This window comes from Molothrus aeneus, chromosome 31 (genome assembly GCF_037042795.1).
Source record: "Molothrus aeneus isolate 106 chromosome 31, BPBGC_Maene_1.0, whole genome shotgun sequence".
Taxonomy (NCBI): domain Eukaryota; kingdom Metazoa; phylum Chordata; class Aves; order Passeriformes; family Icteridae; genus Molothrus; species Molothrus aeneus.
In genome coordinates this window covers 1294754-1398444 of record NC_089676.1, presented here as the reverse complement: position 1 = coordinate 1398444, position 103691 = coordinate 1294754, and the positions used below count along the sequence as shown (strand labels likewise).

The 103691-nt window shown below is 55.8% G+C and overlaps 10 protein-coding genes across 26 annotated transcripts; 4 read left to right on the top strand and 6 right to left on the bottom strand.

Annotated features, from left to right (window-relative positions):
• Positions 1-612: 612 nt before the first annotated feature.
• CHRNB2 (cholinergic receptor nicotinic beta 2 subunit) lies at positions 613-4053 on the bottom strand. Its single transcript, XM_066568069.1, has 6 exons — positions 3907-4053; positions 3235-3380; positions 3089-3133; positions 2756-2865; positions 1660-2629; positions 613-867 (listed from the first exon to the last, which is right to left on the bottom strand). The coding sequence occupies exons 1-6, from the start codon at positions 3947-3949 to the stop codon at positions 697-699; spliced, it is 1485 nt and encodes a 494-aa protein (XP_066424166.1). The 5' UTR covers positions 3950-4053; the 3' UTR covers positions 613-696.
• Positions 4054-4635: 582 nt separating this feature from the next.
• Positions 4636-12999, top strand: UBE2Q1 (ubiquitin conjugating enzyme E2 Q1). The gene is made up of 13 exons (XM_066568211.1): positions 4636-4935; positions 5979-6083; positions 6358-6462; positions 6778-6828; positions 9505-9645; positions 10188-10272; positions 10712-10772; positions 11247-11337; positions 11422-11480; positions 11725-11773; positions 11932-12027; positions 12127-12193; positions 12574-12999. Exons 1-13 carry the CDS (start codon positions 4651-4653, stop codon positions 12603-12605), a joined length of 1227 nt encoding a protein of 408 aa, XP_066424308.1. The 5' UTR covers positions 4636-4650; the 3' UTR covers positions 12606-12999.
• Positions 13000-16212: 3213 nt separating this feature from the next.
• Positions 16213-20657, top strand: SHE (Src homology 2 domain containing E). Its single transcript, XM_066568206.1, has 6 exons — positions 16213-17155; positions 17758-17884; positions 18696-19004; positions 19442-19592; positions 19691-19810; positions 20210-20657. Exons 1-6 carry the CDS (start codon positions 16772-16774, stop codon positions 20394-20396), a joined length of 1278 nt encoding a protein of 425 aa, XP_066424303.1. The 5' UTR covers positions 16213-16771; the 3' UTR covers positions 20397-20657.
• Positions 20658-21420: 763 nt separating this feature from the next.
• On the bottom strand, positions 21421-25056 carry IL6R (interleukin 6 receptor). 2 transcript variants are annotated; one of them, XM_066568167.1, is made up of 10 exons: positions 24807-25055; positions 23811-24044; positions 23601-23724; positions 23086-23270; positions 22849-23009; positions 22632-22776; positions 22507-22550; positions 22310-22379; positions 22124-22232; positions 21421-22047 (listed from the first exon to the last, which is right to left on the bottom strand). In XM_066568167.1, exons 1-10 carry the CDS (start codon positions 24901-24903, stop codon positions 21858-21860), a joined length of 1359 nt encoding a protein of 452 aa, XP_066424264.1. In that variant the 5' UTR covers positions 24904-25055; the 3' UTR covers positions 21421-21857. The 2 variants fall into 2 exon arrangements, with proteins under 2 accessions (XP_066424264.1, XP_066424263.1); XM_066568166.1 differs by having other exon boundaries at positions 22632-23009; positions 24807-25056.
• A 73-nt stretch (positions 25057-25129) lies between these two features.
• Positions 25130-35129, bottom strand: ATP8B2 (ATPase phospholipid transporting 8B2). Of its 4 annotated transcripts, XM_066568102.1 has the most exons (28): positions 35009-35129; positions 34229-34287; positions 33457-33570; positions 33209-33307; positions 32990-33051; positions 32807-32879; positions 32370-32440; positions 32150-32229; positions 31782-31940; positions 31615-31703; positions 31345-31541; positions 30978-31005; positions 30427-30649; positions 30238-30281; positions 29998-30163; positions 29737-29925; positions 29417-29532; positions 29102-29266; positions 28913-29024; positions 28683-28788; positions 28423-28564; positions 28161-28344; positions 27747-27970; positions 27372-27455; positions 26960-27205; positions 26735-26873; positions 26523-26653; positions 25130-26431 (listed from the first exon to the last, which is right to left on the bottom strand). In XM_066568102.1, the coding sequence occupies exons 1-28, from the start codon at positions 35037-35039 to the stop codon at positions 26144-26146; spliced, it is 3621 nt and encodes a 1206-aa protein (XP_066424199.1). In that variant the 5' UTR covers positions 35040-35129; the 3' UTR covers positions 25130-26143. The 4 variants fall into 4 exon arrangements, with proteins under 4 accessions (XP_066424199.1, XP_066424197.1, XP_066424198.1 ...); XM_066568100.1 differs by lacking the exon at positions 30978-31005 and having other exon boundaries at positions 30427-30635; positions 32370-32443; XM_066568101.1 differs by lacking the exon at positions 30978-31005 and having other exon boundaries at positions 30427-30635.
• A 422-nt stretch (positions 35130-35551) lies between these two features.
• AQP10 (aquaporin 10) lies at positions 35552-37508 on the bottom strand. The gene is made up of 6 exons (XM_066568222.1): positions 37404-37508; positions 36647-36773; positions 36414-36551; positions 36209-36327; positions 35920-36137; positions 35552-35848 (listed from the first exon to the last, which is right to left on the bottom strand). Exons 1-6 carry the CDS (start codon positions 37506-37508, stop codon positions 35554-35556), a joined length of 1002 nt encoding a protein of 333 aa, XP_066424319.1. The 3' UTR covers positions 35552-35553.
• A 629-nt stretch (positions 37509-38137) lies between these two features.
• HAX1 (HCLS1 associated protein X-1) lies at positions 38138-39948 on the bottom strand. The gene is made up of 8 exons (XM_066568214.1): positions 39839-39948; positions 39485-39696; positions 39235-39404; positions 39063-39108; positions 38835-38950; positions 38590-38740; positions 38360-38515; positions 38138-38271 (listed from the first exon to the last, which is right to left on the bottom strand). Exons 1-7 carry the CDS (start codon positions 39889-39891, stop codon positions 38400-38402), a joined length of 864 nt encoding a protein of 287 aa, XP_066424311.1. The 5' UTR covers positions 39892-39948; the 3' UTR covers positions 38138-38271; positions 38360-38399.
• A 1128-nt stretch (positions 39949-41076) lies between these two features.
• UBAP2L (ubiquitin associated protein 2 like) lies at positions 41077-72033 on the bottom strand. Of its 4 annotated transcripts, none has more exons than XM_066568009.1 (28): positions 71971-72033; positions 68016-68146; positions 67425-67502; positions 66236-66346; positions 64075-64243; positions 63682-63777; positions 62923-62968; positions 61732-61841; positions 60290-60349; positions 57015-57067; positions 55497-55582; positions 54882-55053; positions 53802-54003; positions 52257-52534; positions 51614-51786; positions 50732-50921; positions 50133-50187; positions 49545-49719; positions 49284-49356; positions 48451-48646; positions 48264-48352; positions 47608-47661; positions 46935-47016; positions 45581-45798; positions 45385-45490; positions 43507-43574; positions 43015-43212; positions 41077-42053 (listed from the first exon to the last, which is right to left on the bottom strand). In XM_066568009.1, the coding sequence occupies exons 2-28, from the start codon at positions 68103-68105 to the stop codon at positions 41958-41960; spliced, it is 3324 nt and encodes a 1107-aa protein (XP_066424106.1). In that variant the 5' UTR covers positions 68106-68146; positions 71971-72033; the 3' UTR covers positions 41077-41957. The 4 variants fall into 4 exon arrangements, with proteins under 4 accessions (XP_066424106.1, XP_066424109.1, XP_066424110.1 ...); XM_066568012.1 differs by having other exon boundaries at positions 47608-47655; XM_066568013.1 differs by lacking the exon at positions 60290-60349.
• A 91-nt stretch (positions 72034-72124) lies between these two features.
• Positions 72125-75335, top strand: C31H1orf43 (chromosome 31 C1orf43 homolog). The gene is made up of 7 exons (XM_066568111.1): positions 72125-72249; positions 72705-72806; positions 72975-73083; positions 73252-73305; positions 73547-73713; positions 73835-73893; positions 74259-75335. Exons 1-7 carry the CDS (start codon positions 72181-72183, stop codon positions 74455-74457), a joined length of 759 nt encoding a protein of 252 aa, XP_066424208.1. The 5' UTR covers positions 72125-72180; the 3' UTR covers positions 74458-75335.
• A 4810-nt stretch (positions 75336-80145) lies between these two features.
• TPM3 (tropomyosin 3) lies at positions 80146-99066 on the top strand. Of its 10 annotated transcripts, XM_066568304.1 has the most exons (11): positions 80146-80274; positions 80642-80767; positions 86079-86212; positions 86998-87115; positions 87305-87375; positions 88717-88792; positions 89265-89327; positions 89458-89527; positions 91299-91377; positions 93169-93232; positions 97268-97906. In XM_066568304.1, the coding sequence occupies exons 1-11, from the start codon at positions 80161-80163 to the stop codon at positions 97343-97345; spliced, it is 993 nt and encodes a 330-aa protein (XP_066424401.1). In that variant the 5' UTR covers positions 80146-80160; the 3' UTR covers positions 97346-97906. The 10 variants fall into 10 exon arrangements, with proteins under 10 accessions (XP_066424401.1, XP_066424404.1, XP_066424403.1 ...); XM_066568307.1 differs by lacking the exons at positions 93169-93232; positions 97268-97906 and adding an exon at positions 96432-96965 and having other exon boundaries at positions 80161-80274; XM_066568306.1 differs by lacking the exons at positions 91299-91377; positions 93169-93232; positions 97268-97906 and adding an exon at positions 97913-99066 and having other exon boundaries at positions 80161-80274.
• Positions 99067-103691: the final 4625 nt, after the last annotated feature.

The following is a 103691-nucleotide window of genomic DNA, read 5'->3' as shown; positions in this document are numbered from 1 at the left end:
GGGCCCTGTTGCCAGCAGCTCCCAGCTTGGGTTGATTAATTGTGTTTTCCTTTTCCTTGTGCAACTCATCTCGTGCCTGCTCTTGGCTCCAGCACGCTGAGCCTGGAGTGGAACAGAAGAAGATGGAGCTGGAGCAGCCCCTGGCACTTGCTGCCCTTGCCCTGCCTGCAGGTAGGACCTAAAAATAGCATCTTCTGCTTGGTCCATGTGTTCACCTCAGAGCCAGAGCTGAGCAGCTCTGTCCTCTCCATGCCTCTGCTCCTGCTCTGTCATCTCCTGGGAGCCCCAGAGCTGGCACAGGGCTTGGCAGCACCAGGGGCTGCCCAATGAGGCTGGGGCTCTGGCCCCACATGGTCTGAGAGGAGATGCAGTGAGTGACGGGTGCTCCCAGGAGCAGAGCAGAGAGCTGAGCACGTCCCCGTGGATCAGGTTTCACGCTCCTATGCTCTCTGCCTCGGCAGCTGGGATTTTCCTCTCACAGAGATGATGCCTTCCTACCTTCTTACCTTGGTCACAGGCAGCCAGAGTCACCCCAGCCCTGGCTGCATCCTGCTCTCTCAGGCCTGCAGAGCACAGTGTAGGATGAAATGACACCAGATGGAACCAGCCCGGTCCTGTGGGAGTATTTATTGGTTTGCAGGGGCTGCCTGAGCCCAGTACCCATCTCTCTGGCCCTGGGACTGGCCATTCCCCATGCTATTTGGAGGTGGGGGTGCCCTGGCCGAGCTGCAGCAGGGAGTTGGTGGTGTAGTTCTGGAAGAGGGGCTGCAGGAACATGCCAATGGTGCCAAAGACACAGACGAAGACGAAGATCCATAGGAAGAGGCGGTCGATGACCATGGCCACGTACTTCCAGTCCTCGCTCACCTGCACGGGGCCAGGAAAAACGCTGGGTCAGGCTGGGGCCTTGGGTATTGCCTGACACTGCCCTGGCTGGGGATTTGCATATCTCAGAGCCTGGAATCTGCTCCCTCAGCACTGCAGCTCCTGGGGCTGCCTGCCAGCCTGCCGTGGGCCCCGTGGGGCTCACTCCCCCTGCTGTCACCCGCACCGCTGAGCCCAGGAAACATTTCCCCAGTGAGCAGAGCCGGGAGGGGGGAACTCTGCAGAATCTGCAGCCTGACTGCCGTGCAGGGCCGGGCCTGCTGGGAACCTCTGTGTTTCCAGAGCAGCTGCTTCAGCCTGGCACTGCAGTGGTAGGTCAGGGATCAGTGAGCACGGGGCTAGGCAGGGATCCCCTTGGTGCTTGTGCACATCACTCCCTGTGGCACAGCCACGAGCCAGAACACCCTCTGCACCCCCCCAGCTCTGCCCACTCCCAGATTCTCACAACTCACCTCGACTTAGGATCTGATGGGTCAGGGATCAGTGCTGGACCCCACTGAGCATGGGGCTAGGCAGGGACCCCCACTCTCTGTGGTGCAGCCATGAGCCAGAACACCCTCTACACCCCCACAGCTCTGCCCACTCCCAGATTCTCACAACTCACCTCGATTTATGCTCTGATGGGTCAGGGATCAGTGCTGGACCCCACTGAGCACGGGGCTGGGCAGGGACCCCCTTGGTGCTTGTGCAGTCACTCCCTGTGGCTCAGCCACGAGCCAGAACACCCTCTGCACCCCCAGCTCTGCCCACTCCCAGATTCCCACCTCCACTTACGCTCTGATCGTCGTCCTCGCTGCGCATGTGGTCGGCGATGAAGCGCACGCCGTCCACCGCCTCCTCCAGCCCGCAGCCGCAGCCCGCCCCGGGCCCCGCCGCCTGCCCCTGCCGCTCCCGGTAACCGTTGAGCCCCTCGGCGGCCTTGGCGGCGCCGGGGTTGGCGTAGCAGGTGCAGGTGTGAGCACCGGCCTGCACGAAGAGCGTGGCGGCGGCGGCGGCGGCGCGTTCCTGCGTGTGCCGGCGCTGGCGCAGGCGCTGGCGGGCGCAGCTCTGCCGCGGCTGCTTCATGAAGAGCAGCGCCGGGAGCTTGTGCAGGAAGAGGGTGCGGACCCAGGGCGGCATGGTGTGCGTGGTGGGCGAGCGGTGGTGCACGTTGAGGACGCAGACGCTGGTGACGATGGAGAAGGTCACCAGCACCATGGTGAACATGAGGTACTTGCCCACCAGTGGTACGTCCAGTGAGGTGGGTGGCACGATCTTGGAGATGAGCAGGAGGAAAACGGTGAGGGCGAGCAGGACAGAGATGCAGAGCGTCATCTTCTCGCCACAGTCGGACGGGAGGTAAAACACGAGGATGGCCAGGGAGGTGATGAGGATGCAGGGGATGATGAGGTTGATGGTGTAGAAGAGCGGCTTACGCCGGATGATGAAGTCGTACGTGATGTCCACGTAGGTGGAGTCGTCGGGGTTCTCATTGCGCCGCCCCGGCAGCGCCACGATGTCCCACTCGCCGCTGGGGGTGAAGTCATCCAGGCTGGCCACCTCACTCTTCAGCACCAGGTCGATCTCGGTGCGGTCGTAGGTCCAGGAACGGAACTTCATGGTGCAGTTCTGCTGGTCAAAGGGGAAGTGCTTCACCTCGATCTTGCAGGCGCTCTTGTAGATGGCGGGCGGCAGCCAGAAGATGCTGCCATCGTAGGAGATCACCGCGTTGGAGTAAAAGGAGACCTCGTACATCCCATCGGCGCTGGGGTGAAGAGAGCTGCTGTCAGTCCTGCTGTTGTCAGCCCCAGCAGTACAACGTGGCCCCCTGCCCTGGGTGGGGCTGGGGAACACATCGCCCCCCTCCCTGCCCACCCCAGAAATGACCTACTTGTTGTAGAGCACCACATCAGGCAGCCAGATGTGCTTGGAGGGCAAGCGGACCTTCTTCATGTTGTCAAAGTCCTCAGGTTTCCATGTGAGGCGATAGTCCTCCCACTCCTGAGGACAGGTGGGATCAGCCCAGCCCAGCCACAGGATGGGCAAGGGGCTGGTTCAGGACAGGGGGGACACAGGGGTCCCACACGGGCTTTATGGGGGGCTATAACAGGGCAGGGTAGACATTAGGGTCCCACAGAGGATGTATGGGATAGGGATGGGTCTCAAGGCAGAGGCAGGGTGGACATAGGGGTCTCAGGGCCACATCAGAGTCCAGGGTGCCCACCTGGGTCAGCCAGACATTCGTGGTCATGATCTGCTCCCGCTCGTGCTGCAGAGAGAGAGAAGGGCCAGTCACCCAGGGTGCTGGGAGGGTTTGGGGCCCCCCTCGCTTGCCCAGGAGGTTGGGGAGCAGAGTCCTGGCCAACTCACCACGCTGATGAGCTGCGCCAGTGACACCATCAGCTGCACGGTCACCAGCTCCGAGCCATTGGTCGCCGGCCGGATCAGCTTGTTATAGCGAGCAGGGTCCAGCAGGTACTCAACCAGCCGCTCCTCCGTGTCCGTGCCCAGGCTCCCTGGGGCATGGCCGAGCCTGAGCCCCGTGGTGCCGGGCAGGGCCCCCACGGGGACCCCCCTGGATAGAGCCTGGGGCTCTGAGCCTGGCAGCCCGAGAGCAGGGATGGTGGGGTGCACGGTGATGGGGTGCACGGTGATGGGGTGTGGGTGCCACAGCCGGGCACGGAGCAGGGAGGGCAGGGGTGGGCTGGGGGGCTCCGGGAGCTGCTCCGGCTGCACCGCGCGGGGGGTTCCTGTCCGCCCTCCCCTGCCTGTCCCCGCCATTCCGTGCCCGTTCGTGACACCCCATCCCCTGTTCAGGTCGGTCCCTGCCCGCCCCTGGCACCGCCTCGGGGAGCCGCAGCCCGCGGCGGCCGCACAGCCCCGGGGCGCTCGGGGAGCGGCACCGGCACCGCGGAACGGCCGGTACCGGCTCCACTCCGGACCTCTCCTGTGCAACAGGCGCAGCCCCCGGGCCCGGCCCGGTCCGCTCCGGTCCCCTCCCCGCCCGTGCCGGTGCCATCCCGCCCAGCCCCCGGCACTTACGTCTGAGGGCAGCGAGAAGGCAGAGGACGCGGAGCAGCGCCATGGGGGCGGCCCGGTGCCGCCACCGGCACCCGGCGCTGTCCGCGGTTCTGGCCGGGCGCTGTCCGAGGTGCTGGAGCCGGCGGCGGCGGCGGCCCGGGCGGGGCGGCCCCGGGCGGGAGGCGGTGCCGGGCGCTGTGCCGGGGCCGTCCCGTGCTCCGGCTCCGTCGCCGTCACCGCCGCCGTCAGCGGCCCCGGGGCCGCCCCCGCCTCCGCCCCGCCGCGGCCCGGGGACACGGCGGAGGGCTCTGAGCTCCCCCGGCCCGCCGCTGCACCGGGGTCCCTGCGCGGGGCCAGCGGGGCGGCGGAGCCCCGGGCTGGGATCTGAGCGGGACAATTGGAGGGTGGGGGCCGGGACCGGAGCGCCCGCGGCCCCGCCGTAGGCCCGTAGGGGGGTCTCAGAGCCGGCACTGCCGGGCCTCGGCGAGCGCCGTCCCCGCCGGGCTCCGGCCGTGCCCGGTGCCCCCCCCTCCCCGTGACCCCCGGTGACCCCTCCGGGCAGGGGCGGGGCTCCGCGCCGGCCCCGCCCCGCTTCCCCGGGGCTTAGTCGCCGTCACTTCCCGTATGTCGCGAGACGCTTCCGGCGGGGCCGCCCCGCCCGTTCCGGCGACGGCACTTCCGGGAGCGGGGCCGTCCCGCCGCCATCTTGGGCGGGCTCCGGGGCTGCGGCGGCGGCGGCGGCGGAGCGGGTCCCTCCATGGGAAGATGCAGCGGGCGGGGCCGGAGGAGGCGGCGAGGACGCAGGCGGCGGCGGGGGGACCCGGGCGGAGCGGGGCCGAGGTGGCGGCGGCCCCCGCCGGGCGGCTCCTGAGGCGGGAGCTGCGGCTGCTCGAGTCCATCTTCCACCGCGGCCACGAGCGGTTCCGCATTGGCAGCGCCTGCCCGGACGAGATCAGCTGCGAGTTCGTCCCGGGGGCCGGGGCCCGCGCCGGCGCCTCTGCCTCCCGGGGGCCGCCGCCGGGACCCGTCCGCATTCACTGCAACATCACGGTGAGGCCCGGGGGGCGGCGGGCCCGGGCTCTGCGGGGGCACCGCCAGGCGGCCCCGGCACCGAGGGCTGCTCCTTCGCGGGGACGGGGCTGTCGCCGTTGGGGCCCGGCGTGAACCGGGCCTGTGCCCCAACGTCCCTGGCGGTGGCTGCGGGGGGGCGGCTGCCCCCGTTCCCGTTCTCCGTGGGGCCTCCGGGAGCTCCTCGGGGCCGCGGCTCACGCAGAGAACAACCGGGGGGCAGTCCCGCCGTCCCGGTGTACGAGAGCTGGCGGTTCCCCGTGGTGTTTGGAACCCACAGTCCTATCCCGCTGCTCGTCGCCAGGCATGGAGCCCCGTTTTTCCCGTTTTCCCCCGTTTTGTTTTGGACGGTTTCCCGGGGGGAAGCTGATCTCCGTGGAGAAGCGGAACCTGGGGCAGCAGCGGCAGCTCCTCCTCCCTGCTCTGGTTCATCCGTGCCGGTGTTTTAGAGATCCAGGTGCTGGTGTGCCGATGCCCTCTTTGACCACAAGTTACAGCTGGTTTGTGTCTCCAGGCGAGGAGGGCTGGCAGAGCTTGGACAGCCCCTGGTGTAGAGTCTGAATGGGACTAACAACCAGAATTTTCTGGACGGGCATGTTGGGAGTATTGCCAGAGGCTTTGTCCTGGATTAAAGGTGCCTGCTCGGCCCCTGCTCTGCGTGGGTGCTGCCAGGTTCTTCTGTAACTGCTCGTGCAAAGCTGTGAGGGCAGTAACCCATGGGACACCCTCAGTGTCCTGCCTCTACTGCCTTCCACCCCGAGTAGCCCCACGGCCGGAGGGGTGGCCAAAATGCCACTGTCCTCCCTCCCTGTTCTACCCTGGGCCAGGGGACACAGCCCAGCATGGTCACAGTAGGGGTTTGTGCTGCCCTCAGCCCCAGGTTTATGCTGGAGGGGGTGGATCAGTCAGCTGTGGCCTGATCTATGTGGTACAGAGGGATCTTCAGCCCTCAGCCCATCTGGCTCACTGCCCTGTGCACCACAATGGTTTCCATCCCACCAACACCCCCTTCTCCCCCTGTCCAGGAGTCTTATCCAGCTGTTCCCCCCATATGGTCTGTGGAGTCAGATGATCCCAACCTGGCAGCTATCCTGGAGAGGCTGGTGGAAGTCAGGAAAGGAAACACCTTGGTGAGATGTGCTCTGCTGCCTGGGCAGGGGAGGGCTGGCACCTTTGGGGGGTGACTCCCTGCTTACATGTCCCCAGCTACCTCAAGTGGGGATTGCCTCTGGTCTCATAAAGGTTCCAGATATTTGGGGTGAACTTCTCTGACATCATTTGATGCCAGGGTGGGATTTTGCACCTGTGTCTGCTGCTGCTTGGAGCAGGAGGGAGCAGCCCTGGGGCCTTTGCTGCTGGGCACGGGGCTCCCCACACTTCACTGACCCTCTGTTCTCTGGACAGCTTTTGCAGCACCTGAAGCGAATAATCTCTGACCTGTGCAAACTCTACAACCTCCCCCAACATCCAGATGTTGAAATGCTGGACCAGCCTCTGCCAGCAGAACAGGTAAGTGGCTCAGGAAAAGGCTCCCAGAGCTCAGAAAACAAGTTTACACGTTCCCTGATGTTTGCTCTGGAGGCTTCTGGGCTTGCCAGAGGAGGAACACAGTGGGTGAGAGGTTGGATTCCTGTCCTGGGTGATGCCAGCCTGCTCTGCTGGCCCTTGGTGCTGTTTTCTGTAAAGGCCCTCAGCTGCTCTTTGCTTTTAATTCGGCTCTGCTTGTTCATCCCTGTTTGAGCTCGCTTTGGAAGCGTCTGGGAAAGCAGGAGAGCATTTTCCAGGATGCTGAGCACACAATCTCCATGCCTGTCCTCTCCACAGAGCACCCAGGAAGAGGTGTCCTCTGAAGAGGAAGATGAAGAAATGCCAGAGGTAAGTGCCACCTTAGGGTGTGAGGAGCTGAGCACAGGGAGAAAGGTGCTGAAAGGTGTGAGGGCACAGGGGTCTTGCTTGGGAGAAGCTTGTGGCCACCAGACAGGGAAGTTTGGACCAAAGGCTGGATAATTCTTGGCATTTTGATGCTGAGGATTCTGAGGCACAGCTGGGCTCCACATATTCACAAACCCCAGGAGAGCACCATAGCCACATTTCTCTTCACAGAGAAAAGCAAGGCACAATTCTTCCCAAGAATATTTCTGGGTTTCACATTCTCTGAACCTCAGAGAAAGAAAAAACAGTTCTTATCTTATTTAGTTCTCTGGTGTTGTTCACAAGTGGAATGCATGGTGGAAGATTGTTTACCTGAAGGGAATTGATAACTGGATTGTGGTGGGAGTGTTTTGATTCACTGACCAGTTGAATCCAGGTGTGTGTGTGTGGGGACTGTGGGCTGACAGCCACGAGATTCTGAGCAGTTGAGAGCTGGGCAGATTCAGTTTAGATGTAATGTAATATAGCATAGAATAATATAGCATAATAAAGTAATTAATTAGCTTTTTGATAAGATGGAGTCCTCCTCATCTTTCCTCTCCTTCATTGGGGACAAAGATATACTCTATAGAATAATATAGTATAGAATAATATAGAATAATATAGCATAATAAAGTAATTAATTAGCTTTTTGATAAGATGGAGTCCTCCTCATCTTTCCTCTCCTTCATTGGGGACAAAGATATCCACTATAGAGCACAGAGGCTCTATAGAATAATATAGTATAGAATAATATAGTATAGAATAATAGAGTATAATAAAGTAATTAATTAGCTTTTTGATAAGGTGGAGTCCTCCTCATCTTTCCTCACCTTCATTGGGGGCAAAGATATCCACTATAGAATAATATAGTATAGAATAATATAGCATAATAAAGTAATTAATTAGCTTCTTGATAAGATGGAGTCCTCCTCATCCTTCCTCTCCTTCACTGGGGGCAAAGACATCCACCCTAGAGCAGAGCATGGCCATGTAGCCATGGCCTCCAGAGGCACGTGGATGAGCTGTGAGCAGAGCTGCTTGGGCAGTACGTGCTGTTCTCTGAAGCCTGGAATTCCTGCAGGAGAGCTGCATTTCTGGGATGCTGTTGTTGGCAGGGAAATCTCTGTTGCACGGAGCTCCCACAGAGAGGATGAGGTCAGGTGGCTGAGTGTGCAAGTGAGCTAATTGCCAGCAGTGGTGGAGGCAGCCACACTTCACTGCAAGCTGAGGGCACCTTGCTGCACAACCCACAGGCTCTGCTTGTTTGGTTTGCAGTTTAGAGATCTGTGGAAGTGGGTGGAATAATCTTGGATCTCCATGGTGACGTTTAGCAATGCCTCAGACACGAGAACAGCACGGGCACTGAGTCAGCAGTGCTGTGGAGCCTGGGGGCAGGTCACTGAGCAGCAGCACCCCAGCACTTGGGGGGCTTTGGCAAAGTTAATTGCTTGCTAAATTAAGGCTGGGCTTTGCCACCGTCCGTGGGGAAAAGGGGGAGGGTTAAACGGGCACCAGCATAACCTTGTGAATCTGCAAATCTGCAGCTTTATGGCAAACCAGAGTCTGCAAGGCCTCCGCTCCTCTGGGCTGGAGAAATAAATCCTGAGGAGCTGAGCATTCCCTCTTGTGCTTTTTGCCAATGCCAGGCGTTGTGGAGGGAGAGTGCTCGTGTAGAGCAAAGGTTTTGTGCTGAGCACTGGGATTTGTTCAACTGTGTGGAGGAGTGAAGCAGCAGAACTGTGCCCTGGCACACAGATTTATTATGCAGGTTAATCTACTCGAGGGATTTTCTAGGAGGATCTATTTTCCTGTGCGAGTCTAAAAATGTCCCAGCCCTTCCGAAAAACACTGCTCGGTAGCCAAAACCAGCCCAGAGAGGCCAGAGGAAACACTTGTTCAGAGGATTTAGTGCCAGAGCTGGAGCTGTGCATGCCCACAGCCATTTCCAGGCAGCTGAACCCTGAGTGCACGGGGAGAGATTTCTGTAGTGGGTCCAGATGGCTACAACTGGTTTTTCCTGTCAGGGGCTTGCACTGCCACGTGTTATTTTGGGAAACAATGAGGGCCAAAGGCTCTTCTGAGGTCAGGTACTACACTTGGGGTGTGCTGAGCTGATCTACTGAGAGACCTGCTGTGAAAGCCCCACTCTTATTAAGGGAATAACATCCCATGCAGCTGGATCTGGGTGCAGGGCTCTTGTTTTGGGTGCAGGGCTCTGTTCTTCTCGTGGTGCAGGTGCCCTGTGTCCCTGTTGGGGTTTGGCTAGCCCAGGGGGTCTGGCAGCTCTGTGCCAGGGGGCTGTGCTTTGTTCCAGCCACCACCAGTGTGGCAAAAGCTGCTGAAGCCACAGGGGTGCCAAGATCCAGGGCCATGGTTACATGGGGCTTGCTGAGGACTCAAAGATTGTTATAAACAGGCATGAGACGTGGCAGGGGAGAATCCAGCAAAGATCTCACATGAGCCCAGTTGAGTGCCCAGACCTTGTGTCTTCCACTCTGTTTGTACCCCAGATGAGGAGCTGGGACTCCCTGAGGTGAAGGATTGCACTAGGGATCCTTCCTGGGTGAGGGCAGCCCAGCACTCAGAGCAGGGAGGAGCAGAGGCACATCTCTTTGAGCTTTCCTCTTCCCTTCCCAGGACACTGAGGACTTGGACCACTATGAGATGAAAGAGGAAGAGCCGGCAGATGGGAGAAAGACAGAGGATGAAGGCATTGGGAAAGAAAACCTGGCCATTTTAGAGAAAATAAAAAAGAACCAGAGGCAAGATTACTTAAATGTACGTGTCACCCAGTGGGCAGGTGGGCTGGGGAAGCAGAGGGACTCAAGGGCAAGAGTGATGGAGGCCCTTGCCAGCCCTCCAGCCCTGAATCAGAGGGTGCCCAGCCAAAGGTACAGCAGTACCAGTTCTCCAGGGCTGATGGGGCTGAAGCAGAGCAGTCTGTGAAGTGCCTCTGCAGCTCAGGGAGGGCACTGGGCTGACCCCAGGGGCATTGGTGCCTCATGGGGCACTCCTGCAGCAAGATCTGGGGCTGCCTTGTGCCCCATGAGCTGTGCCCCTATGATCACCTGAGGCTGTGGAGGTGGATTGTGCTTTTGTACCCCTGGGCTGAGTTTCTAAGACAGCAGAGGGGACACAGAGGTGTTTCTGCTGCAGCTGTGCTGCCTGAGGTGACACATTTGGGGCTGAGAGGTGCCAGGCAGGATAGAGTCTGGTCTAGAGGCTGGACTGAGTTGTAGCTCAGGTGTTGAGCTCATAGAGCAGCAGCCATGGTTGGGTGCAGCATAACAATCCAACTTTCCCCTCCCTGTTCCTTGCAGGGTGCAGTGTCTGGGTCTGTGCAGGCCACTGACCGGCTGATGAAGGAGCTCAGGGATATTTACCGATCACCAAGTTTCAAGGGCGGTGAGTGCTGCCAGGAGCTGGGGGCAGGAGGAGGATTCCCTCTCCTCCTCTGGGGTACCCAGTGGGCCTTGGGGCTGTGCTGCTCAGCTGAGGGGGAGGATCTCCAGCGTTGCATGGCTGGGGCTCTGTTCAGAGTGATCAAAACCACCTTATAGCCTCTCTCTTCCCTGCCACTGCTGGATGGAAGTGAGGAGCGTGCTGTGGGTCAGAGAATCATCTGACTTTGAGGGGGATGATGTTCCTGCTCCTTTCCTGAGCCCAGGGACTCAGAGAAAGAAACTGCTGCCCTCAGGACTGTCCTGGATAGGTGCTGCTTCTCATGGAGGGACAGTACCCAAGTGAAGTTGTGCTGCAGAGCCTGGGGAGTTTGAAATCTGGGTGATGGCTCAAGCCCCTCTCAGTGTCCCCCCAGAGTGACCCCCCTGTGTTCTCCCTGCAGGATACTATGCAGTTGAACTAGTGAATGACAGCCTGTACGATTGGAACGTCAAACTCCTGAAGTAGGTGGCCCAGCTTGGGATCATGCATTTTTTGGTGATGGGACCAGTGGGGGGGACATGAGCATGGCAGGGCAGCACCAAGCAGACCTTGAGTTAGCCTCTCTCAGGCAGCTGGCTTGCTGTCTCCACGGCAAAAAGGAGATGATATCTCCAGCCCAGGTGAGGTAATCAGAGGACTCTGCAAGTCTCTGCTGTTCCTAGAGCCCGCAAAGAGGCGCAGCAGGCAAACCCTGAGCTTTCACACCCTCCAGACACCAGTGCTGCCTTTTCCTTGGGCCAGGCAACCTTTATTTTTAAGCTGGCAGCATGGAAAAGGGGTGTGATGGTCTTCTCTGGAAACCAGAAGCAGAATGCTGGCAGTTTGTGCTGTCTGTGTGGCTGTGCAGGTACGGCAGCTCCGGTGTTGGTGGCAGTGAGCTGGGCTGGCCTGGGGTGCACGGCCCTGCCTGACCCTCTGGGCTTTTCCTCTCACAGGGTTGACGAGGACAGCGCTTTGCACAACGATCTTCAAATCCTCAAAGAGAAAGAAGGAACAGATTTCATCCTCCTCAACTTCTCTTTTAAAGTAAGGCTCCCCCTCCCCGAGAGACGCCTCGCCCAGCGAGGCATCAGAGAACTCAGTGGCTCTGCTTCCCTTCTCTCATTGCAGGATAACTTTCCTTTTGATCCACCATTTGTAAGGGTTGTATCCCCAGTGCTGTCAGGGGGGTGAGTAATTATCTGTCTCTCTCTGTGCTCTGCAGTGCTGCTTTCTGCAGCAGGTTTCACTGGGTTTACCCAGAGCTGTGACTTCCTTGACGTGGATTTGCCATTGGGAAGCAGACAGTGATGGTGTTTTTAGCATATTTTTTCCATCATAAATCCAATCAGAGAAGATGTTTCACCTCTGGAGCAGTGGGTGGGTATAATCACACATCTGTCTGTGTGGTAACTTTGTCTGATTCCTTCCCAGGTATGTTTTGGGTGGTGGTGCCATCTGCATGGAGCTGCTTACGAAACAGGTGGGTGCTGATCCCTGTGGGAGCTGTTCTGCCTACCACACTCCATATTCCTGACATCTCCTGCTCTGCCACTGCCTGCCAGAGCTGGGGAAGGCCCTTTGGTGGCACTGGGAGCACGGTTGGGTGGGTCTGGTCTCACTTTGTGTTTCATCCCCAAGGGCTGGAGTAGTGCCTACTCCATCGAGTCTGTGATCATGCAGATCAGTGCAACGCTGGTGAAAGGGAAGGCACGAGTACAATTTGGAGCCAACAAGGTAGGGCTTGGGCAGTGTTGGAGAATGGGGGCACAGCCAGGTCTGGCTGCACCTTGGTTTCTGCTGCACTAATGGTCTCCTTGCCTTCTTCCCCTGCAGAACCAGTACAGCCTGACAAGAGCACAGCAGTCCTACAAGTCCCTGGTTCAGATCCATGAGAAGAATGGTAAGGGCTGAGGGAGAGGGCCTGCATTTTCCCTTGCTTGTTTGGGCTCCCCAGACAAGCCACTCGAGTTTTGTCCTGCCTCAGGTGCAGAGGTGACAGCAGCAGTGGCAGCTGCTGTAACACAGTGTGGCTGCAGAGTGCTGCTGCCCTCTCTGGGCTCTGGAGGCTGTAACTAGAGGTAGCCCCTCACTGATTGCTTGGACTTGATGATCTGAGAGATCTTTTCCAACCTAAATGATTCTGTGTGGTGTTGGGAAGTCAGCCAGGGGGAAAGGCTCCCAATAATCAGGAATATGTGGCCCTTTAGAAGTGGGACTTGGCTGCTTTTGACAGCTTCTCCAGGTGCAGTTTCCTCCCTCACAGATCTCTCCTCATTCCAGGCTGGTATACACCACCCAAGGAGGATGGCTAGTGTGGATGCTGCAGGACCAATCTGAATATCTTCTGGATGCTCTACTTGGATCTTAGTGATGCCTCTTGGCTTTCTCCCAGGATGTAATAGCTCTGCCTGTTGCAGGACAATACTGGCTGTTCAAAACTCTAAATAACTGTTTAAGGAGTTGGACTGACCCAGAACACTTGCTGGGCCCATGCTAGCAGGCATTCTTGTTAAAACAAACTCTTGAGCCTCTTGTATTGCTGGAAACTTTTGACTCTACTCCAGTCTAGAGCATCCTCCTTACCTATGCTATGGATTTAATTTATTTTCTTATTTCATGTACACTGCTTTTTTTTGTTACGGTGTATGATGGATGTGTATGGAAAATGTATCTTTGGAGAAAAATTACAGTTTGTTAATTTGAGAATGCTGGTCTAACTAATTTTTTTTCCAAGCTCCTGCTGGGTGGGTTGTGCCCTGCAAACGCTGCTGCAGCCCTGGTCCCAGGGTGGGGCAGTCGGTGGAGCTGTGGTGGGCCCATACCCTGCAGGAAGACTTGGGAGAAGAAAAGCCCTTTTGTTTTTTGGCATGGAGGGAGCAGGGTTTCTGCCCCCTCTCCCCTGGGCAAACCCAGCTTTTCTCTATCAGCTGCAGACTCTCAGCTCAAAGCACAGAGGGGGAGAGAGGTGAGGCTGCCCACTCTGCTGCAGTGGAGGAAGGGTCTGTGGGTGTACCCAGGGCTGCCAGCTCCCACCCCACACTTCTCCCCGTCCTCCTGCTGAGCAGTGAGATGAGCTGAGGCCTGAGCTTTGCCCTCTTTCTCCCCACTAGCCACGCATGGAGGCTGGGCCCCTTGTCCCCATCCCTGCTGTGCTGTGGCTGCAAGCTTCTCTTCTGCAGGGAGTGGAGCACGGGCACTGCTCTGTCCTGCCACTGCCCCCAGCCCTGGCCAGGACCCGTTCCAGCAGTGAACACCCCGTTCTATGGGGTTTTCTTTTACTCTCCTTAAGCTACTGTTCCTGCTCGCCTTTTTGTGCTCCAGCCCTCCATGGATGGGGTTGCTGCAGTTGTGGCCTGTTTCCTTGAGCCCCCACAGCCCTGGTTTGAGGCAGCTGGAAGGAGATTTTGGCTGTTGGAGCTCCTCCACCTCGGGCCACGTCCTCGTCTGGAGGACAGAAGTGACGCGCCAGTGTCAAAGATGGAACCATGCATATTAACTCACTGTGTTTGAATAAAAGTCATTAGAAAATCAAAGAGCCTCAGAACTCCATTATCTACTCCAGCAGCTGCTTCCCTGTCCTGCTCTCAGAGCCTTGGAATAAAAAGATGCTGTTAGGAGAAGGATTACTCACAGCTGCAGGAGTGGCTCTGGCCTCAGCTTGAGGACTATTTTTAAGTACTTTGCTGAAGGACCAGAGGATTTGTGAAGCTGAGCAGCTCTGCCCTGTGTCCTCCAGCCCAAACCAGCACCTCTTGGGGTTCTGGCTCCTCTCCAACCCCGCTCCTGGTACCTGGGGCTGGGGGGGCAGAAGTAGCTGCACTCAGTTCCCACCTTTAGCTCAGGAACCTCCTAGGTCGCAGGATAACTCAGTTTAACGAAAGTTTAAAGCACTTGTGGGGCTGTCTCTTGGGTGAAGGAGGGGCTGCTCTGCTGAGCCCAGCAGTGGGGTTGGGTTGGGACTGGGTGTGCTGAGTTGGTCGGGAGAGCTCATGGTGTCTTTACAGGCTGGGATGAGCAGAGCTGAAAAGGGCCCTGCAGGACACTCTGTCCCTGGGATGCTGACCTGGCGAGCATCAAGGCTGACACTGAAGCAGGAGCAGGTGTCTTGCAGGCCCCCTGCCAGTCCTGTCTGTCCACACCTGCCCAGGGAGGAGCCATCCCCCTCTGAGCAGGGCTTGGCCTTCGTGGCCACCAGGCTGCTCAGGGAAGGAGCTGGGCAGAGCCACCGCTGCCAAAGGCACTCCCAAGGCCCTCCCCTGTGGGAGCTGGCAGAGAACAAGGACGAGGGAAGTCTTCCTGAAGGAGAAATGTGGCACATTGGGGCGAACACCACTGCAGCACAAAGCGACCAGGACAGTGCTTGCCTGCATGTCTGTCCAATTGAGGCCCCATAAAAACTGAGGGGGATTGAAATCTGCCTTATGAAGGAAAGAAAAGAAACCAGCACCCGAGTTTGCTGGTGGAGAAGCAGGATTTTCCTAGGCCTCAAGAAGGCAAAGCTGAAGGCAGGAAAGATCCCAGCGGCAGTTCGGGCACCAGCCTGCCAGGGGCATCGCACACTGCACTGCACATCCTGCCCCGCAGCGCCAGCGAGGAAATCGCCATCACTTCCTATGGCGCTGCCAGCGCCCAGCGCCTCCCCCTGTACAGAAGAGGAGCCTCTGTTCTGCCACAAACTCCCATCCTGGGGCTATGGGAGCGATTCTGCCACAAACCCCTCTTCTCCTCTTCCCGAGCAGTTGCAAAGGGGTTGCTTTGCTGTTGTAAGGCATTGCAGCCTGACAGAGGCCAAACCAGTGAGCTCTGCTGTGCTTTTCCAGCAAGGTGACAGCACGGTCACAACTTGGCTGGAGTGGTGTGAGCCACAGAGAGTGCCCTGACTGCACACAGCGCTTGTGCCCCATCGGGCTGTGCTCGGAGTCCCTGTAAAGGTGCTGTGCTCGGGGTCCCTGTAAAGGTGCTGTGCTCGGGATCTCTGTAAGGGTGCTGTGCTCGGGGTCCCTATAAGGATGCTGTACTCAGGGTCCCTGTAAAGGTGCTGTGCTCGGGGTCCCTATAAGGATGCTGTACTCAGGGTCCCTATAAAGGTGCTGTGCTCGGGGTCCTTGTAAGGGTGCTGTGCTCGGGGTCCCTGTAAGGATGCTGTGCTCGGGGTCCCTATAAAGGTGCTGTGCTCGGGGTCCCTATAAAGGTGCTGTGCACGGGATCCCTATAAAGGTGCTGTACTCGGGGTCCCTATAAGGATGCTGTACTCAGGGTCCCTATAAAGGTGCTGTGCTCAGGGTCTCTGTAAGGGTGCTGTGCTCGGGGTCCCTATAAAGGTGCTGTGCTCGGGGTCCCTATAAGGATGCTGTACTCAGGGTCCCTGTAAGGGTGCTGTGCTCGGGGTCCCTGTAAGGGTGCTGTACTCGGGGTCCCTATAAGGATGCTGTACTCAGGGTCCCTATAAAGGTGCTGTGCTCAGGGTCTCTGTAAGGGTGCTGTGCTCGGGATCCCTGTAAGGGTGCTGTGCTCGGGGTCTCTGTAAGGGTGCTGTACTCGGGGTCTCTGTAAGGGTGCTGTGCACAGGGGGCTGTGCAGAATCTCCATCCACAGCGAGCAGAGCCCATGCCCAGGTTCAATCCTCGGGGTGCGTGCCCAGGGTCTCTGCAGGGGTCGCTCTGTGCTGTCCTGGAGTCTCTGCGCGGGGTCCACTCGTTCGGTCCGTCGGGGGATCCCTGTCTAGGGTGGTGCCATCAGCCAGGCAGGGTCAGGGGATGTCTCAGCCCCACCGGGACCGGACCCCCACCGAAGCTTCCCACGGCTCCCCGGGCCCGCCGGGGCCGCGCCGTTCCCCGGGGCCGCCCCCTCCGGATCTGGGCGGGGAGCGCCGGCCCTGCCGCCCCCTCCGGCCCCTCCGGCCCGGCCCGGCCCCGGCCCATCCCGTCGCAGCCGCATGGGGCCCCCTGGGCCGGCCTGACCCCTCTCCGAAGCCCCTCTGCCCCCGGAGACCGGCCCTGCCGAGGAGCCGCGACGGGACCCCCCGGCTGCCCCTTCCCGGCCGGGCCCTCCCGAGCTCGGAGAGACCCCCACGAGCCCCGTCCCCAGGGGCAGCGGACCCCTGGAACCTCCCCGGGACTGCCCCGGCCGGACTCCTCCGACCCCCGGCGAGACCCCCCGACTCACCCCATTGCTGGAGCAGATACGCCGAACCCCTCCGAGACCCTTCCCCGGGGCCAGGGACCTCCCCGGGCCGCAGGAGCCGGCACCCCTGGGGACCCACCGGCCGTCCCCGCCGGGGCCGAGGACGCCTGGAGCCCCCCACGAAGGCCCCGGTCCCCCGGCCCGCGTCCCCGCTCCCGGGCTGGCCCCAGTGCGCAGAGGTTCCCGTTGCCGGGGCTGGGGGCAGCCGGGCTGAGCCCACTCCGAGCCGGCGGGGCAGCCGGGGGGTGTCGCGGAGCCCCGGGGGGGCTGCGGCACCCTCGGTCTCCCCAGCTCGATGGCGGCCAAGTGGTTCAAGGAGTTCCCATCCAACCTGAAGACGGTTTCAGAGAAGGCTCGGCCGGGAAGCGGGAGCCTCGGGAAGAGCCGCAAGAATTCAACGGCTGAGCTGGGGGGGTACCGGGCGGCCGGGGGTGGCAAGGAAGGGGGCAGCCGGCTGTCACGGGACAACCTGCAGGGTCTGCTCCAGGCCGCCACCGGGAAGATGAGGAAGAATTCCCGAGTGGAGGGAGGCACGCCGGAGGGACCCTCCAAAACCTACATCAACCGCCTGATCAAGGTGGAGGCTTCCGAGAAGAACGGGAAGGGGCACCCCGGAGCCCTGCCTGCCAGCCTGCCTGCCCCCGAGCAGGACAAGGGGAAGCCCCCCAAGACAGAGACGGTAAGGCAGGGACTGGGAGCCGGGGGCAGAGGGGGAGATGTGGGGAGCGGGAAGCGCTGGCAGCTTTAACTGCTTTGGTCTCCGACTCATTAGCCTGGCTGACTTCATCCTTTTATCCTGCCCGGCTCCACTGCCTTTTAATTCCTTCAAAGCTGCCTTCATCCCAGCTGCCCTTCATCACCCATTCGGGGGTGGGGGGGCACCCTCATCATAGCCAGCCTGACCCCAGAGCTCATCTGCTGGTTAAACAAAGGCTGATGCAAAGCTTTTCTGGAAGCTGGTCTTTCACCCCTGCACAGCCTTGGGAGCACTGGGTGCTCTGCAGGGTTGCTGTCACCCAGAAGGGTCCCAGAGCTCCACCCAGGCTCTTCACCATCATTGAGGGGCATAGGAATGGTCTGGACTGCCCCCACCCAAAGGTGTCACTGGGTGCATCCTCTGGGGTTGCGGCACGGCTCCATTTACCCCAGATAAGCCGCCATCCTTCCCTGGGGACCCCAGTGTGCCTGTTCCCTGCCTGGCTCTGTGCTGGTGACATCTCTGCCACCCCTGCTGGGACCCCCACGGCCCCCTGAAGCCAGACACGCCTGTTCTCTGCCCAGGTCATCATCCTGGAGGATTACGCAGACCCTTACGACGCCAAACGCACCAAGGGGCAGCGGGACGCTGAGCGCCTGGGGGAGAACGATGGGTACATGGAGCCCTACGATGCCCAGCAGATGATCACAGGTAAGTGCCACGTTGAGCTGTGCCACAGCAGCACAGCTGGCACCACTCCCCGGGCAGGAGCCTGTGGCTGCCCTCGGAGCCACCCGGCTCAGGAGGCTCCGGGAACAGGAAAGCTCTCTCCGCTTCCTGCGGCTGCGCGGGGCCAGATAAGGAGTGGGAGCAAGGCCGGACACTGACCTGTGCTGGCCGGCCCCTCAGCCGTGTCCGTGACCTGCTGCCATCACCCACGGGCACATGTGGCCACTGCAGAGCCCTCCATGCCCCCCAGCCATGCCAGGGTACCACCCCCCAAGAGCTCCCCATGGACGTGGCCCCCAGGCAGCGACACCCCGGCCGGCGTGGCCACCGTCCAGCTGGCCACAACAACAGGAACTGACTGGGCCGGAAGCTGGAAATAAAAGATTTGCTGCTGATTTTTTTTTTTTTTTTTTTTTCCGTGCGGGGCAGCCCAGGCTGTTAAGCAAGGACTGGCGCCGTGGGGAGAAGCAGGGGGCTGGGAGGGGCGAGCCCCTGGGGCGGCCTCCCGCTCATCTGAGCTCCAGTTTGGGGTGTAGCATCCTGCTGCCATGGAGCCCAGCTGGCCCCACTGGCGTGGGCCTGTGGCGCCAGCAACGCCAGGGCTGGACAGCAGAGCAGGCGCCATGAGGATGAGGATGAGGATGGGCCCCTTCCTGCTCCAGCTCCTCCCGAGCTGGCTCCCAATGGGGCGTTGCCGGCACATCCATCCCTCACTGAGGGCTGGTAGTGGGATTGGGGGGGTCTCAGGGGACACACAGACCCATCCCTGACCCACCATCCCTCTTCCCCACAGAAATCCGTCGTCGTGGCTCCAAGGATCCCCTGGTCAAAGCCATCCTGCTGCTGGATGGCCCCGGAGAGGCTGGGGAGGGGGGTGCCAAGCTGGATCTTGCCAAGAGGCTGGGGGGCAAGGAGGTGGCAGGGAAGGGGCCACAGCTCTATGACACCCCTTACGAGCCTGGGGAGGGGGTGGCTGGGGGGACCCCAGAGCGCAGGGTGAGGGCTGGGGATGGGCGCCTGCCCGAGAACGACGAGCGCCCGGCCGGGGAGTATGAGCAGCCCTGGGAGTGGAAGAAGGAGCAGATTGTCAAAGCACTGTCAGGTAGGGGACAGGGACAGGGTGGGAGTGAGCATGGGGGGAAGGGACAGGCGTGGGGGGGGAATGGGGGTGGCAACAGGGACAGGGATGGGGACAGACTTTCTAGCAGGGCTTGTGACAACAGGACAAGGGCAATGGTTTTTAACTATAAGGAGCACTTTAGATACAAGAATTTTCTTGGGCTGGGGGTGGTAAGGCACTGGCACAGGTTGCCCACAGAGGTGGTGCCTGCCAGGTCAGGTTGGATGGGGCTCTGATGTAACTGAAGGTGTCCCCTTTCATGGTGGGGTGTTGGACCAGATGGGGACAGGCACATGGTTGGAGAAGGGGTTAGGACTGGCAACGGGGGAGGTGCTGGGGCTGGGGACAGGCATGGAGCTAGGGATGGGGATCAAAAGTAGAGGTGGGGCTTTGGGGGGCTCACATCTTGTCCCTCCCAGTCCAGTTTGAGGGCTCGGAGCGTCCTAAGGAGGAGACTCCGCGGCAGCACCTGCGCCAGAAGAGCTGGACCCCCAAGATGCTGAAGCCGGCGGGCACCGAGCACAGCGAGGGGGAGCGGGTGGACCCCGCCCTGGCGCTGGAGAAGCAGCCGTGAGTGCGAGGCCGATCCAGGCGTGGGGAACGGGGCGAGCAGGGACGGAGTGGCCGCTGTTCTGCCACGGCTCAGCGTCGCTCCCCGTGTCCCGCAGCTGGTACCACGGGGCCATCACTCGGGCGGAGGCGGAGAGCCGGCTGCAGCCGTGCCGGGAGGCCGGGTACCTGGTGCGCACCAGCGAGAGCGGCAGCGGCAAGTACTCCATCGCGCTCAAGTGAGTGTCGGGGTGCCCACAGAGATTGGGGGTGTCCCACCCTCCTGGGGACGTGCGGGGAATCCTCACCCTGGGGCGCTGCTTCGGCGGGAGTTGCCCCTGGTTGTTCCCACCAAAAACCCTGATGGGGAGGGAGCACCCGCACCCCGAGGGATGGCACCCCCCGATCCGGGGGGGACCCAGGCATCCTGGTGTGAGGCCGGGGCGGAGGGGGGGTACGGCGTGTCCCCCTCCCCGGCGCATTGTCGGGAGCGCCAGCGGCGTTTCCTTCCTGAGGAAGTGCAGCCCCTGGAGCCGAAACAATCAGAGCGGGACGGGAACAAACAGGGGTGGATACGGCCGCGGGGCAGGCGGGCGCCGGGGGGCTGGCGGCAGCACTGATGCCTGCTGGCCGCCCAGGACCAGCCAGGGCTGCGTCCACATCATCGTGGCCCAGACCAAGGACAACAAGTACACGCTCAGCCAGGCCAGCGGCGTCTTCTCCAGCATCCCCGAAGTTGTGCACTACTACTCCACCGAGAAGCTGCCCTTCAAGGGGGCTGAGCACATGGCCCTGCTACACCCCGTCCACTGCAAGCTGCATTAGCGTCGCCTGATGCCGCCCCCGAGTGGCCTGCGAGCCTTCCCCACCCCGAGGCATGAGACAACGATGGGCATGAACCACGGGAAGGGTCCGGTGAGAGAAACCCTGTCACGTCTGCAGTCCTGAAGGGACCCCGCTCCTGGACTCCAGCAGGGCTGTGCCCCTTTCGCTGGGACAATCCTGACCAGAACCGTGCCCGAGCTGGGGGCATGCAGTGAGACTGGCATGTGTAATGATCTAGTAAAATAAACTTGTTGGCTGAGAGGGAGCAGTGGTCCTGGGGGCTTGGGCTGGGCCTTGTGCTGGCAGGAGTCACCACAGTTTTGGGGGCCAGTGGTACTGGGGCTCCCCCAAGAGCACATCTGCATCCTGCCAGGCTTTTTATAGCAGGGGGCCAGCAGAAGGGAAGAGGAACACGGTCCCCAGGGTGCCTGAGCACCCTCTTCCCTCGAGCTGTGGTTTCCTGCCCGGGTGCAGCTGCAGCTCCCTGGGCTGTTGCACAACCCAGCACAGGGTGGGCACTGCAGGGCAGAGGAGGCACGGCTGGGGTGCAGGGTTGGGGTGCAGGGTTGGGAGTGCAGGGTTGGGGTGCAGGGTTGGGAGTGCAGGGTTGGGAGTGCAGGGTTGGGGTGCAAGGTTGGGAGTGCAGGGTTGGGGTGCAGGGTTGGGGTGCAGGGTTGGGAGTGCAGGGTTGGGGTGCAGGGTTGGGGTGCAGGGTTGGGAGTGCAGGTTTGGGAGTGCAGGGTTGGGAGTGCAGGGTTGGGGTGCAGGGTTGGGGTGCAGAGCAGGGAGTGCAGAGCTGGGAGTGCAGGGCTGGGGATCTGTGGCAGGAAGACGTGCACAGCACAGAGGGTACAGCCTGGGAGGCACCACTGAACCACAGAGCACAGCCTGGGGTACATGGTGGGGCTGCATAGAGTACAGGAAGGTGAATGAAGTGGGGTACAACCCCACTGGAGCCACTCCCAGACAATGGGGGGACTGCAGCGACCCCTCTGCCACCCCACTCCCAGCAGCCACTCCAGTATAAATCCAAAGCATTTATTTGAGCCACATTGTCCTGTTTCCCCAACATGTGTTTTAAAAAGGAGCCCCAAGGGGGCTGCAGCAGAGGTATGGGGCTGATCCAGCCAGGCCCTCCCTCCCTGATCCCTGTGGCACTGTAGGGACCAGGCCCTTCCTTCCCTGTGGGACCCCCAGACTGGGTCCCAAGCCAGCTCCCAAGCTCTGGTTCCAGTGCTGTCACTCCTGGCCATCCCAGCTTGGTGCTGAAGGTGCCCCCAGGACCCAGTTTGAGTTTTTCCTAGCTGCTCCCCATGGGGGATGGCACTGATTCTCCTCCTCAGAGGCTTGTCCCAACCACAGAGCCACCAGATACTGGGGGGAACTGCTCCCAGAGCCATATCAAAGCCTTGGGACCCTCCATCCAACCCCCAAGCACCTACCAGCATGTTCAGCCCCTGGCTACTGCCCTGAGGAGGAATAATCTGCCTGAGCTGTGTGGAGCCCTCCAGGGGCTGAGGGGGCAGGGTGTGGGAGCAGAGGGGTATCACTGAGGGAGGGTGGGGGTAAGCTCAGAGGGACCAGCATGTGCTGCCCCTCGGCCTCTGGCTTGGTCGTCTCCTGGCCACTCGTCCACCACATCTGCCTGTACCTGCAGGGGAGAAGAGAGGCTCCAGGTGAGGGAGGGGGCAGACACAGCCCCCTGGGCCAGCCTCCCTGGCACTCACCTCACCACGATGCCAACAAAGAGGGCGATGCCAAGGAGCAGACTGCCCCCGGTGACCAGGAAGGCGTAGGGGGATGCCACAGGATGGGTGCTGGATTCCATGACAGACCCTGACACACAGAATGGGTGAGGATAAGGGACTGGGTGTCCCTGCCCCCCCATCCCCAGTCCAGGAATCCTTCCTCACCATTAGTATCATCCTCCTCAAAGAGCCTGGGGTGCAGTGTCACCCCATAGGTGCCATCTTCTGTGGGGACCTGCAAAGGGTAGGGGGGCACAATGGGACAGGTCAGCCCTCATGCCCTGGTGTCCCCGTGTCCCACATGGGGACAGGAGACCCCTTCAGGAGCGTGTGATGCTTCCCGAGGCCGAGACCATTGTTACCTGTGAGCTGTAAGGCTCCATTTCAGAGGTGAACTCCCAAGGGTCTGCACAGAGAGGGGGGGAGGATGAGACTGGGAGAGCCCATGCTGAGCCCCCAGTCCCAGGGCCCCCCAATCCCCTCCTACCTGTCCAGGGGGTGCCCACAGCCTCCTGGCTCCACTCGCTCCACGTGCCATGGCCAAACTCATCCTTGGCCCTCACCTGCACCACGTGCCTCGTTCCACGCCACGCATCACGGATGTCGAGCCAAGTTGTCATCACCTGATCGACCTGGAGGCGGGGACACGGGGCTGGGGACAGTCTGGCCAGGGACAAGGGGCGTGCGAGCGGGCGGGGTCTCACCTCCGTGAAGGTCTGGGCGGGCTCAGGGCGGTAGCGGACCTGGAAGCGGAGCCAGTAGAAGCGGGGGTCCCAGGAAGGGGGGTAGGACCAGTTCACCTGCAGCCGCTGTGGTGCCTTCTCCAGAGCCTGCACCGTCACATTCACCGGCGGGTCTGGCCTCACTGCGGGGGGAATGGGGGCTCAGGGCCTCGCACCGCACCCTCACCACCCCAGCTCCCAGCCACGGGCAGCACTCACGGACACTGCTGAGGGTGATGATCTTATCTTTGCCAGCCGAGCCACCGGCGCCGTTGCTGACACACGTGGACACCACGAGGCTTTTGGTATCGTCAGTGCCAGGTGGCACCTTCAGCCGGCAAACGAACTTCTGTGCCTTGGAGAAGTAGCGGCACCGCTGCTCTGTGGCATTCTCAGCCACAAACCTGCGAGGTCACAGCTCAGGGAGGGCTGCAGTGTGCTCCAGGCACAGGGCAGCTGTGGGGGACATGTCCTGCGCTGTGGGGTCCCCAGCAGTGTTAGAAAAAGGGTCTGTGGGGAGGGATACATTCTGTGCCATGGGCACATGGGGCCATGGGGAAGGAACACGTCCTGTGCTGTGAGCTCCCAGCTACCAGCAGCTGCTAGGGAAAGGGTCTGCAGGGAGGCAAGCAGCCTGAGCCATGGGGTCCCAGATGGCACCAGGTCCATGGAGAGGGACGTGTTCTGTCCTGTTGGGGTCCCAGCCCATGGTGGATGCAGTGGACAGCACTCACCTCCTCCTCACCCAGAGCATGGCCCGCGTCCCTAGGGACGGCTTCTTCTGCTGTGGCCACTCACACAGGACATCCTTGTCGTGGCTCCGCCGGTAGCAGGACACCTGGGGAGTTTCAGGGGGCTCTGCAGGCAAAGCAGGGAGCTGCTGGGGGACAGGGGCCATCACAGGCATTGCTGAGAGGGACATTCCCACCCCAGCGTGGACCCACCTGCCACCAGCAGCCGCAGGGAGCGCAGCAGGTGGCTCCCCACGGAGCAGCTGTAGTGCCCTGAGTCCTCGTAGCGCAGCTGCCTCAGGAGCAGCGTGTTCCCCTCTGCCAGCTGCCCTGCTGCTCCCTGCTTCTCCACCTGCCACAACACCGTGGTGTTTGCAGGCACCTCGTCCTGGCAGGTCAGAGTGATGTTGGCTCCCAGGCGGCCCAACACCGTGTCCCGTGGCAGTCCTGGAGGAACAAGAGGGGAGCAGGTGATGAAGGTGAGACCCCAGGGTGTCCCTGGAGATGGAAGGCACCCAATCATCCGCTCCCCATGTCTGGTGATTGCTGGGGGTCAGGGCACTGAGCTGCAGAGTGGCTCCTCGCATTGTGGGAGATGAGGGGTCTGGTGGTGGGGAGCACAGCTCGGGGAAGGTGGCACACAGGGACTGGTGGTCCCGGGAGTCCCTGGGTCCAGTGCCAGAGGGGTTAAGTGACTGTGCTGGCTGCCGGCCCTCGTCAGGCCTGGGCAGCGCTCCCGGCTCCTTCCAAAGGTCAGCGGCCAGCGTGAACCTGCTGTTCCCTTTGGCTCCTGCTGCTGGGAACGCACCCAGCACCCACGATATAGCACGGGGACACGGCACAGCACCGGGACACAGCACCGGGACACGACACAGCATCGGGGATAGCACCGGGACACAGCACCCGGGACACAGCACCGGGACACAGCACCGGGGACACGGCACAGCACCCGGGACACAGCACCCAGCACCCACCAGCACCCACCAGGACCCGGACACAGCACCGGGACACCGCACCCAGCCTGAGCCCCCACTGCCCAGGGGTCCCGTACCACCCCCCGCCCGCCTCCCCGGGCCCGGCTGAGCTCCTGTGGGGCCGGCGCGGATCCCCGTGTGTCCCCTCGCCGTGCCCGGACCCACGAGGCCCAGGTAGCGGCAGAGGCTCGGGGCCAGCCCCGCTCCCGCCCTGCCCGGTGCCGGTCGCACTCACCGGCGGGGCCGCAGGGCCGCCCGGCGGCCCCGGCGAGGTGCAGGAGGAAGCGGAGAGGAAGGAGAAGGAGGAGAAGCGGCCCCGGCGGCCGCGCCATGCGCCCAGTCCCGGGTAGGAAAACATCGGCGGCGGCGCCGGGGTTGTGAAAGCGGCGAGGGGCGGAGCGGCACGTGCGCCCGGGGCCGGGCGGGCCAACACCGCCCCGTCCCTGCCCCCGCTCCCCGGGACCTCCTCCTCCCCCGGATACAGGACACGGCACGATCGGCTCAGAACATTATTTTCTTTTTTGTAAATTAAAAAAAAAAAAAAAAAGAAAAGCTGTTTTGGGGTTGTTTTTTTGGTTTTCCCTTAAGAATTATAAAATGATACTATTCCGCCAGAAATTATCCAGCTCGATCCGCGGCCCCTGCACTGAAACAACCCCAAAACCTCCCTAAATCTCCTCCAGCCCTCATCAACACCCGTCTTAATAAGCTCCTCTTTGGTATCGCGTCCCTGGGAGCCCAACAGCTCCAGAGGCTCCCCAGGATCCCCGTTGCCCACCCACACTTCAGTCCCGCAGGAGCTGGAGAGGAGGAGGAGGAGGGAGGAAGCAGAGGCCGAGCGTTGCGCAAGACCACGCGTGGGAGTGAATCACGGCAGCCGCCAAATCCGAGCCTCCCTGTGGTACACAACACTTCCCCTTTCCGACCCAGCACCCACCGGCCTGGGGAACCCTGAGGAGGGTGAACTTCCTCCCCCCTTCTCCCTGTACCCAGCCAAGAAATGAGTCGCTCTGTAAACTCAGAGTATTTTTCCCTTACCTTTTTTTTTTTGTTTGTTTGTTTTGGTTGCTATTTTTTTTTTTTGGTGGGGGGGAGTCTTTTTTTTCCTTTTTTTTTTTTTTTGTTTATATTAAAAAAAAAGACACGTGGGTGAAGGCCAGGGAGAGGCCACACCGTCCTCCCACAGCCCTGCACCTCTGGTACATACATTCATGTGCGATGGGGCGTTTGCACTCAGTGGAATTGAATACTGATGGAGGAGTGAATGGGGGGTGGGGTGGGGCTGATGGTGATGACATCCATCCATCCATCCATCCATCCATCCATCCATCCATCCATCCATCCATCCATCCATCCATCCATCCATCCTTCCTTCCTTCCCAGGGAGGGACAGACTGTATTTTTTGGCTAGAAGGCGACAGTCCAGACTCCTCCAAACCTCAGCACTGGCCCCCACATCACCTCTGCTCCTACCATGAGACCCTGCTGACAAGGGGCTTTGCCCTCCTCAGGGCCAGGGGCAGAGGAGGGGAGCCCCCAGCTGCACAGGAGGGGATGTGACCCCCTCCAGCCTCACACCCTGAGAGTCTTGTCGGCCACGCCACTGGGGCTGCCAGCGCTGCTGCCCTCGCCGCCCTTCTTCTTCCGCAGGGTGTCAATCCAGCTGGTGCTGGGGCGGGGGGCAAAGCTGGACAGTGCCAAGGAGCTAAGCCTCATGTTCTTGCCAGACATGATGAGCTCCCCGAAGCCCTCCTGATGGGAGAAGGCGTAGCCAGAGCGGCGGGAGCCCGCACGCCCTGCGTGCTGCATGCACCGGTGCTGCGTCTTCTGCTTCTTCCGTACCAGCTGAGTGTAGCGCACCTGGGGACACAGGGCAGGCTCAGGGGCCTGAGGAACCCCCTCTCCTCAGGGCTGGGACCCTGTGAGTGCTCCTAGAGCCACGCACTCTCACCGTATCCGAGAGCTCTGGTTTCAGGTCCAGCTTAAGGAAGCGAAAGGCCACAACGGGCACGATACAGACTACGGCGGTGAGGGCGATGGTCAGCCAGACCGTGGGCTGGGCCAGCGTGTTCTGTGCATTACCTGGGGGAAGGAATGAACCCAGTGAGGGCAGGCCAAGGCAGCTCCTGCTGGGGTGGGAACATGGGGCGCACAGGGACTCACCCACAAAGCGGAACTGGTTGGGGAACATCCGGAAGAGGCCGTCGCTGTGCATGGTGAAGAGGATGGCGAAGTAGGCGGCCAGGCTGCCCCAGATGAAGAAGTGGTTGATGGCTGTCCAGAATCCTGTGTCTAAGCCGATCTGGTGGGGGGGATGCAGGAAGAATCAGGGCTCAGGGGATGCCTGAGGTGCCTCGAGGGTCTGGGGCCGAGTAGCCACGTCCCTACCTGCACACTGACGACAATCACGAGGGAGGTGGCGACAGTGACGGCGAAGGACTGGTAGTCGGCCAGCTGGGCACCATCATCACGGGTGGCATCAGCAAAGACGCCATAGGGGATGAAGAACATGAGGATGGAGGTGTAGATGCCCTGGGCAATGCAGATGAAGAACTCCCGCTTGTTGAAGAGCAGGTTCAGCTGCCCAGGCTCGTAGAGTTTGGGGTACTCCATGCTCCGCTGCTCTGGCACATCCTGGGGGCATGGGCACCTCCCCTTAGCCCTGGGTGGGAGCAGCCTCCACCACAGTCCATGGAATGACAAGGACAGCCTGACTCAGGCACCCAGGCAGCCCTTCTTCCCACAGGGTGGGTACAGACCCCTCACACACCCAGGGATCTCTCACTACCCCCTGCCATACCTGGTCAAAGACACCCATAGCGAGCACAGGCAGCGATGTGTAGACAATGTTGTACAGCGTGATGAAGTACTGGTCATACACTGTCTGCATGGAACAGAGCACTCAGCAGGGCACAAGACTTGCCCACCCTGTGCCTCAGCCAGCCCCCGAGTCCCTGTGCCCACAGCTGCAGGGACAGGAGAGCTGTCTCAGCCCCCCAGGACTGCCCACCCTGACCACAGGCTCCTCACACACTGCACGCTGGATGCCAGGCTCTGCCTCCTGGCTCAGGATGAGTCCCCACGGGGGAGTCCATGGACCTGAACACGCTTCAGAGCCGAGGAGCCCTGCAGGAAAACCCTCCCCAGCTCTCAGTGAGAAAGGCCACCAACCCACCTGTGCTGAGAAGCCGCAGAAGAAGCCAAACCAGAAGTGGACCATGGTGAAGGCAAAGTTCTTATAGAAGAAGTAGCAAAGAAACTTGCACATGCGCAGGTAGGACCAGCGCCCATGCACCAGGAGCAGGCGCTGCAGGAACTTGAACTGGGAGAAGGAGTAGTCGGAGGCCAGCACGGCCTGGATGCCTTCCTGCCCACTGATGCCCACCCCAATGTGGGCAGCTGTGGAGGGAAGGAGAGATAGGTAAAGAGAGGGCTGCCAGGAGCACAGGGGACGAGAGCAGCACCCCCAGCATAGGCACTTTGTTCCTGTGGGGCACAGAGGGGTGAGCACAGAAGCTCCCATGGGCCCCAGGACGGTGCAGGGGGGTGGCCTGTCTTCTCCTGTGGTCCCCCAGATCCCAGGCCTTACTCTTGATCATGCTGACATCGTTGGCCCCATCCCCAATGGCCAAAGTGACGGCTTTCTTGTACTTCTTGACCAGCTCCACCACCTGGGCTTTCTGCAGGGGTGTGACACGGCAGCAGATAACGGCCTTGCAGGCACACGCCGTCTCCAGGAATTCCACCTCCATGTCTGCCTCCAGTGCATGGGCCTGCAAGGAGAGCAAGGGACAGCTGGGATCATGGTGCACAGCCAGGCCTTGTCCTGCCTGGCACTCCCAGGGCCCTACCAGGCTGTGCCCGTTGATGACCAGGGCGTATTCGCCCGCAATGGCTTCCAGCACTGAGGTAAGCTTGGAGGAGAGTTTCTCCTGGTAGGAGAAGCCATTGCACACAGAACGTGATGCATCCATCATCTTCTCCCGGGCTTTCCTGAGGAGAGAGGGGCCACAGGGTTCCATCTCAAGGCCTTTCCATAGCTCCAGCTCCCCCAGCCACAGCTGTGCCCCACACTGGCACTGCTCTGTGTCCTTTGCCCCACAACCCTCACCTTAGCTCCTCTCGCACCTCCAGCACAGTGTGGCCTGTGACCACAAACACCTCTGTCATGTCATCTGTCAGCATCTTGCAGGAGTAGCCGATGTTCACAGCTGTTTCTGTGGACAGGAAACCAGGGGCTGAGCCAGAGTCCATTCCAGAGAGAGCACTAGGGATCCCAGGCAGGTGGAATCCAGCCCACAAACATCCTCATCTCCAGCCAGCACCTCAGCCACGCCTCACCCTGCTTGTCCCCTGTCAGCACCCAGATCTTGATGTTGGCCAGCGTCAGGATGGCAATGGTTTCGGGGACCCCCTGCTGCAGTTTGTCCTCGATGGCCGTGGCTCCAAGCAGCTTGGGGACCCAAATGGGTGGGAGGTCAGCAGGGGTTGCCTGCAGCCACCACCAGCCTCAGCCTCCAGCCCACCTACCATCATATCATGCTCCACCTCATCGTAGAGCCGAGCCAGGTGATCCTCACGGGCCTCAGGGGCACTGCCAGCTCGATGCAGCCGCTCAGACCAGTCCTTGTAGTAGCTCTCCTCCAGGTCTCTGTAAGCCAGCACCAGTGTCCGCAGCCCCTCGCCAGCGTACTCCTGCAAGAGGTCAGAGCTGGCTGTGCTGGAGACCCTCAGTGTGTCCCCAGACCTCAGCAGCATTGCTAGGGCAGGGCACAAGCCCAGCTCAGGCTCCTGGGCAGCCACTCTTTCCTCCCCACGCTGCCTGCAGGACCCTGTCCTACACACATTGAGGTGGTCGGTGGTGACGCTGGTCAGCTCCTGGTTGAGGGGGTGCAGCCTCTCCAGCAGGATGGTGTCAGCACCTTTGCAGTACAGCCGGATCTTGCCCTCAGGGCTGCGCACTGCAGGGAGGAGGGGAAGAGATGCCTGGCTCAGGGATGCAGGAGCAGATCCTGCTCCTGCTCTGACCCCCAGTCATCAACCTGCTGATGCCTCCACTGTCACATCCCCATCAGTGCTGGACTGGTCCCCCAGCACACCACAATGAGCCCCGTGCTGCAGCCCCACGTGCCCTCCCAGCCCCTGTGCTGCGCTCAGGACCTCACCGATGACAGACATGCGCTTGCGGATGTTGTTGAAGTCCAGGATGGCCAGCAGCTGGTAGGTGATGGCCTGACCCAGCTCCTGCACTGTGATGGTCTTGGGCGTGCGGGACCGGAACACAAAGCCAAAGTTTCTGGCAGCTGTGACCAGCGCTCCCTCATCTGGGGACTGTGCCTTGTACAACAGCTCCCCTGCAGACAGCACGGGGCTCAGTGACAGTGTCTTGTGACCCACAGGGACAGATCCTGCCCCACTCTGCCTACCTTCACTCTTCTCCTCGGACATGACCGTGTGACAGAGCGAGAGCAGGCGGAAGAACTCGTGCACGTGGAGGTCTCCCAGCTTGACGGCTTCCAGCAGGCTGGGGTCCCAGAACTGGAACCGTGGGTCTGCCAGTGGGTTGAAGGAGAAGTCTACAGGCTCTGGCCTCTGCAGGGGCAAAGTTAGGGTTACCTCCCCGTGGCACTTAGCGTGGGCAGGCACTGAACTGACAGCACCCTTACCTCTCCCAGCTCTGCCTTGTGGCCCAGCATGTCCTGCACATCACCTGCAAAACAGGGCATGGAGTTAACTATGACAGAGACCAACACCACAGCAGCTGTTGCTGCCCCACAACGCTCTTGCTAAGCCCCCTTGTCCCCTGACTGCCCCAAACAGAGGTGGGGAGCCCCAGCCTGGCATCTGGAGCTCACCATAGCTGTGCCCGTTCACAGAGCACTTGCTGAAGACCATGATATTCTGGGTGAGGGTGCCAGTCTTGTCAGAGAAGATGTACTCCACCTGCCCCAGCTCCTCGTTGAGGGTGGTGGTGCGGGCTTCAGCCGGCGTCCGGCGCTTGGCACAGTACATCTTCTTGTCCCAGTTGATGAAGTAGCTGTGCCCAAGCCGGATCACCTCGACGCTGCAGGAGGATGGCTGGGTGTCACTGGGGCAGGGCAGCACACTCTGCTGAGCCAGCGACAGGCACACACATGCCCACCCCAGACCCTCAGTGCCCTGGGCACTCCAGCACCCCGGGTGCCCCCCATGGCTTGCTAGCCCCCACACCCTTCCCAGGGGCTGGCTTGCAACCCATTCCTGCTGACAGCCACCGCTAAGCCAGGGCTGGGGACCAAGGCAAGGCACCCAGGGGGAAGCCCATGGGGCTCCCCAAGCATCTCACACACCTACAAACCCTGAACCCCTCCCAAGCCCACAGGGCAGACAGCAATGAGTGGGAGGGGTGGAGGTGACACATTCTTACCTCGGGGCTAAGGGTGACAGAACCCATGCTGGGGAACGAAAAGAGAGAGAAATTAAAAGAGAGAGAGAAGGGGACAGTGCAGGAGCCTGGGAACTGCAGGAGGGCAGAGCAAAATAGCCAGCGTGCAGCCAGGGCAGGGAGAGACAGGCAGCCAGACACAGCCAGGGGGGCCCTGAAGGACCTGTGTGGTCCTTAGGTCTTGGGGTGTCCCTGAAGGCAGACATGGCCTGTCACCAAGAGAGTAGCCCACACCCACCCACAGAACACACCGTTCTGCCTGTGGATCTCCATCCCTGTCTCCCCTCCCCAGAGGGCACCCCTAATTTCTCATACACCCCATGCCCAGCCCCTCTGCCCCCTGCCCTACCTCACATAGAGCGAGATGGGCACCACAGTGTTGAGGATGATGATGTAGGACCAGAAGGAGAGGAAGCCAGAGAAGAAGGCACTGTGCACCCCCTCGTCCCAGGGCAAGTAGATCTGGAAGCAGACGCCCACCTCGTGCTCCCAGATGGCGTTGCCAATGGCCAGGATCACTCCCATGCACACCAGGAACCCAAAGATCTGGGGAAGGAACATTACATAAGAGCCCTGACTGGGTCAGAGCCAGGGCTCCCAGGATCTCCCTTCTGCATACCCAGAGCACCAGCGTGTTCATCAGCCGGTCGATGCTCGTCCGCTTAAATTTGGTCCGGCCGCTGTTCTGCATCAGTTTTGTGTCAGGTCCTGGGGAGCAGGAAGGCTTAAGGGTTTGTCTTTCCCTCCCCTGTGTGCAGCACAGCAGCAGCTGCTGCCTCAGCCCACCTGCAAAGATGACGAGGCCAAAGCACCACTCAGTGTTGCGCAGGACGCAGCCCCGCAGCAGCATGTTCTGGTTGCTCAGGGGGTACTTGTTCTCCTTCCAGTACAGTGTCCCACCAAACTTGTCCAGCTTGTTATTGGGGGGTTCACAGATCACCTCACCTGGGTGCACAGTATGGCTCAGCTGGGACTTGCCTTCTCCACAGGGCCAGCTCCATCCCAGTGCTCCCAGCACCATCCCTGGCTCCCCAGAGATCCGCTTCGAGCCACAGAATGACAGTGCCACGTGGCTGGTCCTTGTCTACCAAGGGTGACAGAGGAGGGAAGGTGGGGGGCTGCCTCGTGGCAGAGGGCTGGGCACAGGCACTCACCATCAAAGAGAGCCAGCTGGCTGGTGTCCCCAAGCTCTGCGGTGACAGGGATGGCCTGACGCACCTTCATGTTGGTCTCTCTGCAGGCAGGATGGCACCATATGGGTTAGAGACAGCCTGGCAGGGACAGCCTTTGCAGGTGCTCCTGCCCTGCCTGCAGCCCAGCCTCACTCCCACCTCTTGCCTCCCCTGGCCCCTCAAGGTGAGCAGGGACACCTACCCATCCAGCTCTGCAGTCTCTATGTAGCATAACCCATGGGGTTCGCTGCTGGAGAGGAGGAGGAGGTCAGCCTGCTGGGAAAGACTTGTGAAGGGTTGTGCCAACACTGGGGCTCCCCCATGCCTTCCCCAGGGAAGCTCCTGGCCCTTGGATGTCCTTGGAACTCCCTGGAGCATCTGCAAAGGCCATCCCTAACCCCATGTGTCCTTTGCACCATTGCTCCAAGTGCCCAGATCCTCAGAGTTCAAAACATGGCACCACTATGGCCCCAACTCTCCAACCTAAATGCAACTTCCAGGTTGGAAGTCCCTAATGTCCCCACCCTGGGCAGAGACAGAGGAGCACAAAAGCAAAGTGGGAGTGGCATCACACCCTTCCATGGTCCCTGTGTGCCAACCACCCTGCTGGAACCATACTTGTCTCAGGGCTGCACTCACCGCCACAAACTGGTTGTTCTCCAGCTTGATGATGTCTCCAACACGGACGTTCATCCACTGCTCCTGCCGAAGGCTGAAGAGGAAACACCAAACTGTAGTCAGGCAGGAGCCCTGCCCTGCCCACTGCCACGTCCCACAGGGTCCCTGGCTCCCTCTGCACTGCTCTGTGCCCGTGACACTCACACTCCACCGATCAGGACCTGAGACTGCCGGTTGTTCACCTGGTTGTCGCTTTTATGGCGGAACTGGGAGCAGGGGGAAGAGACAGCAGTGTCAGCCTCTTGGGGATGGGGTGCTGCACTCCCCCAGCATCTCAAGTGCCATGGCCCCAGACACTGAACCCCTGCACAGCATCCCAACCCCCTGCCCAGTGGGCAGAGGGGCACAGGGGGAACCACTCACGTAGTCATCGGTGGCATCTTTGACAGCTGTGATGGTTAAGACAAGAACCAAAGGCACGATGGTGGTAAACCAGGAGAGCGAAGAAATCTGAGGAATCAGCTGGGGACAGGGAACAGGAAATTACACAGGAACCAGCCAGCCCCAGGTCCATACTGCCCCTGCTCAAGGGTGCCAAACCTCCCCACCTCCAAAGTATGGCACTACTTGGAGCCCTCCTGTATGTCCAGGCAGGGAAGGACTGCACTCACCTGCAGGATGAGGAGGAAGAGGAAATAGGTGTTGGCCACTTCTTGGAACTGCTCGAAGAGGTTGACAGGCAGGAAGGTGACAATGTTGTACTTGGAGGTCTTGATGCAGTTGCTCTAGGAACAGATGGGGCAAGAAGAGGGTTTACAGGCTGCCGAGGCCCCATAACCCCCCAGGATGAGATCGCTCTGGAGGGCAGGGGCTGTGGCTCACCATGCTCTTTGGGGGGGGGTCAGGCTCCTGCTCCTGTGCTACCTCTGGCAGCTTCCTTGGGAAGCCAGTTCCTCAGGCTCAGTCACCAGCTGGTACCCTGGGACCAGCCTCCTCCAGCAGCAGCACCTGGCCCCCACAAGGGTGACCCCAACCCAGACCCCCCTTCTCCCCTTCTGCAGTCAGCTCTGGGCTGCCAAGGATAACCTCCAGCGTGGGGGGAGGTCAATGTGAGCACTGCCCTCCCTTGGCACCTTCAGAAGCTACCCCATGATCCACACTGGGATGTGGGACCGGGCTGGGATCTGGGCAGAGCCAGAGGGTTCGGGGCCTTGGCCAAGGATGGGTGGGCTGAATCCTCCACATGGACAGCACTGTGCCCGGCCATCCCCACAGCTATATTGGCATTCATGTCATCAGCACCATTTTTTCAGGGACAAATATCTATTTTGTAGTCATAACACCTCCCCCTCCCACCGAAGTGTGGGTGATTCAGACCCCAGCCTCACAGACCTGCCCGAGGAGCCCCGGGAAGGGGTTCAGCCCCCCTCATCCCTCACTCACTGCGTACTGGAACTTCTCGTTGTACTCCCGCGCGTTGGCTCGCACTCGACGCTCTTCCTCTACAACACAGCACCCTGTCACCCCCAAGCACCCCAACACCCCCTGTAGCTGCAGCCAGACAGCCCCAAAACCCTGAACCCTGACACCCCAATCTCCTCTCCGTCCTGGGAGCCAAGCTAGTCCCAGAATCCCAGAAGGCAGGGAACAGGGAGTCTCCCCAGCTGTGTCATGTGGTCCTGTGCTCCCCCATGCAGGACCTGTATCCCTGCCCACCTTGAAACCCAACCTTGCTTAACTGCACCTCCACTCCCAAACTCTGCATCCCCAGATCCCCCCAAGCCTGTAGTGCGAGACCCCCAGCTCTACTTACCTGTACTTTCAGAGCCTCAGATTTTGCATCTCCCTGCTCCCCCAGCTCGGCATCCTGAGGTCACCGGGCCCTTCCAGCCCAGACACTGCACCCCCAGAGGACACCTCTGCTCCCTCAGCCCTGCATTCCTGGATCCCCAAAGTCCGCCCTCCCAGCCCCGCTTAGCTGCATCCCCATCTCTGCATCCCCGGCCCCATTGCGGCTCCCCCGCCGCACCCACCGCCCCGCCGGGGTCGCGGAGCCGCTGCCACCCCTGGGACATCCCCGGGGCACGGCCCCGGCCCGAGCTGCCGCTGCCGGCCCGGCCCGGCCCGGCCCCCCCTCCCCACCGCGTTACTGAGGCAACGCCGCACCGGGGCCCGCCCGGGACCCACCCGGGCTTCCCCCGGGCCCAGCGCGGCTCCGCTTACCCGGAGCTTGGCGGGCCGCGCACCGCTCCATGTCCCGCGGCCCCGCAGCCCATGGGGAGCGGGCGGGCGGCCGGGCCGGGCCGGGGCCGCTGCCTCTGCCGCCGCCTCAGCTCCCCATGGCCGCGGCGGCGCCGGTCGGCGGCGGAAGTGAGGTGGGGGGCGCGGGGAAGCGGCGGAGCGCGGCTGCGGGGCCGGCCGAGAGTGCGGCCCCGGCGGCGGCCTGGCCAGCGGGGCGGCTCCCGGGGAACCGTGTGAGTCCGCGAGGAGGGCAGAGACAGCCCCACGGGGTACCGGGGGCAGGGCCGGGGTCCCGGGACATCCCCGGATCCCATGGGGCAGCCCCACACTTGTGTCCCCCTGCAGCCAGGCCTGGCTGGCCTTCCACCCCATCCCTGCATCCCCATGTCCACAGACAAGGCACCCCGTGCTCTCCAACACCACACCAGCAGCTCATGTCCCCCAGGCTGGGGTCCCCCTGCAGGGCCTGGCTGGCCTTCCACCACATCCCTGCACCCCCGTGTCCATAGACAAGACACCCCGAGCTCTCAGGACTCTTTTAATGGTGTGATAGCGACTGTGGGGGAGACTGTGCTGCTGGGGCTCTGTGGTGAGGGATACTCGGCAGGCTCTGTCTCCCCAGAGTCCCTTTCCTTGGGCGACCTCCCAATGTCTGCGCTGCTGATGGCGGTGTTGACCAGAACGATGGAGCCCTGCTCTGCCAGGACTTCGCTCTTCTCCTCCGGGTAGTGGAAAGCCACAAAGAGCTGGTACAGGTACGTGCCCACGGCGGCCCCCAGCAGCGGTGCTACAAGTGGCACCCACCACCAACCATTGCCCCTGCTGAGGATGGGACAGGGTAGGCTCAGCATCATCCCTGCCATCCCCACCTTGCCCCCCTTCCCTCTACCCACCTGAAGACCTCTGGGCCCCAACCTGCCAGATAGGTGAAGAGCCGGGGCCCGATGTCCCGGGCAGGGTTCAGGGGGCAGCCACAGTTGGCCCCCATGGAGCACTCGATGGAGAGCACCAAGAGAGCCACAACCACTGGTTCCAGGCCCTTGGGGACAGGCTTGTTGCGAGGGTCCATGATGCCCATGACAACAATAATCAGGACCCCTGTGCCGATCACCTGCGAGGACAGCACAGCAGCTCAGCACCACGGGGACTGAGGGGGCTCGGGGAGCTGACAGTGGCACCCACCTGGTCCAAGAAGCCATTGCCAATAGACACAAAGTCAGCGGGGTAAGTGGCAAAGATGGAGGCAGTTTCTTGGGGGCCAGTGACAGTAAGGGTCCCATTGCTATGGTGCCAGATGGCATCTGGGGGCAGAAGCAGAGCATGTACAAAAGCCTGGCCACCCCAGCATCACTGTGGAGTTCCCCTGTCCGATGCTGCTCCCCCATACCATAGTAGAGGATGTAAACAGCTCCAGCAGATATGAAAGATCCCAAGATCTGCACAACCACAAAGATGGGAAACTTCCACCAGGGGAACTGCTCTATCAGGCACATGGCTAAGGAGAACGCCGGGTTCATGTGGGCCCCTGCAATGGAATAGGGAGAAGGGCTGGGAGTGGAGGGTCCTGGGGGACTCAGAGCCAGGGGATAGCAAGAGCTGGGACGCCTTCCTCGGTCTCACCAGAGATTCCCCCTGCTGTGTAGATGCCTGCCATGACACCCAGGGCACCTCCCAGGTAGCTGGTGATGAGGTTCCCCTTTGTCTCAAAGAAGGCAATCTTCTGTGCAGCGCTGGCCAGGGTAATTGTCTGGAGAAGAGGGAGCCCCATCTCAGCCCTGGTGGCCTTGTGCTGAGACCCTCCCAGCACTGATATTGCAGGGCAGCAAGGCGAGGGCTGTGCTGGTGCTGTCCCCCTGGTTTTGCTCCTCAATACTTGGACACCAGACAGGGACTGGCAGGGAGGTGGTTACTGCCCTCACTTGTGGTTTTGATGGCAAAATAACCAAATTATAAGCAATTAAATAAACTGCTTTCTGTGGGGAGGAGTTGGGAAAGAGGTGCCACAACATAGATCCAGGGACACCATTTGCCATCATGGGATGTAGCCCAAAGGCTAAGAACAGCACCAGAGCCCCAACCTTTGCCTGCTCTGAGACAGGAGGTATCAGGGCACACACTGCCCAGCACCACACCCTGATTGCACCGCAGCTGGTGGCACAGAGTTGGACCATGCTGTGGGAACAGGGTCCAAGGGGGAGGACAGGCAGTGCTGATTTACACATTTGAGTGTGTGTGGTGCAGCCCCAAAACCCTTCCAACCCCAAGGGGCGAGCAGCAGAGCCCCAGGGACCCCTGGCACCTGCCAGCACGACACCATCAGCCCTGTCACACACACATGACACCCCCCAGCCCCAAGCCACCTGCGTGCCCTGCTTACCATCATCACGAAGGTGGCCAACACCTCAGCCAGGCACTCCCTCACCAGCTGGTTCCGGATGCGGAGCAGCCTCTGGGCTCTTGTCAAGAAAGAAGTGGTGCCCATGGTGCCAGCTGGGCAGAGGCAGCAGTGGCAGCGCTGGCAGTGGTGAGAGTGGTGTAGATGTCTAATTCGCAGCAGGTTTTATGAGCCCCACAGCCAGGTGGGTGATTATGTGCAGACTTTAAACCAATCATGGCTGCAGCACGGGAGACGCCTGGCAGCGACCAGAGTCCTGTGTGTGGCCGGGGACACCGTGTGACAATGCTGCACCCCAGCAGGGCAAGGCCAGGTAGGAACACCCTGAGCCCCAAGTGGCCATGGGGAGCCAAGACCTCGCTCAGGTGAGCAGGCACAGGTATTGCCTGGCCAGGAACCTCCTTTATCCCTGCCCAAGCCACAGCTGCAGTCAACACTAATAAAGAGATCCTGGAAAGCTACAGTCAACACTAATAAAGAGATCCTAGAAAGGCTTCCAGGCTGGGCCAGGCCCTCAAGAGTGGCCCAGGGGAGGCATTAGCACAGCATGGGGCAGGGAAATGGCAGAGGGAGGTAAGAAAGGAGCAGTGCAGGCACAGGAGCCTGGCAATCACCTGCACCCCTGAGGCAGCCCCCCAGCGTCATCCTGGTGGACAGGGGGAATCTGCCTCAAAAACACATGAGATTCCAGTCTGAAGGAGCATGGAAGGTCACCATTTAGCATAAATAGACTTTATTGCTCTGTACACACATACACTTGACCCCCACAGGGCTCCCTGTGGCTCTGCAGCGCTGCAGAAGGTGGACAGCCTCCAGCCCAGGCACCACTTCCCAGCAAGATCTGACCCATCTACAACGAAAACAGGTGGTGAGAAGAGGCTGCTGCCCACTGCCTGCTCTGACAGGCCTGGCAAGCCCAGGGTCCCACCATCCTGCACCTGTCACACACGTGGGCTGCTCAGTCAGGACTGGACACAGCTACCAGCTCGAGAACCAGCGTCGGAGGAAGCTGCCCAGCGCAGATGAGGGGCCCAGGTTGGCAGCAGGAAGCTCTTCTTGCTGTGGCCACGTGCCAGCAAACTGTGCCAGCTCCCCTGGGAGGGCAGAGAGCACTCCCTCAGTGGGGGCCCCCATCCACTTTTTGCCCCCTCCCCAGAGCTCCACTCACGGTCATCCATGTTGAGCACCTCCTCGCGGTAGTCCTTGCTCTGCCCGTGCTCCCTGGTGGTGCTGATGAAGGCCTGGTCCCCTCTCCGCCGTGTCACCGTGGTCTCCCGGCGGCCCTGGCTGTCCTGCACGGTGCGGCGCTCCTCCACCCCCTGCGCACAGCACCGAGCCCTGAGAGACCCCCAAACCACGGGGACGGTGTCCCCAGGCCTCCCACAGCCCTGCTGCACCTGCAGGGACACTCACCCCGTCAGGGAGAGTCACTGTGGTGACAGAGACGCTCTGGAAGTAAGAGTGGGACCTGGGCTCGTTGGGTCTCAGGATGGTGCCCAGCCCAGCGGAGGAGACCTGGGAGTCCAGATCTGAAGGGAGAGGGAAGGTGGTGGCTGCAGTGCGGGGACTCGCCTCAGAGGCTGTGGCAGCACAGGCGGCTGGAGCAGGGAGGGCCCCTCAGCCCCTGCTCCCAGCACCCACCTTGGTCTTCCTTGAGGCCGGGAGGAGCCCGGGGAGCATCTTCCAGCTGCAAGACAAAGCCACGCACCACTGACGGCAGTGATGGGAAGCAAAGCACGACACTGGGGCAGCACCGCACCGGCAACAGAGCTGGCTGCCCCTGCGGGAGACAGAGCCCAGACCCCTTACCCACCCCTAAGAAGGGTCTCCATGGCCGGGCCAGATCGCCGGAGCTCCCCGGCCGGGCCAGATCGCCGGAGCTCCCTGGGGCCGCGCTGGCAGGGGGATTCTCCGGCTGCTTCAGCATCGAGTCCCGCAGCGGTCGCCTTGCGCTCCCTTCCCCGGGGCCAGGCAGGGCGGGCTCTGGGCAGCACAAGGGCGTCGGTGAGGCCGAGGGGCTCCGAGCGGCCCCCGGAGTCTCGCTCAGCCCTTCCCGTACCCACCGAAAGGCTGCTGGGGCTCGGCCCAGAACCCCCCCAGGACGCCAAGGAGCTCGCCCATGTCCCGGAATAGCTCCTCGAAGGCGCCGCGGGAGGAGCCAGGGCTGAACCCGAAACCGAAGTCCTGGGGGGGCTGCGACATGGACGGGCCGCCATCCTCCTCCTCATCCTCCTCCTCGTCCCACGCTGCGCCGCCGAACAGCGGGTCCCGGGGTCTGCGGGACGGCGGCAGTGAGAGACCGGACAGCCCGGAGCAAGCGGGGGAGGGCCGGGGCCGGTGGGGCAACGGGCGGTTGAGAGAGGGACAGGTGCGGGCGAGGCCGGGGGCACCCGGGGGACGGGCGGGGTCCCGGTCACCTGCACCGTCCCGGGAAGCCGAAGAAGCCGCGGAACACGTCGTAGAAGCTCATCCCGCTCCGGGTCCCTCCGGGTCCCGCTACCCCGTCCCGACCGGGTCGCGCTGCCGCCAAGCGCCGCGGCCGTAAAGCGCCGCCGGCTGTCGCGAGGCGCTGCGGCAGCGCGGCCGTCCCGTGTCCCACCCGGGCCCTCGAGAGCCGCACGGGCCGGAACCGCCCCGGTGTGACCGACCCGGGCCCCCGAGAGCCGGCCCGGTGTGACCGACCCGAGCCCCCGAGAGTCGCACGGGCCGGAGCCGCCCCGGTGTGACCGGCCCAGACCCCCGAGAGCTGCCCCGGTGTGACCGACCCGAGGCCCCGAGAGCCGCACGGGCCGGAGCCGCCCCGGTGTGACCGGCCCGGGCCCCCGAGAGCTGCCCCGGTGTGACCGGCCCGGGCCCCCGAGAGCTGCCCCGGTGTGACCGACCCGGGCCCCCGAGAGCCGCACGGGCCGGAGCCGGCCCGGTGTGACCGGCCCAGACCCCTGAGAGCCGGACGGGCCGGAACCGCCCTGGTGTGACCCCCCCCCCCGGGCCCCCGAGAGCCGCACGGGCCGGAGCCGCCCCGGTGGGACCGGCGCAGCCCCGCAGGCCCCGCTGTTCGCCCGAGCTACCCCGGGGAGTGCGCCGGGCCCCCGTGGGGGTGGTGGGGGCTGGCAGGGTCCCGGGCTTCGGTAGCGGCACCTGCGCTCCCCCAGCCGCGCTCCGGAGCCCAGGCCGGGCCCCGCCGCTCCCCCGCAGCCCAGGAGGGCTCCAGCTGAGCCCCGGCCCCTTACCGGCAGCGAGGGGAAGCTCAGCGGGCACTGCAGGACTGGGCACTGCTTTTCCAGTGTCTCACTGCCCTCCCCGGTGCCTGTGAGCATCCTCCCGGACTGCCCGGCGGGGACGAGGGGCTGGGGATAGCACGCCTGAACCCCCAAAAGGAGGAGCAGCAGCACCAGAGCAGTGGGGACACAAGGCAGAGCTCAGTAGGAAGAGGAAGCAGAAATGAAGGGTGAAGGTTGGGCATTATCCCTGTGCTGGCATCCTGGTGCCCAGCATTGCAGCTGGGAAAAGGAAAAATCCACAAAAGGAGGGGACAAAAACACCAGCAAGAAGCTGGGGAGGGGTGGGGGAAGTGTTGCCCCCACCGCCCAGGGCCACCCAACCCCCTGCACCAAAAATAGGGAACGAGGCTGAGAAGCTGGAAAAAATACACACATCACTTTGTGATCTTTATTCTCTTCAGTAAATCCCCGCTCGGGGCTGCAGCTGAAGGGATCAGGTGGAACTGAAAAATACAAGATCTGGACTGCATAGAAAAAACCAAAAATAATACCCCCAAAAAACCAAACCAAATCAATCAAAACCCCACAAAACAAAACAGGAAAAAAAAAGGAAAAAAAAAAAGAAAATAAAAAAATCCCCAACCCAAAAGCAGAAGATACTTACAGCGTGCAAGCAGGGCAGGACCTGCACTCTGGGCCCGTGAGGATGGAGGGACGCAGATGGAAAACATAAAATACCAGGGGGGACCCCTCGGCGGGGTGGGGGAGAAATGAGAGAACTAGAGGACAGCATGGGGTTTTTGTTTTTATATACAAGACACATTTATCCATTAAATTTAGAACACGGTACAAAAAAAACACTTCAACTAATTAATCTTACAATGCTGCTCATATCAATTACTGGTCTTAATCCTAATAATAAGGGGGTTTGCTGTAGGCGACTTGCAGCTTCCACTCCTTTGGATCTGAGAGATTCTGGGGCAGCTGGATGGGAGAGGGGATAGAAAGGAGTAAAAACCAAAAAAGGCCCCTACGGCAAACGGTTCAGATCTGAATGCGGAGAGAGAGAGAGAGAGAGAGAAAAAAAAAAAAAAAGGAAAAAAAAAAGAAAAAATACAAATTCTATATTACATACAACAGGAAAGTGGCTGAAGACAGACAACGCAGAGGTGCCTGCGGCCTGCCCTGCAGGGCCCTGCTGGGCTGGGGGCCCGGGCGCTCCCCGCCGCAGGGCTCTCTCCTCCCTGGGGTCCTTCCTCATCATCGGGGGCACTGGGATTCTCTTCTGGAAGCGAGTGGTGCCGAGGGCCCGGCCTCAGTTGGCGCCCCAGCTGTAGCTGTTGTAGGCAGACTTGTTGGCCTGGGATTTCTGAGGGATGGAGCTGCCTTGGCTGCGCTGCCCGGAGCCGCTCTGCAGGAAAGGGCAGAGGAGAGGGTGGTGAGCGCAGGGGAGGCACCCCCAGCCTGCCCCACAGGGTAACACCGGCATGCCTGGGCCCCTGGCCAGGTGCTCTGCGCAGCTGCTGATCCACCTGGGCCCAGCTCAGCTCCCTGGCACTGGGGCAGCCTCCAGCACCTCACAGCTGTGCCCCAGCACCCTCCCTCGGCTGCACACCTTGCTCCAGGCCAGCACACACAGGGCTGTGGGCAGCAGGGAGAAAGGAGACGGGGAAGGGTTGGTGTGGGTTGTGTCTGCTTGCAGCTCTGTGTGTGTGTGTGTGCACATACTGCCTGAGGGCCTCTCTCCTCGCCTCCTGGGGCCATGGGGGAGAAGGAAGGGGCTGTGTGATCCTGGGGAGCCTTAGGGGCAGGGGCAGAGCCCACGGCAAGTGCAATGCATTTTCAGAGAGTTCATTACCTGATCTTCCTGCTGGCGTTGGCAGCACAGTATCATCTGCAAATATGGAAGCTGTTGCAGTACCGGGATATGTAAAATAAAGGGACAAACTATGACAATAGAAATCCACGGTTAGACCTGAAAGCTCCTGCAGGGTGGTGGCTATGGCGAGGAACCCCTTTGGTGCTGGCCTGCAGAGCTGCCCCTCAGAGGATGGGAGAGGTCAGGGTGCCCCAGATGTGTCTGCATGAGGGGGCACTACCTGGCCATAGCTGGTGCAGCCCGGCAGCAGGGGGGTTGTGCTGAGTACCCACCCTGGCAGAGCACACCCCAGGCCTTCCTCCTCACCTCATCATCCTCCTACGGGCCCTGTGTGTATGTGCAGGTGTGAGCATGTGCCTGTCGCTGCATGTGTCTGCCGCAGAGCATGAGGGAGGGAGGGACAGAGGGACAGAAGGACCAGGGAAGTCAAGGGGGAGCACGAGCCCTAGGAGATAGCCCAGCAAGGGGCTGAGGTGCCAGGGGCACTGCTTACCTGCCCATCCTGCTGCAGGTGGTGGTGGAGGATCTGCGAGTGAGGCTGCTGATGCGGGGTCAGGATGTGCATGAAGGGGGTGGGGGGGTACGCCGCCGCCGTGGCGGGGTTGATGGGGCCACCACTGCCCAGAGCTGAAGGCAGGTTGAAGGAGGCTGCTGGGGTTCCAGTGTGAAATCCCTGCTTCTCGAAGGATTGCTGAGGAGGAAGGAGATGCCAAAGGCAGAATAAGGGCAGGGAGCCAAGCTGGCAGTGTGCCCCTCCCATCTCTACTCGTCACAGGCCCACAGTCAGCCTGTGGTACACAGAACAGCTAAGAGTCTCTTCCCATGGCTCTTTCTGGCCTTGGAATTGCTGTAAGCTGGGAAATGTCAAGCATTTCCCTTCTCCCTGGCTGTCTGATCCAAGGGGATGAGACCTCATTGCCCAGAGAGGCTGTCTCAGACCTTGGCTTCTCCTCCCCAGCAAGGCAGGAAGCACACAGACACTGACCTGAGTTTTGGAGTAGACAGAGCCCGAGATGTCTGGCACGCCTGTATTACTGGATGTCACGGATACACCTGGGGAGAAGGAAGGGAGAGGTGGGTGTTAGGCAGCAGCCAGTGGGTCAGCATGAGCCTCTTGCTGCTAACACCAGCAGCACCTGCTGGAGAGCTCCAGTGGTCAGAGATCTGCAGCCAGACTGGCCTGTGTCACAGACATCTTTTATGAAAAATCTTTTCTTTAGGATTTTTCCTCTTGAGAAGATGAGAGGCCTCAGGAACAAAATGTAAACAATGGTTATCTGCTGCTGTGGAATGCAACAAGTAGATCTGTGATTAGTCTCATGCAGTTGTTTCTAATTAATAACTAATCACAGTGAGCTGGCTTGGACAGAGTCCAAGCCACAAGCTTTTGTTATCATTCTTCTTTCTTCTTCTGTTCTTAGCCAGCCTTCTGATGAAATCCTCTCTTCTATTCTTTTAGTATAGTTTTAATATAATATATATCATAAAATAATAAATCAAGCCTTCTGAAACATGGAGTCAGATCCTCATCTCTTCCCTCATCCTAAGACCCCTGTGAACACCATCACAGGCCTGGGCATGACCACCTGCAAAGCACCCATATAAGTTATTTTGCTCTGGACACACTCTGTTTCAAAATGCCTCCAGAAACCAGCTGAAGGGCTGGCTGCCACCCAGAGAAACACATGGAAAACAGCAGGTCTGAGGAGAGCTGGAGAACACAATGGACAGACAGGAAAACAAACCCACAGCAGCAAAAAACAACCCAAAAGCTCCTCTGATGTAAAAGAGGCAATTGCATGTAAAGGCAACTCAGCTGTAGGCTGGGATGGCTGGTGCAGTGACTGACAACACAAGCCCTGTGGGGTGTTGGCTGTCCATAAAAGAGGGTGGCCATGAGGACACCTCAGCCATCATTTAATGCCTGCCTGGAAAAAGTGCTGAAATGAAAGCAGTTTGAAGGACTCAGCAACAGGTGACCCTGTACAAAGCTGAAATACCTTCTCAAAGAGAAAATACTATCTTGAAGGGCTCTAATGCAGTGAAAAAAGGGACAAAAGGAATTTAAAGACTGGCAGAGGGAGCCAAATGCAGCCCTGTGTAAGTCAGCCAGACACCAACCTAGTACCAAGACAGGCAGTGGGTTCATGACCTTCCTGCATCTTTGAATCAAGGACACTTCCTTAGAAAGTGTCTGCCAGACACTGGTGGGAAACAAGTTCAAATCCACAACAATTGCTGTTCTGTTAATCACATACAGGCAGATAAAAAAACAACAAACCAAACCATTGAGCAGCTTAAGCTTCTGATAGTAGTGCAAGGGCCCAGACAGCTGATTGTGGGGCACAGAGGAGGACATGTACTTATCTGTAATCCCCAAACCTGCCCCAGACCTGGATGCAGAACAATCCTTTCTAAGGATAATCAATCAATCTCCTTGGGAGCAGCACGCCTGGAATTTTTCTCTATTACTGCTGTAAGACAGCAGTCCCTACCACAGCCAGTAAGCAAGCATGAAGTGATCTGTAACCCCCAAGAGGATCTGTAACCCCACAGAGGAGGGCATGAAGTGATCTATAGCCCCACAGAGGAGGGCATGAAGTGATCTATAGCCCCACAGAGGAGGGCATGAAGTGATCTATAGCCCCACAGAGGAGGGCATGAAGTGATCTATAACCCCAAAACCTGCCCCAGACCTGGATGCAGAACAATCCTGGGCCTTTCTAAGGATAATCAATCTCCTTGGAAGCAGCATCCCTGGAATTTTTCTGTATTACTGCTATAAGACAGCAGTCCCTATCACAGCCAGTAAGACTGGGAGCAAGCCCTGCTGCTGTGAAAAGTGCTCTTGTGGGTCTCTTACCAGTGCTGTACCCATGAGAGCCATAGCCACTGGGCTGCTGGAAAGGGGTTGCTGATGCATTGACGCTGACATTCACACCATGCTGCTTGGAAGAGGTAGGAGCAACCTACAGAACAGAGAGGAACAGAGTGAGGAGAGGCTTTGCTGTGCCACCCCCTTCTGCCCAAATCCCACACCTTGCCTCTGGGGCACTCACAGGGAACACGGCGGGCCCGTACTGGAAGGTGCTGGGGAGCCCTGGTACCCCTGTGTAGTATGGCAGACTGGTGTAACTGTAGCCAGGAGGCAGCGCTGGGTTCAGGAACGTTTGCTGCGTGGTGTGGTGGGTCTGGGTCTGGCTCTGCTGAGGCTGAGCCAAAGTTGTTGCAGGAGCAGGGGAAGAGGCATCACCACGGCCAAATTTTGTTAAATCACCTGAAATAGAGGAGGTGAGAGTGAAGAATAATCTTAGATCCTGATCCATTTCAACTCAGCCCAAAGGTGAGCCAGCCTTTTGATAAACAGTGACTTCAGTCACACCGCCCTCCCCCCCACCTCCTGCCAGTGCCAAGGACTGTGGTCCTCAGACTTTTGCACACTGATAAGGTGAAGCTATTAATTGCCCCTTGGCCCTAACAGGACTACAGAGGCAAAGGGAAGACACAGTAGCAAAGCCCATAATCTGGCACTGGATAAACCTGCTAGCAGAGCCTGATTCCAGACCTGTCCCTCTCCATGCACCACCAGCAGGACTGAACACAACCCAGATCCTTGCCTGGCTGTGCAGGGCTTGGCTGCAGGGCTGGGGGAAGCTCCCTGTTCTGATCTTGATGAGCACTCGCCTGGCTCATCCATGCAAACACACTCTCCTATTCAAAGCTCACACAGTTCAAAGCTCATAGAGCTCTGAGCTTTCAGCCTCAGCTGGGCAAAAGCACTTCCACACAAACCAGCTCCTGCCAAAGCTGAGAAGTGGTGCTAGAAAAAGAGTGAACCTCCAAGTGCAACAATTCCTAAAGCATGTGAAAGCTCAGTCACCACTCACTGCAGACTGGCAGTGTGTTAACCAAGGTTACCAAAATCAGTGTGAGGTCATGCACCCACTGGGTGCTTGGCTTGAATTTGACAAGTCCCAAATTTCTCACCTGCTTTCTCCATGAAACTGTCCCATATAAAAAAAAAAATTATTTTCTCCATATTTTGTGTTTCTTTCTATTTTTACTCTTAGTGCTTGAGAAGCACTGCTTATCACCTGCTTCACAACCACCTGGAAAGCAGTCCCCCAGTTGTAGGCCTTGAAGAATTTTCCAGCCCTTCCTCAGTCCCTTTCCAACTGCCCCACATTAAGTCCTACTTTGCCCACCTCTTCCCAGTATTAGACTTTGACACAACCAGATGCTCAAAGGGAAAGCAAGAATTTAGCTGTGAGAAGCATGCTCCAAAGCAAAAGCACTGCAGGAGGCACAGTGCAGGTGCAGAGGTAGCTCCAGTGAACAAACAAAGACACGGGACCCTGGTAGAAGCAGCACAAACTCTGGTGGGATGGGAATCAGAGCAGTGTTTTTCCCTACCAGAGTATGGATTGCTGCTCAGGCTGCCATCTCTTCCAGTCAGTGGTGTGGTGGGTGTAGGGAATGGGATGCTGTAGTAATCCTGATGAATAAAAACAAAAGAAGGCGTTTATCAGCTCTGTCCAAAGTGCAAAGCAGTATATTTGGGAGAGAGGAATTTCTGTACTCTAGCTGCAAGATATGTCTGAGTATTGCAGTCCAACCAGCCACATCAGGCTGATCACAACCTACAGCAGCCCCAGGTTTTTGTAGCATGTACCATCCCCCTCATCTGGCTATTAGAAGAACCAGATAAGGTCTACTGGTATGCAGCTCTTTAACTGGCTGGACTTTCCCCCCCTCTTCACAATAAAATGGACATGTCCTGTTGCTAAATAAAGCCCATTCTCATCAGGTATTTAGTCACTGGCTCTGTCATGGATCAGAGGTGAATCTCTATAATAGCCCTGCTGTTGGAACTCGTGCTCCTTGGCTCCACAAGGAATATTGCTGCATGAGTAACTCGTGCAGGCAGCTCCCCACGTGCCAAGGAGCAACTGATTAACTCCTCACTGCCGTTACAGAGGTGCATCCAATCAGCAACTCCATTCTGCCAGCTCTTCAGCTGACTTTGTCTCTACCCAAAAGCAGCACCAGGGGAAGTGGCATGTCCTTGTCATTCTGCAGTACTCACCAATGGGAATCTCGTCTGGAGCATTTGCAAGTCATCATATCCATACACCTGTGGCTAGAAAAAGAGCCAGGGATGACATTGGGGACATGGACAACATAAGGATTTTAGATTAAACATTTAGATAAACACGAGAGAAAGCCAGAAGTAGGCAGTCAGCAGCCACCAGGAGCAGGCAGCCAGAGCCTTGACACAGGCTGATGCTGCCAGAAGTTCCTGTGAGTTGCTCAAAGTGCTCTAGACCATAAAAGCTACTTAACAGTTTTCCTCTGGAAATCATCCTAAAACTGAAGTCTGTCCTCACCTTTAGGAGAGGGTGTGACACATACCCCTAGACTTTGTGGCTGCTGCTACCCTTGCCCTGAGTGCCCTTTGTCACACCATATTTCTAACACAGCTCTGTGCTTCCACACACTGTGCTCTGCCCAAGGGCTCTTAAAAGGCTGGAGAGGCTTCAAAGAACAGACTCTGGGGTGATCACAACACACATTTACCCCCACGGGCACATGGAAATTATGGAAAAAACCAGCAGGTCCAAACTCTGCCTGTCCAAGGCAATCCTACTGGGCTATGTCACAGTTTTTAGTTTCCCCACTATGCTACATCCATCCCTCCCTGCTGCAGAGGGAGCTGGGACACCACTGCCAAGTTCCACTCACCGGGTAGGCATGTAGCAACCCTGGAGCCATGATGTATGGATTAGGCAACAACGGTGGGACTCCAGGAGGGAGATTGGGAGGGGCTTTTCCTGAAAAAGGAGGAGAAAGGAAAAGTTCCACAGTGAAGCAAACAGCAGAAGCTCACTCTCTTAGCCCTCACACTGTTCTCTGGTAGCCAGGACAGTACCTGATGTGGTTGCAACAGAGCTGCGAGTCGAGGCCGTCACTGTGGAGTTGCTGCTGAGGCTGAGGCCCAGGCTGCTGACATTGCTGAGGCTGGAGGAAACGCTGACAACTGGTGGGGCAGCTGACACCGTGCTGGAGGAGGTGGAGAAAGTACTAGCAGAAGAATGGAGGCTTGCTTCACTCTCCACACTCGTGTGCTAAGGAAGGAAGGGAGGAGAGTCAGGGGATCAGGAGGATGGAAACAAGTGCACAGGTAGCACAGGACATTCACTGTGCTGAATATCATGCACCTCTGTCTGCATCTGGATCTTTCTGCAGTGAGCCTGGCTTAAGTCCAAAGTCCTGACAGCAGCCATTCCCTAATGCTCACAAATCTCTCTCGTGGTTCCATCCCAACTCATCTGTCTGAGGAGCAGAGCAGGGCTTGACATCACATTTGCAGCAGGGTGATTTATTCTGCTGCAAAAGCCAATACCCAGGAACTGCACTGCAAGAGCTCCAGCAGTAGAGATATTTGGTTCCACTGCATCAGCTACCAGTTTGCTCTGACATGTGGCTGTGACTCTGCAGCACCTTCAAGGGCTACTACAGGCTCAAAAGAAGGCACTGCTCAGTCAGAAACAGGCAGGGTGTCAACAGCCTTGAGCCACAGGTGTACAGTGTTCTGACACAACCCTCTGTTGTCTCTCTCCACACAACATCCAGACTCCAGCAGGACAGCCAGCAGCCTGGCAGCTCCTGCCACAACCACAGCCCCAAGGTCAGGCACCCCAGCAGACCCTGCCAAGCTGAGCAGAAACGGGGCACACAGTGGGAGATCATACCCAGACTCACCAGAAGGGTTGAAGTTGATGTTCGCCCAGAGGATGTGGATGAGGACAGACTGTTCTGCTGGGTGGGTAATGCACTGACAGGAAGAGAAATAAAACATTGTCAGACCAAGGTGAGAGCCAACATCAGTAACACCATGCCATTTCCCATCTGCTTGAATGGGATGAGTCATCTTAGTCTTCCTCACTAGACAGACCCTGATGTCTGCTATAGATTCCTGCTTCTAGCTCTGCTTCTTCAGAAATCCACCCCTGACTCCCTCACCTGCTGAGCTGGGCAGTGCTTGTACTGGGGAGCTCCTCGCTGTGGCTCAGGCTGCTCAGAGCTGTTGAGTGTTGGCTGGCTGTTGTCAGCAGGGACGATGCAGACACCCCATCGTTGAGAGGGGCAATGCTGGGAGCAGAGGGGGAGTCGGATTTCACTGCAGGGCCCGTAGCACCTGAGAACAAAAGCTTTGGGTTAAGGGCAGCTACTGGCAGCTTCCAGAGGGTAACACAAGGGCAAGGATCAGCAAGTGCTCAGCTAGAGGAGCTGTGAGGTTGATTTGGAACAGTTATACACTTATGATTGTGTTCTATGTCTCACTTTACCCCAACACTACCACTGGCTCTGCAAAGAGCTTCAAGACCTACAAATGAAGTGCCTTTCACACACAAAGCAGAGTAAGTTATTGTCATAGGTGACCCTTCAAGGATCAGCACAAAGTTGAATGTTTTGAGGCAAACAATTAATCTGAATGGCAGCAATTAGTCCAGCAAGGAAAGGACTTGCTATTAGCACAGATAAAACTCCTCATTCAAAGCAGAGAACACAAGAGATACAGGACACCCACTGTACTGGCAAGACTCTTACCTTCAACAGCCTGTGTGGTTTGTAATGGCGTGGGTTGTACAGAACTGAAACCATTCTGAGGAAGAAGAGAAAAAAGGAGTATTGGGCATTATTACTACACATTTCCAGAGGCAGAGCTAGTGTCACCTCTCTCTCACACTCCCTTGCACAGTTATGAAAAGGTCCTGCTACCAGCACGTGTCAGCAGACTGTGTTTGGGTCAGTCCCAAGGTCCAGCCCCATGCCAGCATGGTCCCCAAGTGGATGTGAGAGAAATCAGTGCAAGAAGTTTCTCAACACTCTCAATCCAAGCTCATTAGCCAAACCTGACATTACTGAGCTGGTGTGCAGCCTACAAGAACGAAATCCATAACACAAAACAAAATTCTTTGTCTGCATGCCCCTCTAGCAGGGTACATGACACAACACATGCCCTGCAATCACCTTGACTGCTCAGGCACAAAACACAGCAGCCACAAGAGAGCTCTCATTAGAGCCCACAAGCCACACAATGAGGCTGAAAGGTGACAGAACCCTTTGATAAGCCATTCAGCTTTCCCCAAGACACTTCACAAGTGAGGCTCACTCAGCACAACAGGTGAGCAAAGCTGCTGTCTTACCTTAGCCTGGGTCAGATCTTTCTGGGGCGAAGAGGAGATAGAATTTGGGTATCGCCTCGTCTGGGTGGATCTCTGTTCATACAGTGGTCCCTGAGCACTGTTCTGGGAGGTAAATGTTGCTGTCTGTATTGTGCCACTCTGGTAACCAGACTCCTGGCTTTGATTGGACGAAATTGTGGATGAAGATTCACTACAAAAGGGAAAAAAAAAAAAAAAAAAGTGTTCCTCCATTTTGCTCTGAAACAGCCCTGCTGTAAGCTGCTGGCCCAGACTGAGCTCTTCACTTCAAATATTCAAGATAAAAAGCCCCAAGCATCAGTATAAAGGCACCAGATGAAGCAGCCAAGCCAAGAAACATGCCCAGAGAGCAGGGCTAGCCCAGCCATGGACATCCAACTGCAGCCTTGCCTCACACACTGCTGTGCCTTAGGCAACACTTCATGAGCTGCCACCACTCAGGTCCCAGTACTCAAGGGACTGGCCAGTTACTGAGGGTCAGCCCAACAGAAGACAAACACACCATCACTGAAGATACTCCTATCCCACTGTGTCCCAGTTTGCCAGGCAAAAAGAAGGACAAAGCACTCAGAATGTGTTCACTAGAGACGTGGAGCAGTTGTGCTGGGGATTCCCCATCTGTGTTTTCAACAACACAGTTTAAGGGAAGCAGAAAAACTATTTTCTGTGCAAGTGCCACAGGCCAAAGAGCCACAGAGCTGCCCGATGAGTCTGCTGGCAACTTGTGCTTTGCTGTTGCATACATTGTCCCCCCTTTATGACCAAAGCATAGTCAGAAAGGGTCTACTAGTATGCATGACAACTCAAGTGCACAGGACCAACTTCCAAAGTTTCCTGCTTGGATTAAAGGCTCCTGGTGCTCACCTGGCCGAGCTGGTGTAGAGGCTGCTCTGAGACTGGCTAACGGCGGCGCTGGTTGTGGGCGTCGATTCATACTCAGCAAGAACAGGCTCTGAACCAAACTGTAATGCCCCAAACTGCAGGTTTAGCCCTGAGATATCTGAGGAGCCAGGCATTTCCACAGCAAGTGCAGGAATCTGCAAGGGAGGAACAACAGAATGGGTCAATCATTCCCAGGGATTAGCCCAGAGAATGATTTTATTACCCTTGTTTCCCTGCACACAGTAGCAGTTATAGGCTTGCAGCCCCTGAATTACAGTGTTCAACCCAGGCAGGCACACAACTCCATCACCCCCACAAGCACTCACTGCTAACTAATAAAGTACTGGAATGAATAATAAAGTACTGGAATGCTCTTCCCAGGGAGGTGGTAGAATCACCATCTCTGGATGTGTTTATAAAAAGACTGGACATGGAACTTGGTGTTAGAGTCTAGTTGAGGTGTTAGGGCATAGGTTGAACTCAATGATCTTAGAGATCTCTTCCAACCTCATCATTCTGTGATTCTAACAAGAGGAAGGCCAAGCCCAGACCTTCCCTGAGCAGCCCAAATGGCTGTTTCTGCAGCTCTAACACAACTCAATTGTCTCCTTCCCCACCACTGCACCTTTGATGTTAACGATGCTTTTTTCTTTTGCTGCTTGAGCTTCTGCTGTGCTGGCTGGGGACTTGAGGACTGGTTGTCCGAGGAGCCTGGAGACATCTGGGGAACTGGATTGGTTTTGCTGGGCAGTGGTGAGGATGGAGGGGCCGGTGTGGTTGTGGAGGCAGTCACCACAGGCTGCTTCTCCTGCATGAACACTTCTATCATGGTTGAAGTTGATGTGAAGCCCTGACGCTTGGTGAAGGGACTATGCACGGAAGAGTCTGTTGGATTCTTGAGATCTATGGCACAAGACAGAGGTGAGTTAGCAGGGTTTGTTTCCTTAAAAATAAATCAAATTCTGACACTTAGCAAGAAAAAGAAATCCTTTTCCTCTGTTCCATCCTGAAGCTTGTTAGAGAGCAGAAAACTTAAGCATCTCTGCTCCCAGCCTCACACTCTCACTGCCATCAATGCCAAGCCTTTTTAAGCACTTTTTCCTTCAATTGCTTCCACCACCCCTACAGGACAAAGCCAACTTGCACGGCTAAAGTCCTCCATTCTCCAAGCAAAGCTGGGCTCCAGAGTCCCTCGTGTGGAGACACTGCATATCAGAGTCCTGCAGGCCACTTCCTTCCCATCTCTGTTAACAGTCCTGCATTCCACGGCCTCACCCTTCTCCTGCAGGGATGAGGTATCTCCAAGCAACATCACTGCTTGGGGCTGCCTACCCTCAGGTTTTTGCATCACCTTCCTCCTCTGACTAAGCCTTTCCACGGTTTATTCAAAATCAACTCCTATTCTCTGTGACTCTCCTCTGAGGCTTCTTGTCTGAGAAGATCAGAAGCTGCCAACACTGACTGTCACTAGGACAGGGCTCAATTTTTCTTCAGCTTAGATTTGAACCAGAGCCATTTCCCTATAAAAAGCACAAGCTGAAGGATATGAAACTAGCACTCAGCCACAGCAAAACTCAGCTTCTCATGTGAAAAGAGCCTCTCAATCCCTGATTATTCCCTCATGCCAGCCCAGCAAGAGAGTTACTTCTTGGCATTTAACAGCAAATCCCCTTAAAAGATAACAGGAATTCAGCAGGGAGAAGAGACTGACAAGTCTCATATTTGGGAGCTATTCCCCACAGGTGCTCTTCCAGAACTTTTTCTGGCACAGCTTTACACCAGAAAAAAATTCTGCACACTTGGAGAGGCTCAGGAACATCAGATCCCTGGCCCTGAACCTGTCTGGAACGACAAATTCAACTGTTCCAAGTATAAAAGGAACAGGGAGAGACTCACACACACACGATTACATTTCAGTCTCACCCACAGCTCTCTCTAATTTTCCCAGCTAAACTTCATGAGAGTTTACATTCAATGCAAAACCCATCTGCAGTTTAGAAACCTAAATTCCCACAGTCCTCAGATTTTTTTTTGGTGCCCTCATAGCAGTAGTGGGAAGGCTGCTTTCCAACTTGTGAGCAGATCCTCTGCTGAATCCCTCCCACTGCTGCTCCCTGCAGTTCTGGGGGAACACATTCCCTCCCCTCTGGGAGCTGCTGCTCCTCCTTACCGTACTGCACCAGAGACGAGGTCTGTGTGGTGGATGCCATGTCCCAGGAAGCAGCAGTGGTGCTCCCAGCAGGCTGGGTGTGCTGAGCTGCCAGCTGAGCCAGTGCCTGGGCTGTCTTGAACTGCTCCAGGAACTGGGACCCTGTGGTACTGCTGCCTTTGGCCTCCCCAACATCTCCAAAGCCTTTCCCCAACATGCTCACCTGCAATTTCAACAAGGAGAAAAAGTCAATGTCTGCCATGGCTTGGAACTTGGCTCAGAGGACAGACACAGCTCTGAATATCATCCCAAATGCTCTGTACCCTGCTGCTTCTCACTGGGTGCCTCACTCAACACTCTTGAGCTCCAAATGCACACACACTGCTGGCAGGAAGGTTCTTTCCCAGCCTCCACCATGTGTGAACACAGGTATGTTCATCCCTTGCCCAACTCATGCCATGGTATGGTGTCACAGAGGGTTACAAAGGAAGTTAATAGACAGGATCTTTAAAAAATATACTGAATTATTCTCATGCATTCAGTTGCACTAAAAGAAAAACATCAGGAGATCTTGGCTTTATAGTTAATTTATAATTTATAGTTAATGTGGTTTTGAAAATCTTTCCTCAACTATCTCACCATTAAGCAAACAATTTTTATTTCTTTTTGCTGAAGTTACACAAAGCAGCATCTGCCCAAGTCTCTGCAGATCCCTGACTCTGACTCAATGTCTCCTTCCTTCTCCTGTCAGTGGGTGCCAGCATTCCATCCCACACCAGTCCCCAACCAGTTCTGTTTCTCAAACTGTTGGAATTGCAAGCCCTGGACTAAAAGAGCTTTTCCTTTCCTTTAAGCAGGAATGAAGCATGTGTTGCAAATCTGACAAGGGCAGCAGGGGAGGAATTATCGCAATTATTTCAAATTGAGCAATGAACTTCAGGCCACTGCTTTTAAAGCAGACTAGCAAATTATTTCACTTTACCAGCCCCAAGCAGAGAGCATTAGGATTGTATTTCCTATATTACCCAAACAGACACAACAACAGGGGACAAAAACAACCTCAGGGAAACACCCACTGGGCAGAGACCAGCACTTCCTTACCATGCTGTGGTGAGAGAAGGAGTTTCCAGAGGCAGGCTGGGATAGAGCACTCTGTTTAGAATTGCTGAACACCAGTGGCTGTGCCAGGGAAGGAGTCTGGGATGACTCCAGGTTTGTTGACTCATTCTCCATAGAAGAGGGTGTCTTTCCTAGCAGGACTGCGAGATCAATTCTGGGTAGACAAAGACCCACTGAGGTTACCAAAGCTCCCACTTCCATGAGAACAAATTCCCCCTCGAGCCTCACAGCTTTTACTTTACAAATGGGAGGAATCTGAAGAACACCAACTCACAACTGCCAGTAGCAGCCTCAAAAAGACAGATTGACCAAGCAAGACCCTGCATGGCCTTTGATTTTAAATAATTTTAAATGTATAATAATTTAACACAGCAAAATTTCCCCAAACTTGAAGAATCAGCAATAGAGCCTAGGAAAATTCTAATCCAGGATTAGGACCCAATAACTCCAAAGTCAACTCTTCCATTGAAATCCACCCCACCTCATTCAGAGCTGCTGCATTTTAGCTAGCTAGGAAGGTTTAGCTGAATTTGGCAAATTGCTCTGGGACTCATGTGCCACTTTTCCCAGGTAAACAGCATCACCATGGGCTCTCACCTTTGTCCAGCTGTGATTGTCACATTCTCAGCAGGGAGAGGCACTGAAGACACATTGGAGGCTGTGAAGATCTTTGTCTCTGACAGCTGAAAGATAAAAAAGGAGAAAAGAATCCAAAAGTGAGAACAGCACCTCATAAAAGTCCCTATGACACAAAGCACATGAATGTTTGAGACAAACAGCCACAGAAAAACTCAAAATTCAAGTGCTTAGACTGAAACTTCTCTAGCATTTGGCTCCCATCAGAATCAGCTTCTATTTCATTTGTTTCTCTCAGGCAAGTGTACAAATCATCTGCCAGTGGAGGAAAAAAAACCTCTCAAATGCTTCTACAAATTTCCCATAGTCCATAAATCCCCTAGGGCTGCCCTAGGACTCTGGGCTGTTGCTCTGAGTCAATGGCATGCAGCACAGACCTGCAAGAGCCCCAGCACAGTAGGGGCAAGCACTGTAGCAAAGACAAAGAGAAACTTTGGATCCATAGCTAAGCTTTCAATAATCTGGGTTCACTTGGATGATCTGACCAACAGATCAGCTATGGAAGGGAAAATAACATTGCTCAAAATCTGCTGGAGGTTAGTGATGACCTGGCCTGAAACATGTCTGAACATGAACAGCTTCTATTCCGGACTGAGGAGCTGCTACAAACGTAACTGCAGAGTTTAAGAAATAAATCCAGAACTCCTGGGAGCATCTCAGACACACTGAGGGTAAGACAGGCTCTTAGAAGCTCCCTTCTAGCAGAGACCTGACTGAACAAAGAAAAGCTGCTCATATCTCCAAACACAGCAGCAGTGCTTCCCCAGGTGGTGCCTGGCAAATCAATGCCTGCCATGCTTGCCCATTCTGTCAGCAGAGCCAAAATGAGCACACAAAACAATCACATTAAAATGCCCAACCCTGCTCCATCTGCAAGAACAGAACACAGCACTGGTGTTCCTTGATTCAGAGAGGGACTGAAGCCCATTTCAGAAGAAATTTATAGACAGGCATTAAGAGAAGGTGCTAACAATGCCCACTCTCTCCTGCAGGAGATGAGGTAGAGAACACAAGGGGGTGGGACACACCAAAGATCATGTCAGAAGGTAAAGTCAAGAGCTTCTTTTCCATTCAAATCACAAGGACCAGCTGAGGCACATGATGTGCACGAAGCCATGAAACTGCTGCTGCTGTGATCAAAAGCAAAACTTCCCCAACTGCCACACACCACAGCAGTGGAGCAAGAGCCCTGTGTGGAGTCAGACCAGTTTTTGGAAGAATTCCATCTTGCAGTTACAGGAAAGGAGAGGACCAGCCTCAATGCCCCAGGAGATCTCCTCTGGCCATTATGACAAGCTCTAGAACACACATCCTGCAGAAGATCCAACAATCACTTATTGATCAGAGCTCCTGGGGCTGGGAGCCTGCCTGGGCTTCTGTCCAAAGTTTGGGGAGGATGGGCTGGCAGCTCTGTGTGTACAGACAAGACAGCAGCCTGCTGGCAGCTGCACAGAGGAGATGGCTTCAGGGAATACCTACATCTTCATTCCAGTCCTCCGTGCCCCATTCTTCTGTCGCTGCCCTCCATGCACCTATAAGGACAACAACAGGTACAGAAGTTATGCATGCATCAAAGCTCTGTGTCCAACAGCTGGGGGAGCACTGGGGAGCTTTGCAGGCAGCCAGGAGGATTTCTATTTGCCAATCAGACAAGTTAAAGCAGTCAACCTCAACCCCAGGCTTTATGCTCAAGATAGGATCCCCCTCTGCCTTGCTGCTGCAGGCTGGGATGGAAAAGAGACTGCCAGGCTGGCAGACAGGGCAACACACATCCTGCCAACACCCATTAGGGAAGCTGAGCTCTGCAAGGAAGGCCCAGCACTGTCCCCAGCCTCCTTGTGCCATTTTCCTGGCTCCCCCTTGTAGTGCAGTAGCTGCAGGTTTGTGCAAGCAGTGTTACCCCAGCAGCTCCTCCCTCGTGGCCTTCCAGCTCTGGCACAGGATTTCACCATCCAGGCAAACCTCAAGTTTCTATAAAACTTAAGGATAACTGAGCCATTCCCATAGTTCATCTTCCACCCCACAAAAAAGTTTTGAAACCTCAGTGCTCCAGAACCTCCTGTGCTCAGGCAAATGGGATTCAGAAAAGAGAATTTATGGGACTAAGCAATTCCTGCCTTTTCTGTGACCAGTTTCAGAGATATGCTCAAAGTTTGCAGCTTGAAGTACCAGGGAGAAAAGCAGGAAACCTCAGCTGCAATCCAGCACAGCAAAATTTAGGTGAGCAAAAATTTACCAGAAAAGAAAGAATTTTGCCTGGCTGCATTTTCAACTTGTTCCAATCCTTGCTTCCATCACAGTTCAATTGCTGTACTTTGAATATTATGTGTCAGTTTCAGATTCCATTTAACAACTAAAATTTGGTTTGGGAAGAGAACAGGAGCTTTCACATCCCCAAAAACCTCAGAGCATAAAGAGCATAAAGCCAGTCCCATTTTGTGCAGCTTGCTTTCAGTTCACACAAACCAGATCAAGAAAAACTGAGAGCACCAGCAGGGTTAATCCTCAAGACACTTAGTGGATGGAACAAGCTGGTATCAGCCCTTTTACAGCATAAAACAAAGCATGTGGGGAAGGAGAACATTCTGAGCTCTTCTGCAGGACACAGATCTCCCCTTACAGAACTTCACTTGTGGATTTAAACAAGCACTTGTCTAGACTTGGGGGATCTAATACATGAAATAAGTATCAGTGAATTATTCTTTTTTCATTGCTTTTTTGTCTTGCTTGATGGATTGAGCCAATTCAAGAAGTCTCCCAGGATTTACTGTTTTATATATTCAACTTTGAAATACAGATATTAATACAACAATACTTGCCAGAGTGCCAGAAGTTTTAAGGCACACTGCCCCTTCCTCCACAGCCAGAACTATCAAAACATTCAATGCAAAACCCATCTGCAGTTTAGAAACCCAAATTCCCACAATCCTTAGATTTTTTGGTGCCCTCACAGCAGTAGTGGGAAGGCTGCTTTCCAAATTTTCATGGATCAGGAAGGTCATTCTAGCCCAAGGCTGACCCAAGAGGTGAAGTGGGAGCTGGATGTACCTGCAGCTGGCCCAGAGAGCAGGAAGACAGGAGAGCTGCCCCAAGAGTTTGAGCATGCAGGAACATAGCATAGGGCTCTTAAGTCTTGTTTGTTTGGGGGAAATAAGAAGAAAAGCAGCACTAAAAGCAGAAGGAAACCCTGCAGATGAAGAACAGCCATTGACAGGGCTTTCCCAGCACATCAACTCCTCAAATACCAGACACTGACTCAGCATGGCTCGAGGGGCACGTGGAGAATCAAAGACCTGTGATGTATTCACCAGGAGCACCCCAGAAAGCTCCCAGCTGGCACAGCATGGGAGGCTTTTTTAAAGAAACCAACTGTATCACTCTCCATCAGGCTCTGCTGAAGGGGAGAGCTGCAACACAAGCAGTACCCTGAGCTTTCTAACACCATTTCAGAAGGGTGGTCAGAACAAGAAGCCTTCCTCTCTGCTTTCAGCCCTTCAAAAAGCTGCTGGTCTTGAAGCTCCTCAAACCACCAAAAAAAAAAAAAAAAGGAAAAAATAAAATTAAGCCAACAACATGTGCAAATATAAATGTGGTGAAGGAAAAAAAAATCCTATTGTGTCTCCAAGTTTTTCAAATCCACTCTCTCTCTTCATTTTAAACTGGGAGACAACCACCCAGCCTGCTCCTCCCACAGCCCAGCAGGCAGGAATGGATCCAGGCTTGTCACCCTGCACCAGCAAGGCAACACACCCAAAGGCCCCCACTCTGCACCTCGAAGGAATGCTAATCCAAACAAAGCCAAAGGGCAGCAAAACCACAATGGCAGTGCTGGAGCAGATGGCCTTGTGCTGCCTGGGGAAGTTAAAGATTAACCCAAAATGCTCCAACACAGCAGAAGCTCTCCATGTGTCTGCCTGATTTCAGGCCCTTGCATGAGAGACTCCTCAGCCTGAACACTTCTCCCTGACCTTCAAGAGGAAAATGGCAAATTCTTCTGGAAGGTCCCTTAGCCTCAACTTCAAAACCTCAGGTTAGATGGAGGAGACAAACAAGATGTTGGCCTGATTATGGACACAATGGACTTCTGTAGGTGTGAGCAAACTGCATCCCCTCATGGGTGTCTCTTGGCCTCCTAAGGATAAATATTTGAGCAGGAAATCAAGTGGCAGGCACAGAGCAGCTTTGCCACCAAGCACCCCTGTCATCCCCAAATCCACCATCATCTTCAACTGCAGGGAGGTGAAGAGGAGCAGCCAGGCAGGCTGAGCATGCCAGAGCAGCCTTTGGGCTCTGCTCACCCAGCAGCAGCCAAAAGCAGAGGCAAAGCACAGAGAGAGCTCAGCCAGAGCAGCTGCCCTGGCAGCAGGGCTGTGACCCTGAGCAGGAACAGCAGGGAGGACAAAAGAATGGCACAGGGACAACAGCAAGTCACAACTTTGGGCATGTGAGACACAGGGAGTATGACTGCCTCACACCTCCTGCCCTCTGTCACCAGAGCTGCTCTGGGCATCCAAAAGCAATGGCTGAAGTTCAAATTTGCATAATCCACAGGAATTGCTGTTAGCTTCTCCCAATTTACATTTCAAGGTGTCAACGTTAGTAAAAGCACAGTCAGAACAAAGTCAAATATTAATTAAAATGAACAAATTAAGAGAGAGAAGAATGACATATCCACAGATATTTCAGATTTTTTTTTAAAAATAGCTATAAAGTAAAGGTATCCGGGGCAGTTAGTGCACCTGGATGTATCGTACCAGGAGCAGTGTCAAATTTTCGGGGATAATTTGACCCCTCACCCCCAATGAAATCAAGTCCTGAAACAAAAAAAAAAGAAAAGAAAAACAACCAGTGAAATTTTGACTTAAAGTGTAGGTGAGTTTCATTGCCCCCATGTACACCAGTCACATTGTACCTGTGGATATTATTAATTTAAAGAGAATGCCTGTGGCTACTAAATTGCAAACAAAACAACCACACACAACACAGGTGACCAGTGGTGTTGCACAATAAACTTTACAGCTGTGTTGTAGTACTAGAGCAAATCTGAGTTGTTTGTCAGAAAAATCTTCAGTTCTCTCCCTAACCACACTCTAACCCACTTCATTCCACAAAACACCAACACAGGGAAATGGAAACCATTCAAATAGAAGCCTGTTCCCATTAGACAGTTAAACTTCCAGCACACAGAGCTGTGTCCACTCCCTCTGGTATTTAAAACCCCTCCTCAGCTGCCAAGATGATCATTCTGTCTGCTGGTGTTTCATAAAAACACCCTCCTGCCACAATAGCTGTTTTCTGAAGAAAAAAAAAAAAAACCTGAACAAAACCCAAACAAAACCCATGAAAACACAAAGAAACCACCCCCACCCCTCTCCCTGACACCAACAGTAAAAGGCATCCCCCAGATAATGGGACTTTAATTCTCTCTTTCCAAACCTATCACTTTTTCAGCAAAACCAAGAAGTATGGAAGGGGTCTAAAGCACCATTAACACAGGTGTGGATGCTTCTTATACCCAAGACATGATATTTACTTAAATACTCAATGATTGTGGAAAAATAGTTAGGCCTATTTACAGTCAAGGACTGTGACTGTCCCATTCTCACACTGCAAAATCTGAGCTCCTCAATATTGTGCATACATGAAGCAAAACCCAGAGCACCAATTTTCCAATGCAGGAGAATGTGCAGAGGGCAGCTGGGTGCTCATAATCACCCAGCAAACACGCTTGCTTCAAACAGGGAAGGAAGCAGAACTGCTTTCAGCTTGTTTCTGTGACAAAATCCTATCCCCACCATGGTTTGAGCAAGATGACCATGAAAGAAAGTTTGCTCTCAGTACCAAAATAAAGAGTAATTCTCTGGAGGATGCACCAAACACTTGGAGATCTTGGATCTGCCTATCACACTACAGTTTATAAAAAAACACCTTTCCAAGCAGTAGCATGGTTTCTACAGGAAAACAAATAGAGGTGAGTGTTCCTGTGCCTCTGTCAGGCAACAGCACCCACAAGCTCAGCCCAGAGCAATCACCCAGCTCCTGTTTCTAACATGCAAAGGGTGCAAAGTACCAGGGTCACCAAAATCCATCCCTGAGCCTAAACCTGCCTAGAATGTCCTCAGTGCAACTGGATGGATGCAAAACCCACTCAACACTGTCACCACGAGGCAGCACACACTCGTGGGGAGGCTCTTACTTGTGCCATCGTCCGGCTCAAAGCTCCCGGTGTTGTTCCACGTGTTGTTGCTGTTCCCGTAGTTCTCGTCCGTGCTGGCCGGCTCGGCGTAGTCAGCTGGGTTGAAAGTTCTGCAGGAAACAAAGAGGATGGAAATGGTCACTTGCTGTCCAAGTGTTTTGAAAGCAGTTGGTTTTATTCAGACTGTAATACAGATCACAAGGCAGCTCTCGTGGCAGAGAGAGGTTTCGGCTCCACACGACATCCTCAGTTTAAGTTATCGTGGTGCAGTTTGGGCCTTATTAACCAAAAAAAGCAATGCAAAACAAAAACACCTCAACAAACAAAACAGCAAAACAACAAACAAAAAAAAACAACCAAAAAAAACCCCAAAACAAACAAACAAAAAACAAAAAAATCAAAAAACCCCCAAAACAACAACAAAAAAAAACCCCCCAAAAACTAACAAAACAAACCCCCCAAAACAAAAAAACAACCCCCGAAAAACAAAACAAAAAACCACAAAAAACAAAAAAACCCCAAAAAATCCCACCAAAATCCCCAAAAACAAACAAAAAACCCCCCAGCAAAACACCAAAAAACAAAACACAAAAAAACAAAGCAACCCAAAAAACAAAAAAAACCACTGAAACCCCCCCAAAAAAAAAAAAACTAAAAAACCCCCAGCAAAACAAAAAAACAAAACACCAAAAAAACAAAACACCAAAAAAACAAAACACCAAAAAAACCAAAACACCAAAAAAACCAAAACACCAAAAAAAACAAAACACCAAAAAAAACAAAACACCAAAAAAAACAAAACACCAAAAAAAACAAAACACCAAAAAAAACAAAACACCAAAAAAAACAAAACACCAAAAAAAACAAAACACCAAAAAAAAACAAAACACCAAAAAAAACCAAAACACCAAAAAAAAAACACCAAAAAAAACCAAAACACCAAAAAAACCAAAACACCCAAAAAACAAAACACCCAAAAAAACAAAACACCAAAAAAACAAAACACCAAAAAAACAAAACACCAAAAAAACAAAACACCAAAAAAACAAAACACCAAAAAAACCCCCAAACTAAAAAAAAAAAAAAACCAAAACAAAAAATAAGAAAATGGGAACAGAAATGACTGACACAAACAGTACCATTCAAGCACAGACTTTTATTTTTGCTGTGGTTTATGTCAGTGAAACTCACCCCATGCCTTGGGCAGAAAATCTTCCCCCTCGCCGTCCAGAGCCACCTGTAAACACACACACACATGCACTGCTGTCCCTTGGCTCTACATCATTGGGCAAAGAAACACTTGACAACACACACAGGACCAGAATATGAAAGTGGAGAGGACTTTCCTGAGTTGATGGGATTGCCAGCAACATCTTTTGATGGATGGGAGTGACCTCAGCTGGCTGGCAGCATGATTAGCAATGCATCAATCCAGGTTAACATGAGGTTTCCAGCTGGCACAAATCAGAAGTATTGGACCCCAGATTCTGATTTCTGCAGTATGTGACCTCAGCAACAATTCCTAAGCAGCAGATTTTGGGGTAAAACTAATTTCTGCCCCAAGTATTTAAAGTCCAAGCCAGTGGTGGTGCTCAGATACATGTATAATAATGATGAGGTAGCAGGTTCTGTTGTTAACAAGCCATGGGCCACCCGCTAAAATAAGTTAACCTTGAGTTTTTTAACTTCCCACCTCTGCAATAAAGCACTTTTTTTTTTATTTCTAACTCCATGGATGTGATGCAAGAACTAGGTGCTGTTTGTAGCACATTTAAGAAGGAAAGCAACATGTAGGCACTAAAAGTAAGCACAAGAACAGAAAAATCAAATGCATATGCTCAGTTTGGCAATTCCTCCCATAAAAGAGGCTTTGGAACCCTCATGGGAGATAGATAAACTGACAAAATTCTCCTCCTCCCACCCCCTGAGGACCTCACATCCCGTGTGTACCTCGGCCTCGGCCACGTCCCCGCCTCCCTCTTTCCGTGCCTCTTCCAGACGATCCTCCGCTCTTACCACCATCCAATCCATTCTCCTGGCCCCGAACTGAAACACAGAACAAAGCAAAGACAATTTCAAGACTCATCCTGCTTTAAACCACATCTCAAACCCCAAAATGCAGTGGCTGTGTGTGTGGGGGGGGGAGCAGATCACCACTCCCTGAACTTCTGATTTAAGCTGACCGTAAGTGAGGCCATCATGCAAAGAATCATCTCTGACAGGGGAGCATTGAACAGATCCACACACACAGATGGGTCTGCCCAAAAAGCTCTGCTGACAGCTGTTACACAGCACAGTGCTTCAGTGGGAGGCTTTTGGGGTTATTCAAGGGAAGGTCCATACACTCTCTTCCACGGGTGGCACCTCGGCCTCGCCTCGGCAGCCCTCCACGTCGTCTGCTGAAATCCCGCTCCCGATCCCGGTTCTCTTTGCTTTCTTCACTGGGTTCTGTCTGTCCACTCTCCTTCTGTCCTGAGACACCTTTCTTCTTCCCAACCATTTCCCAGGAATGCTGAAAGGTTTGCAGAGGGGAAAGAAATGAATCCCAGTTAGATCAATGAAAGGTGCAAATCCATGAAGATTTAAACGTGCTACGGAGAATGTAACAGAGAAGGTCTCCTCAAAAACAGTTTCCAGAGCAATTTTTTAAAGAGTCTATCAGTCCACACACAGCACATCATCCTTCTTCAAGCCAAGCTTTCTTACAGTTGACTGGCACCCAATTTGAGGTAACAGGAGATGAGTTATTCTATTTCTGCAAAGATCTACTAAAATTCTTCAATAGAGATGGCACGATACTTCTAGAATTCAAAGCATGGATACATTTATACCTTGCTTAGGGGGAAGAAGAGCCTGCCATTTCACACAGACCACCAGGAGCTCTCATAGTAACCCAGGTAAATGTTTCATAGTGATCTGCAGTCAATGTTTGGGGTAAGTCCTTTCAGCAGATGCAAAGTTATTAAAAAACTTCTCCCTTAAATATCATTGTAGATGGAGAGAAGCATCACAGAATTTAACCAACAGGCAAGTTCAGCTGCAAAATATTAAGTCTGCCTCCAGTTTACTGCCATGGGCCTGCACCCATGTATCTTCTGACAGTTGCAGTGGTTTCATACTCTTAAACTGATGCTGCACACTGTTAGAACAATTAAAAATAGTCTTAAGTCATTTACAATCACCTGAAAACACAACTGGCAGACAGCTGGGTTTCAATGGCAGCATGCAGGGACAGTGACAAAAAAGCCAACAACACAGTGGCACAAACTGCCATCAAACCCAAGGCTTCCAAAGTCTTTCTCCATAGGTATCTGCCTTAGAAATAAACTTTAAAAAAAAACAAAACATTTACTGTAATTTTAATCAAATTTAATCTAATGCTAAGATCATAGCTGCAGTTAAACTGCTGTGATAGCAGGAGTTTGTTCTCTGACTAGAAGCCACTGGTTACAAAAGGTGTGGAGAACACAGCTGTGGCAGAGCTGTGCACATCCCTATCATTCCCTTTTCTAAAAGGATTTCCAAAAGCTGCTTTATTCAGTTGTCAATGGAAAGGGCTTTCTAAAGACAAGGAGGAATGTATCCATGTGTTGTACAGAACTTGTCTGAAGCCAAAGCAAGCAGAGAACCAGACGCTGGGGAGCAGCTGCAATACACAAAATATAATCTGAGGTGTCCAGCTCATCCACATACCCCCAGGTCTCATCACAGGCAGAAAAATGAGCTAAAGCATAATATTCTAAAATGATACTTAGACTCACAACTCAGAGCTGAGTTGGCTCCAACCAAACCAGGAGGATATGTGATATCAGCAGTGGTTTGGAAGGAGCTCACATTTCTAGGCTTTTTCTTGCTCTGTAACAGTACTTGCATCTCTGTTGTCTTTGTCACAAAAGGAATGACACCCTGCATGCTGGAAGGTTCCTCCTAAGCAAGTACTCTTGTTCTTGGGGCTGCTCAGGCTGTTCTCAGCTTGCCTGAGACAAGCACCTGCATGAGAAACAGCAGCCAAGCCCAATTCCACAAAAACAAACAGAAAAAAGGCCCTCAAAACCATGGCATAGGCAGCAGCACAGAAGCCAGTCAGCAAATCACTGAGAAATGAATCTTTAGGGCCAGAGACACAAAAACCACATTGCTCTGACAGAAAGGAACCCCAGCTGGCACACACCTGCCTTTCAATGCAGGTTACACAGCCCTGATGGGGAAAGGCAAGTTCCTTCATAGTCACTGGTGTGAAAGCACAGAGATGCCACTCTGCTACTGCTGAACTGCTTAGATTCAAAAGTAATGGGAAGGAAATTACTTCTGGCATTTTCTCCTCTATTCCTTCAAACCTAGGGCCATTCTCACAGCCCACAGAGAGCAGCATTCAGCAGCCAGGTCACAGCCACACTGTGGAACTACTCAGTCACAGTGGCTCTCCTTATCTTGACATTCCTGGATGCCTCACCTGCAGCTAGACTGAACTAGACCTCAGGAGATTTCCAGGAGCCAGCCCTACCGTGTCAGGATTGCCCTCCAGCAGCACGTTGATGGCTCTGTTGACATCCCCATTGCAGTCATGCAGAGCAATCACACACTCATCCTGGTTCTTGCCTGTGATGTCGATCAGCTGGAGAGAAAACAACACCATGGTCAGCATGTTCCAAACCAAGATGGCACCAAAATCCCTATGGGTCTCTCTCAGGAGGAAAGCGACTTGAATCCCAAACCAAAAACCTTTCAACAAAAAATTGAAGGGCTAGGGAATCTGCCCAGCCTTCCCAGCTTAACTGTGTTCCTCAACAAGAAGTGTGAATTTTTGAGTTACCATTGTTTTTTACCATACACCTCCTTTCACTACCACCTCCTTTTGCTCAGGATAACACAGTTACCTGCAGAAACAAACTAAAAGTTCATCTCCACAGAAGTTGCTGCACCCACATCAAGGCAATGCCAAACACAAACACAGGCTGGGGGACAATGGATGCAGAGCAGCCCTGAGGAGAAGGACTTGGGGGCTTGAGTTAACATCACCTGGCCACGTGCACTGGGAGCCCAGTATCTGCCAATACTGCCCTAGGCTCACCCACAGCAGGGGATTCTGCCCCTCTGCTCTGCTCTGCTCAGACCCTGCCCTGCAGAGCTGGCCCAGCTCTGGGCTCCCCAGCGCAGGGAGGACAAGGAGCTGCTGCAGTGAGTCCAGGGGAGGCCACAGAGATGATCTGAGGGCTCTGGAGCTCCTCTGCTCTGGACACAGGCTGGGAGAGCTGGGGGTGTTGGGCCTGCAGAAGTAAAAGCTCCATGGAGACCTCAGAGCCCCTTCCAGGGCCTAAAGAGGCTCCAAGAGAGCCAGAGAGGGACTTTGGACAAGGGCCTGGAGTGACAGGACAGGGGAATGGCTTTCCATTGCCAGAGGGCAGGGTTATACAGGCTATTGAGAAGAAATTCTTCCCTGTGAGGGTGGGGAGGCTCTGGCACTGCTGGAACAATTTGGGATAGTGGAAGACATCACCATAGCACAGGGGTGGAACTGGATACCCTTTAACGCCCCTACTGACCCAAGCCATGCTATGATACAACTTTATCAAGGCAGTCCAAGGAAATCCAGGCAGCAGCCAGGTGTGTCCCTCCCATCCCCTCAGCATTTACACTACTCCCAGTGCTGATCTCAGCTTCCTGTCAGAGTTCACCTTCGTTTTCACACTCACTTGTTTCACCTTCTCCTCAAAGTCAGCATCGTTGTGGTCCGAAATCATCTGTGCAAGTCGAATCTGTTCTGCAGTAGCCTAAAGAAACCAGGGAGAGACAGAGCACATTGTCAGAGTGGTGCATTTCAAATCATCCTCAAAAAGCCATTCTGCTACCCCAGGTTCTCTGGAAACCCTGGAAAGGAATCAATATGGCAAAGACAAGGGTCAGAGAAGGAGAACTCCAGGGAGAAAGTGAGATGAAAAAGGAGCAAGAAGAGGAACCTGGAAGAAAGGGATATATTGTTGAAGGGATGTATCTGTTGGCCTCATGGCACCAGATGAGCAGCAGCCACCCAAACCACATCTGTTTTGGGGCAGACCTTACCAGCACCACACCACCAAGACCCACTGCAGGTGGCTTCTCAGCCACTTACATTCATTAAAGCGTGCGAGGAACAGACGAATGGAAATCAACCCAAATTTTAGCAGCAGCTCCCACTTGGAGAGAGAAATGAAAACCCCAGACACATGGGGAGCTGATTTAGGCCAGGCCAGCTGTTAGCACTCAGCAGCCAGGTCTCCCCTGAGCTCTCTGGACACTGCTCTTACCTGTGGCCGCTGCTTGTGCTGCGTCTGGCTCTGTGTCTGTGTCTGCTCCCAGCTGCCCCGGGCTCGGGTAGTGCCCACCGATGTCATCATTTACAGTATATACAAATAACAGTATTTACAAGGTTTCAACTCTGTGGTGGGGCAGGGGAGAAGAGAGAAGGGACTGTTAGATACCAAAAGCAAAAGGCAGCACCAAGAGTGAACAGTCACAAAGGTAACAGGGCCAGAATGGCTGCTGTAGGTCCCCACCCTCCCCACCACTTCCCCAAAATCACAGTGGGCCAAGGCTGCCATCACCACGTGCTCCCAACACAAAATGGCCACTTGCACTTCTGGAGGTTTCTCCCTGGACAGCATGGCAGAGTGCTCCAGATGGAATATCACCTGCATCCAGGTGACAGCAATCAGGCACCAGGAGCCAGAGGAAAATCCCAGACTCACAAACTGCTTTGGGTTGGAAGGGACCTTGAAGCTCATCCAGTTCCACCCCCCTGCCATGGGCAGGGACTTCTTCCAACAGCCCAGGTTGCTCCAAGCCCTGTCCAATCTGGCATTAAATATTTCCAGAGGTGGGGCAGCCACAACTTCTCTGGGCCTCACCACCCTCATGGTAAAAAACCTCTTTTTCAGGTAATCTAGATTGACCTTCCTTCAGTTTGAAGCCATTTCCTGGACTTGAGGCAAAGAGTTTAACAACTTCTTGTTGGAACATGTGTGAGTGGGCACAGATCTGCCATGCACCCAAGCTGAGGCTGTGGCCATCAAATGGAGCAGGAAGGCTTGAAAAAAGCTTCAAAAAAACATCACTTGAAGGACAGAGCATCTCAGAGCCTCAGACACATCAGCTACTTCCCCTTCTCCTTTCTTGCCTTTAAAGCAGGGCAGGGGAAGCAAAAATGCTCCAGCAATAAGTGGTGCTACAGGTCTGTGGAATTTTTGTTTTAAGGAAAACCTGCCCTTGCAGAAGTGCCTATTTTTGCTTTTTAAAATTATTCCCTTGAACTAGAAAACCAAAATTTTTCCTAGTATTTTTGATCACAAACATACCAAAAAAGTGAATAATATGTCTGCAAGGGATAACAGCCAGTAACACTGTTGGATAACACTGCTTGAGGCAAAAAATCCCAAGAAAAGTTTGAGTGTCCAAAGGAAGCAGAGTTTTCTAAACTCACACTGAGCCTCAGGGCAGGGGTGTTGGAAAGGGATCAGCACTGAGGTTTTACCCTCTACAGTGCCTTTCAGGCAAAAAGGATGTGAGAGACATCCCACAGCACTTGTCAGGACTCACAGCTTCTGAGCCCCTGAAAACTCAATAAGCACAGAATTCACATTTTTGTATTTCATTCCTAAGACTGCAAAGCCTTCCCCTAAAGCAGCAGGACCTGCTGCTGTGCCCCAGGCAGACACAAAGGACATGGGAAGGAGCCACAGAGTGCAGAAACAGGGAGCTCAGCAAGACAATCAGTGCAGGATCTGATCTGAAACACTTCTGTCCATGAGCAGGGCAGCACAGGGAAAACACAGGGTGCCAAGGAGGGAGCTCAGAAGCAGCATTAGCAAACAGTGCAGGAAAAGCTGGGGAATCTCCTGTTGAAGTCTGACTGGGTGAGAAATCCCTCCTGAGAGCAGGGAGGCTCTAACATTGCCCCTACATCCCCCACAGCTGCTCCCACCAGTGCCTGGCCTTGCTCTGTAGGCAAGTTTCTGTGCAAGTGCTCCTGCAGCTCCCCACAAAAGCTTCAAATTTCCCCCCTCACAACCACCCATGCCTCATGGCAACTTAACACCACACTTTTACAGCTATACAGAGCCAAGGTCCCTTATGAGGAAACAATCCAAGCCACCAGGAGCCCCAGAGGTACAGGGGAAGAGCACCAAGCCTGCACTTCTGCCAAGGCAGAGCAGAAAAAGCCTTCTATCCCCAGCCATCCCCTCTGGGCAGGCTCCATTCCCATGGTATAGATTTATTTTTGCTTTCTTCCAGTTGTGAAGTTTCACACACAATTTGTTGTATTAAACCAACCCAACAGCAGAACCACGGGCCCAGAGGGAAGTGATTTCACACACCCACAGAAACCCTGGGCTGCAGGTCCAGCAGCCTGAGCCCAAACCTTGTGCAGCCCAGGCATTGCTCAGCAGCTGCTGCACTCCACCCTGCCACCAGGAACACGAGCATTTCTCCTTTCACGTGCTGAAAACTCATAAAAAAACCATCTATGGTAAAAACTTCAGCCAGAGCCTGACTCTGGTGAGGCTGTCAGGTGAGGTGTCCCCATGCAGACCCCCACAGCAGCCTTGGGGAAAGAGGATTTGGCTACTGGGAACTCATTCCTCACTGGGGGAACTGGGGATCAGCTCAGTGGCAGCAGTAACCCACAGAACCCCAATGCCTGCACTGCCCCACAGCTGCAAGAAAGCTTCCCAGACCAAAGCTGCTCTCATCAAAAGCATTCCACCTTGTCTTGAAAGAGCAAACCTGCACCCATGCATCAAGAGCTGAAAGAGCAGTTCCAGGCCAAGGGAGTGGTGGCCAGTCCACACAGGAGCAGAGCTCACACCTCAGAGCAACGGCTCTGCACTCCAGGGCTCAAGGAAAACAAAGGAATTTCACAGTTACAGGTTACAACACCCTCTGCTCAAAGCCACTGCATCAGATGAGACATTTGCTGTTACCCCCTTTCCTTCTCAGAGCTGCCTTCCCAGCAGGCCTAAAGAGGAGAGTCTCAACTACACAAGGAAAGTGCAGAGTCTCCAGAAAATGAGGGGATACAAAAATGTAACAAACTGTTCATTTTATTAGAAACGTCAGATAAGTTACAGTTTCAGAACCAGGATCTGTAGGTCCCAAGGCGGTGCCAGACCTGCTGGCTGCTGCTCGCCCTGGCACATCCCAGTTTCAGTTTCCTGATGCGTTAATACAGAAAAATGGTATTTTCATCCCATTCTGACAAACCTTAATAACATGTGCAAAAAAGCTCCAAAGCCCGAAAGGAAAGGGCCAGAGAAGGCAAACCTTTTCTTGCAACACGGGGCAGAATGAGGACCCAAAAAAAGGTTATCAATACGAGAAGTTTTCCCCAGAGCAAAGACACGGTGGCCGCAAACCGAATCATTCCATGTATGCAAACCATGAGCTTTTTTAGGGAGATACTCCCGGATATTCCATCAGAGACCCCGACTCGGTATCGACAGGCAGCGCTTTGCTCGGGAGACTTCCGGGCCGGAGGGCGCAGGGAGAGCCCCCCGGCCGGGATGGAGGGACGTGGAGCAGGGCGGCACTCGCAGCCCGGGGCTCCTGCAGGACCCCCGAACCGCTGCTGCCCGGGAATTTCACGTGGGCAGCGGAAGCAGCCGTACCACGGCCCACGGGGCGCCACCGAGGAGCGGTGGCAGGAGCGGGCCTGGCGGCCCGCAAGGAGCCCGGCAGGGCGGGAGCACGGCTCCCATTGTTACCGCCGGCAGCGGCGGGGACGGGCGGGCCCCGAGAGCGCGGCAAGGTCGGAGCCGCCCGACCCCGCGGCCCAACCCGCGGCTCACAACAAGGCAACGAACCGGACCGAAGCGGAGGGCGCCGGCGGGGCCGGGCGGGAGCCCCCACGGCGGCGCCAGGCCGGGCCCGCAACGGAGAGGCGGGCGAGTTCGGGCCGCTTCCGCCCTCATGGCCGCGGCCGCCATTTCACCCCCCCCACCCGCACCCGGCCCGCCCGCCTGCCTCACCTGCGGCGGCCGCGCGCTACGCCAGCCCCCGGCTACGGCCCGGCCCACTAGGCCGCGCGGGGCCCAGCGGCGCCGGCGGCGGGGCTCAGAGCCGCCCCCAGGGCACCGGACGCAGCTGGGCCGGGCGGGCGGGAGGCGGCGAGGCCGGGCAGGCAGGGGGCGGCGGCGGGAGCCGGTGGGGGATGGGTTCGGGGGCCGCGCGGTACCGGAGCCGCCGCCGCCGCCGCCGCAACTTTACCTGGGTCCGCCCGCACTGACAACTCCCCCGACCCCGCCCCCGGCACGTGACCGCGCGGGGCGGGGCCGCCCGCGCCGAACACGTGACGGACGCGGGGCCGCTGCGGAGGCCCCGTACTGGTCACGTGATCGGGGGCTCCTCCGGTCACGTGGTGGGCGCGCAGGGCGGCTTTGTGGCCGCCATGTTGTGCGGCCCCGGGCCGGGCCGGGCATGGCGGGGGCCGGCAGCAATTGGCTCTCGGGGGTCAACGTGGTGCTGGTCATGGCTTACGGCAGCCTGGTGAGCGCCGGCGGGACGGGGCGGGACGGGCTGGCAGCCTGGAGTGTCCGTGGGGCCGCAGCACGCGTGTCCGTGGAGCCCCCGCGAGGCTGATCCTGGCGCGTCCGTGGAGCTGCCGTGGGCCCGGGCCTGAGGGAGCGAAACGGCTCCCGTGAGACACGGCCCGGACTGTCTGTGGGGAGCCCCTCGGTGTCGGGCTCCGGGCCCTCAGGGGGCTGGAGCGCCCTTGGGGTCGGTGGGGCGGGTAGGGGACGTGAGGGGCAGGCTCTGTGGAGATGGGGAGGGCGTGGGGCTGACCTGAGCGTCCCTGGGGCTCCCAGAGGGCTAAACGGGGAGCTCTGTGCTCGCTGGGGGCGGAGGGGCTGCCAAGCGGGAGCCAGAGGGGTGGGCACGGGCTGGCTGTGAGACCTCCCCCCCGGCGCACGCCTGACCCCCGCCCCGTTGCGGCTCCGCAGGTCTTTGTGCTGCTCTTCATCTTCGTGAAACGCCAGATCATGCGCTTCGCCATGAAGTCCCGCCGTGGCCCCCACGTGCCTGTGGGGCAGCATGCACCCAAGGTGGGTATTCTGCATTCCTTGCACCCATCCATGCCTGAAGGGACGTGCAGGAGCTGCTGCCTCAGAGTGGTGAAAGGCAGTGGGGAGGGTTTATCTAGGGCTGTTCTTATCCCTTTGATCCCACAAACAAAGGGAGTGGTCTGTAAATGTTGTTTTGCTGCTGTACAGGATTTAAAGGAAGAGATTGACATTCGACTGTCCAGGGTGCAGGACATCAAGTACGAGCCACGGCTGCTGGCTGAGGATGATGGTCGGCTCCTGCAGCTGGAGACACCAGGTACTGTGCCAGAGCTCTGTCCTGCACTGTTCCCTGGGGCCAAGCCACACCTCTGACTGCTCCTTTTGGTGTCGTGCCACATGAGATGCTGTCTCTTCTCCTGTTTTCCCTTTCCTCACTTCCCTCCAAGGTTTGCAGAGATCTCAGTTTGTGCTTTCCCTTTTCCAGGCTGCTATAACTACCTGTACAGGATGAAGGCACTGGATGCAATCAGGACATCAGGTGAGGGAGCCCAGGGCAAGAGTGGGAGCAGAGGGGTGCAGAGGGACCCTGAATGAGGGTGCCAGCAGCCCCCTCCAGGTGCTCACTGGGGAGTAGCAGTCACTTCTCCCACTGGTGGCCTCAGGGTTGGATGTGCTGGGGCAGTGAGCATGGATGGAGATTTATCCAGGCAGTGCTTCCTGACCAGAGGGATGAGCACAGGTATTTTCACCTGTGCTTCAGCTGTTGTGCCTTTTTCCAGAAATCCCATTCCAAGCAGAGGCTCGGTACCCAAAGTCTTTAATAGGGAAGAACTTCTGTGCCTACCTGCTGGAGCTGAGGAATTCCAGCACCTCCTTCAAGGGCATCCGCAAAGCCTTGATCGACACGCTCCTGGATGGCTACGAGAGCGCCCGCTATGGCACTGGGGTGAGTGCTGGGGGGCCCTGCTGTGCCCACAGGGCATTCCTGTGCCCTGCCCTGCTGCTGGGACTGAGCTCACACCCCAACTGCAGCTGCATGTTCCGTGGTATTTTCTGTTTGTATCCAGGTCTTTGGGAAAACGGAATATCTGAAGTATGAGGAAGCTCTGAATGAACTGGCAAACATGTAAGTGCTGCTGGCCAGATGCAGTGCTGGGTTCCTGGGCCCCAGCAGCCCGTGAGAAGGTGTGAATAGAGATGGGTTTAGGGCACAGGTATCTGAGACAGGAGCTGTCTGTGCCCATCTGTCCCTCTGGGTTCACTCCTTCCTTGCAGCCCATCCATTACTGCAGTTTTGGGTTTGTTCCATGCTCACAGTCACTATTCCTGCTTGTCCCTGACCACCTTGAGTCAGGGACTTGCACAGAACCAGTAGCTTTAGATGCCAAGACCTCAGTGAGTGCTGTCATCAGGAAAGCAGATTTGCTTCATGTTGGACAGACAGACAGACACACAGGCTGAGCAGTGATGGTGCCTCTTCTCTGCCCACAGCACCAAGGCCCGGGGTGGCAGCAGCCAGCGGCAGCACCAGTCAGCAGTGAAAGACCTCACGCTGTCCCCTGAAGCCTCCAGCCCCACCACCATCCAGGTCACCTACCTTCCTTCCAGCCAGAAGAGCAAACGTGCCAAACACTTCCTGGAGCTGAAGAGTTTCAAGGACAACTACAACACACTGGAGAGCACCCTGTGAGCGCGCGGGGGCCTGGTGCAGTGGGTGTGCTGGGTGGGTCTGGGCTGCAGTGCAGGCAGCACTGAGAGGAACCAGCTGCACTCTCAGATCTCCCCCTCAGCCCACTTTGGAGGTCATCACTCGGCGGGGGCTCCGTTCCAGCTGCTGGAGTTTGGCCCTCACCAGGAGCCCGTTCTGGAGCTGCTGAGCCCATGGGGGTCAGCCCCACGGCCTTCTCTGCCACAGGCTTGTGACTCTCCAGCCTTTGAGTCCTGCATTGTCTTGGACCCTGTGAATAAACTCATGAGCTTGAGCTTATTTATAAAGACATGGATCCCAGCCAGCGCTCCCCTCCGCCCGTCCTTCCCTGCGGCAGCTGGCGGGAGCTGATGTTTGTCCGTCCTGTCCGTGAGGGTCTTGGGCACTGGAGCCACTTGTCTGTTTTTTCTGAAGGGTGAACACTTTTCCCCATGACGTCATTGTTCCTGCTGTCAGCCCTTTGTGCCCAGCCTGCCTGTGCTCCTGGATGGGGTAGAAATAGTTTGGTGCCTGTTCTTAGCACCATGGCTAAGCCACCGCTTTGGGCTGAGGTTTCTACTCGTTCTCCTGCACCCAGAGGGCATTTGGGGACATCTCGAGGGGACAGAGTGGTGTTAAATGTCCCATCTGTTCTGCCAAGGGGGTGTTTGCTCCCGGTCTCACCAGCGCCTCGCATGCCAGCGTCTGCCGAGCTCCTGGGGCTGACAGCTCATGGCCCCCACCTCGAGTCTGCGTCCTGCCAGGCTGAGGACAGCGCTGGCAGCAGCTCACCCGACACTGTGGTGTGGGCAGCACAGAGTGGAGGGTACAGACCTCGGCACTTTTTAATTACTGTTTAATAAAATGACAGTTTAGCTCAAGTAGGATGTGTGCCACTGGCCTCTGACTGCAGAGCCCCGTCCCTCCCCTCCTGAATCCTGGCATCCTGGCCTGCGTTAGGAATTGTGTGGCCAGCAGGAGCAGGGAGGTCATTCTTCCCCTGACTCAGTGCTGGTGAGGGCACATCTTGAGTGCTGTGTCCAGTTCTGAGCCCCTCAGTTTGGGGGAAGACATTGAGATGCTTGAGGAGGGCAACAAGGCTGGTGAGGGGCTTGGAACACAAGCCCTGTGAGGAACGTTTGAAGGAACTGGGGTTGTTTAGCCTGGAGAAGAGGAGGCTTAGAGGTGACCTTATTGCTCTCTGCAACTTCCTGAAGGGAGGTTGTAGACAGGTGGGGGTTGGTCTCTGACAGAACCAGAGGACACAGTCTCAAGCTACATCAGGGAAGCTATAGGTTGGATATCAGGAAGAAATTTTTCACGGGAAGAATAATAAAGTACTGGAATGCTCTTCCCAGGGAGGTGGTAGAATCACCATCTCTGGATGTGTTTAAAAAAGACTGGACATGGCACCTGGTGCTATAGTTGAGGTGTTAGGGCATAGGTTGGACTCAGTGATCTTAGAGGTCTCTTCCAACCTCATTATTCTGTGATTCTGTGAAGCTGCTACGAAGTAGCCAGGACACCATTAATGGTAGCCAGGATGCTGCCATTCCTGCTGTGGAGACTGAGATGCGGTGGCAGTAACTGGCATGCAGTGATGGCAGCCAGGATGGCACCATTACAGTAACTGGGAGGCTGTTACTGTAACCAGGACGCCGTTACTGCCCCGGTGTTCCATTAACTCCCCGCCATTACGGGGGCCCTGTGGCACTGGCCATGGCAGCACCCAGCAGCCAGAGCTCCTCACTGCAGCAGGAGGAGGTCAGACAGGGCAGGGGCTGGGAAGATGGAAGCTGTCCTGGGAGATAGTGGGCTGCAGTGTGCCCTGGTGCAGGTTAAACCCCGGGCCACACAAGTGTTGCTCTTTGTTTGCAGGTCCAGGTGAATGGGAATGCTGGAGCAGGGTTCCTGAGGAGGTAGAACTGGCAGAGCTCCCTGGGGGCTGAATCCCCTGTACTGCTGGGGATCTGTGGGCAATGAGGAGCCCTAGCACAGGGCAGGCTGGGGGGGACATCTCTGCATCCCTGACCTGCCCACCCTGTGTCTCAATAGAGGGCAGGGGGCCAGGGAGAACCCACAGTGCTGGGCATCATCCCTTGGGGTGCTGCAGTGGATCGTGGAGTCACGGCTGAAGAAGTGCGTGGAGTTGGAGCTGCACCTTGCAGGCAGGGAGCAGGCAGTGGTGAGGCTGGGCACTGGGTGGGTACAGCTGGGGTCCCCCAGCCCTCTGCTGCCAGGGGTGGGTGCCCCCTTTGTCCTGGGGAACAATGTCTCCCAGCACTGATGAGCCAGGGGGACTTGGGGGTTCAGCACTGCCCCTGTACCTGGCAGATCCGCCGAGATGCCCTGTGCCAGCTTGTCCTGGATGAGCACCTACAGCACCAGCAGGAGCTGTGCCAGCAGGGAAAAGCCTTCTATGTGGAGCGGCTCTGAGTGCTCAGCCCAGTGTGTGGCACTGGCCTGGCATCTCCCAGCTCCTGACTGAGAATAAAACATGTTGAGCAAGACAGGCTGTGTCTGCTGCATGTGAGGCATGGGACAGCCCAGGGCAGCAGTGGGGGGAAGACACAGCCCAGCACAATTCCTGTGGCTGGGATCCAGCCATGTCGCCTGCAACCCTGGCTGCCCTGGATCCTACACACTTCATCTTGCCCATGGCTGTGCCAGGAGATGGCAGCACGGCCAGCATGCCTCACCAGGCTGGGTGCTCCACACAGATCCCTGTCCCAGCACAGCTCCTGCTGCACCATGCCGTGTGCCACGATGCTCCTGGCCGTGTGGCACAGCCCTGCAGCAGCAGGGAGAGGAACCTGCCTGGGCTGGGTGCAATGCTCCCTGTCCCATCCAGGCACCCCAGGATCCCCGTGTGCTCCCCAGCTGGGAGGGCCCTGTCCCCCACCTCCCATCCCTTCTGTGCCTGACCTTGGTGTCTCCCAGCCCCAGGGCCCATCAGTGCCTGCTCTGGCTCTGCTTATTGACAGGGCTGGCGGCTGCTGGGCCAGCACCCCTCCCCACAGCCCTTCATTAGCTCGGCTGTCAGGCTGCATCACATCACCCAGCGCCACACACGCCCCCGGCTCTGGCACTGCTGCTGCCACGTGTGTCCCTGCTGTCCCCACTGCCACCTCATCGTGGCTGAAGCCCCTGACCCCCAAGGCTGGGCTGTGTCCCTGTCTTTCCCATGGCACTCAGGATTCTGGCTGCCCCATGTCCTGTCCCATTGGTCCCTCAAAGCCTGAGCCCCCGCAAAGCCCCTGGTGCGATTCCCAAGGCTGATGTGTCCCACTGCAGCAAAGCACTGCTGTGGTGTGGGAAGGCTGTGCTTGCAGCACTCCATGGTATCCCATGTGCCCTTGTCACTGGGCACCACCACCCTGGTCCCAGCAGCTGCCTCAGTGTGGATTGGGGTCCTGCCTCAGTCACCCAGCATGGATGGGGCCACATCCTCCACATGGATGCAGCAGGGTGACAGGCAGCCCTACCAGCTGCTCCTTGGAAGAGACACCCCTGTGACTTCCAGCAGCTCCCCAAAGCAAGGGGATGTGAGGCACAACTCCCCCGTGTCAATGGGGCTCGTCCTTGGGCAGGGTCATGTGCAGCAGCCCCTTGGTGGCACAGGGCCCACAGGCCAGGGCTGGCCCCCGGTATTGACAGCCCCGCTAATGACAGGGAGTGTCACCAGGGGCAGGAGCAGGCGGCGCGGGGTCATCGACCGCATCGACCGGCAGCAAGGGCGCGGGGGTCCGTGGAGGGGGCAGGGGGACGTCAATGGGTGGTAATTAATGGGAACGAGGCCACGTGTGTGGGGCCAGGGCTGTCGCTGGCCACGTCCCTCTGCTCGGTGCAGCCGAGCGCGGTTATAAACGGCGGCCAGGCGACCCCCAAGCCAGAGCGCAGCAGAGTCCCCCAAGCTGGCCCAGGTAAGATGGTGATGGATGTGGGGTCCCTTTGGCCCCATGGCATGCTGCTCCGTGCCAGTGCATGTCATGGTTTGCCCTGACATGCCATGCCATGCCATGCCACGAGACCAAGCCTGCACTGCCCTGCTCCTGCTTCATCCCGGCCACAGGACGCCTCCTGCTCCAGCACTGCATCCCGAGCAGCCCAGTACCAGCACAGCTGCCCAGCAGGCTCCAGGCACTGAGGTGAGGTTGGGTGCTGCCTCTGCAGTGCCTCAGGGATTATACCTGGGGCCCAGTACCAGCACAGCTGCTCAGCAGATTCCAGGCACTGAGGTGAGGTTGGGTGCTGCCTCTGCAGTGCCTTGGGGATTATACCTGGGTACCCTTCCCACCCCAGCTCTCAGCATATTCTTCTTTTTCTCTTACAGGCAGCTGAGCTCCGGGTCCTCCCACCTCTGTCTGCCCCTGTCTCTGTCTGATATGTTTGATATTAGGTTGTTTTATTGGAAAACCAACTAAATATCAAACATATTCTTACAGCGCCAGGGATGCCCAACACCGACTTGGCCAGATGCTGCCTGTGCCGTATCTCAGGCAGGGGGACCCTCTGCACCCTGTGCTGCACCCTCTGCTAGTCCTCACTGCCACAATAAAACCTGTCTGCCCATCTCCATGGGATTGAGAGGGGGAGCCCAGAGCCGTCCTGGGGGTTGGCGGAGGTTTGGGATGGCAGCGGGGTCAGCGCTTGCCACCTGTCCCCCCGCTCACGCCAGGGATGATGACAATACAAAGGCCCGTGGCCCTGTGCCCAGCACTGCCTCCACTGCCCTGGCATGGGGGTGTTATTTACGGAGGTGCAGCCACTGCTCAGGGCCCTTGGTAGGCACTGTCCCCCCTCCAGTGCCCTGCCCAGGGTACCTAGAGCTGCCACCAGCTCTCTGTTCTCCGGGTCCCTGGGTGCTGACCCCTTTAGCCCTCAACATCTGTCCCTGGGTGGGAGCAGTGGATCTTCTGTGGGAGATCCTAACCTGATTTGTGGGGCCAGTGGGACCTGTGGGCCAGCACGAGGAGGCTGCAAATCCTTCAGCTGCGGACGAAGTGTCACCACTTGCCCTGAGAATTCCTCCCTGCGCCTGGGGAATCTGCTCCTCCAGCTGCCAACAGCATCCTCCCCCTCAGCACCAAGCACCACCACAGCTGGAGCTGGGCTTGGGGCTCAGCAGACTCCTGGGGGACTCTGCCCCTGGCTCTGGGGGCAGTTTCCCCTGCTGCTCCCTGCAGAGCCAAACACTCTCGGCCAAGCCCCCGCTCCCAAAATAGTGCCAGAATGATCTTGCCCTTTTCTATGCCGCCCCCAGGCAGGGGTAAATGTCAGCCCAGGGCCACCAAAACATCCTAAGGAGGAGGCAAATGGGGGGCGAGGACTTCATGCCAGTTCTGCACGGACCCAGTTCAACATCCTGAGGAAGCACTTGGGGCACCAGCCAGGGTGTCCTGTTGCACAAGGGGAGGGGGCACCTGGAACAATGCAGGACCCCCTGTCACAGACCTGCTGCTGCTTTTTATAACGCCCCAGCTGTCCTCGGGAGCCCAAATAAGGCTGTGACCACCCGGAGCCCCCAGGACACACAATGGGTGCCGAGCACAGACTTTTTGGGAAGGTGGGGAGGCGGGTCAGCCCAAGAAAGGCAAAGGCACTGTGCTGGGCAGAGCTGATAAACAGTCAGTGGGGCACAGGCACCACAGCTGCCCTAGCCACCCCATTGTCTGTGTGCATCCCGCTGCCCACGGCCCACCGAGGATGGAGGCCATCAAGAAGAAGATGCAGATGCTGAAGCTGGACAAGGAGAACGCCCTGGACCGGGCAGAGCAGGCAGAGGCTGAGCAGAAGCAGGCGGAGGAGAGGAGCAAGCAGGTAGGGCAGAGAGCCACAGCCCCCAGCCCAGGGGTGGTGGGGGGTGCCTGTGCTGGGTTATGCTGAGCCCAGACCCAGCAGAGACTCTGCCTGGGGTATGAGAGTGTGTTGTATTGCACTAAATAGTTTATTTAGTTGTAAGTGTGTGACAGCTGCCACTATCCCCCAGCTCAAGGGCATGGGACAGCCCTGGACAGCCCTGGGGTGTGGGAATGGGGCGGACACTGTGGGGCAGAGCTGGCCCCAAGGAAGGGGCAGGAGGGATGCCATGGGGCAGAGCTGAGCCTGGGATGGGGCAGGCAGGGTTCTCTCGGGGTGCAGGGGTTCAGAGTGGTGCCCACCTGTGGTGACACCACTGTCCTTCCAGCTGGAGGATGAGCTGGCTGCCATGCAGAAGAAGCTAAAGGGGACAGAGGATGAACTGGACAAATACTCTGAGGCCCTGAAGGACGCCCAGGAGAAGCTGGAGCTGGCAGAGAAGAAGGCGGCGGACGTATGTATGGGGTGCAGGGTGGAAGCTGAGTGCTGCCTTGCCCCCCTTCCTGGTGGGACCGCAGCCCTCCCCTATGCCCTGGGGACACAGGAAGGTCCCTGTCCAGCTTGGTGTGCTCCCGGAAAAAATCTGTAGGTGCCTTTGAGCAGAGAATGGCCCTGTGAAGGACAAATCCGGAGGGCAGAGCTGGGCAGTGAGTGTGGGATACGGGGTCCACGTGTCCCCGGGAAACTCTGAGTCACGGCTGGGGGTGGTGGAGCCGAGCTCCGGGAAGGAGAAGGAGGAGGGGAGAGCCCTCATGCCCCTGCAGGCGGGGGCTCATGGGCAGCGTGAGCATTGCACAGCCCGGCTATTGTTGTCCGCTGTTTCCAGGAAAACAATGGTGCGAGCGGTGCAGGGTTTCAGCCGGCGGCGGCATCGAGAGGCATGAGGCCCCGCTCGTCACCTGTCAGGACCTGGCTGTCCTTGAGAGGCCGGGATGCCTCAGGGTCCGGTGTCAGAGCCACGCAGCCCAGCTCTGATGCAGAGAAGGCAGGAGCCGCCCTCTCCCACCGTGCTCGTGGGGAAGTGCCTGAGCCCCAGCGCAGCGCCTGGGCTGCTCTCGCTGGGAGCTCCAGAGCCCTGGAGCTTTGCTGCAGGTCCCTGTGGCCAGCCCTGCACTGGAACTGGCTTGTGTCGAGTGGAGCATTGCAGAGCTCTTCCCGCCCTCACACCCTCCTTGCCCCACCTTTGCTCCTTGTTGGCATTTTCCCTGCTGTCACCACATCCCCGCTTGGATCCCTCTCTGTGCACCTGCAGCCCCTTTTTCCTGGCTGCTGCCGCCAGGGTGGCCCATGGGGGTCCCCCAGTTTCCCCTTGGCTCTGGGAAGCGGAGAGATTTTGCACCCTGGAGCATCGAAAGGGCAGAGCTGCCTCCCGGGTGCTTCCAGCCCGACAGAGCCCTTTGGATTCCCACCTGACCCCTGGAAACATGCCGTGCCATACTGTGCCATGCCAGGCAAATGCTCCTGCAGCAAGTACCTGCCTGGCTGCCGAGGGTTTCAGGCAGGCAGCTCGGAGCCCTTCCCTTCTATCCACACACTTGAAGCATTGACAAATAAGGGAATGAGAGCAGTAACAGGGTTCGGTGATGCGTTTACCGAGCTCTTGGGGGGCTCTATGACCCTCATGCCACGGAGGAACACAGCTCCCAGCTCTGATCTTCGCAGCGTTATCCTCCTGACACGGGAGGGTTCTCACCGCGGGATTTCACACATGGAAGTGGAGCGGGAGCCTGGCGGCCACAGCCCTGCCCTGGGTGGGAGGAAGGAGCGGGATGTGCTGCAGGGCTGTGGGCTCCGAGCCCCGCAGACTCCGGAGGCTCCCGGAGCCCGTGGCGGGGCCGTGCCCGAACCAGCCCCGGGGCCCGGGGCAGGTGTGAGGGGGGTTCCGTGGGGCAGGGCCCGTGTGGATCCTCCGGGCCCGGTGAGGCCGTGCCTGCTCCCCGTGACACACGAGGCCACTCCCGGTGCCCCCACGCCCATATCGGGCGGGTCCCGCTGGACCCAGGTGCCCGTGGGGCACACCCCGGTGTTCTCCCTCGGCCCGGTGCCGGTGCCCCCATTCCCGCCGGTGCCGATGTGCGTCCCGCACCCGGTGATGGTGCCCTATTCCCTCCCGGTGCCAATGAGTATCCCGCCGCCCGGTGCCGGTGCTCCATTCCCGCCGGTGCTGATGTGTGTCCCCCGCCCGCTGATGGTGCCCCCGTTCCCGCCGGGTGCCGATGTGTGTCCCCCGCCCGGTGATGGTGTCCCATTCCTGCCCGCTGCCCCCATTCCCGCCGGTGCCGGTACCCCCGCCACGCCCCGGGCGCGGCGGCCGCTCCTCATCTCCCCGGTAACGCGCCCGCGGGGCGGGTCGGAAGTGACGTCACTTCCGTCCGGCCGTTCCGGGCGCGGTCCCGGTGTCTGGGGGTGGCGGGGCTGGAGCGGAGGCACCGAGCATGGCCGGGGCCACCACTATCGAGGCGGTGAAGCGCAAGATCCAGGTGCTGCAGCAGCAGGCGGACGATGCGGAGGAGCGGGCGGAGCGGCTGCAGCGGGAGGTGGAAGCCGAGCGCCGCAACCGCGAGCAGGTACCGCCGGTGCCGCCGCCGCCGCGCGGGGGCAGAGCCGGGCGGGCGGCGCGCCCGGGCCCGGGGGTCGCTCCGAGCCGCGGGGATGCCGGCCCGGGCCGAAGGGTCCGCCGGGAGCGGCGCTCTCGCTCTGTGTCCGTGGCTCCCCCTGGGACCCGCCCGTGGTGCTGAGCAGACACCGGGGCCGGGGGGGCGGCCTGGCGTTGTTTCGCTGTTCCCGGTGTCCCGGGACGGACAGCAGCGGCGGAGGAGCCGGCCGGGGGGAGGAGGGGGAGGCCCCGGCCATCTTGTGCGGCCCCGAGCCCGGAGCTGCGCGGGTAAGATGGAAGGAAGGAGCGGGTTCCCTCGGGATGCGGCCGGCGCAGGAGCCCTCCCGAGCCCCGCATCCCGCCCGGCCCGGCGAGCGGGGCTCTGCGCTACCGGTACCGGCAGGGGAGAGCAGGGTGGGAGCGCCTGAAAGGGAGGAAGGAGCGGCGACAGCAGGATCTGAGCTGGCAGCGCTGTGCTCACCGCCGGAAAGGCCGGGGACAGGGGCGAGGTGACCACGGGCAGGACCTCGAGGTGGCACGGGCAGGACCTCGAGGTGACATGGGCAGGACCTCGAGGTGACCACGGGCAGGACCTCGAGGTGACCACGGGCAGGACCTCGAGGTGACATGGGCAGGACCTCGAGGTGGCCGCCTCACTTGGGTCTGGGACACAGGCAAAGCTGGCAGCGTTTTGGGGACAGGGATGAGGTGACACAGATGAGGTCCTTGCTCGAATCTAAGCGTGACTCTCATTGGATTTGCAGTGATTTTGCTGCATTTGATGTGAAACTGAGTGCCCCCCCGAGTGCCCGAGCCTGTGTCTGTGACAGAACTGTGGCACTGCCAGGGATGGATCAGGCTCTGCTGCCCAGATCCATGGCAGAAGCTCCTGCCACTCCCAGGCCTCAGCTGGCTCTTTCTTTGCAGCCACATAAGGAATTCTCCTTGCAATAGCAGCATTGTCACGGGTACAGGCGTATTTTTCCCAGCTCCCTGAATCTCCTTCAGGGGAGAGAACCAGTGCTCCCAGTATGGTGCCCAGGACTTGCCTGGGTCCTGGGGAGTCCTCTTGACTCTCTTGGGACAGCACTCGTGAGTTCTGAAGGCCTGGATGAGCTTTTCCTTTGTTTTGCTGGGCTCCAGGTGCTCCCTGGTTCAGGGCTGCCTTTGTGAAGGAAGCATGGAATAACAGAAATGTGCCCCTTGTACCAGGGGGGTCTGAAAGAGTCACCTGCAAGTGTCACCCCATGCTCTGGGGAAGCCTGACAGTTTCATCTGTATCTAGAGAGAAGCAGCAGAAAAGGAGGTATAAGGACCCTGCTGCAGCAGGGGAGAGGCACTTCCTCAAAATGCAGGGTGGTTTTTGGTTGGTTTTTGGGTTGAACGCTGCTTGCAGGAAGTCAGGGCTGAGTGATGCAGTTCAAAGGGTCAAGAAGTGGAGGCCCACTGCACTGGGAGAAGGAAGGAAGGAGCTCCTCAGCAGCTGGTAGCCCCTTTAATAGGGCAAAGATGCAGTCAGGCATCAAGTCCCCTTCTGGTTCTGTTTAAGGTATTGCTGTGCTCCTCTCCAAGCACATCACTTCCCCTTTCAGCAGGGTGGGTGTTGGCTCTGGGCACCAAAGGGGTGTGGGTTTCTCCAGAGCTGGGTGTACCTGCACGGGAGCTCCTCTGTGCCCTCCCAGCCTGGCCTTGGAACCTGCCAGGGGAGCCTCGGTGGGGGGAAGAGCTCAGACAGCCCCTCTGGGAGCTGGATGCAGCCAGTGTGGGACCCCACTGTAACACTGCTGCCTTTCATCACTCTGCTCCTCCCTGCTCGGCGTGGTGTGGCTGGGAGGGTGCTTTGTTATGTGCAGCTGGGGTATTTTGTGCCTGTGCCTGGGTTTCTGCAAATCACAGTGCTGGCCTGGAATGGCTGCACTCCTGCCTGCTTGCCTGCCTTTGTAATCCTGTTGGGGAGCAGGATCCTGGACTCCCCAGGGGGCTCCAGTGGGATGTCAGAGTTCCTAAAGCATCTGGGCTCCCCTGGGCTTTGGCTGGAGTGGATGTGGCTGTAAGCAGGGGCCTCACGGCCAATCAGGTCATGCCCCCAGGGTCCCAAAAAAGATTGCAGCGAGTCTGTAGTTGACTGTTTAGTCTGGGTCTGATCCAGAAGAGGAGTGCCGCTGAAGGGATTTTCATCCTTGGCCTTGAGGTGCTTTGTTTTCAGCAGCACTGAAGGGCAGTTCCTGTCCTCTGTATCTGCCCTGGCTGTGTTCTGACTCGAGGCTGGAGCAAGCCACAGGGTGATGGCAGTGCTGTATTACCAGTGGCTCTGCCACAGGAGTGATGAACTCTGAGCATGGTCTGTGCTCCCCACCATAGCCCAGCACTTTGGGGGCTGGCTTGTACCTTGTGGCCTCTTTGGAGGCTGACTAGGACATGGATTGCAGTGCTTGGGGTGGGGGGTGGGATGGCCTCTGATCTGTGCCAGTTCCTTAAAGCCCCAGTCACATTTCTGGCAAATGTCTGCAGGCTGTCAGCAGTTTCACCAGCTCCCAGTGTGTATGACTGAACCAAGGCAGCTATTGCTGGGGAGCAGCCTCCTTCACCTGTCTCAAGACTGGAGAAGGCTTTTGCTCCTTCTCTGGATTTGCTGGGAGGAAGGAAGCCTCAAGCACTTCAGGCTCTCTGTGGGGCTGTGGGCTCTGCAGCAACAAGCCCTGGGGCTGGGCAGCACCTTGTGAGCAGCCCAGCTTGCCAGCAGCACCCAGCACAGCCTGGCACATCGCTGGACATGTTAATCCTTCTCACCTTGCTGGTGAGAGGGTTTGCCTCAAGCAATGCTCATGTCCAGATCACAGCAGTAAACTGACTCTCTGCTAAGTGGCAGCTGTCAGCACGCTCTGGTGTGGTGGATAAACAGGACTGTGATGAATGGCCTGGCAGGATCCTGGCAGCTGCAGAGGCAGCCCTGGGTGTGTAAATCATCTCCTTCGTGTTTATGGCCTAAACTCAGAGCAGTGCAGGCTGGCAGTGAGAAGCCTGCAGAGCTAAGTGTGCTGCTTGCCTCTGGGAGAGTGGCTGAAGCATCCTGGGTTTGCTTTGTGTTCCTGTGTGCTGCTGCTGACCCCGTGGCAGATCTCAGCTGCCAAGCCTGCCCAGGCTGAGTGCCCTCCTCTGCTCCCTGCAGGCTGAGGCAGAGGTGGCATCTTTGAATCGCCGGATCCAGCTGGTAGAGGAGGAGTTGGACCGAGCTCAGGAGCGCCTTGCCACAGCTCTGCAGAAGCTGGAAGAGGCAGAGAAGGCAGCAGATGAGAGTGAAAGGTGAGCAAGGACTCCTGCTTGCACTCTGTCAGACACTGAGGGTCTGGTGCCATCAACTTTTTGGGGGAAGAGATCCAACACCAAGGCTTGAGGGAGTCAGTGCCTGCTTAGAGCAGCTAAACCAATGCTGATGAACCTGAGGCTGCTGATGGCCTTGATTGTCCTGGAACCTGAGGCAAGGGAGTGAGGAAGTGCCATGTGCCACCATGCATCCCCTCCTGCAAAGGAGGAGAAATACATGGGTTCAGGGACACCACTGCCTTGCAAAGGTGGCTGTGGGTGGGGCAGCCTCTCTGCCAGCATGCTCCCTAACTGGCAGATGTCCCCTGACCTGGCCTGTGATTCAGAGGGGAGTGGTCCACTTCCAGCTGTCTGATGTGCTTCCTCCTGCACACACCGTGAGCAGCCTGACCCAGCTGCTGGCCTGCCATAGAGAGACTTGGCTCTTCCTTCATTCCAGATGGGGAAGTGCTTGACTTGGCTGTGAGTCCCTAAGAAAGCTGGGCTTGTTCTCAGCAGCACTGCACTGCCCTTGGCCTGGGAACCCAGTGATCTGCTGGGGGAATGTTCCACAGAACAGTTAATTCCAATTCCAATACAGCAATTGAGGTTGCTGTATTCACATCAGCCCAGAGGCCTCTGCCTTCTGCATTCAGAGGAATCATGGTTTATTGAGAAGCACTGTGCTTCCTGGGACTGCTGCTAATGCTCTGCAACTCATTGCACTGCTGGCTTGTCCAAGATTGTTTCCCACATCTCCCCTCCTTGTGCTTGCTTTTGGGCAGAGGCATGAAAGTCATTGAAAACAGAGCTCTGAAGGATGAGGAGAAGATGGAACTGCAGGAGATCCAGCTCAAGGAAGCCAAGCACATTGCAGAGGAGGCAGACAGGAAGTATGAGGAGGTGAGACCTTGAATCCTCTTCCTGCTGACAGCAAGTCTGGCTCTCAGCAGAGCCACATCAGTGCTCTGCCTGGCCAAAAGCTTCCCACAGCTCCAGTGGCTCCTGCAGGCATTCCTCCCTTCAATGCTCTGCAGAGCCTACAAGCTCAAAACTCTCCTCCTTCCTCTTGACTCTGCTTGTCCTTTCCAGGTTGCTCGGAAACTGGTGATCATTGAAGGGGATCTGGAGCGCACTGAGGAGAGAGCTGAGCTCGCAGAGTCGTGAGTAGTTCTGCTTGCATGCACCTGCCAGGTCTGCCTCTGCATGGGCACTAACACTGCATTGCCAACCTTGTTACACAAGGCCTGAAGCACAGGGTGGGTTTGGATCTGCAAAGAAAAGCAGTGAAAGCACTTCCCTCCTTGAAACAGGATTAGTTCCACCTAGGACATGGAGTTGGTGATGTGATTTGCCTTGGGTGGAGACACTCTGGCCCTTTGCATGGACTCACTCCCTAGTCATGGAGGCTGCAGAGCCTTCCTCAGCTCAGCATTCACAGCACTGCTTTGTGTGTGCAGTCACAAGATGGTTCACAGTGCTTGTACTGAAGTGGCAGAGGCCTCCTGGGCCAGGGACTGAGGCGCCCTACGGGGTGGCCGAGGCTGCTCTCTGGGCCTCTCCAAGTATTTGCAGTAACCACTACAGGCTTCTGCACTGCTGAGCAGAAATCTGGGCTTCCTCTGCTCAGAGCAGAGACACAAATCCTGGTGTTTGGGCTCCTTTCATGTGTCCAGGTGCTTTAGCTGATCCTTGAGGAGCTGGTCAGGGCCTTTCTGTGCTCTGGGCCTTGTCTAACACAGTTGGTGTGTATGCAGCAGCAGCAGCAGCACTGTGCTTCCCGCCCAGATGTGCATGTTGTGACCATGACTTTTTTGTGTTTCCCTTCCCCACCCTTTTTTGCTCTGTGGTGGTGTGGTTCTGGTGCTCCTTTTGACCTTGCCCCCACCTGGCTTGTGCCCCTGTGTGACCGTCACTAACAGTCATTGCCGGGAGCTGCAGGAGCAGATCAGAGTGATGGACCAGAACTTGAAGTGTCTGTCTGTTGCCGAAGAAAAGGTACTAACCTTTCCCTTCTTGAACCATTAAACCAAAACTCATGTGGTCTCCTCACTATGCTCCTCCCCTCAGCTTAACTGCGTCTCTCTCTTGCTCTCTCCTGGAACATTCTGTCTTCTCTGCCCATAAATGTCCCTTTTTGAGTGGTGGTGGTGGTGGCTGTCCTTCTGTCCATCAGAACAGCTTCCCTCCATACAGCACACTAAAAGTGAAGCTTCTCCTTGGAGACTGCAAGTCTGGCAGAAACCTGTGTCCACATCTCGCTGCTCAGCCCTGTGCCCCGTGCATGTGCTGGCAGAACATCTCAAACATGAGCTCAGAGGCCAAAAGGGAACTTGCTTTCTGCACAGGTGCCTCAAAGCAGGGTCCTATCTAGTCTGATCTCAGACAGTCTCCTAAAGAACTTCCTGATCTTCCCTGCACGTGGATTCACTTCTTGTCTCCTGTCTTTCCCTCCCACTTCTTCTTTTCCTTTTTTTTTCCCCTTTCCTTACAAAACCCCACAGTAAATGTTCCGAGCTGGAGGAGGAGCTGAAGAATGTCACCAACAATCTCAAGTCTCTTGAGGCTCAGGCTGAGAAGGTAGGGCTGCCTGTCCCAGGGCCAGAAACATTGCTGTTGTGCTAGGAGGGTAAACAGCAGAGCACCCACTGAGGTGGAAATGATTCAACTGCAGTCTTAAGCAAGCCAGGAGCACTGTGCTTGCTCTGCTGGGAGGGCTGAGGTATTTCATTGGAGGGTTTGGAAGCTGGGGTGGGGGAAGCCTGGCTGCCCTTCCCTGCCTTGGGGCAGACTCAATCAGCCAGGATGTTTAAGCTGCTAAAATGTTAAGATGAGAATTTTTCTGCATCCAAGTTTGTGTTCCATGCGTGATGTGAGACTTGCCACCTGCCCCAGTCCTGTTGGATTTGGGTGAGGATGTGAACCGCTCCCAGGTGGAAAGTTTCTGCTGTCATGTGTGCTGCAGTGAGGAGTTTATGCTGCCCTCTGTAGTTGTGGGCTCTCTGGAGAGGGAGGTATCTGGGGCTGCTGACTGCTGACTCCTTTTCCACAGTACTCCCAAAAAGAGGATAAATATGAAGAAGAGATCAAGATTCTGACTGATAAACTCAAAGAGGTGAGTGACCATGTCAGGATGGCCCAGCTGGGTGAGCTGGCCTCAGCTTGACTGGGAAGAGGTGTGAAGTCCCTGTCCTTGGACTGGTGCCCTTTCCTGTTGCCCTCACTGGTTTATTTCTGTCTGGCAGGCAGAGACCCGCGCTGAGTTTGCTGAACGCTCTGTAGCCAAGCTGGAGAAGACCATTGATGATCTGGAAGGTACATTCTGGGGATAGGAAACCAAGCAATGGGTGTTGAGTGAGAAGCTGAGCAGGGCTGTGTCTCAGGTAGCTGGAGAGCAGACAGGCTGCTGTGCTCCTCATTGCTTGGAGCATTGTCCCACTTGGCCTCCATGGTGAGGCTTGGCAAGAGTCCTGCCCTGTGCCTCTGCTCTGAAAACAGTTCCCCTGTGCTGCAGCAGGTCTCAAGCTCTTGATCCAAACACCTGGCCTTATCTAGATAGCTTCTGTATTTTGGTAGTGATGTCCTAAGGAATGTAACTAGATCCCTGTGGCCCCAGCTTAATCCATTTCTTTTAAGGAGTGGCATAGGAAAGAAACACCTGCACTTGTAAGAATTGGTCACAATAACATACTTGTGTTATGCACAGAACATCATGCACGTGCTGGCTGCTGCAAATGGGGTCTTGCAGGTCAACCCCAGGAGTCAGTGAGTCTGAAACAGCCCCCATGAAGACTCAGACTGCCCAGTGTGAGTCCTGAACCAAGGTTAAATCCCCAGCAGTTCAGCCCACAGGGTAATCAGCCTGTGCCAATGGGGGGGTTCCTTTCCTCCTCCCATTCCTTCACACAGTCCTCCAGGAGGACTCCTGAGGCCAGCCATTGCAGAACCTTGCCCCAAGCCACAGAAGGAGAAGGGTTCAGCTGCCTCCCTTAAATCTGGGACCGTGGCCAGATTCTTTTGTGGATTGCTGTGGCTGGAGTGGTGGTGCTGGGAAACCAAAACCCTTACAGGTCTCCTACCTTGACCACAGGTGTGCCTTTGTGGTCTTCCAGTGCCAGCTCTTGGAGATACAAAGCATTATCCTACTGTCTGGAGTCACTCTGGAGGTTTATTATCTAGAAATAGCAATGGTGTCAGCTGAGCTGTTCCAGAACTGCAGCCAAGCAGCAATCTGAGCCACCTCATGGTCCAGGACAAGCTTTTATTTGGAACTGCAAAAAGTCCTCCAAATCCCTGCATGCTCCCCTTGAAACCTGTTGATTGAGAGTTGGCTCTGGTCTACAGCCTTGCTGCTGAGGTGACCTAGTTCATGACAAATGACAAAGTTCCCCAGGCTCTGTGAGGCTGTTAACAGCATGCCCAGCTGTACTACAGCCCAGCTGCCAGAGCTGGAGCTGTCTGTGCCAGCTCTGCAGGGCTCAGGGATGTGTCAGCACAGTTCCAGGCCCACCCCTCCCTGGAGGCAGAGAGCTGCCTGTCTACTCCATTATCTGATGGAGAACACTGGTGTGGCCAGTCTGCTCCCCCACCTCACTGCATCCTGCAGGATTGGAATTTCCTCTGATGCCCAGCTCTATTGCATGACTGACTTCTCCCAAGCCAGTCTTTGCATTGAGACACAGGTGAGAACAAAGCACCTCAATTATCAGTGCTCTCCTTAGGTGTAACAAGCTTCTCCCTAAGTGGATGGAGTTGCCTTTCCCTGCTGCTCCTCCTGACACTGGTTCCTGCTGACCTAGCTGGACAGCTTGTTTTTACAAGGTGATGTGGTTTGAGTGCTTGGCTCTGCTGCCCTCGGAGCTGGATTGTAATCCTGGAAGGCACTTGTGGGTCACTTGGGTCCTCAGGCTGCTGGAACCCTCCTGTTCATTGTTGGGGATGAGCACAGAGTCGTGATGGCTCCACATCTAACTTCATTTGCTTCTGTTCGTGTACGCCATCGTACTTTTCCCGACCCGGAGTGTTGGAAGAACTCTTTGCCTTCCCTCATTGTTTTCCTTTTGTTCTCCTCCTAAACCTCTTCTAGATGAGCTCTATGCCCAGAAACTGAAGTACAAAGCAATTAGTGAGGAGCTGGACCACGCCCTGAATGACATGACTTCCATGTAAATATGAGCTGGCTGGCGTTCGCCTCTCGCTTCAGCAGCCTGGACCGCCAGTGCTTGCTTGGTTTGCTGTGGTTTCTGTAGTTGGAGAATTGTCCAGGTTACTTCTACAGATCTGCCCAAGGAGCCCCAGCATGCCATCCTCTAACTCTAGGTCCTGGTGGTCTGCATGTGTAACCAAGTGCTGTGCTGGCCTGAAAGGGTTCTGACTTAAATTTGAGTGCAATTCCCATTCCCACTGGGAAAGGCTTTCTCAGGAAATGTGGCTTTGTCATCTGCTGGAGCCACTGGGCCATGGTCTCAGGATTCCTTCTGGAAGAGGCTGTGGATAGTGCTCAGGTGGATTCCTTAGGAATTGCCACAATAGGCTTGAGATGGGCCAGATCATGAACTGATCTGTGGAAGTAGCTGAACTTGTGTGTTTCTGCAACTTTGCTCCTTAGCTTTGTTCAGATCTGCAGTGGGTGCTGCTAACAACTGCTCCTTTTGGTCCTTGCACTAACCTAGGAAAGGCCAGGTCCTCACCCCACAGAGAAGAGCCTTAACACGAGTGTCCCAACGTTCCCCAAGCAGAGTTTGCTGTGCACAAACACTGAGGCTTTTCTTAAAATTAGTGTCTCCTTCTGTCTCACACAGATAAGTCTTGTGGTTCCAAACTCCACTTTGGATTTGTCTCTCTGCTTGGTGGCTTGTTCTGCATCTGCACCCGGCATTCACGCTCTCTTCATCTCACTCTGAATTCCAGTACCTCTTTCCAGTTACTGTGCACAGGGCATCCCTGGGAATGGGTGCTGTAAAGACACAGAAGCAGCAGCCCCCCAGTTCTGCTGCACTTGCTCCCAAACAAAGCTTCCTCTGTGTGACCTGATGTGCCAGACACAGCCTGCTCTGAGGGGCTGCCCTTTCTGTGTTGGGGGAGCGGGGAGGATGTTGTTCTCATCTGCATATCTTGTGTGGAGCCATAAAGCTCTTTTTGTATTTCTCTTGCCTCTTGCTCGAGCATGATGTCACCTTTTTTTAAGGAAAACAGTTCCTGTATAAATGGCTGTTGCTTTGGAGAAATGGGTTTCTAGTGACCACTTGCTGCTTTAGAGTAACTGTCTCAGCATTGCCTTCCAACTGGAGTCACTCTCAGTGGAGCACAGACCTCACTTGCACGCTGGATTTTTCTTTGAGGTGTGTCACTGGCTCCCAGATGTGATGGCAGCTTTGCAGGCAGGGCCTGTGGGGTCAAACTGGAGGCTGGGGGTTGCAGCAGGAGGCCCTGGAGCTGTGCCTGACTGAAGACACTCCTCATTCCTGCCTGCTTTGGAGTGCTCACCAGCACTGGTTGCCAAGCACTGGCTTGCAGTGGGAGGTCACACACCTGATAGCTGTTAGCCAGGGTATGGAAGCCAATAAATCCTGTGTGAGCTCTGGCTGGTTTCCACTGGGGAAGAACTGGTTGGGCGTGAGGTGCTGCCTGTGCCAAGGGGAAGGATGTGTGGCCTCTTGCTTCAGGAATGAGAAGGCACTGCAGCAGGGCTGTGAGCATCTGAGCCAGGGAATCTTTTGCAGAGCCCTTCCCTCCCCATGCAGGGGCTGGGGGCTGCAGGATCCTTCTAGAAATGTGGCATGGAGCTTCCCACTGAGCACTGGCACTGGGCTGTGAGTGCCTGGCATGTGTCACTGCTGGAGCTGTTGCTGGTTGATGTGGTATGATAAACACTGGTCACCCTCAGCACAGTATGTGCTGCCTCATGGTGGTTGGTCAAATTCTTTTTCCTTTCTGGATCTGTTCATCTGCCCCAGTGCCCGAAGAGCCCTCCGTGAGCAGAGTTCTGATGCCATGGCACACTTCCCGTGGCTGTCTCAGGTTTGTGCCCTTCTGCTCTCCACGTGACAGCACTGGCAGTCAGGATACTCTAGGCACACTCATCTGCCCCAGCCTGTCCCACTCTGCCTTTGGTGGCAGGTGGGGAAGGGAGGGAGCATTCAAGGGATCTCAAAGTGTGGGCTGACTCTCCTGGGATGTAGGGCTGTGCCCCATAAGCACAAAGCAGTGTCCTAGTTTGAAAAGTGAGTGAGTTTTTTGGGATGCTGTGGTCAAGCAGGAACACAGAACTCTTCAGTAACCCCACTGCAGCTGAGTTGAGGATCTGGATCCTGTGGGAGGGCAGGGCTTCTGTAAATGTGAAGGTTTCCAGTCCAGTGTTCCACTGTCAGCTCTCAAGACAATAGGGACACCATCATTTTCTGCCAGTATTTCAAGGGAGGGTGTCAGAGGAGGGACCAGGTTCTGCTCAGTGGTGCCCAGCAGTAGGACAGGCAAACATGGAAATTGATGCCCAGGAAGTCCCACCTGAACACAAGGAAGGATTTCTTTCCTGTGTTGGTAACTGAGCACTGAGCAGATTGCCCAGATACCATGTGAAGTCTCCCTCACTCGAGATATTCCAGAATGATCTGGACACCATCCTGTGCCAGGTGCTCTGGGCTGACCCTGCTTGAGCAGGGAGGTTGGACCTGAACCACAGTGGTCCCTTTGAACCTCACCCCTTCTGTGATTGTCAGTGGTGGGAGGTGGCAGCCTCACACCTCACACAAGGAGGTCTGGTTGCACCCTGCCTCTTGCTGTGGGGAGCTGGTGGCTCTGCCCTGCTCAGTGGTGTTCCCAGGAATGTTATCTAAGGCTGGGCTGTGGCAGGCCCTTTCCCCACTCATCCAGAAGGAATCCACTCTGGGTGGTGGATGGGGATGTGGGTGGGTGATGCAATGGTTACCCTGGGAGGTTTTGGAGGCATCTGGTCTGACTGGATTGCTGGGCCTGTGCAGGCTGGTTCCAGGGAGCTGTGCTGTGCTGTGGGAGTGCTGCAAACTCAGGTGAACTGACCAGGAGGGCCAGCTCCTGGGGCTCCCCACGTCCTGGGGCTCCCTGAGTGCCAGGGATAGCTGGTGAGGCTGCCCTGGGGGTGGGCAGAGAAAGGAGCAGGCCAAACATGGCGTGGCTGCTGCAGACCTGGACAGGTGTTCCATGTGGAGAAGCTGTTCCTGAAGTGTGGGAAGTTCAGTCATGCTGAACCCTCCAGTCTGCTGCCTTGTGTGGGTGAATCATCAGCTCCCTGTGCACAAGCAGGAATGTTTGCTTGGGAGCTGCAGCTGTTGCACCAAGTTCTGCTGAGCACAGTTCACTCTCATCCTCTGCCACTGGGGAGGCCCAGGACCAGCCTGGATCTCTCAGGTCTGGGGACAGACATTGGGGCTGCTCAGAGCACCGTGGAGCCAGAGTTCCTTACAACAGCAATAGCAGCTGTTGTGCAAGGCATGGGCCAGGATGCCACGCACCCACAACTTCCCTCAACTTCCCCATTGTGGTAGGTCAAAAATCAAGTTCTCTGCCTGTGCCTTGGTCCCTTGGTAGCTTTAAAGAAGGGCCAATCAATCAGCATTACTGCCCTCTCCTGCAGAGTGAGGTGCAGTTAGAGGGTCCTGAGGGCTGAGAGAAGCTGAGAGTGAAGCTGAAGTTGAGCTTTCCCCTCTGTGTGCTGGTGTTACACTGGAGGGACTGAGCTGAGACTCTGGGGAGGGTGATGTGCTTTGACTCCTCCATGTAAACCACTCCACTTTCTGGAATTTTACCCAGCTAGGTCTTGTTCAATTGCAAAATATTCTGAGATTGAAAGCAATGAGGACAGGTCCCCTTCAGGGGGTGCCTGTCACTCTTGCAGTGAGAATGACACAGGAACAGGCAGGAGGCAGGATTGTAGAAAGAGCAAAGAAGGTTTTATTCAAGAGAACCACGTGATTTAAATAGAGTGATATGATAGATTCTATTTGATTGGCTAACTAACAAAAACATCTTCCTCACACACTGTCTTTGAGAAGAACAGAAAGACGAAAAAACACCACCTGCAGATTGTTTATACTTTAAAAGTTATCACATCCTTATAACTCCCTAAAAATTCTCACAAGCCACTGTGAGAAACAGTGTTTGTTTCTCTCTGTCTGTCCCATGGCATCCACAGGTGCCTGAGAGTCTTAGGGGCCTCATGGCACAAAGATTAGAGGGGAAGCCAAGGCCAAGGCTGTGCTCTGGGCTCACTCCTCCAGCAGAGGCATCACACTGTGTGTCACTGCAGGTGGTGCTGGTCACTTCTGCCAGGCTGGAAGATGATGTGTAAGGGGTTTTTTTTCCTGCCTGGAATTCCCCAAAGTGCAGGAATTGGAGCTGTCAGGCTGGGAGGACTCTGCCCATGCAAATGAGCAGGAGAGATGCTGAATGTGTTCTCTGTAGTGGCTGGACATTGCCACCCAGCCCTGAGAAGTGACAGATCTGGAAAGGGACCAAGCTTGCTCGATGAGCATGAGTGTGGCTGCTGGACCTCTGTGGGGCTCTAAGGACAGGGACTGCAGAGGCCACAGCTGCAAAGGCAGTGGCAGCTTGTGCCCTGCTCATGGAGCTGTTCTGGGGCAGATGTAAAAGAGGACCCTGTGCTCCAGAAGTCCCTCTGTCCTGTACCTGAAGCAGCTGCTGCCTCCAGTCCTAACTGGGCTGTTAGTGTGGCACCAGGCATGTTCTCAGAGGAGGGTTCTCCAGGCCAGGGATGAGATGTTTCCATTCTCAGTTCTTCTGGTGTGCCTGTCCTGCTGTTCAAACCCTGTCATTCCCGCTGCAGTGTGGTGTGGCTCCCTCTGGAAGCTGTTTCTGGTACAGCTGTGGCAGGACTCGTTTCTGCAGCGTGCTCCACAGGCTTAAAGCACATCCCAGATCTCTGTCCTTGCTGGGGTCCAGCCCAGCCCTGCCTGCAGGCTCCTCTTCTGGGTGTCTCTTCTTCCTTTCTTTGCCTTTGCACATCTTGGGCAGCACTTTCACTTCTGCCCACACTTGGCTTCCTCTGTCATCTTCCTGGGCTGAAGCACAAGTTAGACAAACTTTTGGGAATAGCTGTCTGTCCTCAGAAGCACACACTGTGGAGACAGCTTGTTTGATGTGCTCATCTTGGTGCTCTACTAACCTTTCCCTTTCTCTCTTTTTCTCTTTCCCTCTTGTTTCCCTTATCCTGTCGCTGCTGCAGAGCGCCTGTACAGCCAGCTTGAGAAAAACCGCCTGCTCTCTAACGAGCTGAAGTTAATGCTGCATGATCTGTGTGACTGAGAAGGGGCCCACTAATCCCATTAACAGCTTATTGCCACCACCACTGCTGTGGACCACACTGAAATCTGATCATTAACACTGGCAGACTTGCCAATTTTGTGCAATTGCTGCTTTTTAATGAGGCACTTGGATTTATCCTGTCATTTATTTAAGCTTTTTTTTTAATATATAAAGGTAACTTCTATTCTTGGTGAAGTCACCCCCAGACTTGGCTGGGTTTTGACCAGTCTTGTTGGCTTGTCCAGGGGGTCCTGCCTGGCTCCTCCATGGAACCAGAATTGCTGCACCTCCCAAATGAGGGGTGGGCTGAAGTTAGACTTATGTCTGCTTGAAGCTGCCTGTCAAGTGCTACAACTTAATTTACTATTAGCTGAATGACTGTAGGATTTCCTGGTGCATGGAATGATGGCTTCTACCAATAAAGGACTGACCCTGTGGTCTGTGAGACACTGCACACCTGTAGTACGTTCCTATTTAGGGGAGCCCTAACTGAGAAGGTTTGGGGGCAGCAGTAATTTCCCAGGCCTGACCCCAGTGCAGCTGGAATGGGTTGGGAAAGCTCACAGACATCTTGACAGCAAGTGCCAAAATGCACAGCCTGGAGCTGTGTCCTGGGTGCCTGCAGGGAGTATTGAAATGCTGCTGCTGTTGCTCATGCTCGAGGAAGGCTGTTCTCTCTCTGTGCAGTTTCTGGCCCTGGGGAGGTTGGGAGTGGCTTTGGCAATCTGCCTGTACCTAAAGGACATTTTTCCACAGCCTGTCTGTCCCGTGTCCCAGCGTGTGGATGTCTCCAGTGATATGGGTGGGCTCACCTTTGGAGTGAAGCCTACTTAGAGCACTAGCTGCTGATCTGCTCTCCTCCTGGCTTAAGGAACATGTGAGAATCGACTGCACAGCTGCCTGCAGTGTTGGGCAGGCTGCAGCTCCCTCACTCCTCACTCTGCCTGTCACTGCCCCAGCTCCTGCTGCCCTTGGGGCTGGTGGTCTGCTCCCTGCTGCTGCCCTGTACTGAGGGGAAGGGGGGCACAACCAGCTGGAGTTCCAGGGGTGTTTTGCTCTTGGGTGCCTTGCTGGGCCACTGTGTGTGTCAGCTGTGGAGGTGTGGAAGCCCTGGGAAGAGCTGGCTGCACTCAGAGACGCCTGCATGTGAAACACTGACCAGAACTCTGGCTAAAGGTGCACCGTGGCCATTCTGGGAGCACCAGCAGTGTGAGAGGCGAGGGCTACACATGAGCCAGGTAACCTCAAAGCTTCCAGCTGCACCCAGCCAGGCTTCCAGCTGCACTCCAGCCCCAGGATCGCTGCAGCTGCGTGGGGAAGGGGCTGGCACAAGCTTTCTTTGGCAAAGGACTCTCCCTTGTCTGATGCTGATTTGTAACTCTGGACTCTTGTTCTTGGCAGATAAACTGAAATCCACCAAAGAGGAGCATCTCTGCACGCAAAGAATGCTGGACCAGACCCTGCTAGACCTGAATGAGATGTAAAGGATCCCTGCCACTGCCTCTGCCATGCGATGCCAGCCCAGCTGCTGCTGCCCTCTAACCCTGGGACCAGAGTTTACTTTCTGTTGCCAACTTGACCAAACACAAATCTCCTTAGTTCCAGGGTTAAAGGCCACCAGGTTGGGCAGAGCTTCAAACAGCATCATTAAGGGAAGTAAACAATGCAATAATGTTTGGAGAGCATGTTTGAGATGTACACATTTTGTAACTACCTTTTTTTGTAGCGACCATTATAAACATTCCAAATAACGTGTGAGGCTGGTGAGCTACACTTCAGAGCTCTTGGCTTTAGAATTTGGTATTAACCTTCTGTTAATTGGCTCTGGGCCACCCTGCTTTGGCAGGGCAGGAAACAGATATGATGGTTCTGGCTGTGAGTCAGAGTAGCCAGGCTAGGGTGACAGCCTGTTGAGAGAACTTCCTTTTCCAGGAGCTGTTTGCCAAAAGCACAGTTCAGTTTTTCAGCTTTAAGGTAGCTCTGTGTTGGGAAGGAACAACTTGGGTGAAAGGTGTCCTTTTTTGGGGGTTGTTGTTTTTTTCTTAAGCCAAGCCAGTCATCTGAACAATTGAACCAATTGAACTTCACAGGGATCGTGTCCCTTTCCCTCCACACCTGAAGGGCTTAGAGAAGCCACTGTCCCTGTAACCCATTGCTACCCTGGAGCTGACTTTGCCTTCACTAAGTGCTGATGCACCAAGCTTCACTGCTCATCACTGGGTTACACTTAACAACTTAAGAAAAACAGCCTTGTGTCCTTGGAGAAGTGTTTTTGCCTACCTGGAGGGAGGGAGCCAAGCCTTCCCTCCTGCCCAGGACTGCTCTTAATTGTCTTAATTGATTCCAAGCCATCTCTCTGTGCATTGCTGATGTGTTGTGTTGTGAGGTGTGAGTGTGGCACTGCCACACTCGCAGTAACTTGTGGTTGGAGCATGCTGCCTGGTTGTAGCAGTTTTTGGGGCCAATCTGGAGACAAAAAACATATCCAGTGTTTTGATACTAAATTGAAAAATTGTGTTACTGTCTTTTGAAATAAAAACTGATCCCTCCACATGGCTGCTGGCTGCAGAGCTTTACTGTGTGGGCTTGTGGGGGATGAGGGTGGGGATGAAGACTGATGTAGGTGCCCATCCCTGTGACCGTGTTCACAGGGGTCTGAGGATGAGGTAAGAGAGGAGGAGGATCTGACTCCATGTTTCAGAAGGCTTGATTTATTATTTTATGATATATATATTATATTTAAACTATACTAAAATAATAGAAGAAAGGATTTCATCAGAAGGCTGGCTAAGAATAGAAAAAGAAAGAATGATAACAAAAGTTTGTGTGTCGGACAGAGAGTCCGAGCCAGCTGGGCTGTGATTGGCCATTAATTAAAAACAACCACATGAGCCCAATCCCAGATGCACCTGTTGCATTCCACAGCAGCAGATAACCATTGTTTGCATTTTGTTCCTGAGGCCTCTCAGCTTCTCAGGAGGAACAATCCTAAGGAAAGGCTTTTCCATAAAATATGTTTGCGACACATCCCTTGGGGCTGGGAGCAGGCACAGGGTAAGGAGCACTTCCCATGGCAGGGGTGCAAAAGCAGGACTGTGCTGATGAGTTCCTCAGCCAGTTTGGAGCCCACTGAGTTGGGTGGAAGTGTTAATCTGCAAAGCCTGGCTCCAGTAGTGTGACAGTCAACAAAGCCAAGTGCCAGGGACTGTCTTTGGGTCACCACAACCTGCTGCAGTGCTCCAGGCTTAGGCAAAAGTGGCTGCAGAGCTGGAAAATAACCTGGGAGTGCTGGTTGGCAGCAGCTGCACACAAACTGGTGTGTGCCCAGCTGGGCAGGAGGCCAAGGGCACCTGGCTGGTACCAGCCATGGTGTGGCACTGGGAGCAGGCAGTGCCCGTCCCCTGTGCTGGGCACTGCTCAGGAACCACAAACCCTGGGGTCACAGGGGAAGGGTTCCTCTCCCTGAGCAGCAGCAGCAGAAGAACTTGGATGATGAACTGACCCAAAACCCACCATGCCCTGTTTCCCTGCACTGCCAATGGGAAGGAGGGAGGGGCTGGGGGAGGAAGGTGTTTTAAGGGCTTGTTTTACCTCTCATTATCCTCCTCTAATTCTGTCAGTAATAAATTCACTTTGCAACCCTAAGCTGAGCCTGTTTTGCCCTTGAAGTGTTTTCTCCCAGTCCTTATCTCAATTCATTAAACCCTATATTATTTTTTTTTCTCTCCTCTACCCAGCTGTGCCAGGGGAGGGTGAACCAGTGGCTCTCCTGGGTGCCTGGTGTTGGGCCAGTGCCAAACCATGGCAATCCAATCTAATCCCTGCCCTCTGGCAGTGGGAAGCCATCCCCCCTCATCCTGGCACTCCAGGCCCTTGTCCCAAGCTCCTCTCCAGCTTTGTAGGAGCCCCTTTAGGCACTGGAAAGCTGCATTTTCCTGAGCTGGGGAAGGTTCCGAGAGTAGAAGGAACCATCTTGAAAAAAAACCCCAAATTTTGAGCTCAGGGTCTTGCCATGGGGAAATGGGCATGGCTGTGAGGCAGGAAGCTCTCACCTGGTTTAGTGGCCTGGAGGTGCAAGAGGCTGCTGCAAATCTAACAGGAGTGGGGCTGAGGGGATGCTGTCCTGCCTGGTGTCAACACCAAAACCTGGAGCTGAGGGACAGTCGGAATGAAACAAAAGTTCTTGGCACACAACTAGAACTTGCCCTTAAACACGATGAATTTGAATATTGCTGTCCTCTATCATGGCACCTTGAGGGTCCTGTGCTCCTCCAGAGGTTGGGCAGTGCTGTGCAAAGTGTGGGCCTGGCACAGCATCCTCCTCTCTTTGCTCACCAGAGTCCCCCTGACACAGAGCTCCAGCTGGATCCGATCTCCCAGTGTGCCCCCATCCTCTTTCCTAGCTATGACCAATCTGATTGGTGATAAAAAGAGGCTGTAAAGGCAAACAGGATATTTTGGAGCCTGATTCCAAGTTTCTCCGATTTTCTTCAATTGGATTCCAAGTTTCTCCAAGTTTTTTCAACTTCCCTGAGTAGTTAGTTGGGTGCTCTGAGGGCATGCCTATTCTCTTTTGATAAAATAAAAATAAAGAAAGAATTCTTGCACCACAACAAGGATGTTCACATGTTAGCCCATTTGCTCTTCCTGATTGCACTGTGTTGTAGAAGCTGATTTTTTAGGCAAAGTAAGCAAATTATAAACTCAATTATAAATCCCTTATGTTTCTTTCTTCTCCAGGAATATATTCTTTCTTTGTAACAGCTTCCATCCCATTGGCAGTGGACAGCTCAGTCTTCAGGCAGAGGCAGCTTGAAAATGCAGTGATTCGAAAACTGAAGCTGGCATCTCTCCACCTGATGGGCTTCTCTCTAAATCCCACCAGTTAACTCAGCTGCAGACTGGCAGCAGTGGGCCCCAGAGCTGGGAAAGCCTCTGTCAGGGTTGCCTTTGTGAGACTTCTCTGCTGCTTGCTGGGTTTTTTCTTTTTTCACTGTGGAGTGTTTGGATTCAGGAATTAGTTGTCAAATGATTTGGATACTTAGAGGATGAAGAATGAGAATGCTTCTGCTTCAGTCCCTGCTTCCAGAAAAGTTTCACAGTGACCATTGTGCCTGTTCCTCGCTGAAATCTGGGCTCTGGCAACGGGAACATGTGTCTGGTACAGAAATCAGCATTGCTGCCACTCTCATTGCTCTGGGACAAAGCCTAATGCAACTTTCAGCTTTCCAAACCAATTTTGGAGTGCTTCCACTATTAATCCTAGGATTAATAATTTTTTAAAAATAGACTTGCATTTCTTAATGGAAACCACGTTACCAAGTTGTTGCTGATGGCTCTTGGGAGCAAACCTCGTGTTTTATTTCAGGTTTCACCATCTGCACAGGAGACAGGAGGACGCTGCAAGTGAAGCTGTATCTGGTGGCTGTGTGAGTTTATGACACCAAAGTGTATTTATCTGATGGGAATATGTGTTTACTTAACAACGAGCAGCTGCCAAATGGAGTGCTGTGGGTAATTGGGCTACAGATTTTAGCACTAATAAGGAAAGAAGAGAGTAAGAAGGAACTTAACCCTCGCTGTGATGTTATCTCAGTCTCTCCCTCACACACAATTCTATTCCCATATATTCACCAAAAATCCTCTGTGTGACAAACCACTACAGAAATGCAAATTTCTGGGAGTATTTTTGGAAAGTGCACTGGGTTTTCCTTGGAAGGGAACACACTGTCCACTGGCTCTGACAATTCACAGAACCTGACAATAACTCACCACTGTAAAGCAGAATTGTTTTCTGTTCTGCAGGTAAGAGGCAAAGGTGGTAGTAATTTTCCTCAGGTTTTTTCTCTCTAGTCCCTCAGGCCATATAGAAACACTCTTGTTCACATCTGTGTGAAAGAAACTGCTCCCTGCTTCAGGTTATGCCATATTCCATAGAGTTCAAACACTCACAGACTGCTTTGGGCTGGCAGGCACCAACCCATTCCCCCCCTGTGCCACGGGCAGGGACATTTCCAATGAACCAGGCAGTTTCAAATCCCTGAACGCTTCCAAGGATGGGGCAGTCACAGCTTCTCTGAGCAAACCCAGGGCCTCACCAGCCTCACAGGGAAAAATCCCCAATATCCCAGCTAACCCTGCCCTTTGGCATTGGGAAGCCAATGAGTGCCTTGTTCTGACATTCCAGGCGCTTCTCCAAAGTCTCCCTACCTTCATCTCTTCCCTGCTCCTCACCCAGACAAAGCTTCTCCATGATGCTGACTATTGTTAGGAAAATAAATCCACAAACACCAGAGGTTTCTGTCCAAAAAGGAGACAGAGGAATCCTTTCTGGCTTTATCAGAATAAAGGGAGAGGCCATGGGGCATTCCCCTGGGATCTCTCAAATTTTTGGAGGATGCAGCCTCCTTTTTATCCTAATTTGCTGCATTTCCCTTCTCTCTTTCCCCATTGGCTGAGGTACTTGAGAGGTTCAGACTTCCCAGAACACCTGATACCAGAGACTTCCCTCTAATATATAACCCACCCTTTTAATTTTTAATTCTTATGGAATTTAGGGGGTTTTTCTTCCCCATTGTTTCTTTCATCTCTCAATGTCTAATTTCATTTATCAGCAAACCTAAAGTTTATTTGCAAAAGCAAATATCTTTTTCCACTCATCAATCAGTGGAATCCTTCCCATTGTTTCTTTTATCTTCCAGAGCTAGTTTTATCCACCAGCAGACCCACAGCTTGTTTGTAAAGACAAATCTGCTATTCCTCTCACTATTGTGAAAAATGCATGTATTTTATGATGGCTTTTAGCAAATACTAAAATGGGTATTATATGTGGTGTGTTAGAAAGTAATGCTGCATTAATTCTCTTAAGTACTATGTTAAATATAGTTTTAGGTTATAACAAAATGGTAAAATAGAAACTATGCTATGTGGGATACTTTTTTTTTTGGTAAAGAAAGGACTTGCAGCGAGATAGCAGCCACAGGACACCTCAGTCTTTTGGAGAAAGAGAATTTATTGCTCATTATCAGGAGAAATGAACTTCCCTCCTCAAAGGCACTGTCAGGATTCAGAGGAAGAAGCTGACGATGACCAGACAGAATCCTGTGTTTGAATGGAATTTATGCATCATGTATGAAGTGTATGAATATGCAACAGGCTGCTGTTTTTAAGGGTTAATCCT

Bases quoted from the DNA above. Each gene is read 5' to 3' on its own strand.
- CHRNB2 (XM_066568069.1), bottom strand. From the start codon at position 3,949: ATGGCGCTGCTCCGCGTCCTCTGCCTTCTCGCTGCCCTCAGAC. The intron at 2,866-3,088 runs GTGGGCACCCTG...ACCTGTCCTCAG, and splicing joins CGAATGTCTGGCTGACCCAG to GAGTGGGAGGACTATCGCCT. The intron at 2,630-2,755 runs GTAGGTCATTTC...TCTTCACCCCAG, and splicing joins GATGTGGTGCTCTACAACAA to CGCCGATGGGATGTACGAGG.
- UBE2Q1 (XM_066568211.1), top strand. From the start codon at position 4,651: ATGCAGCGGGCGGGGCCGGAGGAGGCGGCGAGGACGCAGGCGGCGGCG. The intron at 6,463-6,777 runs GTAAGTGGCTCA...TCCTCTCCACAG, and splicing joins AGCCTCTGCCAGCAGAACAG to AGCACCCAGGAAGAGGTGTC. The intron at 11,774-11,931 runs GTGGGTGCTGAT...TTCATCCCCAAG, and splicing joins TGGAGCTGCTTACGAAACAG to GGCTGGAGTAGTGCCTACTC.
- SHE (XM_066568206.1), top strand. From the start codon at position 16,772: ATGGCGGCCAAGTGGTTCAAGGAGTTCCCATCCAACCTGAAGACGGTT. The intron at 19,005-19,441 runs GTAGGGGACAGG...TGTCCCTCCCAG, and splicing joins GATTGTCAAAGCACTGTCAG to TCCAGTTTGAGGGCTCGGAG. The intron at 19,811-20,209 runs GTGAGTGTCGGG...CTGGCCGCCCAG, and splicing joins AAGTACTCCATCGCGCTCAA to GACCAGCCAGGGCTGCGTCC.
- IL6R (XM_066568166.1), bottom strand. From the start codon at position 24,903: ATGGCGCGGCCGCCGGGGCCGCTTCTCCTCCTTCTCCTTCCTCTCCGC. The intron at 22,551-22,631 runs GTAGGAGGGGAT...CTCTCTGTGCAG, and splicing joins TGTGGGCACCCCCTGGACAG to ACCCTTGGGAGTTCACCTCT. The intron at 22,380-22,506 runs GTAACAATGGTC...TACCCTTTGCAG, and splicing joins TGGAGCCTTACAGCTCACAG to GTCCCCACAGAAGATGGCAC.
- ATP8B2 (XM_066568099.1), bottom strand. From the start codon at position 35,039: ATGGAGCGGTGCGCGGCCCGCCAAGCTCCGG. The intron at 31,941-32,149 runs GTGAGTGCCTGT...CTGTGCACCCAG, and splicing joins CCAGCTGGCTCTCTTTGATG to GTGAGGTGATCTGTGAACCC. The intron at 29,267-29,416 runs GTGTGTAGGACA...GACCTCTTGCAG, and splicing joins TCACCACCGACCACCTCAAT to GAGTACGCTGGCGAGGGGCT.
- AQP10 (XM_066568222.1), bottom strand. From the start codon at position 37,508: ATGGGCACCACTTCTTTCTTGACAAGAGCCCAGAGGCTGCTCCGCATC. The intron at 36,328-36,413 runs GTATGGGGGAGC...TTCTGCCCCCAG, and splicing joins TGTTTACATCCTCTACTATG to ATGCCATCTGGCACCATAGC. The intron at 36,138-36,208 runs GTGGGTGCCACT...CTGTCCTCGCAG, and splicing joins GCAATGGCTTCTTGGACCAG to GTGATCGGCACAGGGGTCCT.
- HAX1 (XM_066568214.1), bottom strand. From the start codon at position 39,891: ATGAGCTTCTACGACGTGTTCCGCGGCTTCTTCGGCTTCCCGGGACGG. The intron at 39,405-39,484 runs GTGGGTACGGGA...TGTGCTGCCCAG, and splicing joins CGAGCCCCAGCAGCCTTTCG to AGCCCGCCCTGCCTGGCCCC. The intron at 38,951-39,062 runs GTGGGTGCTGGG...CTCTCCCTTCAG, and splicing joins CGGCCTCAAGGAAGACCAAG to ATCTGGACTCCCAGGTCTCC.
- UBAP2L (XM_066568009.1), bottom strand. From the start codon at position 68,105: ATGATGACATCGGTGGGCACTACCCGAGCCCGGGGCAGCTGGGAGCAG. The intron at 62,969-63,681 runs GTACACACGGGA...GTGTGTTTACAG, and splicing joins GGGACGTGGCCGAGGCCGAG to GTGGCTCTGGACGGCGAGGG. The intron at 54,004-54,881 runs GTAAGGAAGTGC...TTGAAATTGCAG, and splicing joins CCTTCTCTCACCACAGCATG to GTGAGCATGTTGGGGAAAGG.
- C31H1orf43 (XM_066568111.1), top strand. From the start codon at position 72,181: ATGGCGGGGGCCGGCAGCAATTGGCTCTCGGGGGTCAACGTGGTGCTG. The intron at 72,250-72,704 runs GTGAGCGCCGGC...GCGGCTCCGCAG, and splicing joins TCATGGCTTACGGCAGCCTG to GTCTTTGTGCTGCTCTTCAT. The intron at 73,306-73,546 runs GTGAGGGAGCCC...GCCTTTTTCCAG, and splicing joins GGATGCAATCAGGACATCAG to AAATCCCATTCCAAGCAGAG.
- TPM3 (XM_066568304.1), top strand. From the start codon at position 80,161: ATGGAGGCCATCAAGAAGAAGATGCAGATGCTGAAGCTGGACAAGGAG. The intron at 80,275-80,641 runs GTAGGGCAGAGA...CTGTCCTTCCAG, and splicing joins CGGAGGAGAGGAGCAAGCAG to CTGGAGGATGAGCTGGCTGC. The intron at 87,376-88,716 runs GTGAGTAGTTCT...AAAACCCCACAG, and splicing joins AGAGCTGAGCTCGCAGAGTC to TAAATGTTCCGAGCTGGAGG.